At 37.1% G+C, this 121,896-nt stretch overlaps 6 protein-coding genes across 14 annotated transcripts in view; 2 read left to right on the forward strand and 4 right to left on the reverse strand.

Annotated features, from left to right (window-relative positions):
• Positions 1-19,989, reverse strand: part of myrf (myelin regulatory factor) — a 31,804-nt gene extending 11,815 nt beyond the window's left edge. For 4 of the 5 annotated variants that reach the window (XM_059536429.1, XM_059536430.1, XM_059536428.1 and 1 more), the window contains exons 1-5: positions 19,483-19,989; positions 3,217-3,307; positions 2,815-3,096; positions 726-787; positions 277-499 (exon numbers count right to left, since the gene is read on the reverse strand). In XM_059536429.1, coding sequence (XP_059392412.1) covers positions 277-499; positions 726-787; positions 2,815-3,096; positions 3,217-3,307; positions 19,483-19,531 — 707 coding nt within the window. In that variant the 5' untranslated portion in view covers positions 19,532-19,989. The remainder of the gene's footprint in view (positions 1-276; positions 500-725; positions 788-2,814; positions 3,097-3,216; positions 3,308-19,482) is intronic. The other variant, XM_059536431.1, reaches the window with a different exon arrangement.
• A 6,363-nt stretch (positions 19,990-26,352) lies between these two features.
• Positions 26,353-28,578, reverse strand: LOC132124751 (serine/threonine-protein kinase pim-1-like). Its single transcript, XM_059535908.1, has 7 exons — positions 28,158-28,578; positions 27,705-27,799; positions 27,575-27,625; positions 27,084-27,462; positions 26,814-26,990; positions 26,586-26,674; positions 26,353-26,487 (listed from the first exon to the last, which is right to left on the reverse strand). Exons 1-7 carry the CDS (start codon positions 28,576-28,578, stop codon positions 26,476-26,478), a joined length of 1,224 nt encoding a protein of 407 aa, XP_059391891.1. The 3' UTR covers positions 26,353-26,475.
• A 3,670-nt stretch (positions 28,579-32,248) lies between these two features.
• On the forward strand, positions 32,249-75,624 carry eps8l2 (EPS8 like 2). Of its 3 annotated transcripts, none has more exons than XM_059536433.1 (21): positions 32,249-32,511; positions 44,251-44,301; positions 45,511-45,557; positions 62,066-62,130; positions 65,694-65,855; positions 66,824-66,973; positions 67,263-67,342; positions 68,610-68,719; positions 68,809-68,873; positions 69,008-69,134; positions 69,278-69,366; positions 69,690-69,764; positions 70,610-70,758; positions 71,827-71,974; positions 72,052-72,086; positions 72,794-72,899; positions 73,187-73,336; positions 73,418-73,466; positions 73,538-73,715; positions 74,071-74,203; positions 74,281-75,624. In XM_059536433.1, the coding sequence occupies exons 2-21, from the start codon at positions 44,267-44,269 to the stop codon at positions 74,350-74,352; spliced, it is 2,025 nt and encodes a 674-aa protein (XP_059392416.1). In that variant the 5' UTR covers positions 32,249-32,511; positions 44,251-44,266; the 3' UTR covers positions 74,353-75,624. The 3 variants fall into 3 exon arrangements, with proteins under 3 accessions (XP_059392416.1, XP_059392417.1, XP_059392415.1); XM_059536434.1 differs by lacking the exon at positions 32,249-32,511 and adding an exon at positions 44,092-44,110; XM_059536432.1 differs by lacking the exons at positions 32,249-32,511; positions 44,251-44,301 and having other exon boundaries at positions 45,384-45,557.
• On the reverse strand, positions 75,242-96,983 carry fads2 (fatty acid desaturase 2). 2 transcript variants are annotated; one of them, XM_059536437.1, is made up of 13 exons: positions 96,848-96,983; positions 95,770-96,014; positions 94,609-94,719; positions 87,330-87,527; positions 87,024-87,125; positions 85,208-85,333; positions 85,060-85,120; positions 82,775-82,851; positions 82,569-82,666; positions 80,804-80,900; positions 80,648-80,727; positions 80,437-80,562; positions 75,242-75,820 (listed from the first exon to the last, which is right to left on the reverse strand). In XM_059536437.1, exons 2-13 carry the CDS (start codon positions 95,974-95,976, stop codon positions 75,769-75,771), a joined length of 1,335 nt encoding a protein of 444 aa, XP_059392420.1. In that variant the 5' UTR covers positions 95,977-96,014; positions 96,848-96,983; the 3' UTR covers positions 75,242-75,768. The 2 variants fall into 2 exon arrangements, with proteins under 2 accessions (XP_059392420.1, XP_059392419.1); XM_059536436.1 differs by having other exon boundaries at positions 96,834-96,971.
• Positions 96,984-105,687: 8,704 nt separating this feature from the next.
• LOC132125308 (leucine-rich repeat-containing protein 10B) lies at positions 105,688-108,172 on the forward strand. Its single transcript, XM_059536679.1, has one exon. It carries the CDS (start codon positions 106,619-106,621, stop codon positions 107,867-107,869), a length of 1,251 nt encoding a protein of 416 aa, XP_059392662.1. The 5' UTR covers positions 105,688-106,618; the 3' UTR covers positions 107,870-108,172.
• Positions 108,173-113,484: 5,312 nt separating this feature from the next.
• On the reverse strand, positions 113,485-117,999 carry saxo4 (stabilizer of axonemal microtubules 4). Of its 2 annotated transcripts, none has more exons than XM_059536136.1 (12): positions 117,903-117,999; positions 117,345-117,472; positions 116,649-116,766; positions 116,392-116,536; positions 116,217-116,280; positions 116,050-116,129; positions 115,814-115,879; positions 115,607-115,693; positions 115,433-115,513; positions 114,058-114,152; positions 113,715-113,816; positions 113,485-113,624 (listed from the first exon to the last, which is right to left on the reverse strand). In XM_059536136.1, exons 2-12 carry the CDS (start codon positions 117,454-117,456, stop codon positions 113,585-113,587), a joined length of 990 nt encoding a protein of 329 aa, XP_059392119.1. In that variant the 5' UTR covers positions 117,457-117,472; positions 117,903-117,999; the 3' UTR covers positions 113,485-113,584. The 2 variants fall into 2 exon arrangements, with proteins under 2 accessions (XP_059392119.1, XP_059392118.1); XM_059536135.1 differs by having other exon boundaries at positions 117,871-117,962.
• Between the last annotated feature and the right edge of the window lie 3,897 nt (positions 118,000-121,896).

Genomic DNA, 121,896 nt, shown 5'->3' on the forward strand with positions numbered 1-121,896 from the left:
TGAGATTGTAATAGTTGCTGAATCTGATTAAATAAAAATTAAAATAATAAAAAATTGAATTGTAAAATAAAATAAAACAGGGGCCAAATAAGGGTCATCAGCAAACTTACAAGCGGGGGTTCCAAGATTACTTAAAAATATTTAAATTACTTAATTATTATTAATATATTGAAATAATCTAACTCTTATCTAAATTAAAATGCTAAAAGAACAAATAAATCAAGATGTAAGTTTAAATAATACAAAAAAATGTTCCTCTGATTCTCTTTCTCTTACTCAGGTCCTTGTGGATGTTGCAGGAGTTGATGCAGCATCTGACTCTGTTGCATGTCTCCGCCCCCACCACTGCCTGGACCAATTGGATACTGCGAAATCATGGACTCTGGCTTAAGGTACATGTCCCGGTGCATGCTGGGATAGTGGGGGTGTGTGGGAAGAGGCGGAGGACTGGTCATGTGACACATGTTCTCGGGTGTCATTGTCCTGAGCGTGTGCGGATCTAAGGTGGAAAATAAATAAGCAGACATTAAGTTACATTTAACATTTTATTCAATTTGATTTCTATCTGATTTCATTTATGCATCATGAGGTATTCTTCACCCTCTGATACAATAACAACATTTTATGTGTATGTTCTTAATTGGTTATTTTGAATTTTTAACTTGCAGTCGTGATTATTTCTGAAATTTGATTCACATCAAACCGTTCGGGTGGACTGAACTTACCGTTGGCTCGCTGGGGTGAATATGGCTCTGAACTGGAGTCAGGAGGGGACTCAGGTAGAGTTCTGCAACAACGATAACATTAAATACATTTTATACACATTAAACACACTATGTACATGACAATATGGGTGATTGTCAGGGGTTTGTGATTGCTATACAATTGCAGTGAGTTTTAATGTGTTGTTAGGTGTATTTGATCACTTAGTAACAGTACAGCTCTCCTCAACAAGAATAATGTTTTAATTAGAAACCCATCAGAAAGCTCACTAACAGCATACCTGCTGCCTCCTTTTGATCAACATTATAAAACAGCATAAGTGATTGCAAAACTCCTCATAGGTTATCAGGCCTGACTCGTTGTGTCTCAGTGTTATTCCCGGCTCACTCCTCCGTCTGTCTTACTCAGCCTTTATCTGAGCTGCGGAGGTTTATCTGAGGTCATATGGAATGAAGAGGTGGGGCATATCAAAGGGGTGTGGCTTACTATTTGACTACTATGATTATGAAATTGTGAGGAAACTGCGTTATTGTGTATATTGAATGTATCAACACAAGCTCATAGCGATTTGTAACTATTTTACATTATCGCAAATTAGTGGCTAATTCGTATGAATTCATAGACTTTTGTACAATCTGCTTAGGAACACTGACAAATAGGTTTAAGGCTGGACATAATTTAAAAAACAAAATATGATACATTTAAGTACCGTACAAATCACATCCTACAAATTCATAAAAAATTACCACCTCAAAAATAGTTACGTTTCGCATTACTTTCATGAACAGTCCTGTGAGATGTGACTCAGATGTGTCATACTATGATTCTGAAACTGCAACGAAACAGCATTATTTTGTTCACGGCAATTTTTTTAATCTATTTTACGTTATTGTGAATTGGTGGCTAATTTGTATAAATATGTATCTTTTCATATGATCCACTTACACCCCACTGATGGTTAGATTTAAGGGTGGATGTTCATTCTTATGTTTTTTTATTTTTTTTAAATCATCCACTCTATATACAAATCAAATTATACTTATTCATAAGAAATTGACACTTCGAAAAAAGTAGTTTTTTCAGGTTTGAAACTATTCCACTCAAATTTGACATACTGTACTATGATTCTTATTTTGATGAAAATGTGCTATTGTGCCCATGAAAATTTATAACTATTTTATGCTATCGTGAATTGGTTTCTAATATATATGAATTAGTTTGTTTTTGTGGCCCTTTTCTCAGAGTCTTCAGCAAATTTCCAATCCATCTGCAGGATGAATGAAAATTATATAAATAAATAAATCATTATTAATCATGGTAACACTTTAGAATATGTAACACTTGTTAACTATTAACTATGACATTTCTCTCAATAAATTCTTAATTTGCTGCTTATTAATAGTAAGTAAGGTAGTTGTTAGGTTTAGGTATTGGGTAAGATTAGGGATGTAGAATAAGGTCAAGTAGAATAAGGCATTAATATGTTCTTAATAAGCACTAATAAATGGCTAATATTCTAGTAATATGCATGCTAATAAGCAACTAATATTTGTTACCTATTCTAAAGTGTTACTTTAATCTTTTTAACAATCTAACGCTAATCTAAATTGAAATGTTAAAATTAAAAAAAAAAAAAAAAAAAAAAAAAAAATAATAAATACTTGTAGTTTTTATTTGCATAAATTAATTGGAATAACATCATAAAAATTTGTTGTAAATAATATATATAAAATGATTCTATGAATTTGTACGTTTTCATACAATCTGCTTATGATCCATTGACAGTTAGGTTTAGGGGTGGTGCCTTTTTTTCCTGTAAACATCTGTATCTTTCCATAAAAATAACATTGTATGAATTCATACAAAACTGCCACCCCATAAAATAGTTATGAGTTTTCTCATTAGATATTGTGGCCATAAGAACAAAAATAAAGCAAAATGCTCTCTCTCTCTCTATATATTTATATATATACAGTATATAGCTTTTATATTAATTGAATAGCTCTATTCTATATATAGTTTATACATAGTATAGAAAAAAATCCATCTGTTGATTTCACCATATTTGCTCCTTTATGCGTTTTCTCTTACCCCGGTGCGTACTGTCCGCACTGGTCTGGCTTGATGTGTGGCTGTTGGTGTTGGGGTGTTTGGCTCTGCTGTTGCCCCAGGCAGGAGTAGTTGTGTCTGAGGTGGCCCAGCGGTGGTGGAGGCAGGTAGGGGTTCTGGCAGGGCTGGGACAGAGACGGGATGATGCCCTGGCGCAGGGGGATGGGGGGGCTCACGCCACACCCTACCCCTCCTGAAGAGGATGCCCCGGCCTGAGGCAAGGGATACTGGGGTCCCGGGGTGCTGTGGACCTCTGTGAAACAACTAGAGGAGAAAAAACAAATCACGATCTGATAGCTAACTTGATTTATTATCATCAACATAAGCACATCACCAGAAGAAATTTGGAGTACTAAGTGGTACAAGCTGTTTCCAGATTCTCACATGTCAGTGCTGTCGTCCTCTTTGCTGATGTATTCCTCCAGGATACTTGTGTCAAAGTTTGTTGGCTCCAAAGAGCTATTAATATCATGACCTGCAATGGAAGTAGAGGGAGAGAGACACAGAAAGGTAGAAGAAGAGAGTGAGAAAGGAGGATGAGTATCGTGTTCCTACGCACCGTTTCTACAGTGATAAAATAACAGTTTCACAACATCTCTCATTCAGACTCCAAAAAAAGAAGCAGACAGTTTTGTGTTGCTTGCAACACTTCTGATCATTTGTTTGCTTGTTTAACAGCAAGACTGATGACAAACGGGTCGTACTAGGCATCACAGATGAGGTCCATGGAAACATGAATGTCTTGGAGGTTATAGACACAGTACAAATAGTAAAAACTCCAAAAAGAAGGTCACTTGCGAAGAATGTTTTATTTTATTGTGCATGATTCTCTATCCTCTCATCCATACCTCTCTATGCATCTGCCCCCTTCTTCACCTCTTTACCAAATCTTTCCAACTCTCCACCACATGACCCATGACTGTGATCACTCCACTGCAACCAGGCTGACTGACCCTGCACACTCAAGCCAAATAAAGCACCTTTTATTGCATAAACTCTTGCATAGTCTTTCTCTTTATGCATCGTATAATAAATGTAAAAAAAGGTATGTGCATGCTTTTTGGGCAAAAACAAATATATAAAATATATAATACACATAATTTTCAGAACATGATTTGTTGTCTATCACGTTGTGCAGTAGATTCAACACTAAATACAAGCACTTGTCAAAAATTATATCTTGTATAATCTATAGCTATTATTGCACCTTATGAACCCATATAAAAGTTATTTAACTTAAAAAAAACATTTTATATTTTTTATTAATAATTTAGTATTTGTTTTTTTATTTAATGTATTTTTACATTATTATTGTAAAAAAAATAAGAAAGAAATATGAATAAAAAATCTAATGAAAATTCAAATGTTGTATTATTTTCCTTAGGTGTAAATGTAAATAACATGCTGTATATTCTGTAATATATGCACTGCTCCGGGTGTGTGTTCACGGTGTGTGTGTGTTCACTGCTGTGTGTGCACTTTGGATGGGTTAAATGCAGAGCACGAATTCTAAGTATGGGTCACCATACTTGGCTGAATGTCACGTCACTTTCACTTTATAAATAAATAAATAGCATTTTTTCCTCAAGGCCTGCAGAAAAAAAAGAACATGTATTTTGAGTCTTGATTTGTTACACGGCAGGTATATTTAAATGAAGACTGAAGGGATGATTGATGAATGAAGAGAAGATTAAAAAACTGAATACCGAAAAATCATACACCACAGAATATATATATATTACTAACACACACACACACACACACACACACACACACACACACACACACACACACACACACACACACACACACACTATTCCTTTCATAACCACATTACAAGCTAAAATCCTGATACTGAAATGACAAAGTAGTCGTATTTCTCTTTTGCAAATTGCTTTGCAAAATGCATAAATAAATACAGAAAAAAGATAAAGATATGCAAATTACACAAAGCAAGAAAGGCAAGAAAGCAAAGGATGAAGAGAATGAGGGGATTCAGTCCAAGGTCAGGTGGAGGTGTGGTCAATAATGTAGAGACCCCCACTAAACCCCTCTCTCTCTCTTTGATAGATTAGGCCACTAACGAAGACAGAATGTGAAGAATTCCAGTGTTAGTGTTGGGAAAACTCTCTGGTCCATCAGCCTCCCTCAGCCGGAGAGGGTTCACATCCCACCCCAGTGGATATCCCGACCTAGACGGCACCATTTACAGAAAGCCAACACAATCCTGACTCACAAAATATTCCAAAACAACTTTGTGACCATTGAACAGGTTTTATCCACCTGTGAAATATCATGGTTCAATTCTGTGTATGTGAGTTTACGCAGACTGATCTTTTTATAAGTCTGTCAGTGTATGTTTACACAAGGTATAATCCAAGAATCAAAGAAAACACTTCCCTTAAGCCATTTGAGTGATAGCAACTGTGCTTAACCTTCTAAGTTTAAAAAAGAAAAAAAATGTTTTTTTTTCTATTAAAAATGAGTGATGAAACTTCTGCTCTGCATGGAAAAACCAGCGCTGAAGTAATGTTTGGAGGTGCAGTGGTTGGGGTCTCTGCTCGGATAGTTTTATGAGTGTGCCAACAGGGCAGTGAGAAACAGAGAGGGATGATTTACCAAATAAGATCCAGATGTTTCCATCCTCCTGCATTAAATCTGCCAGGCCAGTGCTGATAACGGCTGCAAGATTGACTGACGGGAACAAGAGTGGGGGAGCAGAGGAGGAAAGAGAGAGAGCCTTGTTGTTTGACAAAAAAATAGAGGAGGTGATCTTAACAAAATAATGAGAAGTCATTCTTTGTACTGTTTTGTAAAATGTTTATTTCAATAATGATCATGTTCAGAGTACTTGTGAATGTGTGCTCATGCTCAGTGCTTAATTTGTAAATTGCAAGGTCCCAGAACAAAGCAGGGTAACGGATCCGGCATGTGATTACAGGAGGGAGAGGTAACGGAACATTCGCGCAATCACATTGCTGGACCAGTTTAAGTGATCGTTTAAGAGCGTGCACCCAGGGGCGCTGCACAAGATCCCGGGCCCTATGCATAGGCAGTCCTAATGCCCCTGTCCGACGCCCCTGCGTGCACCAGTTGCATTTAGGGTCTGTAAGGTCATGAAAATGCCATGTGATTTTAAAACAACAATTTCCAGGTCTAAAAATGTTTTGAAAAAGTTGTGGAATTAAATTTTTCAAATCTCATTGTAATAGTTTTAATCAGGTCCTACATTTCTGTGGTTGTAATAATTCTCGCAGCTTTCAAGTTTATAATGAGGTAAATCCCTGCATTTATTCAACATAGCTTGTAGGTTTGAATAATAAAATAAATCCACACAAACAAGATTCAATCATTCATTCGAAACCATAAACTCTCTCGGAGCGCGCATCTGTCTGCACTTCAGCGACCTGCTGCAAGCTGCGATACAAGACTCACTCGCCTTTCGATCGGGACAGCTGACAGAACTGTCACTTGACTTGACTAATCGGTTAATTGTTGCATTGTCACAAAAATGTATAATTTGCACACCTTTTTAAGTATTTTAAGCCATTTGGTACTCGCGCACTCCACATACTGCACTAGGCTATGTGCCCTCGCAGTCACATCCAAAGCTCGTGCTTATAAAGCCGGCTCGCGAGTATTAGCCTATATAAGAGTTATTTTTCGTAGTTTGTTGATTTTAAGCAACCAAATACGTACACACAATATGATGTCTGATGGGTGTTGACAAATAAAACAGTTTCATTGCACACTCTACTAAAATACAGGAGGGGAAAGGAAAGGAAAGGGGGAGTGAAATCAAAAATTAAACAACACGGCATCGTCAGTGTTTGTATTGTATCAGACACGTGCAATTAACATTAGGCTATTTGAAAAACAATCTCAAATGGAGTTAACAAGGTCTTTGGCCGGCGAATGAGGAGATCTGTGTTTTGTTCGCATCTGAGGCAAGTGCAGCGCATTATATGACATCATCACCTTTTACAGGCTATATAACGTTTATTGTTGCTATATTGGTGCTTAGTTTTTCTTGTTGTTTAGTAAACTTGGCCAATGTCTAAAGCGCTATGCACAGGATATTCAAAACGTACAAAAGCATATTGGCTAGATGGCAAAAAATTACTTACTTCTCCAGTCTTCAAACACACAAAGACATTAGCCTTTACAGACATCGTGTTTGAGTAAAGAAAATGCTGTAATATTCAAACAGTTATTTGTTTACCCTTGCTTTGCGAATAAGCGGAGATCTGTCTCCTCCAGGCTGTGCGCGCGCGTCAATCTGAGTTGAGGCGGGGGAAGTGACGAGGTTTCGCGAGAGATTGAGGATCCAATGGCGTAAAGAAGTTTTACTGACAAGCTCTTTTAAATACTTATCATTGGTCAAATATTTGTAAAACCCTCTGATTTAAAATAATAATAACAAATTATAATAGAGATATGAATTTCGGTTAATTTTTCACGGCACATATCTGTCTGCCATACGGAAACGCCACCCCTGGAGGAGGGGGATCCGCCAAAATTAGGTGCCGGATCCGATTTCGGCACAAATTTAGCCCTGCTCATGCTCTGTAAAGAGCCTTAAAAAGGTATTGTCACCTGTTATACAGTGAACTAATTCACATTGAGTTAATTCTGCAAGCTCACAAACCCTTTTCCGTATTCACTACTGCTGAGTTTGTGTTGAAACGAGCTGATATTTGTTCAGTGTTGAGAGATTAATTTCATGTGCTTGTTTCAATCTTTAAAGCACTACTAAATAAACTCAAAATGCCAAAGTTCAACTCATCTCAACTCTTTTTAAACAATTCAAAGCTTATTTAAACACAACCAAACACAGTCTGGCTTAACACAGCTAAACAAAACTCAGTTTATGAAGTTGATATTTTAATGTGATTTCAATATTCAAACGTTTATGAAGCTGATATTTCAGGTCTACAATATTAATATTTATTTTGTTCAGAAATATGTACTATTTACACCACATACACTATTTACAAAATATGAAGTCAGTGCTTTACAAATTTTTTTTTAACTTTGATTCAGCAACAATGCATTAGATCAGTCAAATGTGACATTCTTTTTCAATAAATACTTTTCTTTTGAACTTTTCTAGTCATCAAAGAATCCTGATAAAAAACATTATCTGATTTCAATAGGATAATAATAATGTTTCTTCAGAAAATCTTATTATTAGAATGATTTCTGAAGGATCATGTGACACTGAAGACTGACGGAGTATGCTGAAAATTCTGCTTTGATCATGAGAAATTATTTGTTTTAAATATTCAAACTCAACAGTTATTGAACAGTTATTTTAAATTGTAATATTATTTCACAATATATTGTCGACTGTATTTTTATTAAACAAATGCAGCCTTGGTGAGCAGAAGAGACTTCTTTCAAACACATTTAAAAATCTGACTTCAAACTTGTTAGTTACAGTAACTGCATCACAGTATAACACACTGTAACTGAACTTAAAAAAATGCTTTCAATTTGTTTCCTGTTTGTTTTTTCAAGAAGGTTTCGTATGAAGAACTGATGATTCTGAACTAAAGCATTTGGCATCACAGAGGGTCCAAACTAAAGCCACTCCCTGGAGAGCTCATTAATCACAGACAACAATATAGCACACATCCCTTCCTCTGTCTCCATGTATATCTCTCTCCCTCTATCTCTCTTTACCTCCCTCTGCACTTTACACATACATACACGCTCTGTTTTTCTACATCTCTGCATGTGTAACTGATCATTGCATGTGACTTCTTAAACATGTTAATTAGGGATTTAATGAGTCACTCAACTCACGATTCCATTAATGATTTTAATCTAAATTAGATTGTATAATTTTGCAAAAACAGAATGGTCTGACTTCAGTTTTTTGAAACTATACATAAAAAATATTTGCATGAAACAGAAACAGCAGATGAGCTGAACGAGACACAGATTCACTCTCTGCCAGGTGGCATTAAAGCATTTCCTTGGTTTCCGCTGTAAACAAAGCAGTGCTGCACTTATGAACTTTAATATGGATTATACAGAGGCAAGATGAAAAGAAAAAATACTATCTAAGCTTTTTTAAAAATAGCAAGTTCCCCTTTAGACATACATTCATATAAACTCCTACCCCTAAGTGAAATGTGATTTTGTTTAGCATCTCAACTGATATGAATCATCACATATTTGAATCAATTTATTTTAACCGGCTCACATTAATCGGTATATCCATAATGTTAATCATTAAGCTCTAATTCGCACCAGAGTAAAGTATAATAGAGCGAAGTCCATTACATTATCAAATGGTAAACACTACCCAGAATGCCCTACAATACAGCAATCATCTTTGTATCCACACAGTTACAGAGGAAAACATTTGCACAATTAGGCCATCCTTAAAAATATTTTCGTTTGCAGTAACAGTAATTGAAAAAAAAAAAGGGTCGGTAGGTCAGTCTATATTTTTTTTTTTCAAGTTTCAATGTAAAAAAAAAAGTACATTTTTGTGATGGTGATGACGTAGGTATGAATTTCAACAAATTAGCATATCGTGACGTCACTGACTGGGTCTTCAACCCGTGCCTTCGGGCGCATCATTGCAAACCTCATTTTGATGCAGGCTTTATAGACCACAAACAAATTTAAATCTTTGTCAAAAACATGTTTATTGCATGAATTTCAGGTGAGAAGGAAAAAAAATGAGGTAGCCTACTGTTTTACTTGCATCCACCGCTATGTGTCAATGCAACATACAAATGAGAGACCATTTACTTTGCTTTCTTGGGTTGTCACTTTTGTGAAAAAAAATCCTGTTTGATTTGAGTGACAAGTGTTCATTGAATCGATTGTAAAATCGATTATGCATGCCCAAATAAGTTTTATAAGTTTTTAAAAAACACCAAATATAGGTAAATCCACGGACAACAGGCAGGAGGAATGTAAAGATTCAATATATTGGTAAAAACCAATACTGATGATTTATTGGCGTGAAGTTGCGTGCACAATGACAAACAGGAGTGCAACATTTTCGAAAAACAATAAGCAGAGTGGACTGACATAATGCAAAACATTTACTGCAGGCTTCAACATGGCTGTGTTTACGATTGAATTTCAACAACAACAACAAATCGCATAGGCGATTTTCTAGGGCTGTCAAAAAAATCGTCTTTCGAATATTCGTCGAATTTAAAATAAAAATCCACATTTGAATGCAAAAACGTTGCATTCGAATTTTAGGTGTGCATTAAGGAAGCTGCCTTATGAGCCCCGGTACTTCACAGTCCGCGTTCCATTCCATCTCGCTGCGCGCACAGCCGTGTCTACACAACTTTCAAAGGCGGACGAGCTCGACACGCAGTATCTGCTGTCTCATCTTTCACCTCGTGTACGCACACCGTCCGCGGTCTCAAAAAATGCCCGCACGCGGATGACGAAAAGGACATAATAATGCAGACGGTGTGCGGACAGCCGAAGTATACTTGATCTTTATCAGTGGCGCACGAGATGCGATGACAATGTATGTGGCATTGCATTATAAGGTTATGTTAGCCTATCCAGTTGAAGCCACTACAAAAAAAAAAAAAAGAGAGAAAGAGAACATCAATGTGGAGAAAATCTTGTTTACATCAAAACTGAAACCAAGCCGTTCACACAGAACGCATATTTCGCGCGTTTTCTAGAGGGACACCGTTGGACTCGCGTCTCGCACAAGAGAGCCGCATGTTTAGAAAGACATGTAAAATTTATGTATTTAATTTAATTTTCTAAAAATATCTCGAGACTTTATGTCGGGTTTTTGTTCCCCACCCCACTGCATCTCATGTTTTTAAATGAAAAAATGTATTCTGTGTGACTGGTTTTCCGCCCTTTTTATTTATTTAACAATGCATGCATACATGACGCTGTTTTGTTTATAGTTCTTTAAGCAACTTAATTAATAATAATTGGTTCATAAACATTATTTTAAATATTATGTTGTTTTTTAACAGTCATGTATTCTAATTCTTTGAATAAACATGCAGTAATATTTTGCTCAATGCGCTATCTTGAGCCTCAGAAGAGAAGCAAAAAGCTTTTCTTCACCCTAACTGAAATTATGCATTTTAAATTCGAATACAATTCATATGAGACTGTCTGAATACCGGCAGAATTCACATTTCTGTTGTAAAAAGAGAAACATTGTGCAGAAGTATTATTTGCTGTTATGCGTGTGTGTCCTGGCTCAATAGAAAACTAAAGGGTGCCCAAGCTGCAGTTGCTCTGTGACACCTGTTCAAAAAAAAAAAAAAAAAAAATCCTGGACCCGCTCCGAGAGAAGGTCGTTAAAATAAATTTCCTATTTTCGTTTTCGAAACTTGTGTTGGTTGATTCCTGCTTGATTCTTGCAATAGATTTTCGAACATAAAGTGACAGTCGACACGGTCACAGTTTTAGACTAGACGTGAGAAGGGATGGGAAAATATCTGGGCACAGTTTTTCCAGAACTTCGTGCCAAGTTAAAGCGGTGTCGAGCTGTTTTAATGAATTTTTTTAGATGTATTATGGTGCCCGAACCCGTATGAACAGAGACCGGGAACATTTAGTTTACTGCAGCCGCAGGCATCATTACCAAGCGCGAACCGTTGACTCTGACAGTGAGTGAGAGTATGAGACGAAGAAAACGCACAGGCCACAGTGTGACATCCGTTAACCAATACTGTAAACATAGATGACATCACGGGTTTTTTTTAAATGAAAGAAGATAGCCTTCATTTGTATGTAGGCCTAGGCAATTTATATGTTCACAATACTTAAATATAATTCATAGTATTTTATTGCTTTTGTTTTAGTTGTATGAAGAGTAAAAAGAAAATTGGTCGGTCTTAACGCAAATTTACATTCGGCAAATCGGTCGGACTAAAAGCAAAAAAAAAAAAAAAAACTGAGTCGGTGCTAAATTGACAGGGTCGCTCGGGTTACGGCAAACAAGAATATTTTTAAGGATGGCCTTATTGACCTGATAAGAAAACTGTGAAATCAGACAAAACTTTGATAGATATTGTCATCCGGCTCAAGATAAGTTTCTATTTTGTGTTTCAGCCAGTGTTATTTAAATACCATTAACATATTTTTACAGTTTTCACATATATTTTGAATTAGTTTATATTCTTATATACAGTATGTTTGCATTCTAAAGTTTTGGCAATTTAGTTTTGTGTTTTTTTGTCATTTTTATTTTTATACATATAAATAAATATAAATATAAATATATTCGTATTTTAGTTGTAGTTTATTTATTTTAATATTTATTTATTTTATTTTAATATTTTATTTCGGTTAAAAAGTTTTATAGATTTATTTTGAGTAAACTATAATAACCCTGGTTCCAACTCTTTAAACGTGACATCAGTTTGTAGGCCAAAAGCCAACATGATGATAAGGTGGTTGCTATCAAGTTTCTAAGGTGTTCTGAGGGTTTTTGCTGTGCTGTGGCTAGGGCGGCATCTTACTACCTTAAAAGTTCCCACCCCCAAGTCTCTATGATATTAAAAGGTTTGTGTTCCTCCATTGTATTCATGAGTCAAATCACTTGACTTAAAAAATGTTAAGAATCATTTTATTAAGAATTGATTCATTTTAATTTTAAGAATCATACATGCTTTTAGTACAAATACTGCTGGATAGGCTACATGGTAAAGCTTAATAATTAAGCTTAATATTTTTTTTTTGACCATATAAATACACAACACACGTATGAAAATGTGTTCACAGAAATACCCACATTTATACATTACCACGCATGCACACACATACATAACGGACAAATTAATGAGGTCTAGGAATGTGAAAGGTAAATAGCAACAATCAATAAAAAAGGCACTAAAAATGATTCTCTAGAATCAAGAGAGACAGTACCTGCTCGAAGCCACAGCATTTTGTTTTAGGATGGACACAACTTAAAAAACTGAAGATGTGGGCATATGACCCGGTACGTCTCTCATATCCCTCCAAACAACATACACCTTTCCATCTCGGACCTCAGTTGGCAGGTCCATGGTTAAGTGAGTGTGTGTGTGTGTTGTAATGCAGGATTAGGTTTCAGTCATGAGACAGAGCTGTACCAGGCCACCACACACAGTTCTAGTCAGCCACCAGCACTGAACGCCCCGGCCGACCTGAGCAGCTTACCTACCCTCCACGAGCACAAGAGAGGGAACAACAGAGTGCTAAAGAGCACTTCATGCCTTCATACTGTCAGCAGAAAAAGGAAACATGTAAAAGTCAGGTAACAATGAGGGATTCAAGGAATGACACATTTTCAGAGGGGTGTAATATAGTAACAGTCCCACACGCTTCACCACTGCCAAGATCTCAGCCCAATTTTAACCCCAGCTCCCCAGATTAATCTCCACTAACATGTCGAGTCACTAGCCGATTATATGGTGTGGTTTGATCAGCCACATGAGTTTACATGTCCTATTTTTAAAAAATTAAAAAGGTAAGCACATGTTATAAGTGCTGTTTTAATGAAACTGGAGAACTGCATGCAAAGACAAAAAAACACAACCAGTGTAATCTGATTCACAAGCAATGCAAATGACTGTTATACACCAAATATGACTCACTTAAATGTCAAGTTATCATTACTTTCAGGAATGAAGCACGTTATGGGAGCTTAATGATTGTGAAACCTAAATCTGTATCATTAATGACTAATTGTTACTTTTAATCAAAGAGATTTACATTTTTATTCTAATATAATATAATATAATATAATATAATATAATATAATATAATATAATATAATATAATATAATATAATATAATATAATATAATATAATATAATATAATATAATATAATATAATATAATATAATATAATCACTAAAACGTGAAGCACCTCTTAGGCCCTACATATTCTTTGTGCAAACAAAAACTATTAAAAAATAATCTATGTTAATTCAAATAAAGCTGAAATCAAATAAATAATAAATATTAGACTAAAAAGTTAAACTGGAAAAAATTTTTTTAAGTTGAAGTGCTTAAGTTGCAATTAGCTACTGAAACTAAACTGAAATTAATATAAAGGTAAACAGAAATATATATATTTTTTTAATCAAAAATAACAAAACAAATTATAAATGCTTGGTAGTATAGGGTCCAATTCTCACTAATAACTAGTTGCTTATTAGGATGCCTATTATTAACATATTGGCTGTTTATTAGTGCTTATAAAGTACGTATAATGCATGGCATCCATAATCCTACCAAATACCCTAAACTTAACAACTACCTTATAAACTATTAATAAGCAGCAAATTAGGAGTTAACTGAGACAAAAATCATAATTAATGGTTAGTTAATATCGAGAATTGGACCTTAAAATAAAGTGTGACCGAATGCTTTTTTAAAAAGTACAAAAATGTACAAAATATACAAATTCAAAATCTATATTAATTATAGTATGTATATAATACTAAAATAACACGGCACACAAATCACTTTACAATAAACGGAAGCATGTGGGAAATGGATCAAAGTCACCTAAAATGTGGAAAGTGTGTAATTTTTGGTTTGTTGTAATGGAGCTGGCATGTGAATGTTCCAGGCCTGGCTGCTCAAACACAATGCATTCCAGTGACAGCAATACACTGTTACATGAGAGAGACCATGCGCAACGGCCAAACTATTCCCTCCATCAAACATCAGCCTCAGGAACCATCTGTACCTGCACACAAGAGTGATCCATGACTTACTGACATCAGGCTAAATGTGACCTAACCTGCTCAAATCCTCTCACAAAAAGTGCAGTGGCGTGTTTAGACTCTTCGCAAATCACGCAACTGCGTGAGGCCCCTGCGAAACATGACTTCTTATGAGAGGGAGGCCCTATGATAAACCCATTTACTGTAAATATAAAAACTGGGTTACACTTTATTCTAAGGTGTCCTTGTTTCAGTATAATCATATTTAAGTACTGAGTAATACTAATTAACCAAAACATCAACTCCTATGCTAATATCTCTGAATCAGCTCCTTACAACACAGTTGCTTTGTGCTTAATGTGTGCAAAAACCCACACATGTGCATGTTGCATGTGTGTATTTGTATGACCTGTGCCCTGCCCTTATCTCACCCCACCCACAGCATGTATGAGTGTGTGTGTTGTGTGCGTCCATCTGTGTGCGCGTCTAAGTCTGTTATCTCTCTTCCTCGCCCTGTCTGCACACTGTCACACTAATGGAGTCGGAATGAGGCAGCGATAGCGAAAAAGAGACACGAGAGAGAAAGAAACATTACTCGCACCTCATTCTGATTTTTTAATAGTGTTGTAGGTATGCCAAGAATGATGCTGTGCATTAGAGACCCTCTGTAAGCAGCTTATGGCTACTTTCATTCAGGCTAAAAACGCTTTCTGAGCACTCTTATGTCACAGGGGGTTTCTGTGGTAGTTATCTTTAGGTAAATATCTGAAAACTATCCAATCCAGGCCTCTCTTAACCTGAAGGAACAGGAGCCAGTAACCGTTTCCCAGAATTCCTTTAAACACCCTCAATCACAGAGCCTTCCTTGTGAATAAAGAAAACACAGAAGCCGTTTATCAGGGCTGTTTGTTTACTCTGTACTCTGTTTATGCTCAAATGAATTCACCAGATTCAGACTAGTGATGAGTCACAAATAATTACTATTCATTGATTATTCTGTAGCTTTTTATTAATATTCTGAAGTGTTTTTTCTTTTTCTTTTTTTCTTTCCATTTTAGATGGAGTTTTAGTTTTAGTTTGCAGTGTTTTTGCCATTTTTTATAATTTTTTTGTCTATTTAGTTCTTATTATTCATATTTTTACTTCAGGTTATGTTAAAAGAAAATTAGGAATTTTGCCTTTGCCTAAGTTTTTGCCTAAATTGTTACTTCATAACAACAACATTTAAATGATGTACCTAAAATCTGTGTCTCTGATGTTTCTTCTGAGAAAAAGTCCCCAGTAATGTCTCCTCTGGGGCACATAGAGATCTAAACACAGATCTAAACTGTTTTCAGATTTGCCAAAACAACAAAGTCTCAGTCAAAACTCAGAAATCTCAATAAACTCATACATCTCTCATCAAATCCTTATATTGTTTATTTCTTCCTAGGACAGAGGAAACATCCCAGACGAAGTTGATATTTGAATGAAAGAAGCTTTGATAGAGTGACCTCTGAGCAATAAAATTTTCCTTTAGGACAGCTGAGGGTCAAATGAGTCCTACAGACAAACAGCTCAATCTGCCTCTTCTTTTGTGCTTTGTGTTGCTGTACTCCACAATGGATGTTGATTTAAGATACCCTCAGCACAACACACACACTAACACAAACAAACAGAGCACAAACACAGAGCATTCATTGGGAATCGTGGATGTGGAGCACAATTAAAAAACATAACAAGCCATTAATTAAATCACAAAAATACATACAGAGTGTCAAAAAGTAGAAAATGACAACAGAATCTGAATGAATCACAATCAGGATTTACTAAGTGTTCTCAAAAGCACAAACAAGTCATTCACAGAGACCTGAATTTTTTATATATTTACATAAAGTAAGTGCATCCACCCCACAATTATTCCATAATTCACATCACATACTAACTGATACTGTCGTATGAGGAGATTTCTAGCACGTCAGATCATCTCTAGTTCAGAGGCAGCAGGGTTTCGGTCGGGACCAGAGGTGTGCTGTCTGCTTCACTCCCCGACTGAAGAATGTAAACATGTGAAATTCTCGTTAAAGAGCATTGCTTGATGGCCATGAACTCCAGATTCCAATGAAGTCAACAGTGTTACAAGTAAAACGCTGTCATATATACAAACCGTTACACCTGCTGTGAGAAAACACACTCGCGCCTAATGAAGTGCCACAAATTATGGCTGGAAAACCCCACCAAAATAAACAGTTCATCTTAGAACCTGACATTAACAACTACGGCTTATATCTGCCATGAATGACAGAGAAATGAATTTGACCACTCTGAGAGGACAGTAAAGTTAAAACAGAGGGATGAGCCAAATCTTTCTGAAGAAAAGAAAGATGACGATAAGAGTGGAGAAAAAGCAGAAGACGATAAATCAACAATTTCCAGTGACCAAGTGATTCTTATAATGTCATTACTGCAATGTATATATTTTTTTTCTCATTCTTCTCAACAGTGATTTTAATGTAATTTCTTAAATTGTCAAATTGTCATTACTGCAATGTAACCAGGTATTATTTTGTAATTCTCATAGTTCCTAATAGTGATTCTCATTACAGTATTTTCTTTTAATTGTCAGATTGTCTTTACTGTAATACATCTAGTAATTTTGTAATCCTTATTATTCTCAATAGTACGGAGCCTGGGAAGTCACCTGTAGGAGGAGAAAGAATCTGTGCCGATGTTTTTAAAATCTGTCCCCTCAGTTTATGAACCATACTCACAAATTCTTAAACTGTTCCCTCGGTTTCACAAATCATGCCCATGGATTAATAAACTGAACCCACAAATTTCCAATCCTTTCACTCAAATTTTGTAAAACGTACCTTCGGTTTTTGAATCCATACCCACAAACTCATAATCTGTGCACATACTTTCGCAATCCATTCCCTCAGGTTTGTACACTTACGGATTTGTTTTTACAAACCCGAGCAAATGGATTGCAAAAGCGTGCTTACAGATTACCGAAGGTAAAGTTTACAAAATCTGAGCACACGGATTGAAATTCGTGGGCACAGTTAGTTAATCCCTGGGCACGACTTGTTAAACCGAGGGAACAGTTTAAGAATTTGTGAGTATGGTTTATAAACGGAGGGGACGGATTGCAAAACCGTTGGAATGGATTGTTGTTTTCCTCCTACAGGTTACTTCTCTGGCTCCCTACTATAGTGATTCTTATTGCTGTAACTTAAAAAAAGGTCAGATTGTCATTACCACAATGCATCGCTATTTTTGGTAATTGTCATTATTCACATTGTACTGTAATAAAAAAAAATATACAAAAACAAATTGCAATTTAAAATACTGTCTTTTATACAAAAATCTTTTAAAAGGTAAACACTACCATGTGATGTAGGCTATTGTAAAATTTAAATATTGAGCATTTTAACATTATATTAAATAAATAGATTTTTCCTTAGCATTGTAATAATGAACACTGTTGTTAACGTGTATTAAATTGTCATTAAACAGCACAAAAAATCTTCAAAATTTCTTTCTTTGATTTTCACCAACATAGACAAATCAGCGGATTCATTGTTTTAGATATATTTTTTTTTCTTGCCCAACACTCCCAGCAATCTAGCCTATTCAATAATCCATCTCTCTCTTTAATTCTCCTGTTTTCAATGTCTGTCTTAACCATTACAAACACACCATTTATCACATTCCTCTGTCCTTCCCAGTGTTTCTCTTCAAACCCCTCCTCCTCTCTCCTCTGGATTCCATCCTTCGCTCCCTGCCTCCGTACATCATCGCTTTCTCTGCGATTCTCTCCACCTTTCTGCCCTTCCCCAACATTCCTTCACTGCCTTCTGCCCGTCTGACCCCATTGGTGGCTTTTTGTGTCTCTCCCCCCAAACAAATCCAGCATGACACGTTTAATCCTGCTCACACAGGAATAATGTTGAAAAACACAAGTCCTTAAAAAACTTCACCAGTGGACACGTGGTGGTAAAATACCTACCAACACATTGGAAAACAACTGACGTTAGCAAGAACCTTATCTGGAATATGTATTGAAACTGAGCTTTAGCTGTAGAAAAATTGGGAAATAAGTGCAGTACATTCAAAAACAACCATTATGACCAACTAGAGGGTTTTCTCTGTATTGTTTCAGGTAAATAGGAAAAAATGCTATGATGTTTTGATGTAATATATAATATAAGTAAGCATACACAGTATAATAAAATTTTAATTTCATCACAAGCAAAAAGCAACAAAAAGTACCAGCATGTTTTTGGACGTATACCAAAACAATACCAAGTTCTATCAACGTATGGTAATACCATGTTTTTGGACATAAACCATGTTTATTGTTATTATTTATATATATATATATATATATATATATATATATATATATATATATATATATATATATATATAATTTTTTATATTTAATATATATATTTCTACTTGATTTGACAATCGCTTCCTTCTATAGGTGTAACCTAGTCAGGTTGATTTAGACATATGTGACCCTGGAGCACAAAACCAGTCATACGTAGCACAGGTATATTTGTAGCAATAGCCAACAATACATTGCATGGGTCAAAATTATCGATTTTTCTTTTATACCAAAAATCAGTAGGATATTAAGTAAAGACCGTGTTAAATGAAGATATTTTGTAACTTTCCTACTGTAAATATATCAAAACTTAATTTTTGATCAGTAATATGCATTTAAAGTCGATTTTCTTTGTTGTTGTTGTTTTTATTTTGTTTGTTTTGCACCCAGATGCCAATTTGACAGATTACAGATGTCCAAATATTGTCCTATCCCAACAAACCATATGGGAAGCTTATTTATTCAGCATTCACATGGTCTCAAAATCACAACTATCTCTAGTACCATGGTATTACCATCGTATACATCACTGAATTGTAATCTTTTTAAACTGTTGAACTGTCACATCAACAGGTGATCGATAAACTGTCTTACCTTCGAAGAATCTCTGTAAGGCCTCCGTTTCATCAATCACGGTCTCCATTCTAGCGGCTCCCGCGTATAAACTCCATGAACATGAACGGACGGAGCGGCGGGAGTCGCGTGCGCTTCAGACTCTCATCATCCCAACTTGACGAACAATGATCTTTATATAACCTACTAACAAGCCACTGAGTTCCCCGGAATAAGCTTAGTATCAATATCTCATCTGGATTATTATTTATTATTACTTAAAACCGCTCGTTTTAAGTTACTTGTTTCAGTTTCTCGCGGAAAATACAAATTCGTTTTCTGAGGAGATGTTACCTTTGGATGTCAGGTGGAGGAATATTCCAGTTTCCCCCGAAGATTTCGTTTTTCTATTACCGCGATACATAATTACAGACGTGTTTCATGAGAAATAATCATTTGAAGTTAGAGAACATATTTTATTATATTATAAAAATGATCATGTGAGCAGGTTTTGCGCTCGAGACTCTTTCTGTGAAACGCGCTCAACGTCCTCTCTGCGCGCTCTCGCTCCACTCGCGCCGTGCGCGCGCGCTCCACGAGTGAGCGCGAGAGGAAAGACAAATGTAGGCTACCCCCAAAAACTTGATTTAACAAGGATTTTCAATCCGGTTTAGACGTAGAAATATATTACTGTATTATGAAAGGCCAACTACATGAAGCATGTCTTCTCAAATGTGTGATTTCCCGTTAAATTACAACTCCGACATTGATGCAAAAGAGCATATGACTCAAAAACACAGAAAAGAGACAAAGAAACTTAAATAAACAGACACATGAACCAGTGTTGGGTGAACTGTATTAAGCTACTAAAGTGATTCATTACTGAAATCAAGTGTATTTTCCTTTGAAACCGATTATTCTTACGTTTTATACGTTTTCTGCAACTTCTGAATAGGCTATAGATGTTAGAACAATTAAATATAAAGCAACAGTGGATTTTACATCCATATCCAATATTTAACGTATGTTTTTAATGTTACTTTTTAAATGTATTTACTTAAAACAATAATTTGTGTAATTTTATTTTCGCCTAAAAAATTAAAATAGCATAGCAGTTTAAGTCTGTCCTTGTGGAGGCTAATATGGGATTTAGAAACTAGCTTATAATTAGTAATACCTTAATAATACCTAATTAGTACAGTAATCTAATTAATCTGTTAAAGATGTAATCATTAATTACTTCTCTAGAGTAAATTACTAATTGTTGCCCATAAACATATCAATGACATATAACTGGCAGTCTTTGTTGTTGTTTTGTTGTTCTTGTTGTTTTGCAACATTTGCAAGGACAAATTATAGCTGTAAATTGTTAAAGTCATTCTAGATACTTTTACTTTTATAAATACCATGGTACACTTTGAAAAAATATTTTTTGAAGTTGTAAATAAAACAGATTAAATTTTACACTATAATAAGATAAAATATTCCAGCCTTCATACTTTAAAATTTCACGTTTGATTCAGTGTTTCTTTGCAATTATTAGTGAAATTTATTAGATATTCTGAATGAAAATTGTTTTACCACCATTTATTAGTTAATTTATCATATATATGTAAGAATACCTGTCACAGTGTCTGGGTTGTGTTCCCTGGGTTTCCACTAGGTGTCCTCCTTTCTCACGGTGTCTGTCTCCTTTTCACTTCCTGTTCCCTTATTTGGTCACCTTCCTCCTGTTTAGTAATTGATTGTTCCCCACCTGTCTCCTGTTCCCTCATTATCCTTCTGTGTATTTATACCCGGTCTGTCTGAGTCTGTGTTACGGAGTCCTTGTTTAATGTTTATAGTTATTCACGACCGTCGCGCCTTGCCTTGCCTTGCCTTGCCTTGCCTTGCCTTGCCTTGCCTTGCCTTGCCTTGCCTTGCCTTGCCTTGCCTTGCCTTGCCTTGCCTTGCCTTGCCTTGCCTTGCCTTGCCTTGCCTTGCCTTGTTTATGTTATGTTTGGATATTCTGGTTTTGACCCTGCCTGGACTGTTTACCCCTTTGGATTACCCCTTTAAATAAAGGACTTACCTGCAATTGGTTCCCTCTCCTGTGTTTCCTGTAACACCGAACGTGACAGAAGGACTCCGTCACAGTAGGAACCAGCGGTATGTCATTTTTTCATTCCCCAGCCAAGATGGCGGAGCAGCGAACCAAGTACCTTCGGTTGACCGCCCTCCGCCAAGAGGGCAATGCAGTGGGTTCCCTGGCTCAGGTGTTCTGGTCCCTGGCCGAGGGCATGGGCTACAAACGATGCGGCCCTCAAGGACTATTTTAATGGCGGGCTGGATGATCCAGTGTCTCAGGAGGAGATGGCGCAGTTAGAGACACTGGAATTCTGGGAATTTGTGCGCTACCTGCAGCATCGGCTTCGGTGGGATGCCCCAGCCACTTCTGTCTCTTCCGGCGGGGTGGTCGTCAGCCCAGCACCACTGCCCAGGATGGCAACCAGCCAAGCGCCACAACCCAAGATGGCCGCCAGTCCAGCACCACTGCCCAGGATGGCTACCAGCCAAGCGCCACAGCACAAGATGGCCGCTAACCCAGCGCCAATGCCCAAATTGGCCACCGTTCCAGCGCCACAGCCCAAGATGGCCGCCAGCCCAGCGCCAATGCCCAAATTGGCCACCGTTTCAGCTCCACAACCCAAGATGGCCGTCAGCCTAGCGCCACAGCACAAGATGGCCGTCAGTCCAGCGCCACTGCACAAGATGGCCGCTAACCCAGCGCCAATGCCCAAATTGGCCACCCTTCTAGCGCCACAGTACAAGATGGCCACCAGTCCAGTGCCACAACCCCAGATGGCCACCAGCCCAGCACCACAGTACAAGATGGCCGCCTGTCCAGAGTCATGGCCCAAGATGGCTGCTTGCCCAGCGCCGCTGCACAGGATGAGAGTCTCAGCTGACCCTCCGGAGTCGAGTCAGGTGCCAGTGAACTCTCCGGAGTCGAGTCAGGTGCCAGTGAACTCTCCGGAGTCGAGTCAGGTGCCAGTGAACTCTCCGGAGTCGAGTCAGGTCCCAGTGAACTCTCCGGAGTCGAGTCAGGTGCCAGTGAACTCTCCGGAGTCGAGTCAGGTGCCAGTGAACTCTCCGGAGTCGAGTCAGGTGCCAGTGAACTCTCCGGAGTCGAGTCAGGTGCCAGTGAACTCTCCAGAGTCCGGGCTAGTCACCGTTGACCTTTCAGAGTCCGGGCTAGTCACCGTTGACCTTTCAGAGTCCGGGCTAGTCACCGTTGACCTTTCAGAGTCCGGGCTAGTCACCGTTGACCTTTCAGAGTCCAGTCAAGTCACCGGTGATCTTCAAGGACTGAGTCAAGTCACCGGTGATCTTCAAGGACTGAGTCAATTCACCTCTGATCTTCATGAACAAAGGCAAGTCACCTCTGATCTTCATGAACAAAGGCAAGTCACCTCTGATCTTCATGAACAAAGGCAAGTCACCTCTGATCTTCATGAACAAAGGCAAGTCACCTCTGATCTTCATGAACAAAGGCAAGTCACCTCTGATCTTCATGAACAAAGGCAAGTCACCATTGATCTTCATGAGCAGTGTCAGGCCAGCACCAATCTTCTGGAGTCCAGTAAGGACACCAGGGAATTACCAGAGTTTTGTCGTCCCGTTGGTCCAGCTGCACGGAGGTCTTCTCCGCCTTGGGGGGCTCTGGTCCTGACCACATGGCTGTGGTGGTCTTCTGCTCCGCCCTGGGGGCCTTCTGCCCTGACCACACGGCTGTGGGGGTCTTCCGCTCCGCCCTGGAGGACTCTGGCTTCGTCCACAAGGACGTGGTGGTCTTCTGGTCCGCCCTGGGGGGCTTCCGTCCTGACCACACGGTTGTGGTGGTCTTCTGCTCCGCCCTGGGGGGCTTCCGTCCTGACCACACGGCTGTGGTGGTCTTCTGCTCCGCCCTGGGGGGCGCCACATGATGTCCTTATGGATTTCTGTTTTGTGTTTCTTGGTTTCTGTTATGTTTCTGTCTGTTCCCCTCAGTGAGTCTGGCCCTCCGTCCCTCCCCCTGAGCCTCCACCTGTCCGCCTCCCTCCTGGTCTGTGTCGTGTCTTGTCGTGGAGCATCTGGGAGCCGCTCCGTAGAGGGGGGGTCCTGTCACAGTGTCTGGGTTGTGTTCCCTGGGTTTCCACTAGGTGTCCTCCTTTCTCACGGTGTCTGTCTCCTTTTCACTTCCTGTTCCCTTATTTGGTCACCTTCCTCCTGTTTAGTAATTGTTTGTTTCCCACCTGTCTCCTGTTCCCTCATTATCCTTCTGTGTATTTATACCCGGTCTGTCTGAGTCTGTTTTACGGAGTCCTTGTTTAATGTTTATAGTTATTCACGTCCGTCGCTTCTTGCCTTGCCTTGCCTTGCCTTACCTTGTCTTCGTGTCTTGTTTATGTTATATTTGGATATTCTGGTTTTGACCCTGCCTGGACTGTTTGCCCCTTTGGATTACCCCTTAAATAAAGGACTTACCTGCAATTGGTTCCCTCTCCTGTGTTTCCTGTAACACCGAACGTGACAATACCATTGGATTTGAATTTTGAAATTGAGCATGATACCATCAGATACTACAGCTTTTATTTTATTTTACTTATTTTTGTTACTTTTTATGAAGTGCACAAAAATTTGCTTACAAAAACTACATGGTAACATAAAGATTTTGTATGGTATAATGATAATATGGCACATTTTTATCTTTTCATGCAGTTTTTCATGATTCAGTCTTAAAAATATTGCGGCATCAAATCAGTCTTGGTTTAGGGATTGTGAATGAATGAGGTGTAACGCCATCATTTATCACTGCATGAGCTGAGTGATCTGTTTCTCTCGTCTCTTTATCTGCGACCTCTTTACAAACAATGACCCTGTGTCCATCCAACCCCCTCCCAATCAAATGCAGTTTTGTTGTTTTTACTCACAGCTGGAGCATCTTTCTCTCTCTCTCACTTTCTCTGGCTCTCTTTTTTCCTCTGTTTAACCTGAACAACACGCCTGTTCTTCTCACTACACACTGCATGGATTGTTTGGGAGGATGCAGGCGAGAAAAAGAGAGCTTGAGGCTGCAGAGACAAAGAAACATCTGGCTGTGTTAATGCACTTCGTCTAAATGTGAGCATAGCTGTGTGGCCTCACACATGTGACCCTGTCCACAATTAATGTGTGTGTGTTTGTTACAGCATGTCTTACTTTGGCTGTATATGGCTATTGTTGACTAAAATCATTGAGACCATATCATTCAGTAAAATCTATAACCAAATGATGACAGACACTGTGCTTTTAGGCCGTGCGTTGAACTTTTTTTACTACTAAAATAAGTTGTTAGCAAAATAAAACCCCAATCCATTACCCTCCAAGTCACTTTCAGATTATATTTCACACAAAAACCTTCAGAAAGGGCTTGAATTTCCTCTCTCTCTTTCAGCAGGTGTGTCTTTTCACTGCATGTTGACTGATGTCTTATCATACATTCCAGTAAATTAAGAAGTGTGTGTTTGTTTTAGATAAATGTGAAAGTTTGTGTGTGTCATTACTGGTTGCAGATATTTTAAAAACTGAATATTTCCAAATGAACAATATGAAGAAATATATATATATATATATATATATATATATATATATATATATATATTTTTTTTTGCATGTATCAAGCAATGCAAATCTGCAAATTAATTTATATATATATATATATATATATATATATATATATATATATATATATATATATATATATATATATATATATTTTTTTTTTTTTTTTTAAATTGAGAATTAAAACCTATTCACAGGATCATGTGTACTGATTAACCTTTTAAATTAATAGTAAAAATTTCAAAGTTTTTGTCATGGACATATTTACAGACATATTTAAAGTCTGTCTTTAAATATACACACAAGACGCCAAAGTGTGTACGCAAAAGTCAATCTTTTTTTTTTTTTTACTTATTTTAAGAGAAACATCTCAGACACCGTTGGTACTGAAGTGAAACATAACTATTAAGTCTTAAGCCTGGTTTCTCATGAGATGTATGCACACTATTAAGTTTGTGTTACACTAAGTGTTGATTAACTTTTTTTCTTCCTAGTGCTTATTCCTGACCCATCACATATCTGTGGCTACTGCTGACAGACTGTTGCAGATTTTTATTGCTACTACGGTATATATATGTTTTTTTATTATTATTATTTTTGTTTTGTTTTTGAAGTAGACACTTCGAAGTGCACTTTTGATGTTTCTTTAATAAAAAATATATATATTTTATTAACTGAACATTCTGAAATTAATTTTTTATATTTTGTTGAAAGACAGGGAGCTCTGGGACGGAGCTAACATTGAAAGGAGCTTGGAGACCATGGCGCCTAAAACAGGACCATCTTTGCCAGCTGTAACAGGAGTAACTGGATCAAGAAGCAATGACAGATGAAGGGAGCTTGTAGACCGGAGTGGCTGGGCTGTGAGCACTTGAACTGAGATGCTTTGATTTCTGGCTGTGGAAGAAGTAACCTCTGAAAGACACCTCTGGGCCTGTATAGGGATGACTGGGAGACTGGAGCCCAGGGTGGGTGTGGACTGAGACTGCCTTTGGGGCTGTCTTTGGCTTGGGCCTTTTCAGGAACTTCTAAGGAGGCAATGACACTACTGGGGTGCCTATGACAGGTGTGGATCAGCCATAGCGGGAACCTCTTTGGTATCTTTGGCTTGCTGGAGGGCAGAGAACAGGAGAGACAGCAGAGACTCTTGCATTTGGACAGCGGAGGCAGGAAGCTCAGGAATGGAGTGGTCATGATGGGAAAAACAAAAAGGTGCAACTAAAAGAAGTATGTACATATCCCTCCTGAAGCAGTACCGCCAGACGCAAATACTGCTTCCTCAAGCCAAGGTGCAAGACGCTACACAAGGCTTTCTCGCCCCGCAAGACGCAAAGGCGAGAGGAGGGATGGAAGCATCTACTGCTGCAGCCCGCAAGACGCAAAGCTGCACAAGAGACGCCAGCTGGAGTGGTCTTATGAGATGACCTGAAACAAAACAGAAAAAAAATAATGTTTGATGTTTTGGTTCTTTCTAATGACTCATGAGGATATTAATTCTTTAGAGCTGATCCTAGATTCACTACCTTAAACCAGTTGTGGGACATGATTCGCCCCAGACCTAGTCTCCGGCTTGGCTTCTCATGCAGGAGAGCCCTGAGGAGGTCACAACATTCTGTGCAAGAAGACATGAAGGACATTTGATAACATTAAACTTTACACCTTAAATTAATTTAAATTTGCTCTGTTTGATCATGTTATTCATTCTAAGCTGTAAGATGTTAATTATTAATTTTTTGTGATGAAGATCTCACCTTTTGACAGGCCGGGTTTGGACCAGTGCTTGCACTGCAGGAGGAACAGGTCATAGTCATTAGGGAAGCGTCCACACAACATTGTGAACATCACAATCCCTAGTGACCAGACCGTCGCCGGCCCGCCGTAGTACTTCCCCCTGCTGTGGTACTCTGGAGGGGAGTACATTGCTGTGCCTGGAGGAGAGAGGAGATTGTATGTGTAAGTTTGCTTTAATGCAGCAATATTGTTCTGTATCTATTAGGAGAAATGAACTATATCATACATACCAGAATATGACCTGTACGGTGTCCTCCTCAAAATGTCCCCGCATCCGAAGTCAATCAGCTTGACTACGGATGTCTCCCTGTTTATCAAAAGGTTGTCAAGTTTGACGTCACGGTGGAGCACTCCACGGAGGTGGCACATGTTTGCTGCGTGAGCCGTCTGCCACATGATCTGCCGTGTTGTTTCTTCGTTTAGTCTTCCACCGTGACGCCTGATGAACTTCACGAGATTCTCACAGGGAGAGGGACATTCGAGGACCATGACGAAGTGGTCAGGGTGGTCCGTCCAGTCCAGCAGCCTGATTATTTCTGGCACGCTGGGACCTTTGTTCGCCAGGATGGTGAGGGCGATCTCTTTCGGAAGAGGTTTCGGATGATCAGGCTAAAAGACAGACAGTTCTTAGGATGGTTAGATGGAGGTGGTTTCCCAAATAGGGATTTGTGTTAATGTTAATATGAGACATTTTATATTGTTTATAATGCAATGTACTTACAATGAATATACATTCAGTGTGCTGGGTCTTCATGACATATTTCAAAGCCACCTGATGAACAAAAAATAACTTTTAAGAGTAAAGAACAAACACTTTCTAGCTTGATAATGTGTCATTTATATCAGCTTACTTTAAGATCATCATTCAAACGTCTGCCTTCGTACACCACACCACAACCACCTTTCCCCAGCCGATCACCAATGGTGTAGCGACTGAAGATGTAGTCTGTTAAAAGATAAAACAACCCGAACTTTCAAACATTGAGAGAAGTGTCTGGTGATGTGTCAAGCTGTATTAAATCCACTGATCTATAGCAGTGATTCAATCTAAAACCTATTCAAATACATTTATGCAATAATTTATTTAATGACTGAATAATAATATTTAGACTTTTAACACACATTAGTACATTAAAACATATAACAGTAATGTTTTAACATGTCATGGAATAAAGATCTAATCATGGCCTTAAAGTTGATTTTGTTATAGTGCTGATGTGTATTTTTGATACTGTGTTTGGTTATTTCATGTGATCAAAGTAAAGCTGTATTAAATGTTTTCATAAGATGGCTGTGTAAAGTACCATCACTACTTCTTCCTGCCCATGCCACCTTCCTCTTCTGTCCCTGATCCTGCTGCTTCTCCTGCTCTCTCTGACCTGAGCTGCTCTCTGGGGGTTTTTTGCCAGCTCTGAAGAAAGAGCGCAGCCTCCGCCACCACTTCTTTCTCTTTCTTTTCTCCTTCACTCTCTCTCCTCCTCCTTCCTCCCCTCGTTCCTCTCCTGCTCCTCCTCCTACCCCTTCCTCTCCTCCTCCTCCCTCTCCTCCTTGTTCCTCTCCTCCTTCCTCTCCTCCTCCTCCTCCTCCACCACCAACAGGGCTCTCATCGCGGGGATGAGGATGTTGAAGCTCCGTGTTGGTGCTGGGTTTTGGGGGTGTACTAGGATGTTGATCGTACACCTCGCCAACCGTAATCGGACTCACTTTTGTCACTCGCTGTCCCATCGCTGCAAACTCACTTACCACTACAACAAACCCACAAAAAATGTAAGAATGTCTCGCGCTTTATATACTCCGCGAGTTCTATTCGAACGCGCTCTGTGACGTCATAAGGCTTTGAGCGCCTCAGAACTTTCTTAACGATTCCCGTTCATTTTATATATAAAACATGATAAAAAATAAAATGAAACCTAACAAGGTCAAAACCTTAGAAACTGTTAACTGTTAGAATAACGCATATGTATAATAAATTAACTAAAATGATCTAAAATGTTTTAAGATTTTTTTCACAGATCTACAACAATATGTAAAAACTAGCCTATTTTATAATAAATTATTTTAAGCAAAAACATTAAATATATATTTTTGTTGTATGTATGATCTTTATTATTAATATGAGTTGCTGTTACATATATATATATATATATATTTTTTTTTTTTTTGTGTAAAATTGTGTATAGGCTATAATAGATATATAACTATATGACTTTTTGTAGCACGTTGTTAGTTTCTCCAGTGGAGGGCGTCTATTTAACATGTAATATAATCTGATTTGATTTAGCCTAACCGTGTGCAGTCTGTGCGAGGTTTATTGGTGTGTATCTTCTCTAGAATATGAAATGATGTTTTTCACTGTGCGGAATCTCCGCTGTGCCCAACAATCAACTCTGTTTGGAAACTGTACATTCAAATCCACATGCAAATTGCTCTTTGTTCTCCTTATTTCAAGTTTCACCAAACCTCAGTCATTTGCCTCTGAATTTATAACCAAGTCATTCTTTTGTGCAGTTTTATGAATAATGTTTAACAGAACTGCTTCTTTCAGCGGTCAATGTAATCCTGAGAAAGTGAGCTTTTCATGTGCCATAGTGCTGTCCTCTGATGTTAATTATAAACCAAACACTCAAGGTTCCCAAAGTCAGACACTCCACTTGTCTGTGTGCATGCACTGCAGTTCACCAACCTGTCTGCATACCAGTGGACTTAAACTTTATAGTGTTCTTATAGGAACAGGTCAACCAAAAGGAGAACTATTCTTATGAAGGTTTTTCCGTGCAGAACTAAAAGGAGTTTGCAGAAGGTCTAAACAGTGACCGCAGCTGTCAAGTATAGGCAAGATTTAATAACAATGTTGGGCTGTTTCTAAGCTTAGATGATTTGGAACATAGACCAGGACTATATTCATGACTCTTTTATAGTGCTATTTGTTGTCGTTTTTGGCGCTTGATAGTCCCTGGTCCCCATCCACTTTTATTCCACAAAATAAAGAACGTTATAAGAGTTTGGAATGATATGAGGTTGAGTAAATGGTTACCTTTGTATTCTTAAATAATAATAATAATAATAATAATAAAAACATTTATCCTGATTTAAGACTGATTTAAATAAAAGTGTGTTTGCAGGCCTGAGTTGTTACATATCCAGTGACATCCAAACCCCTGTGCAATGTTCCAACGTGTTGCTCTTCTTTCACTCCGTTCTTTGATGATGCCTCTCCTTGATCATACAGGGTTACAGAACTGGACCAGGAACAGGAATTTGCTTACATTTCTAAACAAACATCACAACATGGCATATCTAATATAAATGAGGTTATATATATTAAGGGATGTACTTTTTGAACCAATTTTCTGCTTTGCCAGTACATGGTGCATAAAGGATGACAATAAAATGGTTGATAATGAAAGGATGAGTTTCAATAAAACAATAAAGCAAGTAACAGCGTACTGTACATTTATGCATAAGGGGACTATAAATAGCTTATAAAATCTGAAGACGCAATTTGGCTTAGTTAAGGACGATTTTTACAGATTCCTACAGGTCCGGCATTATATTGACCAAATGCAGAAGAGGTGTACAGTGGGCTGGGATAACATTTTGTTAAAAGTGTTTATAGAGGCGTATCTTGCTGGCTCTAACCGGAAGCTCATCGCAAGAATATACAAGGGGCTACAACAAACAAAAGGTAGTTCACTGTATGTCTTCTTCTACTCTACTTCTCTAAAGGAAGAAGATTGGGAGAACTTATGTGAGATACAGTGGAAAACTACCAGTTCATCTTTATGGCGAGAGTTTAGCTGGAAAAACCTTATAAGGTTTTTCATTACTCCAGCCCAGAAGAAGCACTACACCAATTCTTCGGCATGCTGGCGACAATGTGGGTGCCTCGAAGCAAATCATTTTCACATTTTCTGGTCCTGTACATTATTGATTCCATTTTGGCGGGAGGTTTATAAAATTTTGCAAAGCATTTTTCAGATGGATATTCAATTTAAATTTGAATCTTTATATTTAGGTGCCTTAACAACAGAAAATGTTTCTTCTCATGCCAAATACTTATTTCAGATTCTAAGTGCTGCTAGTAGAAAAGCTATTACTAGAAGGTGGTTAAAACCAGGAAAACCTACCGTGGAAGAATGGTTTTACATTATCTATGATATTTTCAAGATGGAGAGGATTACTTTTGCTTTGAGATTGCAGCAGGGGACTTTTTTGAAAAGATGGGAAAGATGGATAACGTATATCACTCCATTACGACCATCTTTTGTTTAAAATGGATTTCGGTGTTTTTTCTCTTTTCCTTTATTCCCCCTCGGAAGAGGGCTTTGTGAGTCATAGAGGTTTATCCCATGTTTGTTTTAGTTCTCGTTTTGATTTTACTATGTCTAAAAATGATTATGCATATGTAATGTAGAAGGAAGGCCTACTGGGTCCTTGCTTACTTTAGTACTACTTACCGAGCCTGTGATGCTTTTTTTTTTTTTTTTTATTTATTTATTTTTTTATGGGTTATTAGTGCTCATTTGCTGATGGCTTAATAAGAAGTATGACAGGTATTAACATTGATTGTAATGTATGGACCTGTAAAATCAAAATAAAAAAACAATAAAGCAAACCTTTCTTTTTTTCCTTTTTTTTAATGTAGTCATCGTTAAATCTGACATAGTGATATACTGGTATATATATATTTTTCTGTATAGTGCACAAGTTGGAGGATACAATTTTTAGCTCTGGAGAAAAGAAAAAATATTTTATGATTTGTATTTGTCAGTGAATCTTAAATTTAAATGATTTGCAGTCACATATACATGTATGTTGAGGAAATTCATAAATGCATTGTGTGACAGTGAAATTAGTGTATACAGTACAGAACCTTTAGGAAATTGTTAATTCAATATTAAATATTATTTGCATGTTAACAAAGTTACATTGGTTTTTGCAGTTTTATTTATTTAATGTTAGGCTACAATATTAGTAAATAATGGATAGAGATTCAGTTTCAGTGCAAAAATTAAATAAGCATATGAGGGATTGCTTAAATGCATTGTGCGACAGAGGATGCATATTCAGCACCATTAGAAATATTGCAGTTATTCAGTGATATTTTAAAATAAGTTTAAAATATGATCAATATTATTTAAATATTAATCTTAGTTTAGTAGCCTATCTTTGCCGTTTTATGTAAAAAAAAGTGTATTCTGATTTCAGTAAATAATGGATAGTCAAGTTATTCATGTCCTTTTCGTAAAGTTACAGGGCGAAGCTTTTTAAATATTCCATGACTAAAATGATTTGTGTACTGTATGTTCCAGGAAGACTGCATTAAAAGTGCATGCGTTCATATGCAGGCTCCGCCCCCTTTCGCGCGACAGGTAGAGTTACGAGCGCGAATCACCTGTCACTCTTGCTCGAGCGCACCTGTTGCATCGTTCTAGACTTTTGTCTTCACCGTTGTTTTTTGTTTTGCTTTTACATTTTTGTCTGCATCAGCAAGGTCGCTTGGCAACCAAAACCTCGCCGTGTTTGGAGCAAAGTTCACCTCTGAGAGAAACAGATTGAGATGGAGCCTTGAAGAAGCGTTTTCCTCTGGAGTTTCTGGAAACGGGAGGAATTATCTGCGAAGTGAAGAACGGGACCGTAGATCGTCTCTGCTGAGGGGTAAGAGCTCGTTTCTATAGTGTAGATATGCCATCAACCCAAGGTCACGAGACGCGTCAAAACCAGAACGCGTCCGTTATAAGGAGCGCACGCTTGCGATGTTTTACTTCTGAAGCGTCATGTCCACTCTTATGTGCGTTTCTGTGCAAATATGAACGGAACGCAAATACGTGAAATTTTGCAGCGGTCGTCGTGCGATTAAACGACTAAAACCATCTATGAGACTCACTCATGTTCGCCAACGAGTATCTAGCTTATTAATAGAGGATGTTTACTTTAAATGTATTTTTCGAACAAACATTATTGGAGTTGCCTATGTTTTACGAGACAATAGCATTTCAAAATGTCATGTTTAATTAAATGTTGCTTGCTTTCTTTAGCAATAAAGAAGTATAACAATTTCTGAGTTAAAATTGTTACTATGCATGCTTTTTTTCCGTGTAGTACTGAATGGCATTAAATAACTAATGTTTTTTCATTATTATTTATATGTCTATGTGTGGTAGCCTATATTAAACAATCCTATGATATAAAAACAGAAGAAATAACTTTACAAGCAATGGGTTTGTTTGATTATTACAGTTTAAATAACTTTAAGTATTAATTCATTAGCAAACATGATATTAGTGATACTTGATAAAAAATGTCTCAGTTTAACCTGCCAAAATATAATAAAACAAGATTTCTTTTTAGTCTGTGGTAACAATTCAATAGATGGAGCTAAAAATCAGTCTGAAATCATTCTGTGGTCTAAATGTTTTTAATTAATTGAAAAAGTATATACAAGAAAACATAAGTGAATACCTCTGAACAACTTGGACAGATAACAAAATGCTAAAAAAAAAAATAAATATTTGAGAGCTTAAGTCTGGGTAGTCTACTCAAAAATCAATGATGTAATGCTTAACAGATCTGGTTTGGCAACTTATGTTTGACTGCAGTTGAATGGCAATATTTGATATGATAATCAGTTATATGTGTGCCATTTAAATTCCCAATAGCTGTTATCTTTTGTAAAGTAACATTTGCAAAACATTTGACATTTAGGATCCATTCCAGGCAGACGTGACCACAAACAGCAATGACGGCTTGACCCGAGTGCTTGATCAATCCCAAATCCCAAATCTAAGCGTTCTCCTGACATCAGACTGGCAAACAAGCCACACAAATGTCCCTCTTGATCACAATACGAAACAAGCACACTTATCGTCGACAGAAAACCATCTTCATAATGACGAATGGGGAATAAAATCCTTAAGCTTACATTTAGGCTTTTTGCTCGTGTTTATGTTTGATTCGCATTATAAAGCCAATTCACCCGCAGACTTTTACTTCCTTTTGCACATCTGTTTGAGGAGGCATTACTTCATTTACTGAAGTCAATAAAGGTGAGCTTCATGGGGGCTTTACGGTTTTGTTTATAGCTTTTAAAGCTTGCACAGTTCAGAGGGGGATTCAATCTAGGTTTTGCAGTTTTATTCATGCCTGTGATCTGATTGGCTAAGGTGAACTGGAATATGTAATTGATTGGTCACTGTAGTTCCTCCCACCTCATTGACAGTCTACTGATCCAGTAAAGCCTAGAAATGAGCACAGTGCACACAATAGAGCAGGCGAAGCGAAGACGGTCCCATCAGAGGCTGATTGTTTTTGCTCGGTCACCTAAGTGAAAGCAAATTCAATTACATATCATGTTCCTCGGCAAAAGACGGCGGTGGCTCTTTCTGTGGCTTTTTGTTGCACGTTTGCTTGGAAACCAAGTTGGTCATTACCATAGATGATTTCTAAGTGTTAGATCTGACAGATATGTGTTTTGTGCATGTCTTGATCGGACACTTCATGTATGATTTGGTAACTGTCAGTTGAACTGATTTGCTTTGAATTTTTATACAGTAATTGCTATACAGGTTGTTACAGGAATTTTCTTAGTCCAAAAACAAAAAACATAATTGCATCATTAATTGTGCTAATGTATTTTCTTATATGCACTTAGTAAATGCTGAAAAAGAATTAAGGCATTTTAATTTGAGAACTACATTGTTTTCTAATAACCGATTCACATCATATTTTTAGTGCACTGATTATATGCCGATTTTTGAGGTAAATTAAATCATTCTCTTCTCAAATTTTGTTCCATAAAATCTATAAAAAATTATTAAAATCTATAGATCCTTGCATTCACATTTGAATTGTAGTTCTTAATGTCTATCTGCTACCTCAATTTAAATTAAGTTCAAATTCAGGAATTAAAGATGCATTCTCAAATCATTTCTGACCGGTGTATAATGCTGATGTCGAATCTAATGCATTTGCTCACGTTTCCAAATCCTCAGAGATTCATTTGGGCTATAAATGCTGACGTTTGTTTATCATGCATTTAAACGTAATTAGGGATGGGATGGTATGAAAATTTAATATCACGATTATAGTGACTAAAATTATCACGATTATCAATATTATCACGGTTTTGTTGAAACGAGATGAAAGTGTTCAAAAATAGTTGATGCTCACACTGAAAACATTTCAGCAAGTTTTATATTTAATAATCAACAAACAACTAATAAAACAAGCAACTCTATGCACTTAATTTAAAGAAAGATTAAATTCTGTGGCATTTCCTTCCTTACAATGAAAAGTGTAGAAGCATAGAAAAGCATAGAAAAGTCACTGACTTTCGCCATTCCTTCTCGAAAAAAAACAAAAAAAACATTGTGCGCTGCGCTTGCGTCAGACTGTTGCTGGCTGGACATGATTTAATAGCGAGTTATTAAAACCGCGATAATCAAACACGGTTTAAATGATAATTAATTTTTAAACGATATTACTAACCTTCAGCACATTTTATCATGGTTATCGATAAAACCGGTTATCGTCCCATCCCTAAACGTAATCATGGTAGACAGGTCAGAAACCTGATGACTTTACTCCTTTGTGTACTCACTGCTGTCAAATGACACATTTTGTCTTTAGTAATAAAATATGATCAGTGTCAATTTAAGAATAATTGATGGTATCCTCTATTATTGCAATGCACTTTTCAAGGATGAATTAAGATTAGTCTCATTTGCTCTTTAAGAGAGAGAGAATTGTTTAATCTAAGCGTAAGAGTCTCCAATTATGGGTCTGCTCAAGAATTTCAGTAGAATTATTAACTTTTACTCAGCTTTGTCTACAATCTTAATATGATCTTAATAAGAATTCTTCCAAGATCACATGATCTGCTATCTACATTAAGTCTCCCAGTTAACGCAGATAAGAATGTTTCTAAGAAAGTGTTATTTCTGAATGTTTTTAGAATGTTTTAAAAACCTTTTTTTCTTGGTTATGCGAATATGTAGGGAACATTCCATTTGATCATTTTCCAAATATTAAAGTTTCATACAGATTCAGATTTATTTCAGATAACATTTACTTAAGACCCAATAACTTTGACTGAACCTTATGTCTTTTCTGTTCTAAGAATGTTTTGCTAATGTTTCCATTAAGTTACTTCTGTCCTCTGAACATTCAAAAAATCTTTTATTTTTATTTTTATTTTTTTTGGTTATAGTATGTGAACACTCATTCCATTTTATAGATTTACAAACATTATGGGAGTGGTGCATTTGAAGGTTGTCTTAACAGTAGTAACATTTAACAAACATTATAAAAACATGCAACTAAACCGTTTCAGAATAAAAGTTCCATGAACAGTGTATTTTGTGCTAACATTTTAGCAACAATATTAAAGACCAAATAACTCTTGCAGACAACAAAAATATGTTCTAAGAATGTTTTGCTAAAGTTATTAAAACATTATTTTTTGAATGTTCTCAGAAAAGTCCCTTTTTTATTTATTATATTTGTTAACATTTAAAAACTGGAAGAATGTTTGTTCTTAACTTTGAGAGAAGATTGCCAGAACATTAGCCAAAGTTCTGAGAATGTTCCTTGTTAGTTGGGTTGCTCTAAATGACAACTCTTAACTCATTTGTGTCTGCTGTTATCTCTCCTCAAACATTTTATCTGACAGAAAAACTTATGATTCTGGATAAATTTGGTTGAATGAAGTTTTTTTTCTGGCGGGTTTTGTGGTGTGTAGTGGACATGGGGAACTGGACTCTGATGCAGTGATAGATTAGCATTAGCTCAGGTTGCTGGATGGATGCTGTTTAGATGCTTGTTTTGGCTAAAAACTTCATGAGATGTTATAATATGATGCTGAAATCATGTTTGAGCTGGCATGAAACCTGTTTGCAACACTACTTCACATCTATGCTTTTTAAAGTTAAACCAATACGTTTCTGAACACAGAGCAGTGCATCTGGAGAAATTCAGATCAAAAAATGCAAACTGGCCATTAAACAAAATATCCTGGACAAACAAAGCTAAAACCCTAATAAAAGGTGGAGTGGGTGCAACCAACAATGAGAGCTTAAGGTTAAAAACAAGTCCAGGAGTGGAAATTAAATAGACGGCCTTAAATAGACACGTTGAGAGAGGAAATTTTGGACCGGCCTTAAAATGCCAGTCCATTGATCCGCTCAGGTGTGTCAAATACCACAGGACAATGAGCCTGCAGTCTGTGTAAACCTGGTTTAAAGAGAGCAGCCATTTCAATTCACCTTGAGAAAACATGAGCTGTGGGAAATGCCTTTCAACAGATGACGCAATATTCCACCAGTGCAGTTTATTGTTGCACTACTCCTAATAAAATAAACAATAGCAATACATCAATCATTTTTATGTAATGTAATGCTAACCCAGACAAGATTGATGTATAATGCTATAATTCATGTATATTTCAATTTCAAAAAAGAGGCAGAACTGTTTTCAGCATTAATAATAATCAGAAATGTTTCTTGAGCAGCAAAGCAGTATATAAGAATGATTTGTGAATGATCATGTGACACTGAAGACTGGAGCAATGATGCTAAAAAATACAGCTTTACAGCACAAGAATAAATAATTTTACTATATATTTTACAATATATTCACATAGAAAACTGAATTTAATATTTTACGACATTATTGTTTTTACTGTATTTTTGAGCAAATTAATGCAGCCTTGGTGAGTATTAAAAAATTCTTACTGACTGGACTTTTTTTGAATGTTAGTGTACATTATGTACCTCAATGACAGTATTTTCTCTATTTTTTAGATCATGTCTGTAAAATTCTGTTTCAAAACACCCAAACACACAAAATGACAACAGATCTGCATAATAAAAGAGCAAAAGGTGATGTTTTTAGCGTTGGGTCAATGTCTGCTGTTTTCCCTTACCGAGAGAAACCCAGGGGACTAGCAGGTGTTTTTTTTATTCAAAGTAGTATTGTCTTTTGATCTGAATAAGTGTTGTAGTTTGCCTGCGGTGACTAGTCACACTGCATGCAGAGTAGACAGTTTTGTTCTTCATATAACGGCAATTATTTAGATTTAGTATTTTTAATGACAGTGGTTTAATGGATGAATGAATGTGAAAATCAACTTCTTGTAGAAACAATTTTCAGTCAGAAATTGCTAGTAAATTTCACAAATAATTACAAACAGCAAGTTGCATTGAATTTAACAACAACCTTAAACTTTGAAGTAGACTGAGATTATTAAACATACTCCATTAAACATTTTTTTTTTAAAATAAACATCAAAAACTATTTTTTTTTTACAGTGTTCATGTAAAATCCAGTTTCTTAACAGAATCTTACCAGCAAATACTTAATTTCCTGATTTCTGCACTTGAAGGTTTCGCTTAACAGGGAACATTCTAATAACTTTGATGTTTTTTAAATGTTATGTAAGTGTTATGACAAAACATTTTTTAATTTATGGAATGTTCTTATGATATTTAATATATGTTCTCTTAATGTGTAGATGAAACATTTTTAAAATATACAAAAATGGGTATTTTAAACATTTATAGAACATTTAAATGTAAAATTCTCATAACCTTTTCAAAATGATGGAATGGAATGTTCCTCTAATGTTCACATAACTAAGAAGAGATAACATTTAAATGTAATGTTTTCAAATTATTCCAATGTTCACAAAACTTTCCAATGTTCCGATAAAGTTCACAAAACCAAGAAGAAACGTTCTTAACTGTTTCAAGTTTTGTAACTGTTTCAACTTTATAAAATAGTATGTTCTTTAAACATTCGCAAAACCAAGAAAAAAAAGTTTGTTAAATAATAATGATAATAATAATAATAAAAAAGTGTGTCTTAAATTTTGAGAGAGGATTCAAATGTAATATAACCATAACATTTTCAAAATGATAGACTGGAATGTTCCTCTAACATTCTTAATACAAAACAAAGAATTAGGACGTTTTCAACTTTGAAATGTTTAATGGGAAAGTTAGCAAAACATTCACAGAACATAAATTTGTTAGCTTGGTTCATACAGATGACATTGAATAACAAACTATTCAGGTTGACAGACGTAGGTGTGGTATCGGCGCTATGATACTGATAAAACTTTACATAGTCAAATGCTTATGTGCAGAGCTTATGTGTTTTGTTCTGAGAACAGCCTTTGTTTTTCACTTCGCTTAAGCTTCAGGATTTGATGCAACATCTTTCAGATCATTGCAAATTGACTTTGGGGCGGTTTCCTGCACAGGGTTTAAATTAATACAGGAATAGTCTTAATCTAGAGTAGCTAATCTTTGTTTAAAAAATGACTTTCTGAATCACAGATTAAGTACTGATTACTAATTCCTGGACTGTGAAGTCCTGAACTCATAAATTCTTGCAATCAGCTGTTGTTGTCAGTTTTGTAACATTTTGTAATGTATTATACATAAAGCAGCCGTGTCTATATTAGCACCCTAAGAAAAAATATCAAAAAAGGTTGTGAAATTACACCTGTATTTTTTTTACCTTTATCACACCAGGGTGACTAGGAACATGAAATTATCCATCTATGAATTCCTGTTTCACAGGAATATAAATATGAGGAACACAAAGGCCAAATTCCCTTTATAGTCCATCACAATGATAAAACAAAAACAAAAATACAGTTCTGATGTGCAGCAACAGATTGTTGAGCTTCACAAAATATGATGTCAAGAAAATAGCACAAAAATAGAAAGTCAAAAATAAACTTTTTTTTTTTAAAGAAAAGAAATAAACATTGACATTTCCACCATTAGGACAAAAATTACAGAGCTTCAGTCAATAGGAAATGTTACAAATTTGCCTATTGTCCGTATCTATGTTGTCCTAATGAAATGTGAGGAAGATCGTTTGATGAGTGGCCAAAGACTCCAAGGAGCACAGCTGGATAATTACAGAAAATGTTTGAGTCTTTGGGTCAGAAAGCCATGGGCCGTGGCTTGATTTTCCAACAGAACAATGATCCCAAAGGACCATTAAAATCAACACAAAACTGAGTCACTGAGAACAAAATGAAGGTCCTGCCTTGGCCAATCAAAATTTCCTGACCTGAACCCTATAGAAAACTGAAGAGGAAAGAGTATCACCATGGAGCTGGGAGTCTGAAGGGTCTGGAAAGATCCTGTATGAAGGAATGGTCTCTGATCTCGTCAGATGTACTCCAAACTCATCAGGCATTACAGAGATGTATTTTTACAGGCTTTTTTGTTCATATCGACCAAGGCTTTCTATTATTATGATATAAAAAGACTGGAAACACACATTAATCTGAAGTTGAATTTAATCTAAGCATTAATTTAGTCCTGAAGTAGCTCCAGTCTTCCTCCAGGAAACCAGCCTATTAAATTCTGGACTAGACCAAGTTTAAGGCTATTTAAAACCACGACAGAAAAAGCCGATTTCTGTTAATCTGGTTTAAATTACCATTTTAGTTTAGGACTAGGCTTAATCTCTGTCTGGGAAACTGTCCCGCAGTGTCCCATAGTGCTTGTGTGACTCCCAGTGGCCTGTTATATAAACGTAGTTTTCTATACAAGTCTCTGATTGGTCAAATCAGGCGGTTTATTGTCTGGCTTAAGTGGTCTGTTGTAGTGTGTATTTGTCTAGTTCTTTCTCTTGGAGATTAATGGATAGGTAATGGACAGACTGCTTTCTATCGTAAGGCAACAATCAACAGTAGCTGACATTTATTGACACGAGATGATTGAAAAGTAAATTAAAGTTTATATTTGAAGTAAACCATTGTTCATGTTTTTGTGTGTCTTTTGTGTGAATGACAGCGAGAACATTTGATGAGGCTCTTATCTGCTATTTACACACAGACCTCTGAATATCGACCGAATGGCAGTGTTACCATCATTATCACAGAAAGTTTGACATTTCTGAGCAGTTTATCATTTGAAAACAATGGTAATTTGTTTTAATTCGGTTTTGAGCAAGAAGTAAAATTTTGGAAAGTGAAGCTAAAATGTGCTTTACTGAAACACACACTTCTCATTTTATTGCTGTTCAAGTAAATGTTTAATGTGAACATGCAACAGATCTTATGATTTTTTTGAAGGATGGACAGTTTCAAGTTACTTTTTAAGCATTTAGGCTCGTAGTATCAGTTTTGGTTTCTCCAAACAATCCCAGTGACACCGGATCATTCAGATTAAGGCCAATGAATAAAACACTGATAAGAGATACACCACAGATTACAAGCTCTGGATGCACAACTATGTCATTGAAATGCACTGCAATAAAACCACTGCATTGCAATCTGTCTCACACACTCCTTTACACACACTCATTTACCATTTACCATCTATTTTAACTTTTTTAATAAGAAATATTTAATTCAACAAACCAAATAAAAAAGAACACTAATCACCATAATGGTGACTTACTGTAATGGTAATTAAAACTAACACATAATCAAACACACTATAAATAGGTGTTTAATAGATGCTTTAATTTAAACCGACACATCCTTACAATTAAATCCACACATCCTTACAATGTTTTGACCAAACAAGCAAAATAAAATTATTCAAATGCATTAAAGATACAAATACACTTTTTTTTTTAATCAAGAAAGAGGTCTTAATTGGAAATAAATGTGGTGTCACATGACAAAATTTGTCTATATGCAGTGTCCGTATTTTTTGTTTTGCTCCAGTTAAAGTGCTGTTTCTTTGTAATTATAAGCTGCTCATACTAAATTACCTAAAAGATGTTTTTATTCACAATTTTTGTAATCTCAACATTTTCTACATTAGATCAAATTTGAAAATAGAATGTGATTTTTTTACAGCATGCTTAAATTATTTTTTTTAGAGTTTTTAGACATTAATTTTATGAATTGTTTTCCAAAGAACATTCAGAACATTCATTCTGACCAAATATATTTTTTAAGGAGCGCATCACAAACAAGGACTAGACTATGTCTGTGTTCAGAATCTAATATTAGTGTACTTCCTTTCTGTGCATTATATATATCATCTTTTATAAATAGTGTTCAAAACAGTATGTACTGTAGTATATCATAGTAAACATTACAAATAAGCTGTTTGTACTGTTTACTGCATATAAAAAATGCATATGTGAGTGTTATATTTAAACTTTCTGAATTAAACGTAATGGACACGTGACAAAACTAGCATAGGTTTTTTCACGTGTCCATTACATGTTTAAATTAGAACGTTTGAATACAGTATAACACACAAATATGCATATTTCTTTTTGCATTTCTTTTTTGCATTTTTAATCTTAATATCTTTTAAAATAACATATTTTTATCCATTTAATTATAAGAGTCAAGGTTGTTATGTTGCATATGTTGAAAACTGCAGCTGATTTTGCTTTAGGTTTATTCATTGCATTCGAAATGGATCTTAGACGGTGTGCTCTAGATGTATACTGCACATTTTGGCAAATTTAGAAGGTCTTCTAGGTGTCATGTGCAATCAGAGAATTGGCATATTTTACACACCATCCATATTGCGTACTGTAGAAATGGTACGGTAGTATGGTATGACATTCTGAGTGATTGTTGAGTTTCTGAATCCAGTGAATGTGGAGTTGAGCGCAGATCAAATGTCACTGAAATGAGTCATGATCATTAGTGCTAATGGGAAAGATCAGTCAAACTGTCTCCTGTACCTCTGACACACCTTCCTCAAGGATTTTAAAAGCAGGTGGACTCCACAAACTCGTTCAAAGTCCTTCGATGTTGATCCTCATCTCATTCTGGAGTGACTAATATTTTATTGTTATATTACTATGACGGCCATACTATCGACTGAGTGTACACGTTTATTCTATAGTCCACATCCACTCAGCTGATGATGTTCATGTTGTTTATCATTTATTGAGGTCACTGTGTGAATTATACAGTGACCTCTGACCTTTTGTTTAGGGTGTATTAAAGCCTAATTTTGTGTATTTATTTATATCGGCAGCCCTCACATCAGTATTTCATATTATTGAACATCAGCTACAATGCCACTAACATGCAAATAAAGTTCTGCTTGTTTACAAACAATGTTTTTTCTAGGGATTTTACAGGCATATTTTTTTTTTATCAGCGAGTCCAGTTATAAACACACACACACACACACACACACACACACACACACACACACACACACACACACACACACACACACACACACACACACACACGCAGAGGTTCTCCAGCACATGCCCTCTCATCAGTTAAGTTCAGAGCCAGGGAGTTTATTTGTGTTTAAAGCCTCAGAGTGTGTAATTAATTAAGTGTCTGAAAAATGTCCGTGTCCCAAGGAGAGGCAGGTCTTGTTTCAGACTGGGCTGCCAGCCTGCTGTTGTCTGCTCCAGCATCTTTACGGGACAGCGGACAGCTGAGCAGATACAACCAAAACAACACTGCGGTTCATCACACTCCGGTGCCGTGGTAAAACAGGCTTAGTGAGGCATTTGATACACTTCATAAGCTCAGTAAGTGATGAAGACTGTCTGTGTAACAGGAAATGTTACAAAACCTTGTATAGATGTTGCGTATATGCTTCAAAATGTTCTTAAAATGTCAGCGGAACCTCCTATTGATGTTATTAGTATTTAATGCAAGTTCTCACAATGAATATTTAATTCATGTTCTCGCAATAAAATGAGAAGTCATTCTTGATACATTATTTGAATGGTCCAAGATTTTTCGCCCCCCAAAAATGACTATAATAATTACTCAATGTGCTCGTTTTTAGTTTTGAACAAGTCAAGTGAAGTGGATGACATGATGTATTTTAAAACAGCAGTACCAAGTAGTTACTGTAAGTAGTTCCATTTCTAAGTTTGTAGGCTGTTGTAAAATGATGCTAAACGTTATGCTAACATTTAAATAACATTATTCTCAAATTACGAAAAATATAATGCTGCTTCAATCAACAGAGTGATAGATTTGACCTTTGAAAACAAATAATGCATTCATATTGATTATTGAAGAGCTAAGTAAATTGCAGACAGGATGCAGACAGTCAGTTCATGCTCTGTTTGATGCATTTACGGTTCTTCAAAGGAGTCACACAGAGATGAATTATTCACAGCGGCCAGGACAGAGAAATAAAGAAACAATGGAAAGGCCTTTGAAAGAGAGAAGGGTGGAGGCGTGGAAAACAAAAATAGCATGATGATTAGCAAGAGATTAAGACAAAGTAAACTGAAAGAAGCAGAGAACGAGTCATTAGTGCATTACTGCCGAATTCGGGTCAGACACACCCTGTTTAGTGAGATATTACAGTACAAAAATCATGATTGGTTTTACTGTAATTACTGTGCTATGTGTTTCATTTACTGTGGTGGAGTTTGGTGCTAATGATGTATTCTGTCTGTCTTTCTTTGTCGCAGGTGGATGTCGTAGAAGATGAATGCTTTGGGAACCCCAACAAAACCAAGCAAGTAAGTTTAAACTTGATTCAGGAACTCAAATCTCGAGTTGCTTTTAACTATCCTTAAATTATTGGTTTTGATATTTTTATTATATGTGAGAACACAATTCATAACACAACATGAGTACAACATTTTAAAAGATTCTCACTGAGGAAGTTAGTTAGAGGAATAGTTCAATCAGAAATGAAAATGACCTGACATTATACTCACCCTTAAGGCCATTCAAGATGTGGATGAGTTTGTTGATCTGAACAGATTTGAAGAAATGTAGCATTGCATCACTTGCTCACCAATAGATTCTCTGCAGTGAATGGGTGCCTTTCAAAAAGTTTACATGCAAAATCAGTTTGAAGTTAAAACAGCAGAATGATAATTTAGTTTCTTACAAACATGCAACATTTCACTTCACAAGGTGTTAATTGATAGAATGGAGTGATGTGGATTACTTGTGGATTATTGTGATGTTTTTATCAGCTGTTTGGACTCTCATTCTGACGGCACCCATTCACTGCAGAGGATCCATTGGTGAGCAAGTGATGGAATGCTACATTTCTGATTAAAACCCAAAACCATGGATGTTTTGAATGGTCTTAAATTCTGCATTTTCTGCAAATTTTCAATTTTGGAAAGTATTTCAAAATATAATCACCTTCACAGTGAGGAGTGTTACAAAATGCAAAAGGACGGTGCACTTAGCTCAGTGCATCTGTGCACTTTCAATTAGCATGTTTCTGACATCATATGCATGTAAAATGAATGTAGCGTTTACTAATGTTTTTTAAGACCGACACACACCTAACCAAACATCCCCTAGTTAGTGATTTTTTTGTGAGATTGTGAGTGTGTATATTACAGTCTTAGTTAACAGAGCAGCACTGTTTGGGAATGTTTGCCTTTCCTGCCCTGTTGGAAACAACCTGTCTCTGTCTCTGTCTCTCTCTCTCTCTCTCTCTCTCTCTCTCTCTCTCTCTCTCTGTCTCTCTCTCGCTCTCTCTGTCTCTGTCTCTCTCTCTCTCTCTCTCTTTCTCATACCCCCTTCCCTCACTCCCATATGCTCTCAGAACCTCTAGATCTTTCTCAATCTGTGCCAGTGTTCACATTAGACCAGGAGAGTGAGTGTGTGCCGTCTAGAGCATTTAAATCAAAACTAAGCTGTAAAATAATGAAGAGCAGACGTCGTCCTCCACCCTCCTCATCCTCCTCTGCTCTTCTTTGCAGTGGGGTGGCCAGATCGGACAGCAAGATCAGTGCCAAAACCCTCTTTGGTAAGTAAATGTCATATTTATTTGTGAATTAAAGGTACTGTGAGCTATTTCATCCTTTTTGCTTTGTTAATAAAATAAAATAAAATATTTGAAGATAAAATAATTAATTTTATTTAAAATTAATATAGGAATTTTAATTTTAATTCAAAAAAATATTTTTTACTTGACGGAGTAAAATAAAAATGATTTAATTTTGCTTTAAATATATATTTAACTTTAACATGTTAAATATGCTTTAATAAGTCAAATAAAATATTTCACTTTAAAGATATAAAATAAAATAGTTTACAGCACCTATACCATATTTTATACTTTTTATTATATCTTAAAAGAATAGCTACAAATGCTTGTTTTTAAATATAGGTCCCTCAAAGCAACAATTTATTCAAGAAGAATTTTACAAATTCGTTCTGCTTGTGTAAGGCCCAGTGCATCTGTAATGTAGTTGTGTATTGATGTGGTTTATCGTTTCTATGGCTCGTCCCTCCTCTGTGACATCACATCCTGTTTCCTTTGACATGCCAGACAGAGCATCACTGTATGATATGTAAACGCTCTGGTCGTACAGTAGGACATTTGCATGAATATCGCACACACTCTCAGCGCTCACAGGCCTCGCTGTGATTCAGCTAAACCATAACAATCAGACGTTTGCCTATCAAATGAGTGTGCCAGGATATATTTCAGACTGACCTCACACTATTGAGGTCATGAGTGACAGAGAAATCACTTATATTGGGAACCATTTACTTGGTGTATTTTACTTCTGGTAATGTTATTGATATATAGACTTATAGGCTTTAGTTGATGTAGATCAAGTGTAGGGTGACCTTACTTCTTTTCCCAGACACATCCTGGGCTAAATTGGCTAAATTGGCTAAAAATGTCTGGATTTGGGCTTTTTTTTCTTATCGAAGATCTCTCTACATCCTCATAGGTTATTTGTGTGTGCATTTGCATTTGACTGTTCTCTGTGGATCCTGCCTTCTTGCACACCATGATTGGTCGATTATGTACAATACTTGCATGCTGTTTGTCAAACTACTTTTCAGTCATAACCTTCAGTAAGTATGAAAACAATAGGAAAACAAAGAAAAGAAAAACAACAGCAATTCAAGTCAGTTTAGAAATCCAGACCAGGGTATGTTGGTTTAGGAAAAAGAGTATAGCAGCTATTTTACAAGGACTTCAAAAGTGACGTGACATTCAGCCAAGTATGGTGACCCATATTTAGAATTCATGCTCTGCATTTAACCCATCCAAAGTGCACACACACAGAGCAGTGAACACACACACCCAGAGCAGTGGGGGTATGCTGCGGCGCCCAGGGAGCAGTTGGGGGTTCAATGCCTTGCTCAAGGGCACCTAAGTCATGGTATTAGGGTGAGAGAGAGAACTGTACATGCACTCCCCCCACCCACAATTCCTGCCGGCCCGAGACTTGAACTCACAACCTTTCGATTGCAAGTCCGACTCTCTAACCATTAGGCCACGACTTCCCTTTTTTATTTATAAGCTGTAGCTATCTGTATTAGAATGAAAAGGTTGAGATAATAGTTTACTTTAATTATGAACAATTAATAAATGTATATATCAATCATATATTTTGGAAGCTTATTTGTGCAAATTAATAATAAAATAAAAAAAAGAATTAAAAGAATTAAATAAAAAGGTAATTGCAACAATTTAACATTTCGCAATTCTGACTTCTTTATGAATTCTGATATTGCAATTCTGTTTTCATTTTTGTTTCCGCCAACAAACTTTTTAATCTCACAATTTGGACTTTTATACTCAGATTTTTTTTTTTTTTTGCAATGGCAATTGCAAGTTTATATCTTACAATTTAGACATTTTCTTAATTTCTCAATTAAAATTTCCTCCTTAAAATTAGGGAATTTATACCTCACATTTGAGATTTTTCTTAGAATTATGAATTTATTTGTTGCAGTTCAAATCTTTCTTTGAAAAATTATTAATTTTATATCTCCCAATTCAAACTTTTTTTTTCTCACAATTGCAAATTTCGACCTCACAATTTAGATTTTCTTCTCAGAATTATGAATTTATATCTGACAATTATGTTTTTTCCCCCTCACAACTGCAATTTTATAATTCATAATTTTTTTTTCACTCAAAATCGCGAAGTTCTACCACACAATTAAGACTTTTCTAAATCAGTTGGTGTCGTTTAGTAATTTTAAAACACTTTTGCGTGCATTAGAAAATGATTTAATGATTTGCAAATGCTTCTAATGCTGCGTTTTTATCGCTATTTTATTGTTGTGATGTATTGTTGTTTGTCATACGTGTATTTGTTTAACTGGGCCACCTATCTTGGTCAGGACACTCCTGTAAAATTGATTTTTAATCTCAGTGAGGTTCTCTCCTGGTTAAATAAAGGCTTAATATACATTTACATTACATTACATTTAGTCATTTTGCAGACGCTTTTATCCAAATCGACTTACAATTGGGGAATATATGGGGAATATAATCATTAATGGACATTCTTAGTGTGAATAGTGGAGACATGAGTGCTAAATTTGAATAATGCTAACTTTGATGAATGCATGGAGCAGGGTGTTTGTCATACGCCTGCTGTCATGACTACTAGGTGTGTGTGCGTCTCGCCCTAAATATACACACAGTCTGCCTCTGTGCCCAGCCGGGTGTGTCTGGAAAAAGGGGACGTGTGCTTAACCCGGTCTGACTTGTACATAAAAGAGGCTTTTGAGCTTTAGAGAAAATGAGACTGAAAGTAAGAAAGGGCTACATGCAGAAGACAAGAGAGATCCTTTCTGCTTCTGCCTTCCTAAATGTAATATTTATAATTTACTAGAAACTCAAATTCTCAAAGAACCTTGGTTGATGGCTTATTGTAATGAAGTCGAGAGAGAAACAGTGACAGTGTTTTGACAGTTGACTGATGGGTTTTGGAAGGTGTTCACCTACTGTACAGTAATACTAGCTCAAGACGAACATCTCCAATTCATATTTCAAACCAAACTCATGGGTAAATAATAAGAACTTCTATTTTGCTTAAAGAAAACAAAGCCTATTTTAGATTAAAAAAAAAAAATAATGACACAAGCACATTTGCGACAAAATTTTCAAAATCTCATTAGTGTAATGCAATTGAGTAGGCTATTTGTATTTTTTTAAATGAATAAACTAACAAGCAAACAAACATATTAGATAATATGTAACTATTTTTGCATTACAGAATTAATAGTAAAATATTTCATAACAATGCAAAATATTTTAATATATTTTTAAATGTAAATATATATTTTTATTTTATGACTATTGTGATTTAAAAAAAAATATCATAATGAAAAAAGTGAAACAAAATTCACATTACTGCCATAAAGTTGGATGTTTTCTTTTTACATAATTCTCATTATCTCATCTTCAAGATGATTTGAGTTTATTTTTTCCAAATGGGGTTGTAAATTAATAAAAATATTCAGAATGTATAAATAAGTAATATAGGGTAATTTATACAATTTATTTGCATAAATTATTATGAATATTTCTTTTCACTAATGTAATGAGAATCCAAATATTTAGCATTGATTTAAAAGTAGCATAGAAAGGTCACAATCAAAATATTTTAATAAACCTAATTTTCCTCATGGAAATCATAATTTATTATGTCTTTAGAAACTGGAATGAAATAGGACCAGGGTATGTTCTTTATAGGCTTTGTGCAATTCACTCGTGTGTTTAAGTGTGTGTGCATTTATGCACCCGAGTCTTACAGAACATCACAGACACAACATGTTTTTATGTTTTTGTGTTCTGCACTCTGGCAATGACCCATGGGACGGTACACAGTCCTGTCAAGGGAATGAACACATGCAAACCTGATGCTCTTGCAAAGTTTTGCATTTCTGTTTGCTCATACACACTGAGCCATACCTTTAAATCTGTTCCTACGGTTTGGTTTTATTGTGTACTTGGTTTAAACCTCACTTCCCATCAGCCTTTTGCAAACCAGTCCATGCAAAAAAAATAAATAAAAAAATGATCAGAGTCATGCACGCAAAGAGGCCATCCAAATGAGGTGGAATGCTTCAAACCCCACACACTTATCACATCATCAGATAAATGAGTGAAAGACATTGTCTGTTAAGATTGACTGACTCCGGACAGCATTATGAGTGCTGGACTCCTATAAAAAGTAATGAAATATGTTAAATCTAGTCTTCTTTCTATGGAAGCTTTTTTTCCCTGATGAGATAAAAATGTCGTAGAAGTTGTAGAAGATGGGGTAGAAGTTTTAAATGTAAATATTTTATTCAGAATACAACATAGATGACATATTAAATGTTTAAACTGAGAAAATGTATCATTTTAAGGGAAGAACGAGTTGATTTTTAATTTCATGGCATCAACACATCTCAAAAAAGTTGGGACAAGTCCATGTTTACCACTGTGTGGCATCCTCTTTTCTTTTTTATAACAGTCTGCAAACGTCTGGGGACTGAGGAGACAAGTTGTTCAAGTTTAGGAATAGGAATGTTGTCTCATTCTTGTCTAATACAGGCTTCTAGTTGCTCAACTGTCTTAGGTCTTCTTTGTTACATCTTCCTCTTTATGATGAGCCAAATGTTTTCTATGGGGGAAAGATCTGGACTGCAGGCTGGCCATTTCAGTACCCGGATCCTTCTTCTACGCAGCCATGATGTTGTAATTGATGCAGTTTGTGGTCTGTCATTGTGATGTTGGAAAATGCAAGGTCTTCCCTGAAAGAGACGACGTCTGGATGGGAGTATATGTTTTTCTAGAACTTGGATATATCTTTCAGCATTGATGGTGCCTTTCCAGATGTGTAAGCTGCCCATGCCACACGCACTAATGCAACCCCATACCATCAGAGATGCAGGCTTCTGAACTGAGCGCTGATAACAACTTGGGTTGTCCTTGCCCTCTTTAGTCCGGATGACATGGCATCCCAGTTTTCCAAAAAGAACTTCAAATTTTGATCCGTCTGACCACAGAACAGTTTTCCACTTTGCCACAGTCCATTTTAAAAGAGCCTTGGCAAAGATAAAACATCTGCGCTTCTGGATCATGTTTAGATATGGCTTCTTTTTTGACCTATAGTTTTAGCCGGCAAGGCAAATGACACGGTGGATTGTGTTCACCGACAATGTTTTCTGGAAGTATTCCTGAGCCCATGTTGTGATTTCCATTAAAGTATCATTCCTGTATGTGATGCTGAGCCGTCTAAGGGCCTGAAGATCACGGGCATCCAGTATGGTTTTTCCGCCTTGACCCTTACTCACAGAGATTGTTCCAGATTCTCTGAATCTTTGGATGATATTATGCACTGTAGATGTTGATAACTTAAAACTCTTTGCAATTTTTCTCTGAGAAACTCCTTTCTGATATTGCTCCACTATTTTTCGCCGCAGCATTGGGGGAATTGGCGATCCTCTGCCCATCTTGACTTCTGAGAGACACTGCCACTCTGAGAGGCTCTTTTTATACCCAATCATGTTACCAATTGACCTAATAAGTTGCAAATTGGTCCTCCAGCTGTTCCTTATATGCACATTTAACTTTTCTGTCCCAGCTTTTTTGGAATAAGTAGCTCTCATGAAATCCAAAATGAGACAATATTTGGCATGAAATTTCAAAATGTCTCACTTTGTTATCTATATTCTATTGTGAATACAATTTTATGAGATTTTTTAATTATTCCATTCCATTTTAACACAATTTGTACAGTGTCCCAACTTTTTTGGAATCAGGTTTGTAAATTCAATATTGTCAGATGTAAATTTAGACAAATTTAACGTTTTTTGAGAGATTTTTGCCATTTTGCCTTTTATTTAGATAGTATAGCGCAGTGGTTCCCAAACTTTTCCATTCCACGACCCACCTAGACAAGTGTAATCTATTTCATGACCCACCACAATATTTGAGGAAAAAAAAGGTTGATATTACTTTAAGCCTAATCTTACTTAAAAGTTTGATGACAGAAATGAAGTATTTAAGAAAAAAAAACTTTTTATTTTAGAGTAGGCCTACACCTGAAAAAAATCACTATTAATATTTAAGTTTTAATTTTTGTTTACAGACTTTAGAATATGTAGTGTCCATAAAAACGTTAAACAGGCTCACTCCAGTGAACTGTAATCTGCGCTGCTGTGTTTTGTTGCAGAAAATGCATTCACGATCCTTCCGTGTGTGTCGGTGAGAACGGAGCACAATCCAACACTTTTTTTAGAAAAAGCATAAGAAGCAAAGCAGAACTATCTAAAACTGTTTGGAGATTAAAATAATTGTGAAATAGGTAAAAAATAATAATAAACATGTGTCTCGTTTTAAATAAACAAAAAAAAAAAAAACTGGATGACATTAAGTTCAGGCAGAAATTTATTTTAGCAATGGTTAAATTAATGTTCAGCAATATCTTCAAAAGATTTCTGAACTTTGGCAAATTTTTCTCTAAAAAGAGATGATACGTCAAGGAGTATTGCATTATTTTTTTGTGCATTTTGTTATGTGGAAATGTTTAAATCTTGTAGTGTTACAATTAACCCTGCGTTTGTGCACTGCTCACCCTGTACATGTGAAATGCTTTTTACAAACCGTTTCCCGAACGAAAAAAGTGCACAGAGCTCAAACGGACGATAGAAATGAATGAACATGGCCTACCTGAAACCGTTTTCGTAACATTTGTTTTCTGGTGTATGCAATCTCATGCGGAATATAGTGTATTGAAGTGAGCAAGTTTTTCTCTTTTAATAATGCGGACCGATTGAACCTTTTAATGACATTGCTCTGAGACCTTCACTGTTATTACAACTCGTGCGCGCCCGCGCTTCAAAACACGCAAAGCACGCGGACTTAATTGCAATTCGAAAATCACACTAAGGATATTGCAGTCCTTATTAATGTTGGTGGGCTATATCATTGTGACGAGTGGGTTCCCGGTTCCCGCCTCCTCCTTCCCGTGATTGAGAAGTTTTTAATGTGTTAGACTGGTGCCGAAGCCTGGGAGGAAGGAGGGACGCGCTGCCGAAGATCCCTCGGCACTGAGGTGAATCCGCAGTGCCATCGAGTAGGGCGAAGGAGGATGCTCGAGGCGGTGGGCTGGAGTGAGTTGCCGGGGAGACGGACGCTCCTCTTTTGTATCCTTCCGATCTCCTCCGTGGTTCTCGAGACTGGTGAGTCGAGCAGGTGTCGCTCAATTCCAATCACTCCACCGGCCTCGCACCGTTCCCACTCGTCACTTTCGTGCAGCCCTAGACTGAACTGTGTGTGTGTGTGTCATTGAAACGCAAATTTAGCTGCAGCCAAGTGACTTTGTGCGACCCACCTTGTTCCATTCTGTGACCCACAAGTGGGTCGCGACCCACAGTTTGAAAACCCCTGGTATAGCGTGTAGTATACAGTAGAGAAGGAGTATAGTATTGGCAGTAGAGTGCTGTGGGGTTTCAGTCAGGGCCTTCAGTAAGCAACTGTAAACTACATACCATTACACATCTATCTTACATATCTCTGTAACAGCTGACGCAGCCATATGCATATACAGTAATTAGCATATTATGCCGCACACAGGCTCTCAACGACAATGACAGCTGATCAACAGGTGGGTTAAAATTCAGAGTAAATTTCCCTACATGGATCAGTAAAAGTAATCCACCAATGCACAATTCATGAACAATCACGTCACTCTAAAATGCAGCAGCAGAACTGTACAAATCCTGGACATCCACACACCACGCCACAGTATTATCAACACACCACATACACCTCCATAACAATGTGCATGAATCAATACTCATCAAATATAAAGCACTCACCTGTCACTTGTAAATAAAGTCTGTGTGTCTGTCATTCCATGTCCCTTTACTCGTATAAAAAAAATAAATAAACATAGCCAAATAACTTCTTGTGCCAGCTGTTAGCCACTCAAAGATGCAATCTTGGAAATGGTGCACAAAACCGTTGTTAGTGAACTCAGTTTAAGTAGCTTGTCCTTCGCTTGTTTAAGTAGCGCAAAAGAGCACCTTGAAAAAGGCAGATCGGCAACAAGATCTGGTGTAGAGGCGCCGGCGACAGCGGCTTGGAAATTTCCAAATAACAATGGACACAGTGTTGCCAAATTGGGCTACTTTAACAATGTTGCTGTGGGTTGTTTTTCATGTCTGCTGGTTGAAGCGACCTCAGTGACGTGATATTTATCCCCTGGAATGTGAATTTTACCAGGAGAACCCCACCAAAAACATGTATTTAACTCCTGGGACACGACTTTTAACGAGGGACAACTCGAAACACGATTGGGTGGGTTTTGTTGAGAAAACCTGGCAACCCTAGCTGGGGGAAGCACTGGGTACGTCTATCATGCCGACACAAGACAACAAATTTAGAATTCTGGGATATAAACTTAGAATTGTGAGATGTAAATTTAGAATGTTAAGAAATTAAGAAATGTGATATAGACGGTTTCATCGGGCGCACACGCCTGGACCTAAGTTAACTTCCGGTCTGTGTTGTGTATATCGGTCTGGCTGCAGTGCCTTCTACAAACGCTGTTAAAGTCATGGTGATGAGTAGACTGAAGTTGGGGTCAGGTGGTTGTGCTGCGGGATGTGTTTCCCATACATTTATTTATTTTTGGAGACTCACCACAATTTTAAAACTGATCGATTTTCAAAAAGGCTTCGCTGGCATATTTCTTCCTTCAGAAATACAGCGAAATAAAAACACTTGTGCCTCGTTTTGATATTTAAACATATAAATGTAAGGAATAATAATTCCTTACATTTATATGTTTAAATATCAAAACGAGGCACAGGTGTTTTTATTTTGCTGTATTTCTGAAGGAAGACTTGGGTGTTATATGCCTGATAAAGCAGCGTGTGAGCGTACCAGCTCTGCTCTGTTTACAACTGTTACTGGGGAAACCTCTATTTCTCACGCTTTATCTCTATGCTTTAAAACATCTCCTGCTGCCAAAGAATGAATTTGCCTTTTTCATTAAGTCCGCCTGATCCACGCGGCAAACATATTTTGTTTGTTATCAAAAATTATCTACTCTAGAGGGACTTGGCTGTTGTTAATGATTCTATTTGGAAGTCTACCGGAAGTTAAGTTAGGTCCAAAAAAGCGTGCATGCGCAGTAACGTTTGTTTATGTTGTGGCCGTTGAAACCGTCTATAAACTTAAAATGGTGAAATGTAAAAAGAATGGTGGGATATAAACTTAGCAGAAGAATACTGGGCAGATTTCTGAGTTTAAATCTCGCAACTTTTATCTCAGAATTGCAAGATAAAAAAAGTTGCAGTGCCAACTTCTTATTTTTTATCCCGTGGCTTCTATAGCTTGCCAAATTTGCTTTCACCTTCTGTCCATTTTCGGATGGTCACAATCTGTGGTGCTGATGGTTAGAGGTCACTCCCGCCATACAACAGATTTCCATATGGTAGCAACCACCCAGAACACCCTAGCAACCGTGTAGTAATGCAACACCCCTGTGTTTTAATATATATAATGTTGACTGTGCTTGTTAGAATGGTGCTTTGAAACTGTAAGCGCAGAGGATGCTGTGTGTGTTTGTAGGTGTGGTTGTTGTGGCCCGCGTGGAACAGATGGTGTTCCTTGAATTGTTTCCAGACGGGACACTGTAGCCGTTTGTCACGGCAGCATCACAACAGGTGATGCTTGAACCTGCAGAGGGGATTGAGACAGGCTTTGTCTTGATGGCAACAGTTCATATAGATTTTGCTGTTTGTTACATGAGACCATATTTGCAACCTATTTTACCTCTGTCATGTAGTAATTAAGGAAAAAGTATACAGTAACTATTAAAAATGTTGACAGGAGTACCAGGAATGGGGAAAAATATCTTTATATGACAGATGGTTGAAAAAAATGGTTGACGTTTGAAAAACCTTTAATATACACTATATTATTACTATTGTTTGTTTTTGTTTTCAGTAAAGAGATGTGTAAAGTTACTAAACTTAATATTTGTCAAAAAATCCTGGAAATATACCATGATTTCTACAAGCATATTAAGAATCATAACTGTTTTCAACATAGATGATGATAAATGTTTCTTGAGCAGCAAATCATCATATTAGAATGATTTCTGAATGATTATGTGGAACTGAAGACTGGAGTAATGATGCTGAATATACTGCTTTGTATCACAGGAATAAATTACATTTTAACATATTATTTTAAATTGTAATACTATTTCATCAAATAAATGCAACCTTGGTGAGTAAAGAGACATAAAAACATATATATATACATATATAAAAATCTTACTGTCCCTATTTATTTGTTTATTTATTGGAGTTTAAAACAGTAATTACAATATTTCTCTCAATGAATGAATGAATCAATCAGTGTTGGGAAGGTTACTTTGGAAATGTAATAGGTTACAGATTACAAGTTACCCTGTTTAAAATGTAATAGTAGTGTAACTTTTTCAATTACTTTATTAAAGTAATGTAACTAATTACTTTTGAGTACTTTTTGATTACTTTTCTAAATTTGTGAAAACTAAAGAATAATAAATAAAAGCATATACATCAACTTAAATACAGTTATCTAATAAGCATGTGACGTATTCTGTGTACTAAACTCCTGAAACATTGGTGTTTTTTTTAAACTGCTGTCTCTGTATATGATGATAGTTTTCTCAAAATAAGTAAAATGCACATGAAGTGACACAGAGCAGTTCTAGAAATGATGTTTATGTGCTCGTGTACTCCTATATTGAGGCGGCAGAGGTTGAAAACACTGCGAGCTTCAGTAGGCCTATGTGTAGTAAATGAAACCATGTCTTTGCCATTAATTTACAGGAGGGGCGGACTGGGAAAAAAATTCAGACTGGAAAATTCAAACTCATACAAACAAATTCATGGACAAAACTATTTTTTGTATGGACCTGACATAAAAAAGGTTTAAATCTTTAATTTGGGGACATGCAAAATAATTTAAAGTTCTCTCCTGAACTGCACCTTCACTTCCATTTTTCTCTTCAGTCTCTTTATTTTGCCCTGTTATCCATCTCTCTCGTGACTTTAATACTCAAGATTGAACAAAACTATACTTTACAATACAATACTCTACAATACTACAATATCTTTATAGAAAAATCCTAATACTGTACACGAGTCATGTTTTTCCCTTACAAAAAATTACCATGCTTTTATTAGCCTATATAAAAGTAAAATAATAATATTTTTTTTGCAAATGGATTTGTATTTATTTTTAAATAAATACATTTGTAAAATAATTTTACATTTTTGGTTATCACAAATAAACAATAGTAACCATTTTCTCTGGATTTATAGTTAAATATTAAAATGTTAATTTTCGTAAGGGTTGTGTTGTTGTCTGTCGTAGCTTCCCCTAAACCTATAAAAAGCAATCAGAATTTTTTTTCAGCTAAATTACTACAGTAACATTACAACAGATAATAATGATGTCCTTTAATAGTATTTTGAGTGATGACTGATGAGCAACGTGCTGCTGCTTGATTAAATAAATAAAAAAACAAAGACAAAAAAGCATCTTTACAGATAAAACTGACCTAAAACCCTGAACAGGAGTTCTGCTTCTCTGCTCCAGCTGTGCGCTTCCACACTCCACTCTATTCTCTCTCTCTCTCTCTCTCTCTCTCTCTCTCTCTCTCTCTCTCTCTCTGTCTCTCTCTCTCTCTCGCATTGATTACTCTGAGTCTGATCCAAACCGTTTGGCGGAGGCGCGGAGAGTGCGCGAGTCATGACTAACACTTCATGATTTATTAGAGATTTAATTATCAAATGGCGGATTCGCAAATTATCATTTTAGTACATTCGGCAGGCAATTATACAATAATGATATTAAATAGTGGGGCAAAATCGGCTGCCAGGCCACCGGGAATTGTCCCGGTTCTCCCGGTGTCCAGTCCGCGCCTGATTTCCACAGACACGCAGAACGTGCAGGAGTCATATATTGCATTTTTGGGGCTTTATATTCACAGACACTAGTCGATGTCATGTTTTGATTCAAGTGTACTGACCTACTTTTGATTTAGTCATCCAAAATGTGGCATATTCCGTCCGCGTTATGCATTTCGTTTTTATGACTGGATTCTACGAACCAGACTGTGTTTCCGTATCCCGGAAATTATTAGGGCGGTATGTCTCAGAATAGTCAGTGCAATTTGGGAAAGAAATCAGATAAATCTGTATGTGGATGTGTGTAAATATTCAAATGTAATCCCCTTTGTAATCGTAAAAAATTTCATAAGTAACTGTAATTTAATTACTCATTTTTTCTTAGTAACTGTAACTAATTACAGTTACAATAATTTTGTAATTAAATTACGTAACGCCGTTACATGTAACTAGTTACTCCCCAACACTGGAATCAATAAATAAATAAATATGTCCCCTACCTTTTTTTAACAGTACTGTAATAAAAACAGTTATTAAAGTGTTTCAAACTGTTGTTTTGTTAAAGAAAGTTACCATAACATTTTAAAATTTTGTCATCTTTTATTGACCTTCATCATGTCATTCCAAAATGTTTTTGTGGAACAAAAAAAGATATTTTGAAATATGGATATGCAATAAAATTTAAGTTGTTTTGGCCCCAATGTTCTTCAAAACATCTTCTTTTGTGTTCCACAGAAGATCTAAAGTCAAAGAGAGAAAGACAGTTGTGCGTGTTGTGAAAGAGAGACAGGTGAGAGACGCTGAGTGACAGAGAGGTGAGACAGATTGTGTTACAGGACCTCCAGCAGTCACGTTAGGACAGCGCTTGTCTGACGGTGTGTGTGTGTGTGTGTGTGTGTGAGCACAAATATACTTGTTTGAGGGTCAAAGGTTTCCGGCGGAGAGATTTTCTGCTGAAGGCCATCTTTTATTCTTGTTTAAACTGAAGTTTATGTGTTGTAAAGTGTCATCAGGTTGGAAACCGTGGTTGGAAAGTGTACTGTGAGAAAAAGAAATATACTTCTGTCATACTTTCAGTCAGACCTTAAATCTACAAGAAATAACTTTACAATGCAATAAATAAAGGAATAAAAATATTAAATAAACAAAATAAAATCATAGTAGCTTAGTCTTTCAGTAAAACATCTAAACATTCTTAAATCAATATACTTTTATTAAATTGACAGATTTTTTTTCAGAAAGCAAGACTTATTATAATATTGTGCTCAGTATTTTTTCTTATTCAGTGAAACATCTAGATACATGTACTTTAGAAGCAACAATGTTTCAGAAAACTTATCAAAACTACATGACTTTAAGCTTAAAACTATGCCTAAAACTCTTTCAATTAAGTTTATCTTTCTTACCCCATTGGCAGATTTCTTTCTTGTTTTAAGTATAAACTCAAAACTTAATTTTTATACATTTTCCAGAAACAAGAATTAAAATCTGAAGTCATTTAGCATCTGAAGTAAGAATGATTTAAGAATGTTCAGATAATTTTACTTGAAAAAAGACAAAAAATACTGAGTAAAAATAATTTCTGCAATGTTTTATCTAGGGAAAATTATTGATTTAAATACTAAATACATAAATACTTTTTTTTTTTAATTTCTATTGAATTTTTTAAAGAAAATTTATTTAAATATTTCTCTTAAATTTCCTTAAGAAACATTTTTCTCACAAATGAGTCAGTTGCTGCTTACAGTAGGAGTGTAGAGCTATAAAATGAATGTGAATCATTTAATGAGTTACTTACTCAGATCATGCAATGAGCAATATCTGAGTTCATATTGAAATCTCCAGGTTTGATGTCAGACTTTGCTATCAGATCCCAGTTTGATACGCTTTTTAGATCTTTTCTGAATTGCTGGTATCTTTTCCTCAAGTTAAAAATAAGAAGACAAAACCTCCATGTACTCTCATTTCTCTCTAGGAGATACAAATGAGATAATAAAGAAATGACATTGGTGGGTTTTCTTTGTTGGAGCTCCAGAAAAGTCATCTGAGGTTCATCTCGGTGTGAATTCAATTGCTTGTGTTAAATGAGCAGGACAGTTATCAAAGACTCTGAATCATGCGAGGCTGGAGTGTAATGTTTAGATCTCCCTCGTTGTGAGCTGTCGACAAGCTGCGAAGCGTTTGGAGTAAATGTCAGACATGAATAACACATGCACTCAGCTCGACTTTCACAAAGACGCCGCGGTCCAAACTGTCAGGACTCTGCCCATCCAGCAGGAAGAGAGGAAGGAGTGTGAAGACGACTTCCTGTAGAGATGGAGAGAGAGATACGGGGAGAATGTGCTGGAGGAGGGGTGTGAAAGAATGTACCTCTGATATGTGATCCCGTAAAGCAGCTGATAAGAACATGTGCTCATTAAGAGGTAATGATTAGCGCTGGTCACTTAACCTCAGAGATCCACACAGGACGATGACCCTCTATCTCAATTCAGTTTCAGTTTAATGCACTTCACTGGCATGACAAAAAGTATTTACTTTGCTGTATATATTAGTGCAACAATGGTATGTCATTTTCGTGCAAATATATTTTGTATATTAAAGTGAACATCAAATCAAATATATGCTTCAGTTTGAAAGTTTGGGGTCTGTAAGATTTATTTTTTATTTTTTTTAAGAAATAATAGATTTATTTAGCAAGGATCTGTTTTAAATTCTTTAAAAGTGACAGTAAAGGCATTTAGAATGTTACATAAAAATTATATTTCAAATAAATGCTGTTCTTTTGAACGATCTATTAAGGGATCCTGAAAAAAACTTTCACAAAAATATTAATCAGCACAATTATTTTCAAGATTTGGAATATTCAAAAACATGTATATTAGAATGATTTCTGAAAGATCATGTGACTCTGAAGACTGGAGTAATGATGCTGAAAATTCAGCTTTGATCACAGGAATAAATAACTTTTTAAAACATATTGCAATAGAAAAAAGTTCTTTTAAATTAGAATAATTTTTCACAATTTTACTGTTCTTACTGTTACTTTTTGATCCAATAAATACAGCCTTGATGAGCAGAAAAGTCATTAAAATCATTAAATTAACAATAAGACTAAAATAAAAATATTATATATTATCATAGTTTTACAATTTATAAATAACAATAATAATAATAATTAATATTGTTAAATTATTCTTAAATATTACATTTGTTAAATATTAGATAATAATTATAGTGTATATATATATATATAAACACACACACACACACACACACACACACACACACACACACACACACACACACGCACACACGTTTGTGTGTGTCAGTAATAGTAAAACTGTAATACTGTACACAAGCATCTTCTTTCCCTCTGATGCCACTTCATATCCATTCCACACTATTAATTATTAATACTATTATCCATAAACAGTTAATCATCAGCTGCTGTGATTCATTCACATTTCCAGAATCATATATGACTGACAAAGCCATTATGGCTACTCCCCTAAAAACATTCAGTCCCCATGATAACATGCCACCCGTTCATATGTAACTATTTTAAACCTAACTTTGCTAGCAGCATTCTTACAGCGAGTCATAACTAGTCCGCCAAAGAACATCGTAAACATAGTGACGCTAAAACATGTTTTGAAGAGAGAATCTCCTTTGATTCTGCTTTTTAACCTTGAACTAAAGTTAATACGTCCATTAAAAGCCTTTTAAACCTTAACAGAGCCATATACTGCTGTCGTCAAGTGTTTGCCTACAATGTTTTCCTCGCAAAAAGACTCTAGAGGTCAGATGAGATCTCAAAAACAGCTCAAACTTGCTCAGATTTGCGAAAGTTTATCAAAACTCCCCTGAACTTAAAAAGAGCAACGAAAATGTAGGTTCTAGTTGATCTGTGAACAAGCTAAAGCAAACGTGAAGTCGAGTTCTTTGTAAAACCCGCAGTGCTGAGCTGATTTATTGGACTGCTGTAAAACAAACAGCGATATGATATTGAAGCAATAGATGGAGGGAGGAAGTGTTACACGGTTTGACCTTTGACCTCGAATAAAACAGGCAGGTGAAATACGATTCCTAGCCTGTCAGAACATTTCCTGTCTGTACGTCGGTTCGGAGCATTACTGCTGAAAGCCTACAGATCTGTCAAACCATGGAGATGTTTAACGCAGATTTGTAGACAGGAAGTTGAATTTAAATTCATTGCTTTGCAAGGTAGGAGTGAGAATTTTTGGGAAACATTTTTTTTTTTATAATGATCTCATTTTGACTCATTGTATTTGCTAACTGTATTGTTGCGTCTTATTTCTTGCTCATGATGTAAATGCTCACTGGTGTTTTATCAGTTTTTCTGTTCATGTACATGAAACTTCTCACTTAAGTGATCTAGACGGTTCCAAAATGTGGCACTATCAAGGTTAGTTTTGAGATTTGTCTGAACATTAAACTTGAGTAATTATATCCGTTGCTTAAGTATCTCTCAAAAAATATGACTTTACATATGCGGAAACATAGTGTCTGTCGTCTAGCAAGTATGTGAATATTGTCTCATGTCTATGTTTGTGTCTCTGTTTCTTTCAGAGCAACGAAAGAAGTACTCAAACTCAAACGTCATCATGCAAGAGACGTCGCAATACCATGTGCAGGTGAGTGAGATAATAAGCTCTTGAATCTTTTAATTCTACCTCTTCCTTCTAAGCTTGTTGATTAGCTGAACCTCGCCACCGAGAGTTTGGTTTAATAATTAACGTGATTCAACTGATGACTTGATATCGTAATAAAGCAGTCAGGTCACTTGATCACCGCAGAGATTTGTCAGGGCATAGTTAACCTCCATCTGAGCAGATAACGCAATCTGCATTCTGAAATCCATTTTATACAACAGCTAGTTCCAGTCCTTTAATTCGATTTGGTGAAATGGAGTGGTGCATTTATTTCAATAAGAACCCAAGCAGAACAGGCGAATTAGCCATGCACAAGGACGTCATTGTTGCACTAATCAAATGGCAACTTGGTCCAGGCCTGACTCGAGACGTTCTGTTGAACTTTGTTCTGATCTTTACGCATTATTTTCCTTGGTCTGTTTTTCCTCACTTTCACCCTTCACTTGTTGTAAAGACTATATTATGTCTCTTATCTCTTTTTTTTTGCTCTCAAACATGCATAAAGTTGATAAACGCCCACACCAGCCAAAGTCATATTGGGTCTTGAATGCTTCTACACTCTTTTGATATCAGAAGCATCATGCCAAAGTAATCTTAGTTTAGGCACGTAAGAAAAAAAACAAAAAAAAAAAACAGATTGAGAGTATTGCTTTTTTTAATGCGCAGTTCATTGACTTTTTTTTAAATTAATGATATTTTTAGTTACATAATTAATGTGAATATTATTCAGGGAACTTACCAAAGACGAAAACATATCTGTAGAAGGTTTTGAAAGTGGTGTTCATGATTCAGATTTTACATTTTCTGTAGAAAATGTCTGTGTTGAACTCACTCCCAAAAAGCAGAGGTTTGATAGGTTGCATTCAGGGTAGGTGGTTGTTATGGTGTTTAATTGGTTTTAAGACAATTCTAGGTGGTTGTTATGGTGTTTAATTGGTTTTAAGACAATTATAGGTGGTTGTTATGGTGTTTGAGTGGTTGTTATGGTGTTTAATTGGTTTTAAGACAATTCTAGGTGGTTGTTATGGTTTATGAGTGGTTGCTAGGGTGTTTAAGTGGTTATATGACAATTCTATGGTGTTTAAGTGGTTTTAGTGCACTACTGGGTGGTTGCTAGAGTGTTTAGGTAGTTCAATGGTAATTTTAGGTGGTTGCTATGGTGTTTGAGTGGTTGCTAGGGTGTTGTGTATTTTTAGGACAATTCTAGGTGGTTGCTATGGTGTATGAGTGGTTGCTAGGGTGTTTAATTGGTTTTAAGACAATTCTAGGTGGTTGTTATGGTGTTTGAGTGGTTGCTAGGGTGTTTAAGTGGTTATATGACAATTCTACAGTAGGTGGTTGCTAGGGTGTTTAAGTGGTTTTAAGACAATTCTATGGTGTTTAAGTGGTTTTAGTGCACTGCTGGGTGGTTGCTAGAGTGTTTAAGCGGTTTTAAGACAATTCTATGGTGTTTAAGGGGTTTCAGTGCACTGCTGGGTGGTCTCTAGAGTGTTTAAGCGGTTTTAAGACAATTCTATGGTGTTTTAGTGGTTTCAGTTCACTGCTGGGTGGTCGCTAGAGTATTTAAGCCGTTTAAAGACAATTCTATGGTGTTTAAGTGGTTTTAGTGCACTGCTGGGTGGTTGCTAGAGTGTTTAGGTAGTTCTATGGTAATTATAGGTGGTTGCTAAGGTGTTTGAGTGGCTGCTAGTGGTTTATCTGTTTTTAAGAGAATTATAGGTGGTTGTTAGTAAGTTTGGGTGGTTTAAGGGCAATTATAAGTGGTTGCTAGTATGTTTGAGTGGTTTTAGGGCATGCTTGGTGGTTTCTATGTTTTTTGAGTTTTTTAGGGAAATTAAAAGTGGATTCTTTAGTCTTTGAGTGGTTTTAGGGCAATTCTATGGGGCTGCTAGGGTGTTTGAGGAGTTTTAGGGCAATTCTAGGTGGTGTCTATGATGTTTGAGTGGTTTAATGACAAATATTAAGTGGTTACTATTGTACATGAGTGTTTTTTTGGCAATTCTATGGGGCTGCTAGGGTGTTTGAGTAGTTTAAGGGCAATCCTAGGTGGTTTCTATGGTGTTTGAGTGGTTTTAGGGTAATTCAAAGTGGTCACTAGGGGACATGAGTGTTTTTTGGCAATTCTATGGGGTTTCTAGGGTGTTTGAGGAGTTTTAGGGCAATCCTAGGTGGTGTCTATGGTGTTTGAGTGGTTAAATTGCAATTCTATGTTTGATAAGATGTAAGAGTGGTTTTAGGGCAAAATTATGTGATTGCTGTGGGGTTTAGGTGGTTTTAGGGCATTGCCAGTTGGTTAATAGGGTGTGTGAGTGTTTTTTGGGTGGTTCTTAATGAAAATAAGTCTCCCTGCTAAACCTAAAACCCACTGAAGAAAGTCACCACAAACAAACAATCTGAAGTGACTGACAGCAGCTCTTGTTGAGTTTACCTAAACAGCTTCATGGAAACCACTGACCTGGTGTACTCTCTCGTAAACGGCTGTATATGTGCAAACATCTCAACACCCATCTCAAAGTTAAACTTATTTTTGTGCAATTGAAAGTTGGTTGGACTACATTCTGTTGAAGTCTTTCCACTTTCTGATCAAGACGTGTAAAACGTGTTCGTGTTGGATTGTCCGGTTAATCCACGGCAGCCATGCTGAGATCTCCTTTCCTTATATAACTAGTGACAAGACTTAATCTGCTTATGAATCATGCATGATGCTTTGAATAATTTGTTCTCTTTGATGGGATCACTGTTTGTCACATAGTATTGTGACACGTAAATGCACACCCACCAACACACACACACACACACACACACACACACACACACACACACACACACACACACACACACACACACACACACACACACACACACACACACACACACACACACACACAGAGGTGTGGTTAAAGTGCTAGAAGGAGGTGTGTGCTAACATTACTTACTCAGTCAAAATGACAGTTAATGCCTTTAAGAGCAACACCCAATCACATTCAGAAAGAGAACATATGTAGATTTATTTAGGACCATTGGGACATTCACCTGCTTATATACTAATGAAAATCACTAATAAGATCTCTATGGCAGCCTTTTCTCCTAGAATGCAAAGAAATGAGAGAAACTCAAATCTGTTTAGTTTTTGTAGTCGTCACAAAAAATCCCCCCCAAAAAACACATGAAATCCAGTGTTTACAAACTCAATCCAAATCATAAGTAAAGATATTTGGAGTCTTAATAGTCATTTGGGATGCAAAATATGTTTAAAAATGTGCCATATTATCTGGAACTGTTTAAATGTACTCATTTTTGCTTTCTCTTTCCACGTGTAGTGAATTATGTGACATTTACTGTGTAGAGAATATTGAATAAATTAGCAAGTCAAATGGTTTTGCATTTTCCCTGAAATCAGAACTATAGCACTAATATATCGTATTTAATGCACATGCAAATGACAACAGTCTATCATAAAGATGTGAAATGTGAAAACCGAATTGTATTTGTTTGCATTCCATCGCTCTAGCAATGACCTTTCACACTCATCTGTGTGTTTGCAGCATCTCTCTACATTCGTCATGGATAAATCAGAGGCCATTGCTACAGTTGATGACGCGATCAAGAAGCTGAAGCTGCTGGACTCCAAAGACAAAATCTGGACACAGGAAATGCTGCTGCAGGTGACAGAAAAATCCATCAAACTCCTGGACTGCGAGACCAAGGTGAGCGGGATCTTTCCTTGTGTGTGCACATAGGTAAATTAACTCACTTTTGTAAAGTCAATATTCAGTTCAACCACTATTTACTTTCTTAATCCATGTTCGTTGTCTTATTTTGAATGATCCATTGTTGCATGGCAATGAAATATTTTTTTTCTATGTAATCTTTCATCATAATGTACAGTCCTTTGCACTGACGTCACCTAGGTCATTCCTTTTCAGTCAGTTCTGGCCTATTTTTTCCTATTGAAAATCCTTTATGATACTGGGTTTGCACGTTTTTACCAGTTCAAAACCAGTTTGCATCTTAAATGTGCAGTAAACGTACACTTGAGATCAAGGAAATGAGAACCGATTGAAGACATTAGCATGTTCTGCACCTGTTCATCAAACAAAGCCTCTTCTAACCCTATGGTCTAGTGTAATCTGATCTGATCTGGAATAACTGGATAGGGAGCATTTTGTCTGTGTGAATCGATTGTGATTGTGCCATCATTATTCTGGTAATATGTGACCATAAATGGCAGTATTTCTAGATCTTTGACCTCATTAATGATTGCAGTCATTTTTTTCAGGATCGCAGGTCATAAGTGTCTTTTGTGTTTCCATAAAGTACCTACAGAAATTATTTAATTTTAAAATAATTCGTTGAGTTTTTATTTATTCAATTTAAAATTTAATTAAGAAATAAGACAGTTTAATTCAAATTAAATAATTTCTGTAATTACTTAATTAAAATTCTATATAAATAAATATTTCTGAGAGACATTAACAAGTAAATTCATTTAATTTTTGAGAATCAGGTTTTTGAACTTTGTGTTTATATATTTTAATGATCTCTTTTTTTACATTTTATTTTTATTTTACATTTATATTTTTTACATTGCATTTAATATACAATACACATTTTCTTGATTTTCATTTTATCTTTATTTATTTCTTTTTTTAACATTCTCCTTTCTTTCACTCAGGAAGAGCTTGAAAACTTTCCTCTGGCCACAGTCCATCATTGTCAGACGCTGTTGAACCAGACCAGATATCCGTCCGTCCTTCTGCTCATCTGTCAGGACAATGAACAACACAAACCAGACATTCACTTCTTCTACTGCGATGAAGTGGAGGTGAGACTCACTCACACACAAACTTGTAATGTAAGAAAAGTATCATGGTACTTAAAAAAGCATGACAACTGATGCATTTTAGGTTTAATAAGGTGCTGCTATTCTTCAGACATTATGAGACATGTTGTATACATAAGCAACATCATCACAATCATCAAACTTATGTGAATTTCTTCTTCCAGAAATACCTGAACGATTAATAAAAATGTACCTTCCCACCCCTGAAGTATGATGATAAACACTATTAAGAGCTGCTTTCACTGGATCTGTGTGTGTGGTTGTGTTTTAGGCCGAGATGGTGCATGCTGACATTGATAGTGCTCTGGGAGACAACACACGCGGCAAGAAGACTCGACCGCAGACGCTAAAGTGAGTCCCAGCTCTCATAGACACAAACATAACTCATAACTAATTACTAGCCAGAATGACTGACACCAAGTTTCACAACACTTCTACCCACTGAACAGACTGTACGTCTACTGACGTCCTAAAGGATCAGCAGATAGTAAAGACACATTTACTTTAAGGTTGCTGTGTGTAATAGTTGTTAGTTTATTTAGAGATCCTACAGTATGAGAATAGGTGCAATTTTCTTCCTTAAAAAAATGGTTGCAGGTTCATCAGAGATAGTAAACTCTACAGCTATTCACACACACATTAGCTCCATTGTGAAGCGATTAATGAGAAGTGCACAGGAGACGCAATTCACAGTTGATTTAGCATGCAAAATTTACAAAGAAATTCACATACAATACACAAATGTCAAGTAAAATTGTATTTTTTTTTATACATTTAAGTATGGATTTAGTTCTATTTATAGTCAATGCTGCCCTCATTCTCCACCACCTGAGCTCATCATGAGCAGTTCGTCTCTGCAAATTGTATGATAGGAAGGAAAAGCCTATAATTTGGCCAAAATGAGCCTTAAAAAGCTAGGGTGTTTAGGCAATTGCTAGGTGGTTCTTGGCATGTTTAGCCCTATAAAACATACTGTCATACTTGATACACACATTTCTAAGGCATCTAAATTATCAATATGACCAAAACCATGCTAAAAAACCTGTTTTACACAAACACTACATGCCTTCTGTCATCTGAGTGATAGTTTATACTTTTTTAGCGAGTAAAGGGCCTTGTAAAACCTCTGTGAGGTTGATGTTCACTTTGTCTTTTTACTGTGAAAACTTTAGTGATTTTTAACAAGCTAGCATGAGAATAACTTTTATATTCTTTAGTAAAAAACGAATACTTTTAAATTGCATTTATTTCATACAAAGTATAGTTCAAATCTATTAACATATTTACTGACATAACACTCGAGACGTACAGATATTAGAGTACTTCTAGTGCACAATGCATATTTCTTAATATTAAGCTTAAAATTTTAGAAAAGTGTGACAACTGATATAAGTATTTTAGAGAAGTAGTCTGCTCTAGTCTTATATTGATTTAAAAGCTATTAGAGATGTATATTTTTGGGGCATATAAATAGCAGAAACAGCACCAAATTGTATATTTTTGCCAAAACTATCTGTTTGAAGTTGCAAACTACCTTTTAGTCTGCCTTAAAATACTTCCTACATAGACTGCAAACTAGGTTGTCGAGCACATGCATTTTCTCTCTCCTCTACACCAGGATGAACCAAGAAAAGATGAAACGCCAACGGGAGACCATCATCCCGGCCTCTGAGCCTCGAAGTCCTGGCCCTGGGGTCAAAGGTCGCGTAGCAGCTACAGACATGAAAGGTGCCAAACACACAGACACTAAATGCCTATATGCTTTCGGTAAATACAGTAAATGCATGGATTGTAAATTCTCTGCATGTTTTTCTCAGATGAACTGTCGATGCAGGACCCCGAGTCCAATATGAAACTGGCCCAGCGGATCGAAAAGGACGTGGTGAGTGCCTGCGTAACACTGGATATCCACACACACACACACACACACTCAACTATTGAGTGTATCAGATTCGTGGTTACATCAGACCAGACGTAACGCTGTAACTCTGATTTCACTCTGTGTGTGGCATTCAGCAAATCCTGAACTGCACTCTAGACGACATCGAGATCTTCGTTGCACGTCTTCATAAAGCAGCAGAGGCTTTCGCACAACTCAACCAGCGCAACAGGAGCAAGAAAAACAAAAAGAGAGGACCGGCAGGTAAATATGCGTTTCATTTAACACATCACTCGTTTATTCATTCGATAAAGCTCTTATTAGCTAGTTATGATCAGGAAAGCAACACGTGTAAATACATTTACATGCTTTGCTAAACAAACATGATTCTCACGTGTGTGTTTTAGAGGGAATGCTAACTCTACGAGCTAAACCTCCATCAGAAGGCGAGTTTATCGACTGTCTTCAGAAGCTGAAACTCTCTTTCAATCTGCTGGTGGGTTTCACCTGTCCCTTGTTCCTAAGCTGAAAACAGAAAATGCATTTAAACATAAATACACAATGTTCACAACTCAAGCAAAACTGCTGTGGTTTTATTTAAAAGATCATCTGCACTCAAATGTAAACATTTTATGAGATGCTGAAAAAAAAAACAAGCACATTTCGTTAAGAAAAAAAAGTTGGTTGTTTTTAGTTTACGTGACAATTTATGTAAGGACTGTTTCATGAATGAAATGAAGAGCAGATGTATTTCTGCTCACTTTCATGAAAGAAGCCCATAATGTGAGTGTGTTGACGGTGTGTGTGCGCCCTCTACAGGCCAAACTGAAGAACCACATCCAGAACCCCAGCGCTGCAGAGCTCGTGCACTTCCTGTTTGGCCCTCTGGAGCTGGTGAAGAACTGAACACATGCACAGAAAAAAATAAACACACCTTTAAACTTCTGTTGCTTTTATTACAGAAATTGATGCGTAGAATTACGTTAGACTATATGAATGCTAATGTTACGTACAGCTAAAAGACAAAGTTTTGGATAAAAAAAAGATAATAAAAATTTCTAACCAAATAAATAAAGATAATTAAAAATGCTATAAATAAATGCTAATGTTATTGCTAAAGGACAACTTTTTGGATTTAATAAAAAGAACAGATAATTAAAAACGCAAATAAAAATTAATAAATAAATGCTAAAGTTACCACTAAAAGACATTTTGGATTTAATAAAAAACATATATATATATAAAAAAAATGCGAATACAAATAACCCTAGAACATAAATAAATATTATATATTAGATCTTTTTTTTTTTAGAAATTGATTAAAATTACTACAGACCGACCCAAAACCTTAATGCTAATGCTACTGCAAAGACATTTTATAATATCTTTTATAAAATTGCATTTTATATAAAAAAAATAAAATTACAAAAGAAAAATATATAAGAAAATAATATAAATAACCCTAAATAAATAATCTTAGATTAATCAATAACTGTAAATAAGTTAAATCATTATGAATCATATTTACCTTTGAGAACACCCCAAAAAATTGTCTTTTGACAGTAGCACAATAATATGATAGTAATAATAATCATCATCAACCTGTTTGGTAGAACAACAGAATGCAGTGATGTGTAACAGTTATTTTGCGACGGCTCATTCAGGCCTCATTCAGTCATAATGTGTACACTTTAAACGCAGCTCTTGATTACTAAAAACGTGTTTGTGTGTGAATTCAGATACTGCAGAATTGTGGCGGTCCCGAACTGCCGCGTGCGGTCATCTCTCCTCACCTGTCCCGGGACACAGTGGACTTCCTGAGAGGACACCTGACTCCCAAAGAGATGACCATCTTTGAGCTGCTGGGAGACTGCTGGACGCGGCCCAGGTGATGATTCAGCTGCTGACGATGTGTTACAGGAGAGTGTGTCTGTGGGAAACATTTTGAGAGGATCAGTATCAGATGATGTCATTCCCAAAATTGGCATTTCAATGGTGAAATACACAGGATTACTTAGGTGTTACTCTTTACTGTTAATTGAGCAAATAGTGTTAAGTTTTTCATTTGAGCTGTTTTGACTAGTGATCGACCTATATAGTGGCTGATATTATTATTATTATTATTATTATTATTAGATATATCTTATATCTTTAGAATAAATGAATGAATAAATTCATTTAAAAACAAAATATCTTCCCTCTAGATTAGTGCCAATCATTGTAAATTATATTTTTTTATTTGATCAGATTTAACTAGTGACCAACTGACATGAGTTTTTTTAATGGCTGATACCATTACTATTATTATTACTATTATTATTATTATTTTATATATTCATATAAAACATTACAGGATATATTTTGTTATCTCTTTAGAATAAATAATTTTAAAATATCAAAATAAATATATTTTCTCTAGATTAGCATGAAGCATTGAAAAAAAAAATCATTAGATTTTATGTGTTATTGTGAATTAAATAAATATTGCGTAATATTTTGGATTGAATATTACATAAAAAATTAATATTTTTTATTTTTATTAAATAAATGAAATACTTTTATTTTTATATTGTTATTGGGTATATGTAATGCTATCTCTTTAAAATAAAACAAATCAATCAAAATAAAATATTCTCTTTAGATTAGCATCATAATAACATTGTATTAGTATGTATGTTTTATTGTGAATTCTTTTTTTACATTTTTAAACATTTTTATTTTATTTCAGCCGTGTTTCAAGTAATCAACTGATGTTTTTTAATGGATGAAATTATTATTTTTCTTGTATGAAATAATATGGGATATTTTTGATGGTATCTCTTTAGAATGAATAAATGAATAAAGAAAGAAAGAAAGTGTCAAAATAAAAAATGTTCTGTCTAGACTAGCATCAGTTGTAGAAAAGCTGACCAGTCTGTCTATTGTCTGATTCTGGGCGTGTCTTTGTGTATCTTAGAGCTGATTGGCCGAAAGATCAGTGCGCTCCTCTGTACGTCCCAAAGTTCCGGAACGGCTGGGAGCCTCCGGTGGAACTGTTCCGCTCGTCGCCGTGGGAGACGGAGACCGCCGGTGCACCGGTGCAGACAGAATACAGACCCAAAGAGGTGAGAGCCATAAAAGCGTGTGGAAACCTCCTCTCTGTATTACAGCCATATCATCTTTTCCCTCTTTTCTGTCTCAGTTCTATGGATCACAGTCATCGCTCTCTTCAAACGGGTGAGTTACTTCTCATTCTATATCTCAGAAACGTTCAGGTTTTGATCCGTAGTAAACATTAGAAAAAAGGCACTTCTTGTGTTCAAAAGGTTAAAAACCTTGATTATTTTTTATATGTTTTATACATTATGTTTTAAAAATGATTGAGACCCAACCAAAGAACACCTTCTGCGAATTATTTCATAAGGTCCTTCCAGCAACGGGATCATTTCAACAAGTTTTACTCTGATCTAGAATGAAATTAAATTAGAATTTAAATGAATTGTGTCATTCAAACAAAAATGACTATTTCATCTTTTTTTTTTTTTTTTTTTGCTAAGACTGATACACATTCAGACGATCATCTCATATTTAATCAAAAGAGTTCAGGAACAAATGGTGTGTGTGTTTTTTTTTTTAGTAAATGTCAGGTTTTGGCCAGTTGTCACATTTTATTCATTACAATTTCATTGGGCCAAAACAATGGCATTCCACGAATTTGGTGTTTTAATATTTTTTCACAAGTTCTCATTACCCTGGGTCCCTCATCAAAAACCCAATAGCATTTTTCTATAGGCTCTTGGATTGCTGCAGAAAACTTTGATTTGCTACATATTTTAATCCTGATAACCATCACGACTGATAACTATTTTGATAGTAATGGTAAAAGGAAAGCTTAAGGACTTACGCTCCATGTGAAGATGTTCTTTGTGCTTTGTTTTTTCCAGATCTTTCTCAACGGCTCCTGCTTCTCGCAAGTATGCGAAGATCCGCTACCACTTCGTGGCACGTAACGTAAACGAGCTATCGGTGCTTCAGGACGAAATTCTGGAGGTATGAAGACTGTGACAAATCACATTTAACATCTCAAGCCTTTCTCGAAGACAGCAATGAGATCACATTGAGCTCTAATAGAGATGATTCTCCTGAGAAAACCTTTTCTTCTCAAATCGGCCAACAAACCGATGTCTCAAAAGTCAGAGGTCTCATTATGAACTGTCAGATTCCCAAAAGATGAGCTGATCTGAGCTGCTATGCACATTCCTTTGACAAAAAGCACTTGAAAAATTTGGTGCAATACAAGTTGTGTTCTGAAGGAACTAGTGGTTGTGTGTTTTAAGGTGTTGGAGGATGATAAGCAGTGGTGGAAGCTGAGGAATCGAAGCGGACAAGCGGGATACGTGCCCTATAATATCCTGGATGTGGTGAAACTGGAGGACCCTCAAACTATGATTGACCCGCCGTACAGTCCAGGAATAGCTTACAGTCCGGTAAACACATTTACACAGTATAAAAGCAGAAAAACAAGCCACTAAAAACACTAATGAGTCATTATTTTGTCTCTCACACAGCCGTACCGAGGACAGTCGCCCTCAGGCTCGATGGGCAGTGACAAAGACAGTGAGTTTGAGACAAATACACCAGATAAATACGATCAGATTCTGTCTAACAGGTTTCTTCACTGTCCTCAGGTCACATTCAACATATGGATAAAGTGAACGATGAGCTGCTCATGTTGATCACTGGAAATAAGACTCAACAGCCCACGAGGAACTTCAAGGTGGTGCGTCAGACTACTGTCCCGCTGGCCTTTGACTCCAGCCCGGCCGAGGTCACCACCTGGCTCCAGGCCAAGGGCTTCTCCAAACCGTGAGTCTTCAGAACTATGTATTCAAATACAGTCATTGATTTACTTTAGAATTTATTTAAATGTTTGTTTTTACTGAACTTGATCCTAAACCATAAAATAAAAAGAGCTTTAAATTTAAAAGTCTTGTAAACTATGAAAAATATTCAGATAAAATAAAAAATGTATTTACTGAGAATTCATCAAGCCTTCTACACTATGAAGAATATAAAATAAAAATATTAAAATAAAAATATAGGCGATAGTAAACAAAATGTAATAATAATTAAAAAAATAAAAAAATAAAAGGAACCCATGAAATGCAAAAAGTAAGATAAATGTTGAGAAATAAGTCCAAGCCGTGTGTCTGTCTGTCAGGACGGTGGAGCGTCTGGGCATCCTGACCGGCGCTCAGCTCTTCTCTCTGAATAAAGATCATCTGAAGACTGTGTGTGGAGACGAAGGATCTCGCGTCTACAGCCAGATCACCGTCCAGAAATCCCAACTAGAGGTCAGTGACTCTTCACACAGACTGCTCTCAGCAGCACAGAACTCTTCTCATCTTCTCGTCTTTTCTCTCTCCATCAGAAGAGTCGAGGAGATTCAGAGCTGCAGGAGATCCTCACTAAACAACAAGAGAAAATTTCATCTGCCTCCTAAACACTCACACAGACTGTCAATCAAACAGTCACCTAGCAACAGTAACCGTCAACCAAACCCACCAATGACCAAACAACTAATCCAATATGTTTTTTAATTGTTTATTTATTGTCTGTGCCTTTTATTATCAGTTCATGTACGTTATATACGTTATCTCCTTTATGCTGGAAAATACTTACTACACTTTATTGCACGAAAACAATGGGTGAATCTCACGAAAACATGTACAGGTCATGCTTCAGAATGAGAAGAAAAATTATAAACGATAAAAATAAAGGACCATTAACATTTTATTTTTTGCCCTTTCATGTCATTTTAATTGGACACAGTAGATTAGAAGTTATTCTCAATTATTAAAAAAAATATATATAAAGAATAGCGCTACAGTCACTTGTCACTTCAAAATCAAAATTCTGAAAGAAAAATAACTATTTTAGGACCTTTTTTGCATTTCCATGTCATTTTATCCACAGCTTCTCAAATGCACACCTTTTGAGTTTGTTTCCTTTTTTAAGGAAGGAAGTGGAATGCAATACGTACAGTGCAACAATGTAAATTTAAGCAAAATCCACATCTTTCTTGTAGTGGTTCAATGTGAGCTGTATATGTTGACCGGTGAGATTCACCCGTGTCTGAGTGGAGTCGAAGTTTTCTGGGGTTTGATGTATGATTGCATCTGTGACATTGGTTTTTGAAAGAAACAAATGTAAATAATGTGCTAAATTCAGTTGCATCGTGCATGTTCAGATGCCAAATGAATGAAGCGAGAACAGTTCATTTATCAGCTGGATTCATGCATGTCTTTTTTTATTTGTATAAAGCGCATTTAGAAACTTTGATCTTCCAGGAAGTGGTTTAATCACAATAGAGACTCTTTAAAAGACACAGATGAGATTTAATCAGTTTAATCGGATAACAATAGCAGGAAATCAAATTAAATGTCATATTAAACCAGAAGTACAACCTTTAGTATTATCCTCTGTTAGTTTCTCCAAATGTTATTTATAAAAACCAAATCACTGTATTGCAAATTTCAGAAATAAAGTGACTACCATAAAGATTGTGCCTTAGAAATTACCTTCGAAATATTCAGTGCATCTAGCAACTATGCAAATCGAAAACTCAGCGATTGTAATCCAGCAATCACAAAACGTCCAGGTACATTCATGCACGTTCTTGTACCTTCAGATATGTCCTTTATCAGAAGCGAGACACATCTCAGTCTTTTTAAAACACATTCAAAGTGCTACAATTACCTTCAAATACCCAAAACAAACGTGCTACGTGTCATTTTATCAATCTGATTGACTGGTCTTTTAGTTACGAGACTTTTAAACGCCTAGTCCGCGACGTGCTTGCTCTGATTGGTGGATTCTGCTCAACTTTTCATTTTTCAGTGCAAACAGAAGTGAGGTTTTATTTGTTGAGGTACGCATCCAGCCAGAGTTCTCCAGAATTTTCCAAAGACCTGAGAGGAGAGTAATGGTACAGTTAGTGCTGAAGCATCTGCCAGTGAATGTATGCAAAATATGAATATTGATAAGTATGAATCATTCATATATTGACACTTCATAATCCAATCAATTCCCAAATGGATAAAATCAACTCCCACAATGTTTTTCCTGGTTTCACTTAGTAAATGATACAAACTCTCCTGTTGTGTGTAAAAACTGTGTGTTTGGGGTTAAATCCACCCACATTGGTTTCCATGCAATTTGCTAAATAAAAATAAATAAATAAAATACAATAAAAATGATTATTAATTTACAAACAGAGCCCCCTATTACAACTTGTTAGAGACCAGGGTTCCCTTTCAGTCGGTCACTTTCGACGCCACGTCGGTGACCGACGAATATGGGATATCGCTTCGATAGACCAATCTACTTCGAGTGTAAACTAAACGAGCCAATGCACATTGGCATGCAATTATTGCATCCAGCTGCCGCTGATCACTGCGTGAGTATAAGAAGGCAGCAGGTGCAATGCATACCAGCTTTTCGCTTCGGAGCCGAGTGTTATTATCGATCTCCTCAACTGTGTCTGCTGTGAACTACGAGTTCAGCACGCTCTCGGAAGCTTCGTGTGTTGGCGAGACGGCGCTTCAGCGGCGGTCGTTCCTGTGTCGAGTGGATTGCACACTTCAGGCTGCACTACCCCTGTCATGTTGCAAGCGGCCAATTCCTGTGCGCCTCAGCACTAAAAGAGCATTTCCTAAAGAGCAAATTTCTCTAAAAGAGCTTCACGTTTTACTTTCGTTTGTGGGTGCGGTCGTTACCTGGCAACGGGTGATGGTCACGATCGCTGCCTCACGTGTCTGGGCGTCGAGCACGCTGAGGTGGCTTTCGTGGATGAGTTTTTTTTTTTTTTTTTTAATTTATTTATTTATTTGATAGGGACAATGCACATTAATGAACATCTGCATTGAAACAACAAAAACAGACGTAAACATGGCAGATTATAGCCACAGGGCTAATTTACATACATCCGCAGTCCCTTAATTGGCAAATAACAGAAATACAGAACTTATAACATACAAAATGACAAAAATGAATAAGTTCAAGCAAAGTCAAATAAAAGTCACTTAATGGTCACAAAACTGGTTTGCTTTAAGCCACACTTTGAGTTTGATTTTAAATATAGGAAATGTGGAACATTCCCTTACAGTGATGGGGATACTGTTCCATAACTTACAAGCCTACACAGACAGAGCATTTTGTCCAAAGGCTGTTCTTCTGAAAGGCACCTCACAGTCACCTCTAGTGGAAGCCCGTGTCCTGGCACCACGGTGAGTCTTTAATTTAAAGAAATCCGACATGGGAGATGGGGCTAATCCATTTAACACTTTGTAAACAAAACAGGCATATTTAAAATGTTTAAAATTCTCTAGACTTAATAGATTATGTGTTTGTAATATATTACAAATATGGAAGGAAATAGTTTTTTTATCAAAGACTTTTAAGGCATTTTTATAGAGTGATTCTATTGATTTGAGTGTGTTCATACCAGTCAATGTCCAACTTTTACAACAATATTCAATATGTGATAAAATCATAGAATGTAGAAAGACCTTAGCAGCCCCAAATGGTATAAATTGACGGATTTGTTTAAAATTTCGTAGATTTAATTTTACTGTACTCTATTCTTTTTACATGTTTTTTAAAACTTAATGTGGAATCAAGGGTCACACCAAGGTATTTGAATTCCGAGACGATTTCTAATTCTTGTTTAATGTCGCGGGACTGTTTAGTGAACATCATACAAACTGTCTTTTTAGTATTGAGTAGCAGACAGGATTAAAAAAGCCATTCATTTACAGGGACCAAAGCGGAGGTCAGGATGGCAGAAGCCTCTTGAACACTTTTTGCACTTGTGTAGATGACTGCGTCATCAGCATACATTTGAAATTCAACATCAACACAAGTGTTTGGAAGGTCATTTATATATAAAGAAAATAATAAGGGACCGAGTATTGACCCTTGAGGCACACCAACGGGGACATCTAGGAAAGACGATTTGACACTGTTAATGTTAACACACTGTTTTCTTGAGTCCAAATACGATTTAATCCATTGAATGGCATTTGAGGAAAAGTTAAAATATGTCAATTTAGATAATAAAATCTCATGATTAACAGTGTCAAATGCTTTTTTTAAATCTAAAAACACAGCACCGACACAAGCACTATTGTCCAATTTACTTTTTACTTTTTCTACAAACAAACTGTTGGCAAATTCAGTTGAATGATTGGTGCGGAACCCAAATTGCATCGGATGCAAGGGGGAGTGGCCTTTATTTAGATGCTCATTTATAATTTTAGCAACCCACCTCTCAGCGACTTTGGAGACCACTGGAAGGATACTGATTGGTCGGTAGTTGGCTACATTTAATTTATCACCAGATTTAAAGATTGGTGTGACTAAGGCCATTTTCCAGAAGGATGGAACAATTCTCTGCTTGAATGATAAATTGATCATATATGTTATTTGAGCAATTAAGGAGTCTTTACATAATTTTAGAGAATGTGAATCGAACCCATAAGCATCCTTTGCTTTGGAACTCTTAAGCGATCCAATGATGTTGTCTACCTCCTGCTCTGTTATTTCACACAAATTGAACACAGGCTTGGAAGGATCAATGGGTCTAGTTATTTTCTCAGGTGGCTCAAACAGTTCAGTTATCTCCCTAACAGATTTAGAAAAATATTGGTTAAATTCATTTGAAAGAGAATTTGGGTTATTTACTACAGCATTGTTAATTTTGAGTTCAAAGTCTTCAATTGATTCTTTCTTTTGTCTACCAAGTAATTTGTTGAGATTTTGCCAGATCTTTTTGCCATTCCCTTTTGCATTAGTGATAATATCCATGAAGAATTTTGCTTTTGCCTTTCGCATATAGTTAGTGACTTTATTTCTTAAGGATGTAAATTTTTGCCTATCTATTGTAAGACCTGATTTTAATGATTTTTTAAGTTGCACATCCCTCTCCTTCATTAATTTCCTACACTCATCATTTAACCAAGGTAACAACTTTCCTTTTCTCTTATTATGGCTTCCTCTTTTGGTAAAATTTAACATTACTTGATTGATTTTAGACTGAAACAGATTACTACAATTCTCTATGTCCTCACTTTGATTTAATTCACTCCAATCGGTTTCTTGCAAAGCCGCCGCAAAGTTTGGCATTTGGTTTTTTGGAATAGCATTATACACAGTATGACTGTGTGAAACTTTGAAACGTCTTTTTGTGAGCTTTCTTGAAAAAAAGTAAGCATTGTGATCTGATAAGCCTGTCATAAAGTTAAATGTTTTTGTAATTCTTTCAGGTCGATTGACAAAAAGTAAATCTATTAATGTTTTGGAATGTGAAGTTATCCGAGTGGGCCGTTCCAGTCATGTTCTCACTGCGGGAATATGACCATCTCGGAGCTGCGAACCAGACTCCGCTACCTTTAGGGGGGCGGAGTCCCGTTGCTGCGGCCGCGATCTGGGGCTCGTTCTGGCGGCCGACAGACGAGAACCACTTCCGGCAGTAGAGCGGGTGATTTGAGGGTCACAGTGGTGGCAAACCCAGCAGGGAACCAACCCTTTGGGGACCACCACTCCTCTTGCACCTCCGATCCAGTGGAGCAACCCACGGAACACGCTGGGCCCTCTTCAAAGAGCGTACCAGTGGTATCCAGTGGTATCCAGTGGGACTCCCCCCCCCCCCCCCCCCCCCCCGACCGGATGTCGACCTCAGCATCGGAGGGAGAGCTGTCAGAGCTGTCAGACCGTCGTGGCGTCGAGAGTGACCGACTGAAAGGGAATTGTCGGTTACGTATGGTAACCCTCGTTCCCTGAAGGAGGGAACGGAGATGCCACATCCCGTCGCCATGGTTGCTGTACCGCCGCTGAGCGAAAAACTGGTATGCATTGCACCTGCTGCCTTCTTATACTCACGCAGCGATCAGCGGCAGCTGGATGCAATAATTGCATGCCAGTGTGCATTGGCTCGTTTAGTTTACACTCGAAGTAGATTGGTCTATCGAAGCGATATCCCATATTCGTCGGTCCCCGACGTGGCATCTCCGTTCCCTACTTCAGGGAACAAGGGTTACCATAAGTAACAGAGACATTTTTATAGTTAGCTAAAAATAAAAAATAAAATAAATAATAATAATTACTTGAAATAATTTAAACTTTAATTACTAAAATAACTAATATATATATATATATATATATATATTTTTTTTTTAATGACTACTTATAGTGATGCTAACTAGGGTGCAAATTACTACAATAAATACAAGTATAAATCATATCTTGCGTTATTTGTAATTAGTTTAAATAGTATTTACTGTTATTAGTACCTCCTCTGCCTTTTGATATTTAAAGAAAAAAATGTGAGTAATATTTTCCAGCGCTGCAACAGTCTATTAACTGTGATCCAAAAAAACTAACAAAAAAGAGCTTTGGCAGATTTTTTGACTAAAACTCAACTAGATAAACATTGAGTGTTTCAAGTTAGTCTTAAATTTCATAAGCTCTCATGTTTTTCATATTTTAGTGTTTGACAAGCTACAATAAGGTTTTTTTTTCATCATACCTGACGATGTCCGCAAAGGCCTCATACAAGCTCTTCTCTTGGTACTTGACTCCGTATTTGTCACACAATGCTCGCACGCGAGGAGCGGCGCGCCAGTAATTGTGCCGAGGCATCGTGGGAAAGAGACTGGGAAAAGAACAAATCACAGCTGTGAAATGCAGAAGATAATGTGAAGCCATTTTTGCACCGAAACTACTTCCGTTCTTCTTACTGGTGCTCGATCTGAAAGTTGAGGTGTCCACTGAACCAGTCGTTGAAGAAGGATTGCTCGATGTTACAGGTTGCATCCAGCTAAACGACAGAAACACAGAGTTGGCGTGCTAGAAAGACTTCAAACCCAGTGCGGCCGTGACAGCTCAGAAAGTACCTGCATGTTAAGCCAGTCTTGGTGTTTCTCGTAGTCGATGTCCATGGGAATGTGGCTCATCTGGGTCACCCACACAAACCAGTGACTCTCCATGACCCTGCGGCCCACAGGAACACATTCACACCACAGTCATGCGACTAGTCAAAACATTATATTTAGTGCTGTCAAATGATTAATCGCATTCAAATAAAAGTTTTTGCTTACATAATATATTTTGCTTACACAATAATAGTGTATTATGTATATTTATTATGTATATATAAATACACACACATACAGTATATATTTTGATATATAGTAGGTTCCTGTGGCTCAGTGGCATGAATGAAAGTGAAAAGTGAAAGTGAAAGTGAAGTGACATTCAGCCAAGTATGGTGACCCATACTCGGAATTTGTGGAATGTACTGTAAGTCGCTTTAGATAAATGTGTCTGCTAAATACATAAATGTAAATACATTATATAAACATAACATATTTTTCTTAAAAATATACATGCATGTGTTTGTATTTATATATACATAATAAATATACACAGTACACACATACATTATGTAAACAAAAACGTTTATTTTGGATGTGATTAATCATAGACAGCTCTAAATATGTGTAAAATAAAAACAAAGTCAAGTCAAGTCAAAGCTAAAATCCACATAAATGGTTGACTGTAATTCCATAATAAAAGGTATGTCGTACAATACTTTGTGGAGCAATAATCGATGTTTAGCTATGTTTACTTGTCACCAAATAATGCTGATAATTGAATTGATGGCTCACTCAGATTCATGTAAACACCTCAATCAATTCAACGGAGTACAAATCGAATGAAATTGATTAATTGGGTGACGTACACTTGTAATAATTTGATTAACGGGAAAAAAAAAATCATGCTTGATATATGGGTGTCGCGATATACTGTTACTGACGATAATCGTGATATTTAAACAGTGAAATCGTGTTAACTGGGGGTGTCACAATACACCGGTATGGAGTATATATTATGGAGCGCTAAACACTCACATGTAATTTCTTTCATTTGTACTCAAAACCAGAGGGCGCCCTCGGAAAGAAAATCCTTTATAGCTTGTATATAAAGGTCACATAACCCCAGGAAACCAATTTCTAAAGCTCGATAGTCCACTAGAAAAAAAAAAAAACTCTAGAGAGGAGGTTTTTGATTAATACATGCACTATATTACATATGCTTTAAATAACCTGGTAGTGATGACTTCATTATTTAATGTCTGTTTAAATAAATCTGTCATGAAAACTATACATTTTGGTATCTGTGATTGGTAAAAGTGACTTACACCAAATTTATCTTCCACCAATTTGATATGTATTTTTTCCCCCTTGACCTCCAATATGTTTTATAATAAAACTGAAACTCATTGATCAGAAATCAGATCTCTCTCTCTCTCGCGCGCACGTGCGCGCACATACGCACGCACACACGCACACACACGCACACACACACACGCACACACACACACACACACACACACACACACACACACAGCAGTGTGTAACAATAAACCATAGTACTTTGATTTTTATTATAATATTGAATGACTTTATTCATATAACAAAGTATTTCCAAAAATAATATGGTTGTACTATGGTAAGTGCCCCCGACACAAGCTTAATAGGACTTCGATAATTTTTTGGTAAGTTAAAGAAAAGCTTGGCATTTTATGGTACAAGTGCAAAAAATATGGTACTACCTTAAGTTTAAAGCAGAAGTAGTAAATGAAATGATTATTTGTACCTCACGATATTAAACAGAAGCACCGCCCACAGCACACCGTAGAACTGCGTGTAACACAGGAAGTAACGAACGTAGTAACTTATACACCACATAAGGTCCTAAAACAGATAAGACGAGAAGAGATAAGATAAGGGCAGAGAAAGTGCTGTAAAATCACATTCAGCTGCATAAACATGGAACGAGTCAAAGCAGTCATGGTAACCTACCACCCAAAGACCATGTACGATCATATTCTGAATGATCTGGAACTGGAAATACACGGGAATGAGCAGAGGAGGTCCAACTGAGAAATAATAACAGAAGATTCTATCATAACTAGTCCTGTAGAACAGAACATCTGTGAAAATCATAATCTACACACAACCACACATTTTGTGCTAATTTGAAAGAGAAATTAGCAAAACAGACATGATAAAATATTCTAAATGGGACTCTTGATGATAATAGAACACACTTTCAAATTATGAATGTTATGTACAGCTGTAAATTTATAAATATTAAATTTATAGTATATAGTAAACTGATATATTTATACATATATATATATATATATATATATATATATGTATATATATATATATATATATATATATATATATATATACAGGTGTGGGTCATATAATTAGAATATCATCAAAAAGTTGATTTATTTCACTAATTCCATTCAAAAAGTGACAAATGTTTATTTCTTTTAATTTTGATGATTATAACTGACAACTAAGGAAAATCCCAAATTCAGTATCTCAGAAAATTTATAAAATCAATTAAGACCAATACAAAGAAAGGATTTTTTGAAATCTTGGCCAACTAAAAAGTATAAAAATTAAAAGTATGAGCATGTACAGCACTCAATAATTAGTTGGGGCTCCTTTTGCCTGAATTACTGCAGCAGTGCGGCGTGGCATCAGTCTGTGGTACTGCTCAGGTGTTATGAGAGCCCAGGTTGCTCTGATAGTGGCCTTCAGCTCTTCATCATTGTTGGGTCTGGCATATCGCATCTTCCTCTTCACAATACCCCATAGATTTTCTTTGAGTTTGCTGGCCAATTAAGAACAGGGATACCATGGTCCTTAAACCAGGTACTGGTAGCTTTGGCACTGTGTGCAGGTGCCAAGTCCTGTTGGAAAATGAAATCTGCATCTCCATAAAGTTGGTCAGCAGCAGGAAGCATGAAGTGCTCTAAAACTTGCTGGTATACGGCTGTGTTGACCTTGGACCTCAGAAAACACAGTGGACCAACACCAGCCTGACCAACATGACATGGAACCCCAAACCATCACTGACTGTGGAAACTTTACACTGAACCTCAAGCAACATGGATTGTGTGCCTCTCCTCTCTTCCTCCAGACTCTGGGGCCCTGATTTCCAAAGGAAACGCAAAATTTACTTTCATCAGAGAACATAACTTTGGACCACTCAGCAGCAGTCCAGTCCTTTTTGTCTTTAGATGCTTCTGACACTGTCTGTTGTTCAAGAGTGGCTAGACACAAGGAATGCGACAGCTGAAACCCATGTCTTGCATACGTCTGGGCATAGTGGTTCTTGAAGCACTGACTCCAGCTGCAGTCCACTCTTTGTGAATCTCCCCCACATTTTTGAATGGGTTTTGTTTCACAATCCTCTCCAGGGTGCGGTTATCCCTATTGCTTGTACACTTTTTTTTCTACCACATCTTTTCCTTCCCTTCGCCTCTCTATTAATGTGCCTGGACACAGAGCTCTGTGAACAGCTAGCCTCTTTTGCAATGACCTTTTGTGTCTTGTCCTCCTTGTGCAAGGTGTCAATGGTCGTCTTTTGGACAACTGTCAATTCAGTAGTCTTTCCCATGTTTATGTAGCCTACAGAACTAGACTGAGAGACCATTTAAAGGCCTTTGCAGGTGTTTTAAGTTAATTAACTGATTAGACTGTGGCACCAGGTGTCTTCAATATTGAACCTTTTCACAATATTCTAATTTTCTGAGATACTGAATTTGGGATTTTCCATAGTTGTCAGTTATAAACATAAAAACTAAAAGAAATAAACATTTGAAATATATCAGTCTGTGTGTAATGGATAAATATAATACACAAGTTCCACTTTTTGAATGGAATTAGTGAAATAAATCAACTTTTTGATGATATTCTAATTATATGACCAGCACCTGTATATATATATATATATATATATATATATATTTAATACTATTGAAATATAATATATAACTATTTTAAAATAATAAACTTTATAATAAATTATATATCATATACTAAAATGCCACTGAAGGACAAAATAATATGTTTTTACATAATAACTAGTAAGTTTTAAATAATAGTAAATTTTACATAAATAAGTTACATTTTTTATTTATATACTGTATTTCAAATTTCGAATGAATATTTAAATATAGGCAATATTTAATTGTTTATTTGCAATCCAAATTAAGATATAAATTCCAGTAGGAATCTTGTAAACATTCCTGTAGTAGATGCTGTGCCATAAAGCGACTTACTGAAGAAGAAGTACTTGTGCTGATGGTTGTAAGGCAGATTCTTGATCTTTTTAATGCCATACTGTAGTAAAGACAGACAGAAAGAGTCCAATTAGATCCAATCATGTATTTTCTTCACGTATGCATCATGCGGATGGTGTGTTCGTACCTCCACAGGCTGCACTTTTCCCACTACAAAGGCATTGAGCATGTTGACGTCTGGGTCCTTTTTGAAAATGTTGGGTTTAGCGTGATGCTGGAAGTGGCGGTGGTTCCACCAGCCCGCCGATGCTCCCTGAGGAATTACATTTTTGTATTTTCAGTGAATTATATTTACATATATTTATCTTATAAATATTCAATATAACTGTTTACATGTGCATTTGTGATCAAAAAATGCACGGTTTTGTATAGTCAATCTACATTTGACTATACAAAACCGTGTAGTCTACATCATATATCTACATCATATATCTACATCATATATCTATATATAATTCCAAGTGTTTAATTGAGTGGATTAAACACGTCGCACAACGTTGTTTCTCTCGCGTTGCGTTTTTAAACTATTAGTTCACCCAAAAATTAAAATAACCCCATGATTAACTTATGTCAAGCATCCTAGATCTATATGACTTTCTTTTTTCAGACAAATGTCATTGGAGTTATTTAAAAAAAATGTCCTGGTTCTTCGAAGCTTTATGATGGTGGTCGAGATTTAAAATAAATAAATAAATAAATGCAATGCAATAAAGTGATGCAATGAAAAAAAAACTATATTTAAACTTCATAAACCATAATCTCTGGCTGCCGCTAACTATGTGCTAAACTCATCAGTTTGCATCAGAATGTATTGACTGTTAAAAATTGTAAAAGTCGTTATAAATGGATGAGTTTGACTCGTCTTTTTCAGTGTCACCCTTGTGAAGTTTGACTTTCATAAACTGTATCTCAAAAAAAGTAGTTTTTTTAAAATGAATCCCAAGTTGTTTCATGTTGATGTCAACATGAAACATTAGCATATTGCCAGCCCACTTTTTGGTCTTTTCGCTTGGTCTGAACGAAAATGCTAATTCATTCTTTGCCACTAGGTGCTGCTTCTGAAGCGGTAAAATAGCGGTTTTCCTGGTAACGCTGTACACAAAGCAGCATTACGCTCACAAACACTGCTTTATCAAGCATCACAGGCTAATGACGAAATTAATCTGAGCCCAATCGGACAAATCACTGCAGATTAGCATCACGCAAAGGAGGGGTTTGGAAAAATTAATCATTGAGCAAATCGTCTGGGAGTCGTCGAGCAAGTAATGTAAAAATACATGCATATTTTAAGAAAATTAAAGTGTTTTTTGACCTTGCATACATGTCAACCTGTTGTTGGGGACTCCCAAAACTAAAATATGAACCTTTCATAACCCATAATAGGGAAACATTGCTATAAAGAGATAATCTTTTCCTCTGTGGTTTTTCAGAGCCTCGCGCTACGGTTTTTAGATGCTGTGGGAAGTTTGAATATTAAAACTGTGTCTTGAAATCCTTCCTTCTTTTCCTTTTGGATGCTACTTTTCAGCGTTTCACATTGTTGCTTTTAAAAAACACGAAACATCATTACAAATGGATGTTTTGTTCCACAGACTTTTTAACGTCTCAGACCATGTTTTTAAGATGCTAAGTGAAGTTTAACTTTTAAAACAATGTCTAAAATCCTGCCCTGTTTTCTAGTTGAATACTATTGTTCAGAGGATGTTTTTGAATCATGGATTTTTCAAAATCAGAAGAAGAGGCTTTGGTTTACTTTGCATTACCTCAACGGAAATGGTTACAAAATGACAAGAAAACTTAAGAGTTACAGCTGTGAAACCTGAAAAACAACATTTGACCACAAACCAACTGATTGAAAATATCCTACATCTAGGCTAATGAGCTGTATTCCTGGAACCATCTTTAATCATTTTTAGTGAAGACTGGACATGATATATTGGTACCTTCAGGTGTCCGATGACAAATTTGTGCAATAAGTGATCCCATCGTGAGTTTTTGAACACGGACAGATGACCGAAGTCATGCTGCAACCATCCAGCCTGCGACTACAGACAAACAATCAAAACAAATAAAAAACATGAACATTTACATCGTTGAGTTTTGCATAAAGACGTTTCCAGTTATGCTCTTTACAAGAGAACACCTTGTTGACCAGCTAACGGTAACTAAGCTAGTTAAGCACACCACCATCATCCAAAGATTTTGGTTACAAATTCTGCTGCTCTTTTTAAACACAGTTTAATGAATACCTGTGCGGTAGCCAGTATAACAGCCACTATGGCTGTGTTAATCCAGCCGGTTCCAAAGTACCACAGCATCATCAGGGCAATGGCCTCCAGGAGCAGGATGTGACCCAGATGCAGGATGAAAAACAGGGGCTGGGTTTTGAAACACCCCTCAGCCTCAAGGCACTCACGAAGGGCTCGGAAATCCTCCACAAGAGCCCCCTGAGAGAAAACGGTAAAAGGTAAAATGACAACAAATACAGTCCTCTATGGCCATGTTCACACTGCAAAGGTAGTGACAATTGCATTTATATGCAGCGGTGAATCGACTTTCATGACCTGAATTTTAATGTGTGATCATACAGTAGTTGAATCACTCAGTGAAAGCCAAATTGGAGTATGTGACTCATGTCTTCGGGCAAAGGTTAATCTGAGCGGTTCATTGCTTTTTGTGCTTTAATGTCACACTCAAAGTCAACAAGCTGTTATTTGGGTGTCTGGGAAGTGGAATTACTGCCTGACAGTCATTCTGTGAAGTGAAGGTCATGATCCAGAGCTCATAAAATAAACATAGCTGCTTTCTGGAATCAAACACATTGTGCAGCACAGTATTAAATTGATAACGCCTTTTAAACAGCAATACAATTCCTCAGTTTGAACAGATTTGAATTTAGAAGTAGAATTAAAATTGAAAATGAAATAAAAAAGCAATTATGACTTTTCATTTCACAATTACGACTTTTGTCACAATTCTGAGGAAAAAAACATCAGAATTCAAGATATATGCCATGAGTATGTAATTTAATAGTAATTTTAGAAAAGAGAAGTTCATCATTTGCGTTTACACGACAGCAATGTAGTCAAAAATGGAAAAGTTTTTCTATTGCATTAAAAAATTTCACATATACTGTCAGGGCTCAGGTTTGATCTGTCTCTTTCTCCTGGAGGAGCCTTTGTTTTTGTTTCTGTTTGCACGTGCCGGCCAAGATCAGCTGTTCGCATTTTGCGATTGCCGTGGTTGTGCATGTGTTGATTGTTTTGTTTTTCACTTGCGCGTGCCAGCCGCATTCATCTGATTGCGCTTTGCAATCAGTGCGGTTTTGTATGCGTTCTCAGCTGTTTGTCATTTCCTCATTTATTTTTTTCCTTATTTAAATCTAATGTTTTCTCTTTGTCTTTGCCAGTGTGTTTTGTTGTTGATGCTTTTTACACGTTTCTTGTTTTGATTCATCAGTTATAGTTTTGTATTTTCTGGACTGTCTATGCTCCTTGGCCAGTGGTCTGTTCATCGGGACTTTTGGATTTTTGCTCTGGATTATTATCTAGATTTGTGGATCTCTTTGAATCTGCCTGGGCTATCATCTTTAATGACCATCGCCTGAGGAACTTTCACATGCTCGTCACACTGTGGATGCCTTGGTTGCACGAGTTACTGAGCTCTCGGACAAGTTACGCTATCTTTGGCCCGTCGATCTCAATGTTTCATCTGCAGCACCCCAACAGGCCACTGGTCATGAGCCACGTATTACCCCTCCTGTTTATGCTGGTGAACCAACTAATTGTCGTTCATTTCTTATTCAGTGTGAAGTAGTTTTTTCACTTCAACCCCAGACTTACGCATTAGACAGATCCAGAGTGGCTTACGTGATTTCTCTTCTGGCTGGACACGCCCGCGACTGGGGTACTGCCATATTGGACTCACGCTCTTTGTGCTGTGATGATTTTAAATCATTCAAAGCCGAGATGATAAAAGTATTTGACAGATCCGTGTTTTGCAAAGAGGCTTCTCGGCAATTGGCTTCGCTGCGTCAAGGCAAGAGGTCAGTTGCTGATTACTCTATTGAATTTAAGACTCTTGCAGCTACAAGTGAGTGGAACTCAGCGGCCCTGGTGGCTCATTTTTTGGATGGATTAGTGGCGGATATTAAGGACGAGATCTACGCACGTGACCCTCCGGACCTGCTTGACGATATTTAGGGCTGGGCGATATATCGAATATTAGCGATAATATCGGAATAATTTTGACGACGATGTACAATTTGAATATATCGGGAATATCGAATATTTCAAATTCAAGCATACTTTCCCAAAAGAACGCGCCGAATGTCCAAAAAAGGAACCTGCCCCTCTACTACGAGAGCTGTAATGATAGCGGTTGCCAGATAACAAGAGTTTAAATCTCCGAATCAGAGCTCCACTGTTACAAGGATACATTTTCTGCCCGGTGTTTGCTTATTTTGAGCAATCTGGCAAACATGCGCACGTGCTCACTCCTCATTGCGGAAGAGCCGCCGCCGATAATCTGAAAATGAAAGCGTCGTTCAGCCGGTCTGTGTTCTGTCGTGAGATCTCAACTGTATTGTTTGCGTTTGTGATCGCAAAATAAATGCACTTACTCGACCGCTGATGTTTGAATAGAGAAACATAGGCTATGGCCATTTGGAATTACTATTGGGGAATTTCACTGATATGTTTACCAGTTTCCATAATATAGACAGAGAAAATGCAAAAGTCTTTGGTATTCATTTATATATATTTATATATAAGAAATAGCTATGTGCTTCAGCAACTAGCTCCCCATCTAAGAGGGTTTTTAGTGTCAGTAAGAACATAGTTTCATGTCACAGAGCTTCTCTTAAAACCACAGACAGTTGACAGACTTGTGTTCTTAGCTTAAAAACTTGTTAAAAAAATTAAAATAAAATACTTATCCCAGTTGCATAGTTTAAATTGTGAATTGCATGCACTAAAAAGTTGACAGAATGCACTTTCTGTAACTGTTACTTAATTTGCACTGCTTCAGTTACATATAGGCCTACATGTATTCATTTAATAAAAAAAATTAAGTAAGTGATCTCTTGGTCTAGATTTTTTAACTGCTTAAATTAGCTGTTTAGTCTAATTTTTTTTTTTTTAATGGGCAAAAGAAAATCATGTTTTATTTTTTATTATTTAAATGCAAATGCAAACATATTGAGATATATATCGAATATCGTAAAAAATGTGACAATATCGAGATATCATTTTTTTTGTATATCGCCCAGCCCTAACGATATTATTGATCTCGCTATTCGTTTGGATTCCCGTATGGAATTGAGACGTAAAGTTCGGGGAAATACCAGCTGGATGCGGCCAGAACCGTCTGTTTCCTCCTCTGCTTTCCGAGCTCCTGAATCGTCTGACCTTGAGCCTATGCAGCTGGGGAGAATGCGTCTTACTGCTGAGGAGAAACAACGCTGACTTTTAAAGGGGCTTTGTTTATATTGTGGCGGTCATGGTCATATTGCTGCCGTCTGTCCGTTAAAAGCCAACGCCCACCAGTAAACAGGAGAATTCTGGCGGGCGGTACTTAAATTTCTCCATCAGAGGGTTCTCGTACTCTCATTCCTGCTTCAGTGTTACTGAATGGCTCGGTCATTAAATGCTCTGTGTTAATTGATTAGGGTGCGGAGGGGAATTTTATTGATGTTGAATAGGCTCATCACTATGGCTTGCCCATTCATTCCCTTTCCTCTCCTCTCACCGTTCACTCCCTTAATGGACAGCAGCTCATGGCAGTTACTCAGATCACTGGTCCGGTGAGTTTGATTACCTCTGGTAACCACCGGGAGGAAATAGAATTTTATTTATTTAATTCCCCTTCTGTTTCTAATGTATTAGGTCATCCTTGGTTTTCTCTACATAACCCACATATTAACTGGGCTGAGAATTTAATTCTTTCTTGGAGTTCTCGCTGTCATGCTGCTTGTCTTGTGTCTGCTCCGTCTTCTGTTGTTTGTTCTGTGTTGCAGGAGGAGGAGGTGGATCTTTCCCTGATCCCTGGCATGTACCACGATCTGCATGCAGTCTTCAGTCGGTCCCGAGCTGCCTCTCTTCCTCCCTATCGACCGTATGATTGTGCTATTGATCTTCTTCCCGGCACTTCTCCTCCTCGCGGACGTCTTTTCTCTTTGTCTGCACCCGAGCGGGTGGCCATGGAGAAGTATTTATCAGATTCTCTAGCAGCAGGTTTGATTCGTCCCTCTTCCTCTCCAGCAGGAGCAGGGTTCTTTTTCGTGAAGAAGGAAGGCTCTTTGCGCCCCTGCATTGACTATCGTGGGCTGAATGACATAACTGTTAAGAACAGGTAACCCCTGCCTCTTATGTCTACAGCCTTCGAGGTCCAGCGGGGTGCAAAGTTCTTCACGAAATTGGATCAACACAATGCTTATCATCTAGTTCGGATTAGGGAGGGGGGTGAATGGAAGACAGCTTTTAACACGACCACCGGGCATTTTGAATATCTCGTTTTACCTTTTGGGCTTTCCAATGCCCCAGCCGTCTTCCAAGCGCTCGTCAATGACGTGCTGAGAGATATGATTAACGACTTTGTCTTTGTGTACCTGGATAATATTTTAATTTTTTCTCAATCATTCCAGATGCAAGTCCAGCACGTCAGACGAGTGCTTCAGCGGTTGTTGGAGAATCAATTGTTCGTGAAGGCGGAGAAGTGTACTTTTCCCACCCAGTCGGTTTCGTTCTTGGGGTCGATCATCTCGGCGGAGGGGAATCTCATGGACCCTGTGAAGGTTGGAGCTGTCTCTGACTGGCCGGTACCTGGCTCAAGAAAAGCTTTACAACAGTTTTTGGGCTTTCCCAATTTCTATAGGCGTTTAATTAGAAATTTCAGCCAGGTAGCGGCCCCTCTGACAGCATTAACCTCCACCAAATTTTATGACAAAATGTATTGAAATGAAATTATGACATCGGCAACAGAGAGCTGCTGGCAGTACACTTGGCTTTGGGAGAGTGGCGTCACTGGTTGGAGGGGACGATAATTCCATTTCTGGTGTGGACTGATCATAGAAATCTGCAGTATATTCAATCGGCCAAACGGCTGAACTCCAGACAGGCTCGTTGGGCACTGTTTTTTTGATGCTTCAACTGTGTTGTCTTACAGACCGGCTTACAGTGGGGTCACTCTTCTAAACTCACGTGTCATCCTGGTGTGAGGAGGTCGCTGGCAGCCATCCGTCAGCGTTTTTGGTGGCCGGCCATGGCTGAGGACATCCGTCGGTTCAGGGTGCTTGTGAGGTTTGTGCTCAAAACAAATCTTCCAATCAACCTCCCGTTGGTCTGCTTCATCCCCTCCCTATTCCTTCCCACCCCTGGTCACATATTGCCCTGGATTTTGTTACTGGTTTCCCTCCATCCAGCGTCAATACGGTGGTCCTTACTGTTGTGGATCGCTTTTCTAAGGCGGTTCACTTCATTCCCCTTCCTAAACTCCCTTCGGCTAGGGAGACGGCCCGGGTGGTCATTGACCACGTCTTCCGGATTCATGGTCTTCCGGAGAATGTGGTCTCTGACAGGGGGCCCCAGTTCGTGTCCCAATTTTGGAGGCAATTCTGTTGACGACTGGGTGCCTCCGCCAGTCTGTCCTCAAGATTCCATCCACAGACCAACGGCCAAACCGAGCGTGCAAACCACGATCTCGAGCGGATGCTCCGATGCCTGGCTTCCCATAACCTCTCCTCCTGGAGTCAGCAGCTAACTTGGGCTGAATATGCCCATAACTCCTTGCCGTTGTCCTCTACTGGGCTTTCCCCGTTCATGTGTTGTCTTGGTTATCAACCCCCTCTGTTTCCTTCCCAGGCTGCTGAGGCCGCAGTTCCCTCAGTCCAGGCATTTATGCAGCGCTGTTATCGTACCTGGAGGAGGGCCAGGGAAGCGTTGGTCCGGTCTGGGGGACGCACTAAAAGAGCTGCTGACCGCCGTCGGACTGTGGCACCCAGGTATGTTTGTGGGCAAAGGGTGTGGCTGTCTACCAAAGATCTGCCACTTCGGGTTCCCTCCCGTAAGTTGGCACCCAAATTTATAGGGCCTTATTCCATTGTCAAGGTGGTCAGTCCAGAGGCGGTGTGTCCATCCTGTCTTTCACTTTTCTCATGTTAAACCTGTTCTACGTTCTTCCCATTCTCATGTTTCTACCCCCCCCCTCCTCTCCTGATGATTGAGGGCACTCCAGCCTTAATCGTCAGGCGGATTGTTGATTCCAGGCGCCGTGGACGGGGTTTTCAATATTTAGTGGATTGGGAAGGCTACGGTCCGGAAGAGAGATCTTGGGTCCCAGCTCGGGACATTCTGGATCGCTCGCTCATCGTGGAGTTTCATCGTCGTCAGTCTCCCTCGACCAGGAGTATGCAGGGTGGCGTTCCTGGGAGGGGGTGGTACTGTCAGGGCTCAGGTTTGATCTGTCTCTTTTTCCTGGAGGAGCCTTTGTTTTTGTTTCTGTTTGCACGTGCCGGCCAAGATCAGCGGTTCGCACTTTGCGATCGGCGTGGTTGTGCACGTGTTGATTGTTTTGTTTTTCACTTGCGTGTACCAGCCGCATTCAGCTGATTGCGCTTTGCAATCAGCGCGGTTGTGTATGCGTTCTCAGCTGTTTGTCATTTCCTTATTTATTTTTTTCCTTATTTAAATCTCGTTTTCTCTTTGTCTTTGCCAGTGTGTTTTGTTGTTGACGCTTTTTACGCGTTTCTTGTTTTGATTCATCAGTTATAGTTTCTTTTTTTTTCTGCCCAGTTATTTCAACTGCTGTCTGGACTGTCTATGCTCCTTGGCCAGTGGTCTGTTCATCGGGACTTTTGGATTTTTGCTCTGGATTATTATTTAGATTTGTGGATCTCTTTGAATCTGCCTGGGCTATCATCTTTAATGACCATCGCCTGATTCTGACTACCGCTCGCCTGGAACATATCTGTTTGGACTCTGATCTCCTCTATTGAGTTCTGGGATTGTGGATCTGGAATTCAGCAGTTTGATTTATCACTGAATAAAACTCTTGTTGCATTTCTACTGCATCTGGGTCCTTCATTTCAGCGACAACGTTTTCAAAATGATTCACGTTTCCACTAACACTGTATTACGTATGCCAGGCCAGTAGTTGGTGCTGTCACCTTGTTAGTAAACTAATATTGGTGAAGTAAATCCACACTTTGTTGAAGAAGCATTAGCAAACTATTCAGCGGCAACAACAGTACCATATTCTCCACCATTGTTGTGCATGTTTGTTCGCAGTTGCCTTTAAAATCGACACGTAATGTACTACGCACGCACATGACTTACAGAAACACAGATGCAAGCAATTCCCAGAATGCAATGACCTGATAACTTTCTCTGAATTGTAATTCAGTAAATTCCTGTCACCCCAATTTGAATTTCAACTCAACTTCCTGTGTAACGTGGTTATAAGTGCATCCTCCTAACCAGATTAATGGAAATTCAACCAGCTGTCATGCTTCAGTAAAGTCTCTGTACTCACATTTTTCTGGCGGTCTTGACTGGGTTCAGATGCCTCAAGTTCCCCAATTAACAACGGCTTCATGTATTTCCTCACAAGCTGAAGATTTGGATGAAACGCATTAAATGCGTCCTGTCACAACAGAGTCAACATTGATGATTGTTATTTTATTCTTTTCTGAAACAATTACAACAACACTGAAATATACAACTGCTTAAATAAGCAGCTACCTAGACAGCATTATGGGCCCTTAGAAACACATGCCTTAAATACCCCAGAATGCTGTCTAGTTTGTAATATTTGAATATTAATGCACATTAATATTTGCAGGATTAATTATTCTTATTAACATTTTTTGTACGATGCCTACAAATTATGGTTTTGACTATCTAATACTACAGAACATTTGGCCATCGTGTATGGAGAAATAAAAGTAGGTAGTTTTTTTCACCCTGTAAAAAAAGCACGATCTTTTCGGGTAAGATGTTAAACCAAGGTCCTGACTCACTCACTTCTCGTAAAGTAAGGATGTTTCCTGGTGTCCTGGCTAAATTCCCTCCACTGATGTCAATCATGCCCTCGTAATAATCCCTGTCAACTTGATTGGCTCTCTCTCTCCTCTCCACCTGTAACCTGTAACTGGTGTGTGGTAAGTGCACTGGCACCATTGCACTGTGGCTGCCGTCACATCATCCAGGTGGATACTGCACACTGGTGGTGGTTGTGGAGAGATGCCCACATATGATTGTAAAGTGCTTTGGGTGTACACCAATACACAATATAAGCACTATATAAATGCCTAATTTATTTAGAATTCTGTCTTTTTTCTCACAACTTAGAGTTCATATTTCACAGTTCTAAATTTATATCCCACAATTCTGACATTTACTTTTTTTTTTTTTTTGCCACAAAACAAAAATAAAAAGTTAATGTAACTTTCCACAATTCTGATTTTTCTTTTTTGGCATTTTATGTAGCATTTTATCCACAAGTCTAGCAGCTCAATAAGGCTTTGTTTTACAATAATACAGTCTACAAAAATATGTAAATAAAAAGGGTGCCTAGGAAGGTAGCTCACTAGATTATGAGACACAGGCATTGCTTTGCAGCAATGTGATGTATAGAAAAGTTCTTCTGTGTGTGTTAAATGTACTGTAAATGTATTGATGCTGAGTGTTTCACCGTGGCATCTTCTCCAGCATAGTGTCCGATGATCCTCAGTCCTCCGGGGTGTCTCTTCACCCACTGGCTCACATTATAAACCTTCCTTTCCACCACGATCCACTGATCTCCAGACTTAGTGTGTTTCTGCACCTCCTCCCAGGTGTACGTTCCGAACCTCCCATTGGTACCGGCGATCCGGTCCGTCTGCTGTCCTCCACCGCCCATCGCTGATCAAACGCTGACTGACTGCTGCTTACTTTGCACTGTAAGACCAAGTAATTCAATTTAATATTTCATATGGTTTATCAAAATGACAAAACATGAAACAAATTGCATTTAATGATCACTTCTGCCATTAATTCTGCACTATTTAATGTACAAAAAGGTGCCATCTAAATTGCATTTCAAGTCTACATCAATGTAAAACCAGCCATTCCCAAAAATTATGCCCAATAAACGCTTGAGGTAGGGCACTCACTATCTTATGAGACAAAGCCCATTGTTCACCATTGTGCAGGATTCATATTCACACTGCAAAATGTTTTGTCAGGTAATCAAAAGCTGTTAGGTCAAAAAAATATGAAGTAATATTACAAGAATCAACCTGAAAACATTAGGTTACACCAATGAAAGTCGTTTTAGGGTCAGGCCTGAAATAACACCGTTTTCACTTTTTATAGTGCACTGAAATACAACTCGTCTGTAGGAATGAAACAATACTCAAATAATCTCATTAATTATGCAAAGAAAGCCTGAAATACATGCTGAAATACACATACCGAAAGATTTTGCTTGCTTCCTTATTTTTTGCGTTAGTGACATCTGTTAATGTGTTTTTTTCCGACTTTGCATGACAAAGAAACATGCAAACAAAGCAGGAATAAAAGCATTGCAAAAAACAAAAAAACAACCCTAGATTCTTCAGAAATGCTTATTTGAACATTTCAAATAAATAAACTGTTAAATCTTACATTGAAAACGAAAAATCATCCTTTCTTTTAATTAAAGAAAATGAACGCATGCTGTCATTGCATACAGTGTTACGTAACATGAGACAAAAGAAAGAAAGAAAATACACTTACAATAATTAACTCACCCTCTCTGCAGAAACTTCACACACTCATACGGTGTGTGTGATGATAAAGAGAAGCAGACGAGAGGCTCATACTGTCTTATACAATCTCTTCATCACTTGTACTTCTGATGATTTCAGAACAGATCATTCGAGAGCCATCAGCCAATCAGGGCGCGACTCTGCGCCGGTCTCGCGAACGAGCAGCCAATAGGAAGAGAGGGAGAACTTTGGAAGGGTGTGGAGAGCGCGGAGATAAAGAAGAGTTTACTCAGGTTCGAGTGCCACATTACATCCAGCCGGCAAAGTGCAGTCATGCTGAAACTATATCAGTCATCTTAACAAAAATAGAATGGAAAACTGCTACATTAGAAACCTATTAATTGTTTATAAGTCATTTAACTTAGCATACAGAGTGAAAATGTATAATAGTGACCCACATCAGTTTGAACGGTACAATGCATCATGAATCTCACTCTAGAATACTGTATAATATATATATATATATATATATATATATATATATATATATATATGGCAATAATAAAACCCTGAAATTTTCCTGTAACTTGAAAAGCTCGCTGCATTAAAAAAAAACCCTATCTGGATGTGTGGAAAAAAAAATCCTAAACTGTAGTAAATTTAATCAGTTCCAATTCAATTGTTCAAATATGAATTCTCTATGCACGTTATTTAGCACAGTCCCAGCATTTCACATGATATAGGCACAGATTGGTAACTGATCTGACTGTTAAACATTTCAAATGAAAAAAAAGAAGAACTTTGGACTTTTCAGAGAAAAAGAAAACACTGCAAACTTATTCTGAACCTGTTTATTTTCTACAGCTGCATTTTATCATCCTCCACAAGTTGTGTTAACATGAATGATTTATTATCTTATAAAGCTTACAGTAAAATGAGATAAGATAATTACATCGCTCATACATACTAATTTGGAGATGCATAAAAGAACATTTTGCAGCTGCAGCATTACTATACCTGTAAAAAATAATTTAATGTAGTTTATGTAGCCATATCTGAGTAGCTATCTGTGCATTTAAATAGAAATAGCATTCTTTTCCCATCTATTCAACAATAAATGTCATCTTGACCTGAAATGTTTCAAAAGCCCTGCAAAACCTTGTCCTTCTTCAGGGTTGTCAAAGCAAGAAAATATTTTAAAACTTATCAGTTTGGCTCATAAAAATGAATTAGGTTAGTAATCCTAATCAGTTGAGGACTTTTTTATTTTTATTTCTAGAAGTGGTTTAGATGTTGCTTTCACTGCTCCTAAATGCAACATCATAAAAACAGTTGTAATGGTTACAGCCCTGGCCTTCACAAATTCATAAAATCATGCAGGCAGAAGGATAATATTTTGTGCAATTTTTAGGAAGTGTTTATCCACTTAAAACACAACAAAAGTGGCATTTAATATTGAATCAAAAGTTTACAAAGTAGTTTACATCACAGTGTAGGAATAACACACAACTTCTGATGGATTCATCAGGAACTACACTCTTAGAAAAAAGGGTTCATTGGGGTTCTATATAGAACCATAGGGTTCTTTACTCAACTCCAAAGAACCTTTTATGCTATAAAGGTTCTATAATGACAAGAAAGAACCCTTTTGGCACAAAGGTTCTTTAGGCTATTATTCATTCATATGTTACATTATTCTGCAACATATATGTAATTAAATTATTGTTCGTAGTAACTTAATATCACATTTTAATCATGCTGATTTTTGGAGAAAAACTGAAATGGCACTCTTCGTGTGATATTGATTAACTACATAAAATGATATAAATATATACATTTTCTAACCCCCATATCTTAAATTTTGTAATCATTCACATGCATTCATAAATGCATTTGAATACACGAATAATGCAGTGAAAGAACGCACTCAAAATGCACACGGGCACTAGTATGACTTCATCATGTAGGCTAACTTTACATTAGCCTATAGATGCATGCACTTTTTAGCTTTTTAGGCACGATTTTTTTAGTTTTTGAATATACTTGATACTGTTAAAAGGCACATCATTAAAACCAAAAATACAAGTTCACATATCAGTACTAACCACGCGTGGAAAACGTAATTAGAACTAGCTACTAAATTAGTTAAAAATGCCTATCCATTTACAGCTATGATTTGCGAACCCCAAACTGACTCAAATGATTCGCGAACATGCTCCAAACTTCCAAACTGACTCAAATGATTCGCGAACCCCAAACTGACTCAAATGATTCGCGAACCAGCTCCGAACTCCCGAAATGACTCAAGTGATTCACGCTCTGAACTCACAAACTGACTCAAATGATTCGCGAACCCGCTTTGAACTCCCGAACTGATTCAAATGATTCGCGATCCCGCTCCGAACTCAGGAACTGACTCAAATGATTCGCGATCCCGCTCCGGACTCCCGAACTGATTCAAATGATTCGCGATCCCGCTCCTAACTCCCGAACTGACTGAAATGATTCGCGAACCCGATTTGAACTCCTGATCTGACTCAAATGATTCGCAAACCCGCTACGAACTCCCGAACTGTTTCAAAAGATTCGCGAAGCCACTCTGAACTCCTGAACTGACTCAAATGATTCGCGAACCCGCTACGAACTCCCGAACTGATTCAAATGATTCGCGATCTCGCTACGAACTCCCGAACTGACTCAAATGACTCGCGAACCCGCTCCGAACTCTTAAACTGCTTCAAATGATCTGTGAAGCTGCTCCGAACTCCCGAACTGACTCAAATGATTCGTGAACCAGCTACGAACTCCCGAACTGATCCAAATGATTCGCGATCCCGCTACGAACTCCCGAACTGACTTAAATGATTCGCAAAACCCAAACTGACTCAAATGATTCGCGAACCCACTCCGAACTCTCAAACTGACTCAAATGATTCACAATCCGAAGTTCCCATCCAAATCAAATGACACCGCCAGCGCTACTATTGGCTTAGTTCTCTAATTTCATAACATTTACTGAAATTAAGGTACGAAAAGTATGTTGTTAACAAATAAAATATCAATATTTCCATTCCGAACTGCTTTCCACGTCGAAACATCCACGAACATAACCAGGTGAGCAGATCACTCTCTCACTATTTGATTGCTCTAGTCTTTATCCACTCATCATCATCATCCACCAATCAGAACACACGAGATCTCTTTGACCACAGCTGCTGTGCTTCAAAAGCTCTTGCAGCAGCTCAACACTGGTTTTCTCTGAGGTGGTCGGATCACATCAGATTGAGGTTAATCTTGCAGGTCATGACTTATATCTACTCTTCCTCTCCCTGCAGTTTGGTAATATAAAGATTCCTCCTTTGAACTCCCACCTCTTCTGTGGGTTTTATTGTTCTGGGTCTGAATTTGGGCTCTTGGGGTCTCAAAAAAGAAACATTTTCAATCTCCAAGGTGAACGTTATGACAACACTCTTAGAAAAAAGGGTTCATTGGGGTTCTATATAGAACCATAGGGTTCTTTACTCAACTCCAAATAACCTTTTATGCTAAAAAGGTTCTATAATGACAAGAAAGAACCCTTTTGGCACAAAGGTTCATTAGGTTATTAATCATTCATATATTACATTATTCTGCAACATTTTGTATTCGTAATTAAATTATTGTTTGTAGTAACTTAATATCACATTTTAATCATGGAGATTTTTGAAAAGTTGGATGTTTTTAGCTCGATGCGGTGAGGACGCACCTGGAAAAATTAGCGCGCGTTGCTTCCATCATGAGCGCGCATACCGTGTGCCTACATTTGAAATAACGAACTTGAGCGTGCAAAAGACACGATATGTGAATGGCCCCTTACCTATAGTCTTGTTTGCTGCTCTTTAATTTCATTCTTTGTCATTTATGTGAAATTATGTACCACAACTTAACAGTTTTGCTTTATGGATTAAAAATTTTTATCTGTTGAACACCAAACATAAACAAAAAGAAGTAATAAACTCATTATTTTCATATTCACGCATATTCACGCAGCGCTGTCTCGCGAGTGCAGTGCACGTTTTTGAATTCCAACGGTCGAGAGGAGACTGATCCCCGTCTGCTGATTTAAGTTGATGGTCTGACGGAAATATTGTTGTGGTAAGTCAGAGAAATACATTTTTTAAAAAGTAATTTACTTTTTATAAGCTTTAAACCCATTAGTAATTAAGTTGTCAATGTTTCTACAGCGGATTTCTACACTAAAACACGACAGAGCCTAAACCGCGACAGTCACAAATTGCCTTACATCGGTAAGTTTTGTTGTGCTTGTTGCAAACTGTTAAATTTTGTGTTTTCTGATCCTAAGCTTAGTTTTTAACTGCAGATAGTGCTCTAAGATAGTTTTTGACCGCACACTCAAATGGTAATGAAGAACAGCCCTACAGAACAGAACAGAACAGCCATACAATCTGCAGTTTGAGACATACGGCCAAATCAAGTTTTTTATTATTCTTGACATCCATGAATAAAAGTCATGTGGTTTTGGAACAACAAAGGTAAACAAGTAAATGGTGACAGAATTTTTTTTGGGGGGTGAATGAATGCTTTAATTCTACTGATAATTGATTTTCAGTTATTTGTGCTATGTTACTTCTAAATATTTTTCCTTATATGAACTGTCTTTTGCTCATTTCAGCAAACAAAAAGATGCAAGACTGCAAACTTTCCAGTAATCCTGTGTACTGATAATCCGGTTTCCACCCAGTCCCAGGAGGTTTGTCTGTTTTATCCTTCTTCACTAAAATGTCTTAAAATTGCTTGATTATTTACCAGTGATGCTAGGAGATTGCAGATATACAATAGGAATTTATTTTTTTATATTTTTTCAGATTATATTAAACCTGGAAAATTTTGGAGAAGATCAATTAAGTTTTCATTAGCAGATTACTGTGATAAATGCTGAACTATGTAAAAGACAACCTGACTACACCAACATATCAAAAATCGAATGAGATGCGCTCTTTTTAAAAGAGTTGATTTAATGACAAAATCAACATGAGAGGTCATGGACATGTTCCCATTTCTTCGGGTTCCACAACTTGTGAGTATTTGTTTTTAGTGTTGTTTCCTATGAGTTTAGTATTTCCACTGCATTTTCAATTTTTTTTGTATGAATAAAAAGTAAAAATTGTTTTAATTAATTTTCTTTCTTTTTTTGGTAGCTGCTGCATGAAGTGAAGTTGCGGTTTGGGAAAGACCTTCATCTTAATCTAGAGACTGCTCTTCAAGTTATGAACCGTTGAAATTAAATTTATTTAAATTTATGCATTTAGCAGACGCTTTCATCCAAAGCGACTTACAGTGCATTCAGGCTTTCAATGTTTTACCTATCATGTGTTCCCAGGGAATCAAATCCCCAACCTTGCGCTTGTTAGCACAATGCTTTACCAATTGAGCTACAGGAACACTACTGTTTACCAATCTATTTATACAATGGTTTGTCTGAATATTTGATTCTGATTGGCTAAAAGGTGTGCATTAAAATAATTTGAATCACAGGTAGTTCCAGTCAGTTTGATTACAATTAAAGTTTAATGTGCTGCTGCAATGACATACATGCAAACAAAACACTTGCACACGGAGATCAGAGATTAAAGCAATGTGAACTGAGACATTTTGCATTTAATGTTTTTATATTTTTTACAAAAACTCAGTTGCATTGCTTCACTGCCATTCATAAATCCTCTCCTGTGTTCTCATGGAGTAGTAAAGTGTCCATTGTAAGCATACTTCAGAATCTCAGCAGAAGTACTTTGATTTTGGATGCTGCTCTGCTCACATACTAATTAATGATTAATGTTTGAAAGTGAAGTGTAAAATAAATTATATAAATATTTTATTTGACTAAGTAATTACAGTAATATTTCAGTCTTTATATATTAATAATTGAATTAAAAAATAAGCAAAATAATAATGTTATTATTTAGATGTTGTTATTTGTTCAAATTTACAGGGTTTCCAAAAACACTGTGAATGTAAACAGAGACAACCATCACAGCTAAAAAATAATGTGTACCAATAACCTGTTTTGTTGTGTTGTTTTTGTGTGAACAGATACTTGAGTTCCAAACTGTATGACATTCATTGTTCATTGATGAGCAGATATTTGAGATGCCATAGTTTTAAAGAATTGACAGCCACGATCACTTGATTGCATGTAGCTCTGTGAATGTGATAACAAAATTAAATAAAAATGTCTTGCTCTTGTAGAATAATGTTCTAATGAAGAATGTTTTACTCTTATTGACAGTTGTTTTGTAATATCAGGAGAAATACAAAGATGTTAAAATTGAGAGAGGGCTGCTCAGTTTCTCACAAAAACATTTGCACAATTTAAATGAAAGACGTGGAGGCAAAAAAATCACTGACGCATTTTTTTTAGCAACCGGCCTTTAGATCTAGCATTCTGCATGCTTTAAATCAGATACAGAAATGATGTAGCTTGAACGAATAGCATTTTTATTTAAATTAACAACAGAGAGAAAGTGAGAAACTGCATGTGTGAATAATGTTTGTGTAATGTCTCTTCAATAATCAAGCTGCAAGTTTAGTTAAATCAAAAACAGATACATTGTTGCTTTTTAGTTTTTCAGTATGCTATCCAAGCTATTTTATTAATGAATATTGCATTGATCTTGAAGTTTCTGTGGTCATGATTGTTTGTGAGTTGCGTGTGCAACCTAGCCAGTGAATTGGCCCTTACCACTGTGGTAAAAAATGGTCAGTCACATCCCTAATTGTTCGGAAGAAAGTATGCAAGATTCTAAGTTATTTCACAAATAATTTATATGTTTTTCCAACTTGCAGGAATCAGTAAAGCCAACTCAGACTATATTTTTTCATGAGCTTCAAACTCCCTCCATGCAAAAAGAGCCAGCATCTATATGGAGTGTTTCAACATTGTGAGCGCAGAAATGGATGTGATGGAGGCAATGCAGTGCCTCTTTGCTACTTATTTCATATTCAGTGTGGAATACCCCAAGTACATCACTCACATAATGAATTTTGTTGAGCAATACCTGTTTAAACTCTCCAGAAGCCAAAAAAATAAAAAAATAACTGTCTGTCCCACTGCTCAAAATGTATAATCAATTATCATAATACTTTGATATTTCGTGAATAGTGCAACTGTAAGTTTGTAAATATGAGGCGGTTGATGTTATTCTGAAATGCGCTGATCTGAATTTGAATCTGTAATTACAATACTTTATGAGTGATATTAATGTAAATTTGTAGATTTGAAGTACTTGATGTTCTGAAATGTTGATCTGAATTTTAATCTATGTATTCAGATTCTTTATGAGTGATATTAATATGAATTTGTAGATTTGAAGTACTTCTATATCTGTATATTTCCATTGTGAGTTATATTAATATGGATTTGTAGTTTTGAGGTACTTGATGTTGTTCTAACCCTGATGGGAATTTAGATGAATCTGTATATTTGCATTATTTATTAGTGATATATTAATGTAATTTTATAATGGACTTATTTTGTAATATGTAGATGTAGGTGAAACTCTATTTTCATTATTTATGACATTTTTTAAATGGTTGGTGTTTTAGGGTTGATTTGTACATTTAAAGCCTTGAATATTTGAAGTAACTTTTTGTTAATATAAATAAATGACTAGTGCTATGCACTTTGGGTGTGCTTTTTTCAGTATTCATGGGTGACTTTTTTATGTGAATTACATTTTTTCATTTTAGGGTCTTGATGTTTGTCAATTATATTGAATATTTAATCTGGAAAGGACAAAATAAATAATCATGAATGAACCCCTAAAGGGTTCTTTTGATTGAACCCTTAAAAAGGGTTCTATATCCTTTTAGGGGTTCCAAATATGTAGTGCCTGATAGAACCTTTTAACGTTCTATATAGAACCTTTTCTTCTAAGAGTGTAGTTTTGAGCTCCAATGAGTTGCATGGAAATCACTGTCCAAAACTTACATGAAAATCCCTGATGAAACATGCTTATAAAGTAAATTAAATTTATAATTAACCTTGCGAAGTCTAATAATGCACAACATCATAGAAGAGTTGAAAATATGTGCATTAGTTTAAAATGAGAATTGGCGACTCAAGCCAGTAATGAATGAAAATCTTAAAGGTCTAAACTGATTTCTGACCGAATGTCAGCACTTGCTCACGAGCCTTGCTCACTCAGCATCAGGTTCAGAGTCTATGAAGTGAACTGGCCACTAGGGGGATTTGTGCTGCTGTGACACCGTGGAACATCGAGGCTGAACTTTGATGCATTACAACACTTCAGCAGAAAAACACCTATAAGGCAGAGTGATTTAAACACTTATCAGTACGTGCAACACCACAAAACATAATTTGGAGACTCTCATCTCTACATGGCAAGAAATGCATTCTAAAATCATAATAACTTCAATACATCAATAATAAAAAACATTATAGCACGCTTCACAGATCAATAGTTCAGTAGCCTATAGTATATTCAGTTCTGAAAAGGCCATGTGTGACGTAGAAGCCGGTCAAGGAGTACACTTCAGAGCAGTGCAGTTGAGAGTAAATTATTGTACATTTGTTTATTTATTGATTTTGTGTAGATATTATGGAATTCTGCACATTCTGAATAGCACAACAATTTGCTGACAACAATGTTTTACTTCGGATTTTGTTACTACAGTTTATTTATTGCATTAAATAGCATTTCTTTCTCTTTATGAATTTATTGCAATTTTTATAATAATTCATAATAGTATATCTTCTTTAAATAAAGCATGACATATGCTTTATTATATATATATATAAAATCTCTCTCTCTCCGTCAAACCACGTGACAATCGTGTGTAACTCTCATGTCCCTGTTTCGGTTGCTAGGGGAGAGAGACGGTCCATAGCAACGCTTTACGCAAACTCCACACTCCAGAGAAAGAGAGAGAGAGAAACGCGAGTCAGCACTCAACGCACAACGTTGTAAAGACACAGACATCGAGTCGAGCGCTTCTGGAAACTTTAAACTTACGTCTGAGAAGATTTTGTCCGATTTAGGAGCACGCAAAGCGGAGTTACAGTTTGCTATCATCAGTTCGGTTCACATTGCCGCCGGCCAGGTCAAAGAGAGACCGGGATCCACAGACCGGGCAACCGGACAAGAGCTGTGTGTGTCGGCAGAGAGAGACGCTCAGCACCACGGTTCACACAAACAGACTGAAACGCTTAGTTTCTGACTGTAATGTGAGTCATTTAATGCTTTTAACAAACTATATACTTTAATATAAATTTAAAAATAACTAATTAGCTGTGTACGGTATGTATAATTAATATACGAACATTGGCATCTACTTTGACACTCATCTGTTAACTTTGAGTTTACATTACAGAGACAAAATTAAACTTTCTTCCTGTTACAGTTATACTTATTTTTACAACTACTACTACTACTATTATTACTACTACTATTACTATTATTACTATTATTATTATTATTATTATTATCTGTTCTATAGCATATAGTATTTTAATTGAAGCAATCCACACAAACACTCAGAATATGGCTCCTTGCTGGTATCACTGCCGTGTTTGCTGACGTTGGACCTCGTTGTACTCGGACTGAGGGGAAGCCGCCTATAGTTAGAGCATCATGTGTCGCTGTGCTGGCTCTGTCACTGCCGGGTCAATCCTACTGAGTGAAACTGACACGGGGAGGGGGGGCCAGCCCCACAGACCGCCTCACCCTCTTACCCCGTCCTGAAACACTCTCTCACGACACACACAGACAAGCGCCGGGCTAGCCGGCCGAGGGTATGGGCAACTCATCACAAAAAGAGGCCCAGGACGAAGGAGGAGAAGAAAAGGAGAAAAAGGTTAAAGAGAAGGGAGATGAAGGTGAGGAGGAGGAGGAAGTGGCTGAAGAAGAAGAAGAAGAAGAGGAGGTCCTGGAGGACGAGGAGCTGCCGCTTGGAGTAGACGATCTCTTGGCGAGTGGAGATCCGGTGTTGGATCTGAGCTACTACAAGTTCCGTCGCCTTCCTCGTCAAGTCCTAGATCTGGAGTACTTGGAGAAGCTCTACGTCTGTGGAAACCGTCTCCGCAACATTCCTAAGGGTATCACGCGGCTGCAGGGTTTGCGTACCCTGGCGCTCGACTTCAATAAGCTTGATGACGTTCCTCTCTCGGTGTGCCAGTTGACTAATCTCACGTGTCTTTACCTGGGAAGCAACCGGCTGATGTGCCTCCCACCGGAAGTGAGCAACCTGCAGAACTTACGTTGCCTGTGGGTGGAGAGCAACTACTTCCAGCATTTCCCCAAGCAGTTATACGACCTTCCCAATTTGCGCTCACTGCAGATCGGGGACAACCGCCTGCGCACCCTTCCCTCGGACCTATGCCGCATGGAGTCCCTGAGAGGGCTCTGGCTGTACGGTAATCGCTTTCAGGAGTTTCCGCGAGTGCTACTCAAGATGGAGCAGCTGGAGATTCTGGACATGGACCGCAATCGGATATCAGAGTTCCCAAACTTGCATCATCTACCGGCGCTGCGACTCTTCTCCTATGACCACAACCCTGTGAAGGAGCCACCGCGTGTTGGGGGGGAGGTGCTTATCGTCGGGGAGGGGGCTGAGGAGGTGTTGCAGGCTAGAGAGAGAAGGAGAGAGGCAAAAGAACGAGCGGAAAAGGAAGCAGAGGAGGCGGCGGCTGCGGCGGCGGCAGCAGCAAGTCCGGTCATTCACGGAATACTCAAGAAACTCCGGATTAACTCCGCCCTTAACTTGGCAGCTGCTAAGGGGAAGGAAATAAATGAGCCGGATTCATCAACAACCCCAACTGGGGATGAGAACGAACCACAAAATAATGATGAAGGGGCGGAGTCTGAGAGACAAGGTGTGGCGTTTGAGGAGGCGGAGCTTGGTTATGATGATGATGGTCTGGAATATGAAAGGGAGGAGCTAATCTGCGAGGGGGAGGTGTATGAAGGCTATGAGGGGGCGGAGTTAGAGTATGAGAGAGCTGAAATGGACTATGAATATGAAGGGGAGGAGCAAGAACAACCTTGATACTTGCACCTGTTAGTCTAATTATTATATCTGAAGTGTGTAATTTCAGAATTGCAGATTGTTTAGCAACCAACAGTCATTATTTTTGCAATTCTTTTATGCAGATGCTACACACTTCTGCTTTAAGCATCTGAGGTGTTACTGCAAGGGTTGCAGGTTCAATCCCAAGGGTGAACTGGAGAGTAACAATGAGTTATTGGAGCCCAGAAAATGGTACTTAAGTAACCCCATGATACTTTATAGGGTTATTAAAGCGACTTCAGGTCGCTCTAATAAAAAGCATCTGCTAACATTAACATTAAATTATGTCTGATTGGTTGGAAATTTGAATGAAAGGTTTTTTGAAAAAAAAAAATGAAAAAAGTTTTTAAAAAGAAATAGTATACCCAAAAATTTAAAATCTGATATAATTTGCTCATTCTCATGTTGTTAAATACTGTGTGAAACACAAAATAAGATATTTGAATGTACGGTTTTTCCCCAACACAATTAAAGTCAATGGGATCCAGAACTACATTGGTCCCTATTGATTTTCATTGTAAAGACAAAATACACTAACATTGTAAAATATATTTTCATTTACACTCTCTATAAAGGAATACAGGTTTGAAATTACTTAAGGGTGAGTCAATGATGCCACAAAAAAAAAAACATGAAAATTTGTAACACAATTCTAAAATACAGTTTAAGTTATAAAACAGCATCACTCAAAGACCCTATGAATACGCAAATACGCAAAAGTTTTTCACAAAAGTATAAGTGAGTGTTGCAAAAGTATAATGTAAGTTATTTATTGTTTGCCATCCATTACTGCAATCTTCAAACACAGGACTCACTTCATTACTTACATGGTTTAATGATTTTAAGACTTGTAATTTGTAAAAAATCAACTGTGAAGGCCTGTGAAACTGCACAACTTTTTCATGCGTCAAAACTACATTACAGTGTGCTGTGTATTTCTAATTAAGAGCAGGGCTCAGGCATTTTTGTTTGTGAGTTTGTGTAAGTGTGTCTGGAAATCTACCCTGACATGAGTGCACTGTTATAAGAAACTTGATGCTGCAATTGCAGCGATGTGTGTTGGTGAAACCAAATATTCTCTTATTAAATAACCAATGAGTTTGCCAAACATGTTTCAATGATTCATGTCTTGTCGGACTTAGAGAAGATCTAATACCAGTGCTGACTACAACTAGGTAATATAGCAAGAAAAATGACATGTCCATGTTTCTTAGCCTAGACAGAAGTCAAGAATTTTGAAAGTATTCAAAATAAATTTCCAAATCCCAGCCCTGACCAGGAAAAATCTAAACTAGAATCTAGAAACACTCATGTTTCTAAAAGGCCAATTAAGTTCTGAATTAAGTGAGTTTCCACTAAGAATCCTAGCTGTATGGCCGTGGAACAACATTGGCGTGATCTGAGACAGATGGGAAGAGCTAGCCAAGTTAGCACTAATAGAAGTAAACGTTCTGTCTCTTAAAGGGCTCGATGTGCGAAAGTCGAGTGGAGGCGTGCAGACAGAAGAGAAACATCAGGGAGTGAATGGGTGCAATCCATAAAAGGCCCGGGTACTTAGTCAGTGATGTTTTGGGAGAAAGACTGAGAGAGAGCAGCGCTTAATGTGTAAATAATGAGGTCCAAGAACAAAGACTGTAATGGATCCAGCAGGTTTGTGGGTTGGGTGATGGTATAAAAAGGAAAATACTGTTTAACACCCAATTAACACTGCAGGCGAGCCATGTGACACAATGCAAAGCAAATTAGTGAAATGCAAGAAGTGTAGATGACTATTGATTATGATGGGAAAACTAGAAAAATATTTTCACTGAATAATGATTTTGCTAAGTTCGTCACATAAAGCTGTTGTACAGTATGGCTTCAGAATTGCAATATAAGAATCATATGGAGCACTTTTCTAATAATTAAGGATTATCTTAAAGATTCACCTAATGTGTTCTACGGAAGAAAGTCATATTATTTCTCAAAACTCTTTGTTCCCAAATGCAAAAGTTCAAGAAAGAAATAATTGTTTTCAATTATAGAGGACATCTGGAGAATCCACTTCCCTCTAATTTGCATGCTCCTCAATTGTTCATTCTTTCCCTCCAATATCAGTCTTATATTTACCTATTTTTCTATTCCAGTCACATCTGCCAACTCTCTCATTCTACTCAAGAAGTGTTTTCATTGCCCTTTCCTCCTCCTTTCCCTTTTCTTCCTTCATCCATCATTGTGCTGTTTAAACTCTCTCTCTCCATCTCCTGTCACTTCTCATCTCTCCCCGAAAGAGTCAAAACCCATCTGTTAAAATATTTATGTAACGCTATGAGTCTGTCATTACTGCTGCAAAGAATCTGAAACAAGTGTTTTGGCACAACCTTTGACAGAAAGTCGAGAAAAGCATCGCAGATCTCCATGCCAGAATCAACATGACCCATCACGCATACACAAATGTGCACAGATCAGGTGTCTAAAAAAGCAATTTTTCAATTTGCAAATAGATTTGTCATTCACATCGGCAAACAGCCAAATACTTACAGTATGTTACTGAGGCATCTCAGATGAAGTGCATACTCTGAGAAAGGCAAAAGAACTTGCAGTTGGCAGATGAGAATAAAGGTATTCTTTGCATATTGAAACTTGGCTGTTTCAAAGACACCTGAGCCATGCACATTTGCTTTTGGTGGGATGGGTTGTGTTGACACTGGCAGGTAGATCTGCGATTTCTTTCAGCTGTGGAAGACATCAAAAAAGTGGTTGATGGTTGCTATTTTGAGGTAAACAGACTCTTGCCTTTCATAAAAACGTACTATTTGTTGTGTTTACTAAAACAAAAATCACTATTACAATTGCTTCAAGAAGACATTCAATCTAACACATTGAAACATGTATTAAAGGGGACAGTTCACCCAAAAATGAAAGCACCAGGCACATGCATTGTTTAGGAGCAGAGGGACTCTCGTTAATGGCGGAAGACATGATTTGGCAGAAAATTATTTTTGTAATGTTACTTTTCTTTTTTCTTGCACACAAAAATATTTTGTAGCTTCTTAAAATTGTGGTTGAATCGCATTATGGGTCAGTAATTAACCACTGAAAATTCACATTTGGATGAATTAAACTTTGGTGCAGAACTCACCCTCCAATATTTGTGTTATTACATGACATAATAACACTACAAATTTGCCTGACAGTCAATAAAACAATAAAAAACGTAAGAAACAGCACAGATCATGCCTAAAAACTCTTTTATCTCAATTTGACTGCTCATTATATGCCATCTCTGAAGGAATAAGTCCGTCTAAGAGATTTTGGCATAGCCGTTAGCGCTGGATCCTCAGGCAGCAAGTAGTCTATCGAGTATCTGCGGAGTGGCTGAGTGCTCTGACACAGTCCAGGCCTGAAGGGGAGAACATAGTCTCTGTGCTTAATCATTTAGCGGCTTACTGCTAGTTTATGTTAACGCCATTCTCCCAAGGTCAGCTGCATAGCAAGCCGTGAATGAACACTGGATCGCCTCTGCGGCGCTTGAAGCTTCATAGCCTTGTAACAGGCACTCACAGTAATATCTCTGTCACTGCCAGATCTCAGCAGAAGTCATCTGGTGTTAGAAATGTAATCCGAGCCATTGCGACAGTGTGTCAGCATGAGAGGAGGGGCCATCATTGTCCAGTGTATATGATTTTGCTCACAAGTAGAGCATGTTTGCATGTTGTATATTCCAGTTGGTTAGCTTTATGCTGTAAGCCATTAAAAGTGTAATTGCAAGGCTAGAAAACTGCAATGTGAGAACTAGATTTTCAAATTTACTTAAAGGGTTACTCTGCCCCAAAATGAAGATTTTGTCATTAATCACTTACCCCCATGTCGTTCCTGTAAAAGCTTTGTTCGTCTTCAGAACACAATTTATGATATTTAGGATGAAAACCGGGAGGCTTGTGACTGTCCCATTGACTGTCAAGGTCCAGAAAAGTATGAAAGACATCTGCCATCAGTGGTTCAACTGTAATGTTATGAAGCGACAAGAATACTTTTTGTACATGAAGAAAACTAAACTTTATTCAACAATTTGTCTCCTCTGTGTCTCTCCGCATCACTGTAGCACCATTTTGGAGAACATCCGCTGAACGCAAACTGCGTATGCACCTTTGTTTCAGCCGTACCACAAGGATACGTTTTCTACATGTATTTATGCTTTTATTTGAACAAAAACAACGCGTCCGTGCAGCGCGGCAGACAGAAGAGCGTACGCTGCTTGCGTTCAGTGGATATTCTCCAAAATGGTTCTGCGGTGATGCGGAGAGACACAGAGAAGATGAATTGTTGAATAAAGTTTTGTTTTCTTCATGTACAAAAAGTATTCTTGTCGCTTCATAAAATTCAGATTGATCCACTGATGGCAGATGGACTATTCTGACGATGTCTTTCATACTTTTCTGGACCTTCATAGTGTATTTTACTTGGCAGTTAATGGGACATTCACAAGCCTACTGGTTTTCATCCAAAATATCTCAGGTAGTATGTCTGAATTCACAGTATTCATAAAATAGTAAGTGAAAATTCTCCATTGAGATTCTGACTACAAACATTCATACTACAAACATTCCTACCATATAGAACATACTATTTAACAATTGAGAAGCATTTTTTCAACTAAATTAGCTACAGTATTCGATTTCAAACACAGTGTATGATGTGTGTGCTAAAATATTGCCAGGGTGTTGCTATGTGGTTGCTGGTGCATTGCTAGGGAGTTCTAAATGGTTGATAATTTTCTAAATTTCTAAATAGTTGATAATTGGCTCTCTCGTGTAAATATGAGATTTATTTTATTTTATACCATGCAAATTTAAGGTGTCCTTTATGTCCATATTTTGCAAATGATGAATCAAACATCAAATATTTAGTGTTTTTAATTCAAATCATGTATGAACAATAATACAATTAATGCTTGATTGCTAATGCTCAAACTGCTCAATTTACTGCAAAATAGCAAGACCTCTGCACTTATAGACAAGCACTTGTGTCACTTTTTCAGTGTTAAGCATGAAGTAAAAAGACCAGTGTTCCTTTATTCAATCAGTCCCTATTCTCCCTTTCTTGCAAGGATTATTAAGGATAATGAATGATCTGCCTGTGTGGGAGAGTGAACATTGGCCCTGAGATGAGAGAGAGAAGCTCACACACACACACACACACACACACACACACACACACACACACACACACACACACACACACACACACACACCAACTTAAGCAGGCACCATAACTGTGACCATATGCCAGCCGGCTGAGCTTTCATTTGGTGCCACTCCTTTCTCGGCATGGCTAGGAATTTGTGTACATAATTTGTGCAAATCTGTGTGTATTGGTGTATGCATTGCAATCTGTGTAAGAGCGTGAATTTTTCTTCAACACAATCTGCTGAACACAGTTAAACAACACTTCCTGGTCTTACATTCAGTCTTACATCAATAATTATGTTGCTCAATAGTTTTTACACAACTTGCTCAAAATGATTGATGTTAATTATTCTCAGCTTAATGCATTAAAGTTGAATAGTGTTAAGGGTTGGTTAAAATCGCTAACCCTAAGTATGATGCACAGACAACACCTCTAAATTAAAGCAATATTATTTTGTCTGAAAATGTCAAGTAGAAACGATCAAGCAGAGTTTGACAGTATTATGTTTAAATGAATATTTCAGGTTTATTGTGAAGCTAGGACATTAAATCCACTAAGATTAAACCTGTGTGAAAGAGAGAAACAAACAGAGGATGTTATTAACAAGCGTTCAGGTGTACATGAATTCGAGCACATAAGGTGTTTATGTGTGTACCTATCTGTGTCTCGTCCACTGTATCCGCTTTCTCTGTGTCTCTGTATGCCTCCTCTCAGCCATTCTGATCTCTGCGGCATCACTGATGATTTATCACAAAACCTGCAACAATGATAAGGACGAAAACCATGCAGGTTTTTTTTAATAACTCATTATAACCAATCAGGATACACTCATCCCCCCAGCAACCAATCAGAACACACTGAACCTCCAGGTTTAAAACCATGTAATGCAGTAGATGCCCATGTCTACAAGGCACAGACAGTCAGTTCAAATGAATGAGCAATCAGTTTTGTCAGTCAAATACCAGGAACAGACACAGAGATAGACAGACATGACTCACTTGCTTTGGTAGTGTGTGAGGAAGTGTTGCTGGTCGGCTGGTGTATGTGAGAGGCTTGTGATGTTGGGGGCGTTCAGGACAAATCCTGATGAGCCCTGTAGAATACAGAACAGCCAGTACACTACACTATTCCAAAAATCCCTCTTAAAGCAGCAGCGGCACACCAAAATATATCAGACTTCATTCATCTTTTGAATGGATGACTGTTCAAAGTGTTGTTGAGGCGAGCCGTGTCATCTCTGAGTGCTTTTGTGACATTAAATCGGAACTGGCACAGAACAGACTGTCTTCTAAAAGGCTTTTCTAGGAAGAAGAGCACATTTAGCTCATTTTTTACTTGTAGGATTTAGGTTTCATTTACAGATTTAGCTCACACTCTTGTAATTACAAACCTACACTATTAGAATTAAAGGTACAAAAGCTGTCACTGGGACAGTACACTTACAAAAGGTACTTATATGTACCATGTAGGTACTAATGTGTAAAGGATAATTCAACCAAAAATTTTAATTTTCCCATAATTTACTCACAAAAGAACATATTTTGAAGAATGTTGGTAACCAAACAGTTGCCACTGATTTCCATTGTATTTTCTCCCATACCATGGAAATCAATGGGGATCAGCAACTGTTTGGATACTAACATTATTCAAAGTGTTTGTTTTTTTTTTAGCTGAAGAAAGAAACTCATAAATGTTTGGAACAGCTTGAGGGTGAATAAATGATGACAGAATTAAAATTTTTGGGTGAACTATATATCCCATAAAGCATAATATTATTTTATATATATATATATATATAAAAAATACAAAATATTTATTTTCTAAAATACTTTTCAAAATGTATGTAAATATATTTTCTATCAATATATTGAGATTTTCTTTTGTATATTTTGGAAAATAAATAAAAAAATGTATAAATATATATTTAAAAAAAAAATGGAAAAATATACCTGGACCTCTATATATTTCAGTCCAAGAAAATGCATTCACATGCAATATTTGAAGAAAAACTTGATATGTTGTCTATAACACATGTGAACACAAGGACAATATATATCTAAACACACACACTCACACACATATACTAATATATAAAGAAATAGATAAGATATTTGAATAGATAAGAATCGAAAAAGCCATGGAGAAGAAATAAATTGACAAAGTCATATGGATTTGAAACAATGGTGAATAAATGATGATGGAATTGATGTTTTTGGGTGAACTATCTTTGAATGGTCTAATCTAATCTTCCATATATGTAAAATGTAAATTGGATGTTTATTTAAATCTATTTGAACAGTCATACCCAAACAAAAAAGTGCAGATTTCACCATTACACAAGTCTAGAGGACAAAATATATTGGTTTTATTTACCACCGGCCCAATGGACCATCTAGCTGCAGCAGTTCTAGTCTTCTTTCCACTGTCTTTACCAACACCACCCTGCACAGAGGCCTGTGGGCAGAACATCCAATGAACCCTGATCCTTGATCGGAGAAGCTGTTGTAGTCTTAACTGCAGAGTTTATCTAGTGAGAGAGATACTCACTGAACTGGTCAGAGGCCTCTGGGTTTCTCTTGTAAATCCAGTTTCTCGAAGTGCACGGGAGGCAAGTTTTGGTAATGCTTCACTGCCCTAATACACACACACACACACACACACACACATTAAATAGCCTACAGACCTCATCAAGCTGACGCACATCTTAAAAAATTGTCAAGATGTTGATGGACAGAATAATAGCAGAGAGACCACCTGTAGGAAACATCCAGGAAGGAAGTCAGTCCTCATCACACTTTCCTGTGTCCTGCGAGCGTCATCCTGAAAACCATCATTACCCAGTCAGAGCAGAGAGTCAGCATAACATTGGAAAAAGAATTTCATTATATGATTCTCATCATGAATACAGCATGGATCAGTGCAGTTTAAAAAAACATCTTGACATTGATTTTGCCAGCGGATTAAAATGAGGAGTTTACACACACACACACCATGTTAATATTTTGAGGGAGGAAGGTATTTGGCTGTAGATTGGTTTCCTTAGTGTATCCAATATCTTCTATGGGTCCAACTAAAACACAAACGCACCGATCTGAAACACCTAGAGAATGCAACATCAATCCACAAAGAACCATTATTTTTAAACCACACCACTTACCCAAAACTCTGAGGCGGTGAGGAATGTAAGTGGCTTTATATTCAGTCTGACAGGACGCTGCTCTCTAAGACACAGAGAGAGAGAAAGTTAAAGCACAATGAGGCCAGGCTGAAGTGACATGGCACAGTGCCCTTGAAACCTGCTGCATTTCTATGTGTGTGTCTTTGGCTCTCACAGGTCTTGGCTGAGCTTGGAGCTGCAAATATCCGCTCTCTCTGTGTCTGGAGCCTGTGCAGGCCAAAGGCTCCGTCCCGTCGGGCAGAACCAGACGCTGGTAATGACGCTTCGTTTGAGACTCAAAACTGTCCAACAATGAGAGACTACGAGAAAAGGGAAAGTATATGCATCTACAATGATTTAGTGAGGTGCAAAAAGGCTTTGGAGTGTAAAATGTGTGTGATTTCGAACACACACACACAATCTGGGTCTCACCCAAACTGTGGATTATCATAGCGATCCAGGCTGGAGCTGTAGTACAGAACAGGACGGTGGTTGGCAGAGTAACCCGTCCCAAAATGATGACCGAGACATGACTGGAATAACTCCTTACCTGGATAAAAGAGGACACAACTCATGACAAATTCAACATCCTATATTCCACAACAATAAAATTCAGCTCTTTTCCATTCAGTAGTTCGGTTGTGGAGTACAAATAAATTATACATAATAAAACTTTTTTTAATTAATGAAAAAGTACCATATATTATTCATTAAGGTAGCCCATATTACATAAATATGCTATATTCACTGATTTTTTTCCCATTTGGGCCAGATTAGATGTTTACAACTTCAATTCCTCTAAAAGAGGTTGCATGAAGATTCTTTACTGCATTTCACAATAACCACGTACAAGTCTGAAACCAGACAAAAGTTGGGAAAATAATAAAGAAAATAAATATTCTTGCATTGGTCTAGAGGTTTGAATGTTTCCAGTAAAATAAGCAATCAAAACATTATAAATGTGTGGTAGATAAAATGGATGGCTGTTAATGTTTTCAAATTGTGGCATAGAAAAAGGCTGTTGTTTTAAATGACCTGATATTGTCTGGTTTCAGTATTAGTCTGCTCATGCCAATGTCCATAATCATAAAAAAAAAAAAAAGTACAGTTTGATGAATCTATACTCACTGTAAGATTGTCTGTAGGAGGTGCAATACTGGTCTAGGCCGATGTTAGCCGGACGCCCCCCTGGTCTGCCCATTCCCACCAAAGGTTTGACTGCTCCCAAGGGTCCAACCATTTGTGACTGTGACTACCTATAACAAAATACAGAACCCTGACAACTGTACACACACACACACACACACACACACACGATGACAAATGTATGGTTGATCATGTGATGTTTTATTTCAAGTAACTTACCATGCACAATGGAAGAATTACAGTTTGATATAAACAAACATTTTCCAATACAGTGTCTGACTGGGGTCACATTAACACTAAGCCACGTTACTGCGGATAAAACATTCATAATGTCGTTCTAGAGATTTCATCGCCATTTATTTACTTGTTGTCATTTAAAAGTGCACTTGATGGACTTGAAACAACCATGAAACAACAAAATATGTATACTGATAATATTATTTTTGTATGATTTAAATAACTTAATAACACATAATACGTTTTTAGCCATGAACGGTTCGTCTGTTACCTGCGCGCTCCTCCGCGTAGTAAACAACATACCTGTGCGCACCGTGAGTTGCTCTTTTATCCTCGCGCTCGTTACCAGGTAACCGTTACCAGGACAATGGCAGCTCGAGCTAGTCACGTGACAGGCGTGTGGACACGACGCGGGAAGGTGAGGTTGCGGCTTTACAGTATATCACACTGTTGTTCAACAACAAAACGTTTAAATAAATTTCACGGAAAAACTTCATCTGGTGGAATTAAAGGTATGAGACATTAAACAGTAGAAAGAGAGATTTTTTTTAGTGGTCTACGAATCGAAAACGAAAATAACCTCAGACGACGACTGATGACATACAGACTAATATAGGCCACCAACCCTTAAGAAAATTATCCATAATTTTACTACAAATAAAACAAAAAAACATTATTATTAAACTACTGTATGGTCACCACAAATTAACCATGGATTATCATCATCATTATGATTTGAAATGGATTTCAAACAAGACTCATTTTCTGCGCTGGACAAAACTCATCACTGCTTGAATCATTTTCATTCCTCTTGAGAATTTACCTGAGAATGGGAACGTCATCAGATATTATCCAGCGTCAGTTTGACGTCACTTTAACAGATGTCGAGTATTTTTTTGAACAGTTCAGTCACACAGCTCTTGGAGATTGTGGATGTGTGTGTGCACTGTGCACCGGGTGGCGCTGTTGTGCTTTTCAAATGAAGCACTGGACGGGTGCCAGGAGCCTTGCCACTTCGCGCCCTTTGTTTCACATCATCATCATCTTGCTCAATGTCCCATGATGCACATATATGAAATATTTACAGTGTTGGGAGTGCGCTTATATATTATTATCAGATCCCAGATGTGCTTAACAACTCTATACAGTCTGCGTGGCCTTGTCCGTGTCACAGCTGAAGTAATTTGCATAATCACCATGGCCTCCGCTGTGAGTACAGCTATAGCACGTCACCCATTAACATTACTCTTCGCTCTGGAAAGATAAAGTCAAATCCATCATTACAGCGGCTATCAGCATGTCCCCGCTGTCTACCTGTCTCCCACATTAATTCTGGTTCACCTTCACTGACAGGGCGTCGTCGCTCCTATCTACCAGAGAGCGAATGCGAAATATTGCTTCTGCAGGGTGGCCTGTCGCTCTCATGGGAGCCGGGCGAGGGCGTTTATTGAGCGGTGCATGTAGGCATGACTGCCCTTGCGAATAATGGCAACGTTGGGTTTGCTCAAGCGGCGCGGTGATGTGTCCATGACCAAAAACTCGCTCCTTTTTCTGCAGTCATCTCTTCAAATGGATTAATCTTTGTGGCATGCAACAGGATACGGAACGGTGCACTACACTGGAGTTTGGTGCTGGCTTTTATCAGTGTAGGTAAGGTTCAGGTAAGTTATAGAGGTTTTTAGAGTGCCTAGGTAAGTGTTCACCAGCTGGAGGTGCCCTATGGATTTAATCTACTGTACTCCCAGAAATGTCTGGGTTGATGGACAAACTTGTGCACCCTTAGGGTGACGACCAGCCTAACCACCTCAAAAACAGCTTTGAAAAACATTTCTGGGTTAAATGTGGCTTCCCCTGGAAGGTGAGAGTTAGGTGCTTAAATTTTCATGACATGAAATGTGGCAAAAAAATTTGACATGAAAGGTTTTCCCAACTCATTTTAGGTCAGTAATATGACATGATATCAAAGTAAAACATGATATTCAACATTGGCATTCCATACCGGAGTTGCAAGTTTGCTAAAATTGTTCCTAAATAACTGGCCATTGGTTAACATTAATTAGTGGGCTTTGTGGCCTAACTGACATCAACCGAAAATGAAAAGCTTTTCTTAAAGATAACAAAGTGCACAACAAGACCAGTATTAGGAAAGCAAATGGGGTACATTTGGATATCATGTTGAATTCAAACTTTTTCTAGTTCTTGCTGAATTATTATGCTTGAATACTTACTACAATATATAATAAATACAATACAAATAATACAATATTAATATGATCTAATATTAATTTAGGGTCTATATAAATGTAATTTTAAGAATCTATTTACATTATATATGAGTACATTGTAGAAAAGTTTAGGTGCGAAAAGCTGAAAAGGTTAATACAAATGGCAAAAAATAAAACCTAAAATAATGCTTTCCCCTTATACATTAACTTGACCTTTGACCTAAAAATGCTCCTGGACATGTTATTTGTCAGTTTCCCAGCTGTATTTAACGACAAGGCCAGTGGTTTGAATTTGAAGCCTCATGCTCATTTGGCCATCAGTCAGTTAAAACTGATAAAGCGTTGACTGCAGACAGAATGTCACACTCAGTCCTGGACAGGAAGATTGTCTTCCAATCACTGACCCAGAAGCCATTTAACTTTAACTTGGCATAGCAGATCTCTTTAGTAAAGACTGGCATGGGTGATTGACATCTGACACAAAATGACCACGGCAACAATCTATCTTTGACATTTTCAACTAAGAAGAAAAATTAGTTGGGATATAAAAACAGCGCCTTGGGTGCTTATTAAAATTAGTTTTCCTCCTCAGGCTCAGTTCACTCGCTCCATACCAAAACCTACTGAGCTGCCTAAGGAGTCAGCATTTTAAGGCATCATAGGTGCGAAAAGTGGCTAATTTTAGCCAAAGGTAGCATCGCATGTATCCTTCACAGAGAAGACAATCTCAGGGTGAACTGCAGTTGCATTACATTGCAATTCAATACAAAAAAAAGTTCAGCATACTTTTATCCAAAATTTGAGTTCAGAAGGATTTCCAAGTATTTTTCATCTTTCCGCCATTATTTTAGCAACAACTACTGCAATTAATTACATAAAATCTCTTATGTGGACCAGTTTTGTGACAGAGATGCTGCCTAAGAAGAGCATTCTAAATCGAACACTTCAGTGCTGGTAGGATTTGGACTAATGCGTAAAATTTCATACTTATTTCCCAGCTGCAACCACAGATGGTGACTAAAGGTTTGGTCTCATGATTACAGCTGACAGTCGACTCTAAACTTTTACCCAGAAGCTACATCTCTAATGGAACCGTTCCGTCTTTCACAAAACCCCTGAAACTGACTCCACTCATCTCACAGCTGGCAGTCTAGAAAAGAGATGCCCTTTCCAACACCACGTCTCTGTCTGCATCCCTTCGGCAACACCAAATGAGTTCAAATGTAGCCCCTCCTGAATAAAAAATGATCTGCGTCTTTTACAAAGGAACAACGGAGTCTGCACCTGTAAAATTACGAAGAAAGTTGAAGAATTGGGATCATTCTTTACATCCCTCAATTCTTTTTGGCTGTTTTTGACTCCAATGTCCATTTAATGCTTTTTGCAAGATGTTAAAACCCATTTAAGAAATTTCACCCTCAATCAGCACAGAAAAAGCCTGTATATTCCTCCTGAGCTGACTCTTGAGCATGAAATAACTACTTTTATACCATTTTTAAAGATGAAAGAAATAATTGATGAGAGCATATTATCGTAAGAGCTCAAAAGGAATATTTTCATACCTTTAGCAGTAAATGTGTGCTCTGATCTCTTAATTTTGGATGCATTTTTGTTCTCTGTCGGTGTGCTCCAGTAATCTCTAGTTTATATGCAGCTCTGTCATGGTAGATCAATCATACTTGGTGTATTTTTTGTGCTCAGGGTGCATTGGAAAGTTTCACCTGATTTATAGCATCTCTATTTCTCACATATGCTTTATACCTGCACCAGACCTTATTTAACAAATTTTCAGTAGTTAACATGAAATATCCAGCAGTGACCTGCCGGGTGACATGCTATACTATTTATTAGTACATTCTGTATACAATTTTAAGACATCATACTAAATAAGATTAGACTATTTGCTGTCCATTCAAACTTTTTTGGAGTAAAATAATCCTTTAAGCTCCAAAATGGCAAAAGTTAAGCATGAAAATACCATAAAAGCAGCTATTTCAGAGTCTCAATATGTCATTCAATAGCTTTCGGTCATGAATAGACTCTGAATAGTACATCCATATTCAGATTTATGG

This window comes from Carassius carassius, chromosome 43 (genome assembly GCF_963082965.1).
Source record: "Carassius carassius chromosome 43, fCarCar2.1, whole genome shotgun sequence".
NCBI classification, from domain to species: domain Eukaryota; kingdom Metazoa; phylum Chordata; class Actinopteri; order Cypriniformes; family Cyprinidae; genus Carassius; species Carassius carassius.

What these genes read in the sequence shown, in the direction of transcription:
- LOC132124751 (XM_059535908.1), bottom strand. Translation starts at nt 28,578, where the DNA reads ATGGGACAGCGAGTGACAAAAGTGAGTCCGATTACGGTTGGCGAGGTG. An exon ending in GGCAGGAAGAAGTAGTGATG is followed by an intron (nt 27,800 to 28,157) that starts GTACTTTACACA and finishes ATCTTTTAACAG; the next exon opens with ACTACATCTTCAGTCGCTAC. An exon ending in ACCGTACAGGTCATATTCTG is followed by an intron (nt 26,991 to 27,083) that starts GTATGTATGATA and finishes TCTCTCCTCCAG; the next exon opens with GCACAGCAATGTACTCCCCT.
- eps8l2 (XM_059536432.1), top strand. Translation starts at nt 45,455, where the DNA reads ATGAAGAGCAGACGTCGTCCTCCACCCTCCTCATCCTCCTCTGCTCTT. An exon ending in CAAAAAGAGAGGACCGGCAG is followed by an intron (nt 69,135 to 69,277) that starts GTAAATATGCGT and finishes TGTGTGTTTTAG; the next exon opens with AGGGAATGCTAACTCTACGA. An exon ending in TTCAGGACGAAATTCTGGAG is followed by an intron (nt 72,900 to 73,186) that starts GTATGAAGACTG and finishes GTGTGTTTTAAG; the next exon opens with GTGTTGGAGGATGATAAGCA.
- fads2 (XM_059536437.1), bottom strand. Translation starts at nt 95,976, where the DNA reads ATGGGCGGTGGAGGACAGCAGACGGACCGGATCGCCGGTACCAATGGG. An exon ending in GAAAAGTGCAGCCTGTGGAG is followed by an intron (nt 85,121 to 85,207) that starts GTACGAACACAC and finishes TCTTTACTACAG; the next exon opens with TATGGCATTAAAAAGATCAA. An exon ending in AAGACTGGCTTAACATGCAG is followed by an intron (nt 80,728 to 80,803) that starts GTACTTTCTGAG and finishes TCTGTCGTTTAG; the next exon opens with CTGGATGCAACCTGTAACAT.
- LOC132125308 (XM_059536679.1), top strand. Translation starts at nt 106,619, where the DNA reads ATGGGCAACTCATCACAAAAAGAGGCCCAGGACGAAGGAGGAGAAGAA.
- saxo4 (XM_059536136.1), bottom strand. Translation starts at nt 117,456, where the DNA reads ATGGTTGGACCCTTGGGAGCAGTCAAACCTTTGGTGGGAATGGGCAGA. An exon ending in TCCCTCAAAATATTAACATG is followed by an intron (nt 115,880 to 116,049) that starts GTGTGTGTGTGT and finishes GATGGTTTTCAG; the next exon opens with GATGACGCTCGCAGGACACA. An exon ending in AGTGGACGAGACACAGATAG is followed by an intron (nt 113,625 to 113,714) that starts GTACACACATAA and finishes TCTTTCACACAG; the next exon opens with GTTTAATCTTAGTGGATTTA.